This window comes from Somniosus microcephalus, chromosome 10 (assembly GCF_052327205.1).
Source record: "Somniosus microcephalus isolate GS21.2 chromosome 10, FLI_Smic_1.0, whole genome shotgun sequence".
Classification (NCBI taxonomy): domain Eukaryota; kingdom Metazoa; phylum Chordata; class Chondrichthyes; order Squaliformes; family Somniosidae; genus Somniosus; species Somniosus microcephalus.
Window position 1 is genome coordinate 76749721 of NC_140996.1, and position 144179 is coordinate 76893899.

At 48.1% G+C, this 144179-nt stretch overlaps 1 protein-coding gene and 1 pseudogene across 4 annotated transcripts; one reads left to right on the forward strand and one right to left on the reverse strand.

Moving 5' to 3' along the window:
* Positions 1-33440: 33440 nt before the first annotated feature.
* On the reverse strand, positions 33441-94264 carry LOC147111553 (palmitoyl-protein thioesterase ABHD10, mitochondrial-like). Of its 4 annotated transcripts, none has more exons than XM_085998624.1 (6): positions 94112-94202; positions 84518-84599; positions 81092-81272; positions 70821-70932; positions 37461-37598; positions 33441-35063 (listed from the first exon to the last, which is right to left on the reverse strand). In XM_085998624.1, the coding sequence occupies exons 1-6, from the start codon at positions 94115-94117 to the stop codon at positions 34722-34724; spliced, it is 861 nt and encodes a 286-aa protein (XP_085854750.1). In that variant the 5' UTR covers positions 94118-94202; the 3' UTR covers positions 33441-34721. The 4 variants fall into 4 exon arrangements, with proteins under 4 accessions (XP_085854750.1, XP_085854748.1, XP_085854749.1 ...); XM_085998622.1 differs by lacking the exon at positions 94112-94202 and adding an exon at positions 93071-93274; XM_085998623.1 differs by lacking the exon at positions 84518-84599 and having other exon boundaries at positions 94112-94264.
* Positions 94265-121371: 27107 nt separating this feature from the next.
* Positions 121372-122130, forward strand: LOC147111554 (uncharacterized; annotated as a pseudogene).
* The last annotated feature ends 22049 nt before the right edge of the window (positions 122131-144179 follow it).

Below are 144179 nucleotides of genomic sequence, written 5' to 3' on the forward strand. Positions count from 1 at the left end.
TGTCGCAAGGGAATCTGTGCCCTGAAAGAGAGTTGGTTATGTACAGCAGTTTACCTGCGGTGCCGATGGCCATCGTGGCGGCGGGGGTGCGGTCGAGCGGGCCTAGGCGGCGGCGCGGGGCTGGTGCGTTAGGCCGGGCGGCCATCTTGGTTTGATCGAAAGAGCAGGGTGCTCTGCAGCGTTGGGCCTTGTGGCCGAAACGCGCGTGGTAGTAGCATAGTTCTGCGGCCTGGCGTGGCGACGCGCGCTCGGTGGTGTCGGGGAGCCTCGCGGCTGCACAGCCGAGTTGGGCGATGGCGGAAACTTTGTCCGCGGCGGCTGCCAGTTGTACGCAGTCCGTGATCGGGGACCCCGCGAGGGCAGTCTGTACCTGCTGAGGAAGCAGGCTGAGGAAAAGGGCCCGAAACAAAAAGCACTGCGGTTCAGAGCCCAGGAGCGCAAGCATCCGGCTCATCAACTGGGTCGGGGTAGAATCACCGAGGCCTGGTAGTGAGAGAAGCCTGTGGGCCCTCTCCTCCTTGGACAGGCCGTAAGCCTGCAGCAAGCGGCCCTTAATGGTTGAGTACTTGCCAGTCTGTGGTGGGTTCCCCAGCAGGTCGAGAACTTCGGCGGCGGTAGAGCTTGCTAGTGCTGAGACTACGTGGAGGTATCTTTCTTCATCGTCTTGAACCCTGCGAAGGGTGAATTGGGCCTCCGAGTGCGCGAACCAAGCTGGTGCTTGGTGTTCCCAGAAGGTGGGGAGCTTCAAGGACGCGGCGCCGGCCGACATCAGGCTGCTGCTGGTTGCCATCGGGTCGTTGCTGGCCTCTGTAGGGCTGCGTGAGTCGGGGGCTTCGGCCGCCGACATTCGGGGTCACCAATGTGGGGGACTACGGTCTCCCGCGTAAAGAAATAGGCAACACAGCGAGCTACAAGAAATAGGTCTTTACTCCAACTCTCACAATACAGTACTGCATTCGTGAAGCCCGCGAACCTGTGATGACTCACGGATTGGTCACCTACTGGAACCTGATTGGTTTTCCTTCTATCAGCAGCAGGCAAGTCTGAACGTGCCTTATTCCTCTCAGCTTGCAACTGTCTTGCGGGGGGAGGGGAATACAGCAGTTAAAAGGGGATTATACAGGTTTATCTACATACACACAGTGTTTCCCCAGTGGCACACCATGACTAATAAAGGCAAGCATTCCGTATACCTTCTTAACCACCTTATCTACTTGGCCTGCTACCTTCAGGGATCTGTGGACATGCACTTCAAGGTCCCTTTGTTTCTCTACACTAGTCAGTGTCCTACTATTTAATGTGTATTGTCTTTCCTTGTTAGCTCTCCCCAAATGCATTACCTCACACTTATCCGGATTGAATTCCATTTGCCACTGTTCTGCCCACCTGACCAATTTATTGATATCTTCCTGCAGTCTACAGCTTCCTTCTTCAGTAAAAACCACACAGCCAATTTTAATGTCATCTGCAAACTTCTTAATCATACCCCCTTTTTTCAAGTCAAGATCGTTGATATATACCACAAAAAGCAAGAGACCTAGTACTGAGCCCTGCGGAACCCCACTGGAAACAGCCTTCCAGTCACAAAAACACCTATCAACCATTACCCTCTGCTTCCTGTCTCCGAGCCAGTTTTGAAGTCAACTTGACACTTTGCCCTGGATCCCATGGGCTTTTAGCTTCGTGACCAGTCTGCCATGTGGAACCTTATCAAAAGCCTTGCTAAAGTCCATATACACTACATTAAACACACTACCCTCATCTACCCTCCTTGTTACCTCCTCAAAAAATTCAATCAAGTTTGTCAGACACGACCTTCCCTTAACAAATCCTTGCTGACTATCCTTGATTAATCCGTGTCTTTCGAAATGAAGATTTATCCTGTCCTTCATAATTCTTTCCAATAATTTTCCCACCACCGAGGTTAGGCTGACTGGCCTGTAATTACTCGGTCTCTCATTTTCTCCCTTTTGAAACAAGGGTACCACGTTAGCAGTCCTCCAGCACCACACCGGAAGCCAGAGAGGATTGAAAAATTATGGTCAGGGCCTCTGCTATTTCCTCTTTTGCTTTGCTTAACAGCCTGGGATACGTTTCATCCGGGCCTGGGGATTTATCCACTTTTAAAGCTGCTAAACCCCTTAATATTTCCTCTCTCACTATGTTTACTTCATCTAATATTTCACACTCTTCCCCCCCGATAGCAATGTCTGCTTCGCCCCTCTCCTTTGTGAAAACGGACGCAAAGTATTCATTACGAACCCTACTGATGTCTCCCGCCTCCACACACAGATTAAGATTACCCTCATGGTCTTTAATAGGCCCTGTCCTTTCTTTAGTTACCCTCTTACTCTTAATATATTTATAAAATATCTCTGGGTTGCCATGCCAGGAATCAGTCCAGTGAACCTTCGCTGCACTCCCTCTATGGCAAGTATATCCTTTCTTAGGTAAGGAGACCAAAACTGCACACAGTACTCCAGGTGTGGTCTCACCAAGGCCCTGTATAACTGTAGTAAGACATCCTTGCTCCTGTACACAAATCCTCTTGCAATGAAGGCCAACATACCTTTTGCCTTCCTAACTGCTTGCTGCACCTGCATGTTTGCTTTCAGTGACTGGTGTACATGGGCACCCAAGTCCCTCTGTACATCAACATTTCCCAATCTATAACAATTTAAATAATACTCTGCCTTTCTGTTTTTCCTACCGAAGTGGATAACTTCACATTTATCCATGTTATACTGCATCTGCCATGTATTTGCCCACTCACTCAACTTGTCTAAATCGCCTTGAAGTATCTTTACATCCTTCTCACAACTCACAATCCCACCTAGTTTTGTGTCGTCAGCAAACTTGGAAATATTACATTTGGTTCCCTCATTCAAATCATTGATATATATTGTGAATAGCTGGGGCCCAAGCGCTGATCCCTGCGGTACATAGAAGATGGGAGCAGGAGTAAGCCATTCGGCCCTTCGAGCCTGTTCCGCCATTTAATGAGATCATGGTTGATCACCCAAATTCAGTACCCTGTCCCTGCTTTCTCCCCATATCCCTTGATCCCTTTAGCCTTAAGAAATATATCTAACTCCTTCTTGAATATATTTAATGAATTGGCCTCAACAGCCTTCTGTGGTAGAGAATTCCATAGGTTCACCACTCTCTGGGTGAAGAAATTCCTCCTCATCTCTGTCCTAAATGGCTTACCCCTTATCATTACTGTGACCCCTGGTTCTGGACTCCCCCACCATCGGGAACATCCTTCCTGCATCTAGTCTGTCTAGTCCCGTTAGAATTTTATAAGTTTCAATGAGATCCCCTCTCATTCTTCTGAACTCTAGCGAATATAAGCCTAATCGACCCAATCTCTCCTCATACGTCATTCCTGCCATCCCAGGTATCAGTCTGGTGAATCTTCGCTGCACCCTCTCCATGGCAAGAACATCCTTCCTCAGATAAGGCGACCAAAACTGCACACAATACTCAAGGTGTGGTCTCACCAAGGCCCTGTACAACTGCAGCAAGACATCCTTGCTCCTGTACTCGAATCCGCTTGCTATGAAGGCCAACATACCATTTGCCTGCTTAACCGCCTGCTGCACCTGCATGCTTACCTACAGCGGCTGGTGCACAAGGACACGCAGGTCTCGTTGCACTTCCCCTTTTCCCAATCTATTGCCGTTCAGATAATAATCTGTCTTCCTGTTTTTGCCACCGAAGTGGATAACCTCGCATTTATCCACATTATACTGCATCTGCCATGCATCTGCTCAATCACCCAACCTGTCCAAATCATACCCCACTAGTCACCGCCTGCCACCCCGAAAAAGACCCATTTTTTTCCTACTCTCTGTTTCCTGTCTGTTAACCAATTTTCAATACATGCCAGTATATTACCCCCAATCCCATGTGCTTTAATTTTGCACACTAACCTCTTATGTGGGACTTTATCAAAGGCTTTCTGAAAATCCAAATACACCACACCCACTGGTTCTCCCTTATCTATTTTACCAGTTACATCCTCAAAAAACTCCAGTAGATTTGTCAAACACAATTTCTCTTTCATAAATCCATGTTGATTTTGTCTAATCCCGTTGATATTTTCTAAGTGTCCTGTTATCACATCCTTTATAATATTCTAGCATTTTCCTACTACTGATGTTAGGCTAACCTGTCTGTAATTCCCTGTTTTCTCTCTCTGTCCTTTTTTAAATAGTGGGGTTATATTTGCCAACCTCCAATCTGCAGGAACTGTTGCATAATCTATAGAATTTTGGAAGATGACAACCAATGCATCCACTATTTCCATGGCTACCTCTTTTAGTACTCTGGGATGCAGGTTATCAGGCCCTGAGGATTTATCAGCTTTCAGTCCCATTAATTTCTCCAGCACTATTTTTTTACTAATACTAATTTCCTTTAATTCGTCCTTCTCACAAGACCCTTGGTTCCCGAGCATTTCTGGGAAGTTATTTTTGTCCTCTTCCGTAAAGACAGAACCAACATATTTGTTTAATTGCTCTGCCATTTCCTTGATCCCCATTATAAATTCTCCCGTTTCTGACTGTAAGGGACCTACATTTGTCTTCACTAATCTTTTTCTTTTTACATACTTGTAGAAGCTTTTTCAGTCCGCTTTTATGTTCCTTGCAATTTTACTCTCATACTCTATTTTTCTGCTCCTAATCAATCTCTTGCTCCTTTTTTGCTGAACTCTAAACTGGTCCCAATCCTCAGGCTTGCTAATTTTTCTGGCAACTTTCTGACTCCTCTTTGGATCTAATACTATCCTTAATTTCTCTTGTTAGCCATGGTTGGGCCGCTTTTCCTTTTGTGTTTTTGCGCCAGAAAGGAATGTATAACTGTTGCAATTCATGCATTCCTTCCTTAAATGTTAGCCATTGCCTATCCACAGTTATGCCTTTTAATGAAGCTCCCCAATCTATCATAGCCAACTCACTCCTCATACCTTCGTAGTTTCCTTTGTTTAGATTTAGGACCCTAGTTTCAGATTGGACTTCTTCACTTTCCATCTTAATGAAGAATTCTATCATGTTATGGTCACTCTTCCCTAAAGGACCCCGCACAAGAAGATTATTAATTAACCCCTTCTCATTGCACAATACCCAATCTAGGATAGCCTGTTCCCTAGTTGGCTCCTCAATGTACTGGTCTAAAAAACCATCTTGTACACACTCCAGAAATTCATCCTTCACAGTATTATTGCTAATTTGGTTTGGCCACAACGAGTCTGCAAAGGAATACAGATAAACTAAGTGAGTGGGCAGTAAGGTGGCAAATGGAGTCTAATGTAGGGAAATGTGAGGTTATTCACTTTGGTAGGAAGAATAGAAAAATGGAATATTTTTTAAATTGTGGGAAACTTTCAAATGTTCAGAGAGATTTGGGTGTCCTCGTGCAAGAAACACAGAAAGCCAGCATACAGCAAGCAATAAGGAAGGCAAATGGCATGTTGGCCTTTATTGCAAGGGGGTTGGAGTATAAGAGTAAGGAAGTCTTGCTACAATTGTACAGGGCCTTCTTGAGACCACACCTGGAGCACTGTGCACAGTTCTGGTCTCCTTATCTAAGAAAGGATATACTTGCCTTGGAGGCGGTGCAACGAAGATTCACTAGATTTATTCCTGGGATGAGAGGGCTGTCCTATGATGAGAGATTGTGTAGATTGGGCCTATACTCTCTGGAGTTTAGAAGAATGAGAGGTGATCTCATTGAAACATACAAGATTCTGAAGAGGATTAACAGGGTAGATGCTGAGAGGTTGTTTCCCCTAGCTGGATTGTCTAGAACTAGGGGGCACAGTCTCAGGATAAGGGGTAGGCTATTTAAGCCTGCGATGAGGAGGAATTTCTTCCCTGAGGGTTGTGAATCTTTGGAATTCTCTGCCCCAGAGGGCTGTGAATGCTGAGTCTTTGAGTATATTCAAGGCTGAGATAGATACATTTTTGGACTCTAGGGGAATCAAGGGATATGAAGATCAGGCAGGAAAGTGGAGTAGAGGTCAATGATCAGCCATGATCTTACTGAATGGCGGAGCAGGCTCGAGGGGCCGTATGGCCTACACCTGATCTTATTTCTCGTCATACCTAGCCCAAAGGAAAATGGTTGTGGTGATTGAAGGTCAATCATCACAGGTCGAGGACATCGCTGCAGGAGTTCCTCAGGGCAGTGTCCTAGGCCCATCCATCTTCAGCTGCTTCATCAATGACCTTCCCTCCAACATAAGGTCAGAAATGGGGATGTTCGCTGATGACTGCACAGTGTTCAGCGCCATTCACAACTCCTGAGATAATGAAGCAGTCCATGCCCACATGCTACAAGACCTGGACGATATTCAGGCTTGGGCTGATAAGTGGCAGGTAACATTCGCGCCACGGAAGTGCCAGGCAATGACTATCTCCAACAAGCGAGAGTCTAAACACTGCCCCTTGATAGTCAATGGCATTATCATTGCCGACTCCCCCACCATAAACATCCTGGGGGTCACCATTGACCAGAAACTTAACTGGACCAGCCACATACTGTGGCAACAACAGCAGGTCAGAGGCTAGGTATTCTGTGGCAAGTGTCTCACCTCCTGACTCCCCAAAGCCTTTCTACCATCTACAAGGCACAAGTAAGGAGCGTGATAGAATACTCTCCACTTGCCTGGAAGAGTGCAGCTCCAACAACACTCGGGAAGCTTGACACCATCCAGGATAAAGCAGCCCCCTTGATTGGCACCCCTTCTATCACCTTTCACTCCCTCCACCACCGGCGTACCATGGCTGCAGTGTGTACCATCTACAAGATGCACTGCAGCAACTCGCCAAGGCTACTTCGGCAGCACCTCCCAAACCCGCGATCTCTTCCGCCTAGGACAAGGGCAGCAGGCGCAAGGGAACACTACCACCTCCAAGTTCCGCTCCAAGTCACACATCATCCTGACTTAGAAGTATATCGCTGATCCTTCATCGTCGCTGGGTCAAAATCATGGAACTCCCTAACAGCACTGTGGGGGTACCTTCACCACACGGACTGCAGCGGTTCAAGAAGGCGGCTCACCACCACCTTCTCAAGGGCAATTAGGGATGGCCAATAAATGCTGGCCTTGCCAGCGACACCCACATCTCATAAAAACGAATAAAAACATAAAATTCCTAGATTGCTAGCACCTTCTCTTTCCAAGCCAATCTAGAAGATGGTATGATACAAGATTAGATTAGTGCTTAGATTTATAGGGGGAGAAATTCAGTTGTGAGCGCCACCCATTAGCACCTTAAGAGGGCGATAAGTGGGGCGCTAACCAACTAGCGCCCGGGCGCGGCGAGCCCTGCGCCTCTCGCAAAATTGAGCGGACATTTAGCGGCAGTGCTAAACCCTACCGCCCGCTCTCCTGCACATGCAGATCTTGACGTAATTCCAGAGTGCAACGCCCTTGGGGCGCCCCGGACCGGAAATTCAGTGGCGCCCCCCTCCTTTCCGCCTGTCGCCACCAACGACAGGTTGACTGGAACGCTTCCCAGTCACTGTGGGGTTGGGGGGGGGGCGCTATTTAAAGGGGGCTCTTCCTGTCTTCTGTGTGGTAGCCATTTTTGGACCACTCGTTCTGAGAGAGAGAGAGAGAGTGATTTGCTGAGAGACAAAGGGAGAAAGAGAGACTTCTGCATTGAGTCAATGCTGTCTGAGGTAGTTTTGGCTTCTGCCCATAACTTTGTAGTTGCTTTGCTTTTTCACTGGCATAACTTTGATTGCCCACATATTATGGGGGCTGCAATGGATGGGCATGTCATGCTTCTCCATCACATTGAGAGGGCACAGAGACACAGAGTGGCAATCATGGCCAGACAGAGGAGGTCCAACTGGCGTCGGTACAGGAGACCTTACCGTCCTAGGGTTTTTCGACAACGGTTCTCATACATCAACAGGTCTGAGGAGCAGTGTTTGTGAAGGCAGCGATTCAGCAAGGAGATGGTCACTGAGCTCTGCCACCTCCTCCAGCCAGATCTGCAACCTCAACTGAGGAGCAGGACGTCTCTGTCAGTGGCAGTGAAGGTAACAGTGGCTCTCAACTTCTTTGCCACTGGCTCCTTTCAATCTGCTACTGGGGACATTGCCAATATCTCCCAGTTCGTTGCCAATATCTCCCAGTTTGCGGTGCATTGCTGCATCCATCAAGTCACAAATGCCCTCTTTAAAAGGAGATGAGAGTACATCTCTTTCCCGATGACCCCCGACGAGCAGCAAGATCGCGCAGTGGGCTTTGCAAGAATAGCGGGCTTCCCCATGGTGCAGGGTGCCATTGACTGCACCCATGTGGCTTTGTAGGCGCCGCAAGAGAATGCCGAGGATTTCCGCAACCGAAAGGGCTTCCATTCCTTGAACGTCCAGTTGGTCTGTGACCACAGACAGCTGATACTTGCTGTCAATGCCCAATTTCCAGGCAGCAGCCACGATGCCTTCATCCTGCACCAGACTTCTGTGGCAGACCTTTTTGAGGCCCCGCTTCACCCAGGAGGCTGGCTTCTTGGGCATGTGGTAAACCACTTTTATCGTTCACTATCGTTACACTATAGTTATCACTGTTATATCGTTACTCTAGGGTTAGCACTGTTCACACTGTTGTATCACTATACGAGGTCGCCTCTTGTCACGCTGTTATACCTGGGCTGACCACTGCTGACTCCGCCCATGACTCCACCTACCTGCCCAGGTATAAAGGTAGTCGACTGGCTGGCATTCCTCCTTGTTGTATCCGATCACCCACGAGGGTGGGCTCTGTTATTTAGCCAATAAAAACCTATAGTTACTTTCTTAACTCGTCGCTTTTCATTGGATGAATTGATAGGTATATCAATTTTATTGGCTAAATTTTAAAATGTCTACCGAGCCAGACCAGCCAGACACCCAGCTACAACAGCCACAGCAGCCGTCAGATGCCGAGCTACAACAGCCACAGCAGCCGGCTTGGCTGCGAGCCCTCCGACCACCGTACCTGGATTTAAACCCACAGGCAGCAAACTCAGCCCTCGACTTCAAACACTGGCTGAGCTGTTTTGAGTCCTACCTGGGAGAGTCCGGCGTGCCTCAGAAATCCAAGCTAAGAGTTCTGACCGCCCAAGTGAGCCCTAAAGTATTCGCACTCATCCGGGACCTTAAAACATACGAGGACGCCATCAACCGGCTGAAACGACAGTACCAGAGCCCGGTAAATTCCATGTATGCCAGACACCTCCTAAGATCCCGCCCGCAACAGCCAGGAGAGCCTGTGGATGAATTTTTACGGGTGCTACAAGCACTCGGCAGAGACAGGGGGCTAGATTTTCAGTTGCTTGCGCCAGCAGTTAGCGCCTTAAGAGAAGTGATTTCCGGGCGCTATGCGTGTAGCGCCCGGGCGCAGCGCAGTTTGCGCCCCGCCCCAAATTAAGTTGCCCGTTAGCGCCGGCGCAAAGTTTAGCGCCCGCCCGGATGCGCGCGCAGAAAATGACGTCACATCCTCGTGCAACGCCCTTTGGCCGCCCCGATTGCAAACTTCAGTCGGACCGCCCCATTGTGCGGCGGGCGGCCGGAGCGTTTGGAAAAAGGAACGCAACACAACCAGCGCGGGCCCCGGGGGGCGCTAATTAAAGGGAACGTCCTCTCCAGTATAAAGGCCATCCATTATTTCAGAAAACAGTCTTGTGCAACGCATTTCTGGAGACACAACAAGGAGGATAGCTAACTGGTTTCAAGCAGCAAGAGCCAGGTATTTTTGGACTCAGGCAACAGCGCTGCAAGTGGCCATTTGGAAATTAGAGTGTTTGCCAGGATTTGATGGGGGTTGCATGGGGTGCCAACGCGGAGCTGCAGCTCCATGTCCGTAGGGCTCGCAGACGTATTGTGAGAGGGGCAGCCCTGGCTAGAGGCAGAGGGGGCTACAGGCGTCGGCCACGTAGGCCTTACCCAGTCAGGCTATACCGCCAGCAGCGCTCCTACCTAAACATGAGTGCCGCGCGATGTGTTAAAAGGCTCCGATTCCGGAAGGGGGTGATTGCAGAGATCTGCCACCTGCTTCGCCGAGATCTGCGGCCAAAGCTCAGGTGCAGGACGTCTCTGTCGGTGGAAGTGAAGGTGACAGTGGCATTGAACTTCTATGCCACCGGCTCCTTCCAAGACGCTGCTGGGGACATAGCAAACATCTCCCAGTACGGCGTGCATCGCTGCATCCGCCAGGTGACCGAAGCACTGTTCAGAAGGAGAAGCCAATTCATCTCCTTCCCCATGGCCCTGGAGAGCCAGCATCAGCGCGCATTGGGATTTTCCAGACTCGGGGAATTCCCCTTGGTGCAGGGCGCCATTGACTGTACGCATGTGGCTTTGCGGGCCCCTCTGGAGCATGGCGAGCAGTATCGCAACAGGAAGGGCTACCATTCTCTGAATGTGCAGCTGGTCTGTGACCACAAGCAGCGCATCATGGCAGTCAATGCCAGCTTCCCAGGCAGCAGCCACGATGCCTTTATCCTGCGGCAGAGTACTGTGCATGACATGTTCCAGGCACAGCCTCCCCCAAGAGGATGGCTACTCGGGGACAAAGGCTATCCTTTGTGCACCTGGCTCATGACCCCGCTCCGCGCGCCCAGGACCGCTGCTGAAGAGGCCTACAACGAGAGCCATCAAACCACCCGCAACATCATCGAGCTAACTATTGGGGTCCTCAAGCAGCGGTTCCGCTGCCTTGATCGCTCCGGAGGAGCTCTCCAGTATTCGCCGGACCGGGTCTCCCAATTTGTGGTGGTTTGCTGCATGCTACACAACCTGGCTATCCGCAGGACTCAGGCACTGCCACCTGACGTTGGACCAGCACCTCAGGAGGAGGAGCAGGAGGAGCATGAGGAGGAGGAGGAGGAGGAGGAGGAGGAGCAGGAGTACGTTCCCAGGAGGGAGCGACCAGGGCCAAGGGCCGCACGACGCCACCTTATTACACGGTACTTCTAAGCCCCCTGTCAGGGAATGGCCAGGGGCCATGAGGGAAGATGAATGCAGCCGCTCCGCAAGCCCTCAGCCGGCGAAGCCAACAAACACTAAGAAGAACAACCATGGAGACTGCATGAATAAAGATAATTTTTTATTAAACAAAAATGAAAAGCCCTTCCCACATGAATCCCCAAAAACAATAAACGGGCCCCACAAAAAGCCCAACAAACGACTCACTCCCACAAACTGGGGAGGAGCCACTCCACCTTTATTGAAACCGGGCCTCAACGTCGGCCTAACGCAAAAAAAAAGCCCTCCAAAAGCACAACCATGGGCAAAATAAAGATGGCCACCGCCATATTAAAGGAAAGCTGGCCACACCCTCTACTGAGTGGCCCGCGAGGGCGAGACCTTGCCCAGCATTTTGCCTCCCCTGCCCTGCCTGCTGCTCCTTCGCAAGCTCTGCCCAGTGGCTGCTGCGAGGCTGGGGGAAGGCGCCTGAGGCTCAGATGCCCTTCCGCCAGATGCCACTGGGGGGCGGCCTACACGGCGTTTGGGCCTCGAGGGGCCGTCTCCTGAGTGGCGCGCCTGAGCCTGGCCACCATCAGCTGCAGCCGCTTGCCCTTGACGCCCCAGAGGGGGAATGGCGGCGACGGATGGTGCAATGTGGGCCAGCTGGCGTCTGGGATGCGCTGGCTGGTGCTGTGGCGCGGTGGCACTCGGCCGGGCCCGCACTGCAGGATCCGCAGCAATCAGCCGACGGCCGGCTTGCTGGGATGGTCCAGCGCGGCGCCTGCCCTGGCGATGCCTGCCTGAGACAGCGCGTGTGGCAGCAGTGAGTGGCCCTCTGGTCCTGGTGTGCGCGCGCATCACATCCGCCAGGGTCTTGACGGCATCAGTTAGCATGCGGCCAGTCGCGGCAGTTGCTGCCCCGAACTCGCGCACACTGGTCGCCAGCGACTCGATGGCCTCAGGCATGCGCCCCACCACGCTCATGAGCTCCGTGTGGCGCCGGTCCGAGTCGTCGGCCATCTGATCGAGCTTCCGCACCTCCTCCGAAGTGAAGGTGTCCGGACTGGAGTCGCGACTCTCCCGCTGGGGAGGAGGGGGCCGAACTAGGGGACCCTTGCCGCGTTGGTGACGGCGAGTTTGCCGAGCAGCAGCACTCCCCTCTGATCCTTCCCCCCTTTGGGGGGAAGGCCGCGGGCCACGCGCACGGCTGCTGGGTGGCTGGACGCCACTGGTCCCAGAAGCTGCATTGCCCTGCGACAGTTCCTCCAGGCACTCGTCCAGTGAGGAGGTGTCGAGCATTTCCTCCTCTCCTGCGGGACGTGACTGTTCCCCCGAAGGTCCGGCTTGCTCCTCCTCCTCCTCCTGGTTGGAGGTGCTGTCACTGGCAGCCTCAGGGTCCTGGTCGTCACCAGCTGAAAGCAGGAATGCACAAGAGTAGCTTCAGAGTGAGGAGACGGCGTCAGCGAGGGAGTTAGGACTGGTGGGATTCAGCGCATTGGTGGGACAGTGGCAAAGGAGATAGCTCGGATGGGCCAGTGCGACGCGAGAGGGCCAAAAGGCGAGGTCCTTACCATTGCCGGGCAGTGGAGGGTCGGATACACCGCACGCTGTGGGGACAATCACACGTGCTCCCATGAGCACACACACGCGCTCCTCCAGCCGAGTGAGCTCCTGCAGCTTGGCGCGGCCACCCCTGGCACGGGCCTGGCGATTAAACGCTACTTTAGCCTGCAAGAGAAAGGACGGGCTGTAAGGGCGCAGTGAAGCCCTGATGTAGTGTGCACTGCCTCCCATGGTGGAATAGCTTGGACAGAGTGAAGCCCTGATGTAGTGTGCACTGCCTCCCATGGTGGAATAGCTTGGACAGAGTGAAGCCCTGATGTAGTGTGCACTGCCTCCCATGGTGGAATAGCTTGGACAGAGTGAAGCCCTGATGTAGTGTGCACTGCCTCCCATGGTGGAATAGCTTGGACAGAGTGAAGCCCTGATGTAGTGTGCACTGCCTCCCATGGTGGAATAGCTTGGCCAAAGTGTAGAGTGCCGAATGGCCATTTGATGCTCATGACTGTCCCAATGCTGCTGGCTGAGGGCTGGCCAAAAGGACTTTCAGGTCCCTTTGCCCATCATGTCAGGTGTACATGCAAGAATGAGGAGGAGACTGGAAAGGCTACTCACCCTCACAATCCTGGTCAGATCGTTGTACTTCTTACGGCATTGTGTGTGGGTCCTGGGGGCCTCGCCGGTGAATGTCACCCTCTGGGCGATCTGCTTCCAGGCTTTGGTGTAGTCGTGGTGGGTTGGATTCCTCCCACTGTCTGGAAACAAGATCTTGCGCCTCACCTCCAGAGCTGTGAGCATGATGTCCAGATCACCCTCTGAGAAGCGCAGGGCACGCTGACGGGCCTTCTCTGGCGTTGCCATGACTCCCTGGGGCTGAGCAGTAGTGTTGAGGCCTCTTTGCAAGGCTGCAGTGTGCAGGGCGTGGCAGCAGACTAATTCGTCCCTTCCCCCTTTAAGAGCTGGTCGGCACCACGGGGTCTGCTGTCAGTGCAAAAATGACCGCACCCGTGCTGCGCCCCGCCTGGGCGCTATCCCTCTGGACCGCCGGCTTAGCGCCTAAAGAGAGTAGTGGAACGCCTCTTTTAGCGCTCCACCAACCTCTTAGGGCGAAGCCACTGAATTCCCGGCAACGGGGCGCTACTTTGGGGCGGGCGCTAACTTCGGGCGGGCGCTAAAGCTAGCGCCCCAAAACTGCCTAAACTGAAAATCTAGCCCTGTAACTTTAAAGCGGTAACGGCAGCAGAAAATACTGAAGACAACGTCCGCGATGCCTTCGTGAAAGGCCTGCGGTCCGGCTACTCACGGCAAAGACTACTTGAAGCAAAGGACCTCGACCTGGACAAAGCTGCAGCCCTCGCTCGCTCCCTAGAAGTGGCCCATCGGGACCTCGAGGCATATTCAAGGTACTGTAACTCGCGACCCTGGGGCTTGGGACCGACCCCGACCGCAATACCCCCCGCAGCACCCCCCCTGGGACCTACCTCAGCGTCGGCGTCCCGGACCCGATCGGGACCGCCACCCCCGGTACCAGCTCCGACATCGGACCCCCGCGATCGGGCCGCCGGCTGCTTCTTCTGCGGCCAGGCGAAACACCCGAGGGCGCGCTGCCCAGCCAGAAACGCGACCTGCTCGAGATGCATGAAGAAAGGCCACTTTGCAAAGGCCTGCAGAGGGGGATCAACGGAGGCCAGCAGTGCCTCATGCGAGCTGTGGGGGCGGCCATCTTCCATCAAGGCCACAGAGGCCAGCATCCCCACATGTGAGTCATGGGGGCGGCCATCTTTGATCCAGGCAACCGACACCAGCAGTGCCTCATGTGAGTTGTGGGGGCAGCCATCTTCTCCGCCATTTTGTCCTACCTCGTGGGCGCCGCCATTTTACCCACCATGCTCGACCGTCACCGTGACTCCAGACCCGACCACCGCCTCACCCGCAGACTACAGCGACTCGCTCAGCTATACACTAGCCTCCGTCACACTGGATCAAGCCCGCCTGCATCACCTGTCCAAGTCCATGATGGACATCAAAGTGAACGGCCACGCCACGACCTGCCTGTTCGACAGCGGAAGCACGGAGAGTTTCATTCACCCAGACACGATGAGCCACTACTCCCTCACTGTCCGGCCAACGTGCAACCAGATCTCGATGGCATCGAGGTCCCACGCCACGGACATCAGCGGCTACTGCGTTGTGACCCTGTCGGTTAAGGGCACGGAGTATAAAAATTTTAAACTCCTCGTCCTGCCCCAGCTATGCGCTGCCGTCCTACTAGGCCTAGACTTCCAATCCCACCTCCAAAGCGTCACGCTAGCATACGGCGGACCCCTCCCCCCACTCACAGTCGACAACCAGCAGATTTTAAACCGCCCACCGCGCAACACCTGCGGCCTATCCACCCTCAAGGTCCCGCCACCTTCCCTGTTCGCTAACCTCACCCCCGACTGCAAACCCGTCGCTACCAAGAGCAGGCGGTACAGCGCCGGGGACAGAGCTTTCATTAGCTGTGAGGTGCAGCGTCTCCTGAAGGAGGGCATCATCGAGGGGAGCACCAGCCCCTGGCGTGCCCAGGTCGTGGTCGTTAAGACCGGCAATAAAAACCGCCTGGTCATCGACTACAGCCAGACCATAAACAGGTACACCCAGCTGGACGCATACCCCCTTCCCCGCATATCTGATATGGTCAATCAGATTGCGCAGTACCGGGTATTCTCCACTATCGACCTTAAGTCGGCCTATCACCAACTCCCTATCCGCCCTGAGGATCGCCAGTATACAGCCTTCGAGGCGAACGGCCGCCTCTACCACTTCCTTAGGGTTCCCTTCGGCGTCACCAACGGGGTTTCGGTCTTCCAAAGGGAGATGGACCGGATGGTTGACCAGAACGGGCTGCACGCCACGTTCCCCTATCTAGATAACGTCACCATCTGCGGCCGCGACCGGCAGGACCACGATGCTAATCTGGAGAGATTCCTCCGTACGGCCCAACGGCTGAACCTCACCTACAATAAGGATAAATGTGTGTTTAACACCTCGCGCCTTGCCATCCTCGGCTGTGTAGTAGAGAACGGAGTCATCGGCCCCGACCCCGAAAGAATGCGCCCCCTCATGGAGCTACCCCTCCCCCACTGTCCAAAGGCACTGAAGAGAACCCTGGGGCTCTTCGCCTACTATGCCCAATGGGTGCCCAATTATGCGGACAAAGCCAGACCCCTCATGAAGTCCACATCCTTCCCCCTTACGGAGGAAGCGTGCGCAGCCTTCTCCCTCATTAAGGGAGACATTGCCAAGGCCACAATGCACGCAGTGGATGAGTCCATCCCCTTCCAAGTCGAGAGCGATGCATCCGACTTCGCCCTAGCCGCCACCCTTAACCAGGAGGGGAGACCGGTGGCCTTCTTCTCAAGGACCCTACAGGGCCCTGAGATCCGACACTCGTCAGTCGAGAAGGAGGCCCAGGCGATTGTGGAGGCGGTACGACGCTGGAGGCATTACCTGGCAGGCAAACGATTTACCCTCCTCACCGACCAACGTTCGGTCGCTTTTATGTTTAATAACAAGCTGAGGGGCAAAATCAAGAATGACAAGATCTTGAGGTGGAGAATCGAGCTCTCCACCTATGATTATGATATCTTGTACCGGCCAGGTAAGCTGAACGAACCCCCCGATGCTCTGTCACGAATTACATGCGCCAGCGCGCAAACTGATAGACTCCAGACCCTCCACAACGACCTCTGCCACCGCGGGGTCACCAGACTTTACCACTTCATTAAGGCCCGCAACCTGCCCTACTCCATCGAGGAGGTCAGGACCATGACCAGGAACTGCCAGACCTGTGCCGAGTGCAAACCGCACTTCTTTAGGCCGGACAGAGCAAGCCTGATCAAGGCCACCCGCCCCTTCGAGCGCCTGAGCATCGACTTTAAGGGGCCCCTCCCGTCCTCTGACCGTAATGTGTACTTCCTCAACATTGTTGATGAGTACTCCCATTTCCCCTTTGCCTTCCCCTGCCCAGACATGACCAGTACCACGGTCATTAAATGCCTGAACGACCTCTTCACCTTGTTCGGGTTCCCAAACTATATACATAGTGACCGGGGCTCCTCCTTCATGAGCGAGGAACTCCGTCAGTTCCTACTAGCGAGAGGTATTGCTGCAAGCAGGACCACCAGCTACAACCCCCGAGGGAACGGCCAGGTGGAAAGAGAGAACGCGACGGTATGGAAGGCCGTCCTCTTAGCCTTAAAGTCTAAGGGCCTCCCAACCTCCCGCTGGCAGGAAGTCCTCCCGGCAGCGCTGCATTCCATCCGGTCACTACTTTGCACTGCCATTAACGCCACTCCCCATGAACGAATGTTTGTTTTCCCCAGGAAGTCGACTACGGGAACCACGCTACCAACCTGGCTGACCTCTCCGGGGCCCGTCTTGCTGCGAAAACACGTGAGGGCCCATAAAACGGACCCGCTGGTCGAGAGGGTGGACCTCCTGCACGCCAACCCCCAGTACGCCTATGTGGCATACCCAGACGGGCGGGAGGACACAGTCTCCTTACGAGACCTCGCACCCTCGGGCACTCCGGAGACACCACCTTCACCCCCCCCCACCACCCCCCCAATTCCAGCCCAGGTAGACGGCATGCCGGAACCCCACGAGCCTTCGCCGACCACGCAGACACCAGCATTAACACCGGATAATGCAACACCGCCGCTGCGACGATCAGAAAGGCTTACGAGGCCTCCGGACAGACTGACATACCAGAACTGGTAGTACACTTCACCCCGCCGGACTCAAATCTAAACAAGGGGTGAATGTGGTAAACCACTTTTATCGTTCACTATCGTTACACTATAGTTATCACTGTTATATCGTTACTCTAGGGTTAGCACTGTTCACACTGTTGTATCACTATACGAGGTCGCCTCTTGTCACGCTGTTATACCTGGGCTGACCACTGCTGACTCCACCCATGACTCCACCTACCTGCCCAGGTATAAAGGTAGTCGACTGGCTGGCATTCCTCCTTGTTGTATCCGATCACCCACGAGGGTGGGCTCTGTTATTTAGCCAATAAAAACCTATAGTTACTTTCTTAACTCGTCGCTTTTCATTGGATGAATTGATAGGTATATCAGGGCACAAGGGCTATCCTCTGTGCACCCGGCTGATGACTCCGCTCCGTTCGCTCAGCACCCCTGCTGAAGAACGATACAACAAGAGCCATCAAGCTACCAGGAACATCATTGAGCACACAATCGGCGTGCTCAAGCAATGGATCCGCTGTCTGGACCACTCTGGAGGAGCCCTGCAGTACTCGCCTGAGCGAGTCTCCCACTTCGTTGTTGTCTGCTGCATGCTGCATAACCTGGCAATCCTCAGGAGCCAGCCAATGCCAGCGGGCCTTGGAGCACCAGCAGAGGAGGAGGAGGAGGAGCAGCAGCACCAAGACGGGAGGGAGGCACAAAGTGCAAGGGCCGTCCATCAAAGGCTTATCGCAAGTCACTTCTAGGCCCCCTCTGAGGGAATGGCTTATGCCATTCAAAGAACCTGAATGGAACCATGCCGCAACCCCTAAGCCGGTCAAGGCAACAATGAGTGCAAAGAGCAAACATGCACATTTTGAATTAACACACTTCTTTATTAACAAAACTGTGTATCCTTCCCGCATGACAAAGTAATAGAAAGAAAGACAGAAAGAAACAGTGAATCACATAACTGGCTCTCACAACCTGTCCAAAACAGTAATAAAGATATGACCATGATCCTCGGCCTTCAAAAAAACAATGAACCACATTTTGCCACACCTTCTACTTTAAGCCCTTCGAGGGTGATCTGCTTCCCTTGCGAAATTGCCCCCTTCCCACCCTGCAGCTCCTCCGCACTGGGACCCCAGTGGCTGCAGCAAGGCTGGGGGAAGGCTGCTGAGTGTCAGAAACTGAGACTGCAGATGCCCTTGAGGGATGGCCTGGACCAGCTCTGGGCCTGGAGGGCCTGGCTGCTGACTGCTCCAACTCTGCATGGGCGGCAGCAGTCTGTCTGACAGGTGGTGGCAACTGCAGTGGAGAAGTGACAGTGCTGGCAGCAGGAATGCTGTCATCCTGAGAGAGTACAGCAACTCCCCACTCGACCGACACACTGGCACTCCCACAGGGCAGCACTTCAGCATGCGCAGCAATCTGCGGGAGCAGATTGCTGGCCTGCTGCAGCGCGGTGAGAGCCCCGGGGAAATCTGCCCGATCCAGCGAGGGTGGCAGCAGTTAGTGCTTGCGTGGCCTCAATCTGCATCTGTATGAGACCACCCACTGATTACATTGCAGCACTTAGCATTTGCGTGGCAGACGCCTGTGCTGCACCGAAGTCCTGGACACTCCTTGCCAGTGACTCAATGGATTCGGGCATCCTTGCCACTGCAGCCATGAGCTCAGTGTGCCTTTGCTCCGCCTGGGCGCTCATTTCTACGACGAGCAGCACTGGAGGCCATGCTCTTCCTCCGGGGAGAAGGCCCCCGAGCTTCCCTACCCCCCTCGCATTGCTGCAGCCCGCTGGGTCCTGGAGCTTCACCCTCATCAGACCATTCCTCCCCACTCCCCTCCAGGGAAGGCGTGTCCCCAGTATGGCCATGGGCTGCCTCAGCAGAGGGTTGTGCTGATGATCCGGCTTCCTCTTCCTCCTCGCCTTCAGATTCACTCCCAGTGGCAGCTTGAGGGCCCGCCTCCTCACCTGGTGAATCAGCATCTGAAAGTAGTGTAGTGTATGTAACCGTTCTACCTTTAAGAGAACTATTGTATGTAACCGTCCACCTTTAAGAGAACTATTTTAGGTGTTGCACTACTTTATCTTGGCTGCGGTATACTGTAATACCGGTGGTGACCACACCGGTCTATAAGTGCTGTGTAATGAGTGATTGGGCAGATTCGCCCTGACCTTCGAATAGTAAAGTCCTGTTAAAGTTTACTCTTGTAGTCTGTGTAATAATTTGCAATATAACACACAGATTTTACAGTGGCGACGAGTTCGATCTTACCCTGCGGCAACGATACATCCGAAGCAGTTAACGAGCGTCGAGAAGAGGCATCCGCCCTCGTCGTTCTGCTGAGAGAAGACTCGAGTCTGCATAGCAAGGAAGAAGGAAGAATTCAGACACGAAGCCTTCCATCAGCAACAGGCAGTGATCGTCCCTTCTGTCACGATGGCGAGTGAGCCGATCAGCCACGAGAAGCAAGTCGGCCACGTTGACTGTGAGTAGGGGGGAAATAAAAAGAAACGGAGGATAAGGGCGGTGAACTCGACCACGGTCGGGGGAAAGGAGCCGGACAGAAGTCGGGGCCAGAGACGCTGAGACTGGGGCAGCGTAGGGCACGGAAGCCACGGTACAAGCGGGAATGCAGCCGGTGTGAGAGACCGGGCTACAAGTGGGAACGCAGCCGGTGTGAGAGACCGGGCTACAAGCGGGCTGGGAGACACAACAGCGTCGTGAGACAGCTCGACCGCGACCGGCGAAAAAGGCCGGGCAGCTACCGAGGCTGCGAGGCGCTGCGACCGGGATCGTAAGGCGCGGGAAGAAATAAAATAACAATAAATAAATAAAACCGCGGAGAACTCAGCCGCAGCCGGGGGAGGAAAGGACCGGACTGCGAGAGGGCTGGGAGGCGCGATTGGAAGCCGCTGAGGGAGAGACAGAGCCCAAGCGAGCGGGAGAGACAGAGCCCGAGCGAGGGGGAACGGGACCGAGCGAGGGAGACCGAGCGAGATTCTGCCCAGCGGCTGGAACTGTTCGCCACCAACGGGTTGTCCCCAGCGCCGGTTGCCCTGCCGAGAAAAGGGAACAAGGAACGCACTGAAGCCGGCGCGCAGGCTGCGAACCCCGAAAGCCAGCGGTCGTCGCCCGAGAGCAAAGCTTACCCCTCCTGCCAGGGGAAGAAACGCGGGAAGCCACCAGTAGGCGGGGAAGAAGACAGGAGCAGGAAACCGCCATTTTGAAAGTGGGTGGGGAAGAAGACAAGCGCGGGAAACCGCCATTTTTGGAAAAAAAAAGTAACGAACAAATTCATTGTTGTTTCTCAGAAAGATAGTGAAGATGCCTAAGCATGGTAACATCAACGACTTCGATTCCGAGGTGGAAGATTGGGCCACGTATGTAGAACGCATCGAGATATATTGTGAGGCCAATAAAATAGCAGATGATGATAAAGCTCTAACCTTACTAAACTCAATGGGGGCGAAGACATACGGGCTATTGAAGCATCTTCTATCACCAGCTAAACCGACGGATCAGACTTTCGCTAATATTGTTGCTGTCCTGAAGGATCATTTGAACCCCACACCGCTGATGTTGGCGGAACGATTCAAATTTTATGCGAGAATGCAACGGAAAGAGGAAAGCAACGCGGAATACTTGGTTGAACTGCGTAGATTAGCGAAATACTGTCAGTTTGGGGAAAATCTGACAGAGGCATTGAGAGACAAGTTCGTGTGCGGGTTGTCAAAGGAAGGAACACAAAAGCGACTGCTAGAAGAGAACGATCTTACACTTGATAAGGCTGTCCTTATTGCAGCATCGCATGAAGCCGCAGCGAGAGGCACTGCAGAAATGCAGCTGAAGGCAGCGGTACTCAGCGTGGATCAAATGACTTCGGGTACAACAAAATGTTATCGTTGTGGGAAGACAACACATGACCAGAACCAATGCTGGTTTAAAAACCAGGAATGTAGAAAATGTGGCAAGCTTGGTCACATAGCTAAAGTATGCCGGTCAGGAAAGAAGACCAGCAACAAAAAAAAGTCACCGCAGGAAAAGTACAGCAAGGTACATAAGGTGGCTGAGAAGAGTTCGGATGAACAGAATTCGGATTCAGACCCAAACGGCCAGGAACTGGGTAGTCTGAGAATTCACAATGTGAGTAAGGAAGCTGACCTACAAACTATCTGGGTCATGCTAAAAATAGCCGGAGTCCAAGTAAAAATGGAATTGGACACAGGATCAGCCCTATCAGTCATAAATCGAAGGGATTACAACCGGCTATTCTCACATATACCCTTGAGAGATACCAAGATCGTATTGCAGACATACACGGGGCATAAAGTATACCCCATCGGAAAGATAAAAGTCAAGGTGAGAGACAAGGGCAAAGAACACCAAGGAATGGACTTACATGTACTACCTGAGGGAGGTCCACCACTTCTGGGGCGGGAGTGGATCAGGGAAATAAACATGGAATGGCACTACCTAAAAGCAATAATGAGTGAGAACTCGGTGAAGACAATCAGCTCAGACTCTGAAACTGATGATGATAAGTCCAGCCCAGGTGCGAAAGACAAGTCTAAAATGGACTTGCTGACTAAGGTTGGAAAAACGAAGGAGGGCATAAATGCTTATGCTTCAGAGGAGAACAAAGTTTCAGAACAGAATTCCACTGAACAACAACAACATAGTTTGACAGAGAATTCTGAGTCTGTCCAGTTTAGACATGCACAATTCTGAGGAACACCGGGCTCGAACTCAACTCCATTTCAAATTACAACAGCAATTAGAACAATTAAGTTGCCGTCTTGAGCAAGAGATGAAAGCAATGAAAAAGTTCTTTGACACAGAGTGGGAGAATCTGGAAAGACAACAGAAGCAGCTGATGGAGAAAAGGGAGCAGGAGCACACAAACCGTCTGCGCGAGGAGGCCAAACGAATCAAAGCTGATTCGGTTTCTGAAGGTGCGTGCTATAATCTGGTGGAGCAAGATGTTCAGCAACTGAAGGCGCTTGTTAGCAGGTTGCAGGCAGAAAAGGCTGATTTGGTCGCCATGAATTCCGAGCTCCTACTGAAGTTGGGTGCAGCATCACCGGACGATTCATTTGTGGAAATTCGAATGGTGGAGGCTGCGGATGATGGCGAAGTAGAAACAGCAAAGGAGCCCCAGGGCAAGGTTATAAACATCCCTGCAGCTACTGGGAAACGGATGATGTCAGAAGAGTTAACGGTCAGCCAACTCCTTCATATGCTGAGGGACAAGACTCTGAAATGGGAACAATTTGAACATGAGCTTAAATCTTCAAAGGAGAGGGGTTTGGAGCTCTCAAACGTTATTGAAATAGCTGAGGTTGCAACACAGACTGAGAAGATGGCAGCAGAGCAACCCTTGGATGCCAAAAGTACGCTGACTCACGTCAATGTTGAACAACAGAATGCTGAAACAGCTGCTCCAGTAGAGGGATTGAATAATACGATCAATCAATCTCCAAATGAAGTTGAAGTATTGAAATCACGAATGAGGTCATTAGTAAAAGACTTGCAGGAAGCCCAGAAAAAGCTGGAGGAAGCTGAACACATGAAGAAGTCTCTTCAGGAGAGATGTCTGGATTTGGAACAAAAGCTGACTAACGTCCAGCTGGGCATGGAGGAAATAAAAGACCCTCTCGCTGGCCTAGCTCAGGACGACACCGATTATTACCATGTCCTGTTGAACGACACCGAATATAACGATGACCTGTTCTGCCCAGCTTGTGGGGAAATCTTCCGAAGTACAAAAACCCTGAAGAATCACAAAAAGTCTAAGAAACACCGGGAGATGGTGGCGCTGCTAAGGCAACAGGAGAAAGAGGAGGAGGAACTGTGCATGCGGCTGGCAGTGGAGCACAGAGAGTCTCCAAGAAGCAGGAAAGGAAAAGACGAAACAGAAGAAGATGACCCATCTGAACCATTATCACCCCTACCAGATCATGCACATGGTCCCTCCGAACGGAACCAAATCAGTTTGGAAGTAGAAAAACTTCCCAAGGTACTCAAGCTTGTAGAAGTCAGCAATGCTGGTTCAGAAGTGACGGAAGTTCAAGCTGTTAAGTCCAGTGAAGGACTATTGGATGAGTCACCCCAGCAAAGTGAACCGACTACACCACAGGGAACTGCTACACCACCGAGGCGTTGTCCAGACCGAGTCAAGAAGCACAGGAGGCGCCTCCACAGAGACTGAATCTGTGAACTGTTTTCCGCAGAGACTGAATCTGTGAACTGTTTTCCACAGAGACTACATCTGTGAACTGTTTTTACATGAAGTTGGATATATGTTATGATGTTATGTTTAATGGGGAATAAGTATGTTGTAAGCTAAAAAGGGAGGATTGTAGTGTATGTAACCGTTCTACCTTTAAGAGAACTATTGTATGTAACCATCCACCTTTAAGAGAACTATTTTAGGTGTTGCACTACTTTATCTTGGCTGCGGTATACTGTAATACCGGTGGTGACCACACCGGTATATAAGTGCTGTGTAATGAGTGATTGGGCAGATTCGCCCTGACCTTCGAATAGTAAAGTCCTGTTAAAGTTTATTCTTGTAGTCTGTGTAATAATTTGCAATATAACACACAGATTTTACAAGTAGGGAGGTACAAGAGTGGCTTTAGCATGAGGACAGGGTGGCAGCAAGGGAGGAATGAGTGCAGCGATGTACTGATTTGGATCAAGAGTGTCAAAGGATGCTGTTGTGAGGAACAAGTGGAAGGAGAGAGGTCAAAAAGGTGATGATCTTACCATTGCTGGCCAGAACGGGGTCGGCGTCTCCAGTGGCGACGGGGCCAATCATCCGGCTTGCCACAATCCGGTGGACTCGCTGCTCCAGATTGGTCAGGGCTTGCACGTGAGGCCAGCCTCCCCCGGTCCGTTGCTGCTGTCTCCTATTATGTGCCAGCTTGCCCTGCAAGAAGAAGGACGGGGTCTGAGTAAAGATGCAGCCATGATCTTGGCTGAAATGCCTCCCATAGTGGAATAGCCCTTACTGTGTGCAGCCATGATCTTGGCTGAAATGCCTCCCATGGTGGAATAGCCCTTACTGTGTGCAGCCATGATCTTCGCTGAAATGCCTCCCATGGTAGAATAGGCCTTACTGTGTGCAAAGTGCTGAATGTGCATGTGAGTTTTCTGGAAGGGCCAAAGGTGTTGGAGGAGTGCTGGGCATTGGGGCTTTCAAGACCCTTTGGCCATAAAGCGAGATGGAGGGATGAAGAGGTTTCTGAAAAAGGCACTCACCCTGACGACCCGAGTCATGTCGTTGAACTTCTTCCTGCATTGCACAGGGGTCCTAGGCACCATGCTGCTGGAGGTCACTCTGTGAGCCACCTCCCTCCAAGCTTTTCGGTACTCGCTGGGCAGAGGCCTCCTGCCACTCTGCGGGTACAGGAGAGATCGCCTGCACTCCACCACGCCAACCAGAGCCTCCAAGGCCCCCTCGCTGAAACGCTGCGCTCGCTCCCTGGCCCTCTCCATGGTCCTTGGCTGCAGGATTTGGCAACAGGTCTGTCCAGGCCGAGATTCAGGGCTCCGATGCACAGGGTGCGGCTGCAAATCAAGATCGACCTTCCCCTTTAAGAGCTGACCAGAGCCAGTGTGTCTGTGTGCAACCGCCCTCTGAGTTAGCGCCTCACTCCTCTGGCTTAGCGCCTTAAGAGAGTCGTGCAGTGCCTGATTTAGTGCTGCAATCGGCTCCAGAGGCGAGACAGACCAATTTCGCAGTAGGTTGCGATAATTTGCGCCGGGTGCAAAACTTTACGCCCGGCCGAGAATTGCGCCCCAAATGGGGCGATGCCGAATTTCTCCCCTTACTTTTGTCTTGAGTAGACAGAAGACTTTCTACTGTAAAGATATAACTATGACCCATTAGATTATTCAATTGTTCATTATTTAATAACTTCACCATATTTTAAATGAGATCAGCTGTGATAATGTACAGATTTCAATGATTGCAGCAGGTTTTTATGAAAGTATAAAATAATCCAATACCTAAAAGTGATAAGCAAATAGGGTCTGCTGTTTGCTTTCCTGAGTGTGTTATTGAAAACTTACCCAGACCTCAATGCATAAGCATTGTCAAAGGTATGGGGAATTAGGGCTCACCCATGAGATTGTTCCGAGAGCCAAAATAATCTGGGTTAAGGTTAGAAAATAGCCCTAAAATGTACAATCCCATTAAGCCTTTGGAATGCACAGTGAATTCAGCGTAGACACAAGAAATATGCATAGTAATGGTAAAAATGCATAAGTGACAATTCCATGGAATTCGGCACATCTACCTTTTAGGAATTTCTTCATTCTTTGAATAATATTCATCTTCTGCACACTGCATTCACACCAGATCGTGGCCACAGGCTTTACATGTAGAGGTTTTCTGGTTAATCAATTTCAGTTAGGCTTTTAAGTAAAAATTACAAAGGCCCAAGTGTTTGGTGTTCAATAGGACATGGAAGTAGAAAACTGCATGCAGCACTACAACATAATTTCAATGTACTGTACATGCTAAGCACAGTCCCTTCAGAATCTTTCAAGCTAGGTTTTACTCCTAGTGAATGAAATATGCTTATCAATCATGCAGAGAGAAAGAAACTGAACTACAAGATTGTGGGAATGAGTGGCTCAGAGTAAAACTGAACCAAAAGCAAGTGCTGGAGCATGTTACAGACTGTTGGTAATGCCACAATGATTAAACTTAAAAGCCCTAGTAGTTTCTGCTGTCACTGTGCACAAACTTCTACTGTTCTGTACATGTCCTACTGGTTTAATTTCTTCGCTAATTTGGAATTGTTTCCCCTCCTATTTTTCTTATTCTATTAATATGCTGGCCCCTCTTACTTTTCAGTTCAGATAAAGGCTGTGGACCAGACATGTTGGCTGCCTGTTTCCTTCACAGATGCTGACTTGCCGACGGTGTGCTTCCAACTTTGTGCTTTCGTTTGATTTCCTGCATTTTTCTCTTTATTTGTATATTTATAATCTCCTGTTCAACTCTTATATGGGCCCATCAGTGTTTTACCTTCCTCCCTCAACAATCTTCTTGCTGTTATAACATTGGAATGTTTATAGCATAATGGGACAGTAATTCCTCCCCAAACGCGTGAGTACGGACGGGGTACTCATGCGTCTGGCCGGAGGAAATGCCGGTTTTCAGCATGCACAGCGCATGCGCTGAAAACCGGCATTTCCTCTCCTCTAACCCAAGAGGTGAAGAGGCTAGCGCGTGCGCTGTAGGGGGCAGCGCGTGCGTCTTGGATTTCCTCTGTTTTGGGGGATTTGCGCATGTGTAAAGGCCTCCGGTCTTTACGCTTGTAAAAAGCACACGTAAGTATTTATTTTTACAGGTAAGTGGTGTTTTAGTGCAATTTAGAATTTTTTTTCCACAGGTTTATTATTTTAAAGAATCTACAATAAGGTAAGTTTAGTTTTAGACCCTTTTTATTAAAAATTTATTTTTTTCAAAAATAATTGTTTAAATTATTTTTTTAAACTTATTTATACTTAATTTAATGATTGGGATGTTTTTTTTTAATTTTATTTAAAGTTTAAATAGTGTTTTGGGGTGCAGTACTTCTCATGAGTTTGACAGTTCTTACTCTCAAACTTATGAATGAAGTTTCCCCTCCCCTGATTGACTGAACAGTGCTCACCTGATCCCAGCCGGCACATTGCACTAACTACGCCGCTGGGTCAGGTTAGCACAGCGCGCCGACATCAGAACCTGGCCACTGACAGGAAATCCACTGCGGGCCAGGTTTCAGATGTCGGCGCGCCGGGTAAGTGCACATCGGGGGCTTGCACGCGCGGCAAGCCCCCGACACCAAGTTCTGGGCCAATGTTGCAATAATTTGTTGCAGTCTGCTTGTAACTGCAGATATGTCCTTATCCAAAATAACAACAGAAAATGCTGGAAATACTCAGCAGGCCAGGCAGCATTCGTGGAGGGACGCTGCCTGGCCTGCTGAGTATTTCCAGCATTTTCAGTTGTTATTTCAGATTTCCAGCATCCACAGTATTTTGCTATTATGTGTCCTTATCCAGTTATCTTGGCACTGCTAATTTTTTTGACCTGCCTCTGTATACTCTTTGGCCTAGAAATTGGGTATAGCCCCGCTTGGGGCGTTACAATTGGCGCAGCGCAAAGTTTATAGCCAGACGCAACTTATCACCACCTGGCGCGATATTGGGTTGCATCGCCTCTGAAGGTGATTGAGGTGCAAATTCAGGCGTTACACAGGACTCCTAAGGCGCTAAACTTCCAGCGCAACCCAATATTGGAGCGGACGGGCGCAGCGCAGGTGCTCTCAATTACCGATGACCACGAGACTTCCAGGTGCCGGCCAGCTCTTAAAGGGGTGGGTCAGTCAGCTTCAGCATCCACACTCTGCGCCTTAGAGTCATAGAGTCATAGAGTTATACAGCACAGAAAGAGGCCCTTCAGCCCATCGTGTCTGCGCTGACCATCAATCCCTGTCCAGTCTAATCCCATTTTCCAGCATTTGGTCCATAGCCTTGTATGCAATGGCATTTCAAGTGCTCATCCAAATGCTTCTTGAATGTTATGAGGGTTCCTGCCTCTACCACCCTTTCAGGCAGTGAGTTCCAGATTCCAACCACCCTCTGGGTGAAAAAGTTCCTCCTCAAATCCCCTCCAAACCTCCTGCCCCTTACCTTGAATCTATGCCCCCTTGTTATTGACCCCCCTACTAAGGGGAAAAGTTCCTCTTTATCTACCCTATCTATGCCCCTCATCATTTTGTACACCTCAATCAGGTCCCCCCTCAGCCTTCTTTGCTCCAAGGAAAACAACCCCAGCCTGTTTAGTCTTTCTTCATAGCTGAGGCGCTCCATCCCAGGTAACATCCTGGTGAATCTTCTCTGCACCCTCTCCAAAGCAATCACATCCTTCCTAGTGAGGCGACCAGAACTGCACACAGTACTCCAGCTGTGGCCTCACCAGCGTTTTGTACAGCTCCATCATAACCTCCCTGCTCTTATATTCTATGTCTCGGCTAATGAAGGCAAGTATCCCATATGCCTTTTTAACCACCTTATCTACCTGTTCCGCTGCCTTCAGGGATCTATGTACATGTACACCAAGGTCCCTCTGACCCTCTGTACTTCCTAGGGTCCTACCACTCATTGTGTATTCCCTTGCCTTATTTGTCTGTCCAAAATGCATCACCTCACACTTTTCAGGGTTAAATTCCATTTGCCACTTTTCCGCCCATCTGACCAACCCGTTTATATTGTCCTGTAGCCTGAGGCTTTCCTCCTCGCAATTTACCACCCCACCAATTTTTGTGTCATCTGCAAACTTACTGATCATACCTTTTACATTCTCATCCAAATCATTTATGTAGATCACAAACAGCAAGGGTCCCAGCACCGATCCCTGAGGTACCCCACTGGACATATGCTTCCAGTCACAAAAGCAACCTTTGACCATCACCCTCTGCCTCCTGCCACTCAGCCAGTTTAGGATCCAACGCGCCAAGGCACCCTGGATCCCATGGGCTCTTACCTTCTTGACCAGTCTCCAATGCGGAACTTTGTCAAAAGCTTTACTGAAATCCATGTAAACCACATCCACAGCATTTCCCTCATCCACACACCTAGTCACCCCGTCGAAAAATTCAATCAGATTGGTCAGACATGATTTACCCTTGACAAAGCTATGCTGACTATCCCCGATTAATCCTTGCCTCTCCAAGTGGAGACTAATTTTGTCCCTCAGAATTTTTTCCAATAATTTCCCTACCACAGATGTTAGGCTCACTGGCCTGTAATTCCCTGGTTTATCCCTGCTACCCTTCTTGAATAATGGTACTACATTAGCTGTTCTCCAGTCCTCTGGTACATCCCCTGTGGCCAGAGACGTTCTGAAAATTTGTGTCAGAGCCCCTGCAATCTCCTCCTTTGCCTCACACAACAGCCTGGGATACATCTCGTCCGGGCCTGGGGATTTATCCACTTTTTGGCCTGCTAAAACCGCTAGTACCTCCTCCCTCTCGATGCTAATATGTTCAAGTATGTCACAGTCCCCTTGCCCGATTTCTATGTCTACATCGTCTTTCTCCATTGTGAACACAGATGCAAAAAATTCATTTAAAACCCCGCCTACATCATCTGGCTCTACACACAGCTTGCCACTTTGGTCCCTAATGGGCCCTACCCTTTCCCTGGTTATCCTCTTGCCCTTAATATACTTATAAAACATCTTAGGATTTTCCTTTATTTTGCTCGCCAGTGTTATTTCATGGCCCCTCCTTGCCCTCCTAATTTCTTTTTTAAGTATGCCCCTGCACTTTTTATACTCCTCTAGGGCTTCCTCCGTCTTTAGTCTTTTGTAACTGCCAAAAGCCCCCCTTTTTTTCCAAATGCATTTTTGTATATCTCGTCATCCAAGGTTCCCTTTGCTTGTTGGTCCCACCCTTGACCTTTACAGAAACATGTTGGCATTGTACTCTCACTATTTCCCTTCTGAAAGTCTCCCACTGCTTTGATGCGGATTTTCCTATAAGTAGCTGCTCCCAGTCCACTTTGGCCAGATCCTGCCTTATCATATTAAAATCGGCCTTTCCCCAATTTAGAACCCTTATTTCCGGGCCGTCTTTGTCTTTTTCCATGACCACCTTAAATCTCACCGAATTATGGTCACTGTCGCCAAAATGCTCTCCTACTGACACTTCCACCACTTGCCCGGCTACATTCCCCAGAATTAGGTCCAGTACCGCCCCCTCTCTTGTAGGACTTTCTACATGTTGGCTCAAAAAGCTCTCCTGGATGCACTTTAAGAATTCTGCACCCTCTAAGCCTTTCACACTCTGACTATCCCAATTTATATTGGGGAAGTTGAAATCCCCCACTATTATTACCCTATCATTTTCGCACTTCGCTGAGATTTGCCTACCTATCTGTTCCTCTATCTCCCCCTGACTGTTTGGGGGCCTATAGTACACTCCCAGCAAAGTGCTTGCCCCCTTTTTGTTTTTAAGTTCTACCCATATGGCCTCATTAGAGGAGCCCGCTAATATATCGTCCCTCCTTACAGCAGTAATTGACTCCTTAATTAATATTGCAACACCCCCTCCCCTTTTACACCCCCCTCTGTCTCGCCTGAAGATTCTATACCCCGGAATATTGAGCTGTCAGTCCTGACCCTCCCTCAACCATGTCTCCGTGATAGCAACAATATCGTACTCCCATGTGTTCAGCAACAACTTCAGTTCATCCACCTTATTTGCAAGACTCCTTGCATTAAAATAAATGCCTTCCAGCCTTGCCATATTCCCTTTTGCCTTCACATATTTGCTCTGCCTTCCCAGCTGACTTGTTTTTTCCTCCGTATTTGGCTGTAAATCACCCCCTACTATAGTTTCACTCTGTATCCCATCCCCCTGCCATTAGTTTAAACCCCCCCCAACAGTGCTAGCAAACCTCCCCGCAAGGATATTGGTCCCCCTCTGGTTCAGGTGTAAACCGTCCGACTTGTACAAGTCCCACCTTTCCCAGAAGCAGACCCAGTGATCCAGGAAACTAAAGCCCTCCCTCCTACACCATCCCTTTAGCCACGCATTCATCTGTTCTATCTTCCTATTCCTATACTCACTAGCACGTGGCACCGGGAGTAATCCAGAAATTACAACCTTTGAGGTCCTGCTCTTTAATCTTCCACCTAGCTCCTTAAATTCTTGCTGCAGGACCTCATCCCTCTTTTTACCTATGTCGTTGGTACCAATGTGGACCACGACCTCTGGCTGTTCACCCTCCCCCTCCAGAATGGCCTGCAGCCGCTCAGTGACATCCTTGACCCTGGCACCAGGGAGGCAACAAACCATCCTGGATTCACGTCTACGGCCACAGAAACGCCTATCTGTTCCCCTTACTATAGAATCCCTTACCACTATTGCTCTCCCACTCTTTTTCCTCCCTTCCTGGGCAGCAGGAGCATCCCCAGTGCCAGGAAGTTGGCTGCTGCTGCCTTCCCCTGGTGAGTCATCCCCCTCAACAGTATCCAAAGCGGTATACCTGTTTGAGGGGGGAATGGTCACAGGGGTCTCCTGCACTACCTGCCTGCTTCTATTGCTCCGCCTGGTGGTCACCCATTTCCCTTCTTCCTGTGCAGCCCTACCCTGCGGTGTGACCAACTCACTAAACATGTTGCAGGCCTCAGAATCGGCGCAGGACCTTCTCTGGCGCTAAAAACTTGGACCAGATGGAGGTGGTGAGACAGAGCGCTTCACCAATGAGGCTCTGGAGCAATTGGTGGCTGCAGTGGAGCGGCGGCGAGCTGTTCTCTACCCAGACAATGGCAGGAGGCCGAATCATAAGGACTACTGATGAGCTTGGAGGGATGTATGCCAGAGGGTCAACTCCAGCAGCATGGTGACCAGGAGCCCTGTCCACTGCAGAAAGAAATTCAACGAGCTCAGTCGGGTTGTGAGGGTGGGTGTTGTTTCTGCAAACTTCTGCATCCCTTTATTTGCACCTGACTTTATGGCTACAGGGTGGGCTGTGCCCCATTGGCCTTCTTCCAGCAAGCACCCATGGCCCTTTCTGGGCACACATGCACATTTGACTCAAGGCGTCATGTAAGGGCTCTTGCACCATGGGGGGCATGAGATGATCACTCAGGGCATCAGGTAACATAACTTCCCCTCCTTTCCCCTGCAGTCCAAGCTGGCGAGGATTGGCAAAGACCAGCTTCGCACCGGTGGAGGACCTCCACAAGTGGTCACTCACGGATCTCGAGGAGAGAGTCCACCAGATTCTTGGAGGACGTCTGAATGGTCCTGTAACCACTGCAGCTGCCGACCCCATTGTCGACAGCGATGGTAAGGTTCTCACCTTTTACAACTGTCTCCTTCCACTTGTTCCCCTCACCAGCATGCTTTCTCACTGTGGACCCATGTCATAGCCTTGCCGCAATCTGGCACCCCTTGCTGCCAAGCTGTCCTTTTGCTAAAGCCACTCCTCCACCTCCCTGCTTTCAGATGCTGCATCACCAGCTCGGGAGCCGGGCCCTCAAGCTGCCAGTGCCTCTGAAGGCTCAATGAGAAAATTCCTGTCCAGCAGGTCAGCAACTCTTTCCAGCAACGATCAGAATGGCCAGCCCAAATGGCTGCAGCTTTTATACTAGTGCTGTCCCCTTTAAATAGCGCCCCCCGAGTCCGAGAAGGGCCTGGGAACGCTCCATCCAACGGTCACTAATAGCGCCGGGCGGAAAGGTTGCGGGCGCCACCGAATATCTGGTCCGGGGCGCCAAAAAGGCGTTGCACACTGAAATGACGTCATGATCTGCCTGCGCACGCGGGCACGCGCAAAGAGTTAGCGCCGGCGCTAAAAGGATACTCAATATGGGAGGTGGCGCTATATTCACTGCGCCTGCCCAAAAATTGGGTAACGCCCCAATTCTCGGGCTCTTTCGGCGCTAATCGCTGGCGCTACCAACCGAATTTCTCGGCCACTAACTCAACCCAATGGTTATCCTCTCCCTTCTTCTTACATTTCAGTCATTGTCCCTTTTTAAAATCTTGGTTGATCCACATTTGAAGCATTTTGTAAACTTTGCTCTTGTTGTATTTAGGTATATCCTTGTCCCATGTGTCTGTACTCATCTTGTGTGCTCTGTATGATGTTCTTTAGGAACAGGATTGGGATTATAGGGATATGTATAGACAAAGGCCATTAAATACCAGACTCTTCATTTTCAATTGAAGTAATACATTACTACAATTTCATCTAGAAAGCACCACCAGCAGCAAAATGACCAAAACAAGATGCTAAATTTACTGCAGAATGGTAGATATTAGGAATTGAATCTGATTAAATTAACATTTTAAATACATAATTGCGCTGTAATTATAATTTAACAATGAAATTCCCAAGTTACTACTGCATCTTTTTTTTTTCCCAATTTTTAGCTTTCTTACCTCTTACTATTCCTCTCATGCCCCTGCACAACTAAAACTACAATTGTTGAATTTTTCTCTGTAGCTTGTCCATATTTTACCCTGCTTTAAAACATTTTAAAGACACTCTTCGGCCACGTGAAGACATGCTTCATTCATGAACCAATAAAGATCAATGTGCCACAAAGCAAAATGACCACAGCAGAAAACAAAAACAGCATCAGTGCAAGTTCAGAGTTTTCTTTTCCAGTTTAATTATTTGAAACGAGTAGCAAAAAATCACAACTGCCAAGGGGGTAGTAATATAAACATGTTAAATCTAAACAATCAACATATAAACAAATAAAATTATTTGGACAATGTGCTTAAAATTGCATTGATTACTGTCTATATCAAGTTATAAAGCAAGACGTCCTTTAAAAAAAACTTTTGTATAGGGCTGACCCTCCAGTTTCCAAGGAGGACTGTCAAAGTTTTCCTATTTAATCAAAGTGAACAGAAACAATGGTACAGGCCGCAGCCAACCTTGAGTTGTTAATTTGGCCAGCACTCTGTAAAACCCAATCTCAGCCCTTAGCCTCTGAGGACAGGTGATATTTTATGCTGTAATATTTCATGTTACACTGGAGCTTTCATAAAAATCAGATTTATTATGGAATCGAGTATTCATTGTAGACGTTCAGGATAAACTATTTCCTCTCCATTCAGTAGTTCCTCGATATAACACTCCTGAAAAAGCACCAACCTCCAAGGTACTGTGAAAGAACTAGGGATACATCACCAATAAAGAATTCATTAAATACTGAATGTTTTCCATGTGACTTCTAAAACCAGCTTCATAGATAAGGAAGGATATTAGCGTTACCAATTTATTTTTTCATGGGTGTTCTCAAGCATATTGTAGTAGAAAACGTAACTGTTATACAATGCAAGTTGAGACCTATGGCACAGATACTATAGAAATCAGTCACATATGATCATTTAATCAAAGTAAAACATAGTATGTACACAGGAAGAGAGTGTTGTAATACTGAATTGTAATTGGCAAACATGTCTGGCAACAGTATAGGATTCTTCTGATCAACACTGCTAGCATTCCCAACATTATCTATGTACAAATGCAGCATTTTGAGACATATCCCATTAATTGCACGTAAGACACAGTCGATTCCATTTAATTGACCAGACAATAGAACATTAAAACCATTGTCCAGCAAGCCTCAGCATTGCTGTAAAAAGAAACAGGTTCACTTATAAATCTTTAGTAATTGGATTACATGCTACACTGTTTACAGCTCAAACTGCATTTGGTCATTTTTTTCTGTTGATAACATAGAAGATTTTTTGCTCTAAAGGTACATATTCCAAAAGCACTTGTTAGGACCAGTTCAGTATAATTCTACAAACATAGGACATTCATGTCACAGGAATCGCCGATGCAAATGGCTTCCATCGGTTCAGTGTACTGCTAATTATATACATATATGGCACCAATTTCTAACCCTACCCATTTACGCCAACGTTGTAAGTTTGTCTATCAGATCATCGATTGTGTATACTATTAATTTGACATCATCTTTCTCACTCATTTGATGCTGTCCTTGTTTGCGAAGGATAAGGTCAACATCCGAACCAAGAACATTTTCAGCCACATTCAGTGAGATCTGCCAGGGAATATGGTCGTCCTTCAAACCGTGGATGAGCCGCACAGGACAGGTTATTGGAATGGTGCCGTGCAACACACAGTGATTTTCAGCATCTTTAAGAAAGGCGTAGGGGATCTTGTAAAATCCTGCATCCTTGTGCTGGTCTGGCAAATACCATTCACCTTTTGTTTCGATTTCTTTCTTTGTCTAACAGAAATAACAAGCAATTTAGAAAGTGTTGCAAAATTTTACAATGGATTATCATAATAGATTTTGTCAACAGTCATGATCCTCATTATCGGATAATAATCTGTCACATATAACTACCTGGAGTACTTAAACATCTACGGGACAGGAAATCCTCATTATTTGCTCATTAGAGTTGGTTAGGTTTAACAAACTGTTGGAATCAGGTAAGACAAAAGTAATTTTTAACAATATGCTTCCAATTTTGTGATATAACAATGTGTTATTAATGAACAGAGGGCTAATAACAAATTTCCTTTAAGAAAATTAATATTTGTCCACATCTCTTTCAAATGTTTGTTTCACATAACTTGTACCCTCACAGGGTTGAGCTCAGATTACCAAACGTCCGCAGAACAATTCCCTCTGACTGGTCTGAAATGGCGGTACCTTGCAGGAGCAGGAAATGCAAGATGTCCCAAACTTGCTTTCCTTACTGGCTAGCCCAAATTAAAGCTATGACACTGTGGATACATGCTTGATCAGATCATTCATGGTGGTAATGGAGCATGGTTTCACAAGGCCTGTTCCTATCTCCATAAGTTTTCATTCCAGCCAATAATGTCTCCGTTATAGAGACCTACCTACTTGTTCAACTATCTGGAACACTATTTACAGGGAAACACAGAACCCCTCGAACAAGATACAGAATTCAAAGTGACTATTAGAATATTTTAAAATTGTTTAAATGGTCAAAGTATCCCAGCCTGCATTGTTTTAGCATTTTTAGCCAGAAAGTGAATATGGAGAAAAGGGAAAGGTTTTTATTTCTCCGTGAACAAAAATGAGCTGAGGCATGAGAATCAGGCACCAAGATAAGGGGGAAGTTGCTAAAACACCACATACCACAGTAAGAGATGGTACAAGAGAGTCAGAATTATGGAAGGCTGCAAGTCCATTTGGCCTACGCATTAAACAAAGCTTGTAGAACAGATGAAGGCCAAAAGATTAAAAGCGGGATAAAAACCTCAATACGTGGCCTCAGCCAATGTGCATCTACACATACTGTTTTGCGTAGGTGCAGCCCAAGGTAGCCAAATAGTACAAGAATGGGTCATTTTTCCTCAAAGTTAGAGCACTCTTGGGACAGTCAGAAGTCGATGCACAAGGTTACAAGTCTGATCAGCTTGAATGAGACTTTGTGAACAAAACAGGTTGTATTAATTGTTTGCCACTTAATGTAATACCGTAGAACAATTGTATAAAACTAGTTATTAGTCAATGTATATTAAAGCTTGTTGTTTAAAACTACTCGGGCCTGAATTATGCAGAGGTTATTGTTACCAGACAAACAAACTTTTTGTTGTGACCATAACCACAGGAAATCCACCAACACTGGCCCATAAACCACATGAAGCCCAATAAGAACACGTGATTGAAGGCTTCCAGCACCGAGCTGGTCAGCAAGAGACATTTAGCCAATTGATGACCTTATCCCCTCCTCAAAGATCTCAGACACGGCTGTTAATCAAACCTCAGGTTGATTCCAGTTCTTTGATCTGTGTCCAGGTGGCTTGGGACCACACAAATACAATTTCCATTTGGAGACTGCTCACAACCTGATTGCAATTGAAGTGTCAAACTAAGTAACACTAGAATAGAACACCATCTAACTAGGAGATACCACAAGGTATTTGAGGGACAATGCATTTGATGTGACCAATTTCATATGCAGATGAAAATGGAAGTTTCCTCCATCTTGCAGAAAATAGCTAGCCATGACTGATCATGTACTGCATTAATCCCTTACATGGTATTTCTAGACAGAATCTAAAGTAAAATATTTAATGCAGGCAAAAATCCATTTTGTCAGTCAGCTTTTGCTAGTTTTCTAGGTTGGCATGTATGAATTAGTAGGGACATCCCAGACCTCTTGCTGCCCCATGCTAAACACAAGTTAGAGAGATACAGGTTGAACCCCGGTAATCCGGCACCCGACGGTCCGGCACCTTCAGTGGTCCGGCATGAGGAAGGTCCTGCTGTCACATTCCCTCCCTGGGATGAGTCCGGCTCGGGTCCCGGGACCGCCGCTGGGTCAGGAGCAGCACCTGGACCGCACAGCATCACCGACGGCTCAGCAGAGCGATGGAGCCCGAGCCCAAGCAGCGTTCACGTTCGAGGTTAGCTCGATCAGCAGTCAATCTCTATTTTGAATGAATGATTATTTTAATCAAAGGTTATGGATTATTCAGATTTTATCAGTTTGAAAAACCAACAGTTTAGTTGGGTGGGGTGGTGTGGAGAGAAGAGAAAGGACAAAGATAAATCGTTAAGCTTAAAATATACTAGAGTTTGTGGATTTCAAAAGACCACATGAAGCAAAAATAATTATAGCACAAGTTAATACGGTGCACTTACCTCCAAAGGAAGCTGTTTGAAAGCAGACACCAAATAATCAGCCCCTGTAGCTATGCCAACAAGCGCAGCTATCTTTTCTGGCCGTGCCAGTGCAGCTAGGAGCATCAGCCATCCACCCATACTGGAACCCACTAGAATCTTAAAAGAGAGGACAAATGCATTTACTATGCAGAATGAATGAGATACGTTGACTACTTGGCCAGACCAAGATGTTTTTTTCTCTCCCAACACCCCTCCCCCTACTTCTTTCTCCCAACTGTTCAAATATCAAAAAGAGATAAAGGGGTTTATTTTGGAGAAAGGGTGAAAACAGGCGCTAAGTGGGTGCTGTGCTAATAAGGCACACCTGTTTAAAAGTCTAGTTTTAGCCTGCAATTTTGGGGCTAATTGCTGATTACCATGATTTAAACGTGCCTGGAGGCGCTAAAATGGAGACCTGCACATTTAACACTCAAGCGCAGATTAGAAACAATTTTCGTGAAGCGGTATATGTAGCCTCCAGCACACACTTCCACTGAAGGTGTGGAGTTCGCTGGCCGACAGACAAGGGCACGTATCAGGATGGCTCAAGGACCAAGGGAGAGGGCTCACAGGTTCTCTTACGCAGCACTGGAGGTCCTGGTGGAGGAGGGACGTCCTGTACCCACATTGGGGGAGGAAAAGGAGGCCACAGAGGCAAATAATACGGCGGACGTAGGAACAGATCGCTGAGGAAATCACAGACAGGAGCAGTGCCCCCAGGACATGGCTCCAATGTCGCAAAATAACGATTAGACACAAGTGGTCAAGGTAAGATCCCATCTCACAAACACACTTCTCAATAACTGTACCATAACCAGCTTCACAACCTCAACACACTTCATCCACCAACTAACTATACACTGACATTCACACGCCCCACACTATTGCATCCTTCACAGGCACTACCCACACCTCAGACACATTTCACAGCTCTTCAATTTGAGGCACCATGCACACACAAACACACCTGCCAATACACTCATTCACAATCACCACTCTTCCAGGACAAGATAGCACATAACAGGCAACACCAGGACCTGACCGGGGGAGGGGAAGCACGACTGCATGCGATCACTCCCCTTGAGGAGGCAGTGATCGGGAGGGGAGTGGCAAGCGCCGTGGCCACAGGCAGAGCAGGAGACATCTTGCCTAGAGGTATGTGACCACGCCAGCTTCCTTACATATCCACAACTATTCCTAATCCCTAATCCCCCAAACCTATCCTCACTCACAAGCTCCATATGGCCTCATCACATACATCCATACATCCTCCTGTAGTGGCCACACATACTGCATCCTATCCCTTCTAGCTTCATCACTGCAGGCTCCCAGGAGCAAAATCCACCTTGCACACAGCAACCACCACCCCCACTCCCCCCTCCTGCAGAAACTGGAAGAGGAGGAAGGCACTGAGTCAACCGCTACCACTGTCGCAGGCACCAACTCAAGAGAGGCATAATAGAGGCTAGGGTAGAACAGGAATCCTCACAGTGGGACACACCAGGCACTAGTGGGCAGTAGCCACGCCGGGTGGAAGGGACACCAGGGGGCAGGTTCGCATACTAGTTCTGCTGTAGAGGAGTCAGATGAGGATCTTGTAGGGCCAAACTTCAGAAGAAGGCTGATGGGTTTAACAAACTAAATGCTTGGTGCAATGGACAGCTTGCCTGCAAGCTTATGGGTCATGGCTAGGGGGATGGAGGAATCCGCCTCCGGTTTGGCCCATAGCTTGACGCAGAGCCTGGAAGTCATCCTCTCCAGCACGGAGAGGCCGACTAATTCCATCCAGCGACCTGTGGAGCCCAACACCCTCCATGAAGCCTGAGTGGAGATCTCAGTTAGACTGAGTTTGTTTGAACACCACCACAATGATAAATTTACCAGACTACTGGAAGACTGGGTGCAAGGGTTCTATTTTCCTGGCTCCCCTCTGCCCTGGTGCTGGTCAGGAGCAGAGTGCTCAAACGTCACTGTGCTGGTGCAGGTGCACCAGAATTTCTTGTTCCATGCCAATAACATGGCTTGGAGGCACCTCTGATACAACCCTCTAGTAGGGTTTACTGTCAGCAAAAGGAGCAATTAAATGTGAGTGTGTCTGTGTTTCTGGCTGTCTGAAGACCAGGGTAAGCTTAAAAAAAATATAAACTTACCTTCTGGGGTCCTCTTCAGATTGCTGCTAGACCCCCTCAAATCTTTTGGTCTGAGGGTGTGTGCCAGTGCAAGCCCAATGCTAACTTCTTGGGACACTCCTATGTTTAGGCACACTACAGCCACAACAAGAGAAAGAGGCGGGAGGCCGAGAATGCCCCCTCCCGTCTCACTGAGATGGCAATGATGGCCCTATGCTTATTTCAAGCACAGGCCTAGTTCTATGCAACCCCCACTCCCTCCCCCCCCCTTGCTGTGTAGTCCCAGAAAGCTTGGAGCAATGTGAAGGGAGTAGAGACCAGGTGAATGGCCTCTTTTCTTTATTTTTGTACCCAGAGAATTAACATTCCCCTGGACAAATGTCAGGAAAATTGGTCATGGGGTACGGCCCCCTAGTCTTGTGCTTCATTCCAGTACAGACTGATGGGATAGAAATCATCTTTCTTTCTGACTGCGAGAAAAGGTTCTATGTAAAATTTCGTTAGGCAGTCTTGGCACAGTTTCAGTGAACACGGGCTATCTACAACCTACACGTCACTCAGAAAGCCATATGGATGACAAGAACTGAAAATAATAAAGTTACTGGATCAGGAGCTGGTGCTCCTTTGGTTACAGTTAAGAGTACACTGGCTATTTTACTTCTGTTCTGACTGTCCTATAGGAAAAGGAGTAGGTTATTCAGCCCCTCGAGCCTGTTCCGCCATTCAGTTAGAGCATGGCTGATCTGTATCTGGACTCCATTTACTAGATTTTCTCCACATAATAGGCTTGCCTGCAAAGTTGAAGCCCATGAAATAAAAGGGACAGTGGCAGCATAGATACGAAATTGGCTAAGTGACAGGAAACAGAGAGTAGTGAATGGTTGTTTTTTGGACTGGAGGATGGTATACAGTGGTGTTCCCTTGGGCTCGGTACTAGAACCACTGCTTTTCTTGCTATATATTAATGACTTGGCCTTGGGTTTACAGGGCACAATTTCAAAATGTGCAGATGACACAAAACTTGGAGGTATAGTGAACAGTGAGGAGGATAGTGATAGACTTCAAGAGGACACAGACAGGCTGGTGGAATGGGCAGACAAGTGGCAGGTGAAATTTAACGCAGAAAAGTGTGATGTGATACATTTTGGTAGGAAGAATGAGGAGAGGCAATATAAATTAAAGGGTACAATTCTAAAGGGGGTGCAGGAACAGAGAGACCTGGGGATATTTGTGCACAAATTGTTGAAGGTGGCAGAGCAGGTTGAGAAAGTGGTTAAAAAAGCATACGGGATCCTGGGCTTCATAAATAGAGGCATAGAGTACAAAAACAAGGAAGTTATGATGAACCTTTATAAAACAATGGTTCATCCTCAACTGGAGTACTATGTCCAATTCTGGACACCGCACTCTAGGAAGCATATGAAGGCCTTAGAGAGGGTGCAGAAAAGATTTACAAGACTGGTTCCAGGGTTGAAGGACTTCAGTTACGTGAATAGGCAGAGAAGGTTGAAAAGAGATTTGATAGAGGTGTTCAAAATCATGAGGGGTCCAGACAAAGTAGATAGAGAGAAACTGTTCCCATTGGCAGAACGGTCAAGAACCAGAGGACACAGATTTAAGGTGATTGGCAGAAGAATCAAAAGCGACATGAGGAAAAACTTTTTTATGCAGTGAGTGGTTATGATCTGGAATGCACTGCCTGAAAGGGTGGTGGAGGCAGATTCAATTGTGGCTTTCAAAAGGGATTTGGATAAATACCTGAAGGAAAAAATTTGCAGAGCTAAAGGGAAAGGGCGGGGGAGTGGGACTAGCTCTTGGAAGAAGTGCTCTTGGAGCGCTGGCACGGGATCAACGGGCCGAATTGCCCTCTTCTGTGCTGTAACCATTCTATATATCTTGTTACCCTTACCTAACAAAATCTATCGACCTCAAGTGTTGAAAATTTCAATTGACTCAGAATCTACAGCCTTTTGGGGAGAAAGTTCCACATTTCCACTACTCTGTAAAATGCTTCCTGATTTCACTCCTAAATGGCTCTTTACAACTGAAGCATTACTTCCTCACTTTTGTATTCCAGCCCCCTGGAGATAAAAGCCAACATTCCATTAGCCTTTTTGATTACTTTTTGTACCTGTGAACTAGCTTTAAGTGATCTGTGCACATGGACACCTAAAATCCTTTGCTCCTCCACAGCGCCTAGCCTCTCACCATTAAGAAAATATTCCGATTTGGCTCTCGGATCCAAAGTGGATGACCTCACACTTTCCCTTCATTGAACTCCTTCTGCCATTCTTTAGCCCACTTAGTCTGTCTATGTCCCTTTGTAACTTCCTGCTCCCATCTGCATAACCTACTACGCCTCCTAACAGAGTGTCATCTGAAAACTTGGATATATAACTCTCTATTCCTTCATGCAAGTCAGTTATATATATGGTGAAAAGCTGAGGCCCCAGTACAGATCCCTGGACACACAAAAGTACTAGAAAAACTCTGAACAAGACCCTGAAGAATTACATATTCAGGCCAGCTTGGACCACAGCAGCAAATGTTCATCACCCTGATCTGTCAAATCAGGACAGCAATGCTTAGTGACAATAATGCATACTGCTCCAGGTTACTACCTTCAAGAAGCTCAAAGTATTCCTCTGGATGTTAGCCTTAGTGGAGGCAATTACACAAGTAGGGTGAACTCAAATGGTGTATTTACTTTACAAATGTAGTCTCCCTGTATAGCAGTTTCACACCAATAGTACATCTGAAGGGTGAATATGGTTTTGCTTTGCATTGATAGGAGGCCGCCATTTGGCCCGTCGAGCCCGTGCCGGCTCTCTGCAAGAGCACTTCAGCTAGTCCCATTCCCCTGCCCCTTTCCCGTAGCCCTGCAAATTATTTTCCTTCAGGTACTTATCCAATTCCCTTTTGAAAGCCACGATTGAATCTGCTCCCACCACTCTCTCAGGCAGTGCATTCCAGATCCTAACCACTTGCTGCATAAAAATGTTTTTCCTCATGTTGTCTTTGTTTTTTTTGCCAATCACCTTAAATCTGTGTCCTCTGGTTCTCGACCCTTCCGCCAATGGGAACAGTTTCTCTCTACTCTGTCCAGATCCTCATGCATTTGAACACCTCTATCAAATCTCTTCTCAACCCTCTCTGCTCTAAGGAGAACAATCCCAGCTTCTCTAGTCGATCCATGTAACTGAAGTCCCTCATCCCTGGAATCATTCTCGTAAATCTTTTCTGCACCCTCTCTAAGGCCTTCACATTCTTCCTAAAGTGCGGTGCCCAGATTTGGACACAATACTTCAGTTGAGGCCGAACCAGTGTTTTATAAAGGTTCATCATAACTGCCTTGCTTTTGTGCTCTATGGGGCCGATTTTGCCGCAGGTGCGGAGAATTGGCGGGCTCCCCCGAATGTCAGGTTCCGACATGAATCTAAATGGGTCAGCCAGCTGCACGCAATTTTCCCTCAATTGGCCAATTTATTTCCAACGTGTGGGGACCCTTGCTAATTGCCCATTTCCAGTCAGAAAGCCCCACAGTATGATGTCATCATTCGTGGTGCTTTTAAAGTCTCCAGCAAGCTTTTCAACCTCTGCAGGCTTCCCAACCAGTCGGACAGAATGGCAGAGGAGCCTGCACCAGCTGCTGCCAGCGGCAGAGGCCAAGCTGCCACCAAATTTGATGAGACGTCACTGCAGACATTGGTGGATGCGTTAGGGCCCACAGGGAGGTCCTCTTCCCTAGCTCAGGGAGGAAGAGGCCTCCCAAAGAGACCAGGGCTGCATGGATGGAGGTGACTGCAGAGGTGAACTCTCGGAGTCACCCGCCGGACCTGGATGCAGTGCAGGAAGCGCTTCCATGACCTTCACCGTACAGGAAAAGTAAGTATGAAGTTTCCATCACCCTCAACCTGATCCCCATTGCCTTTCCCCAACAGCACTCAGCTTCAGCAATCTCTTCCTCCACATCCCACTTCACAGTCACATCCATGCACCCTTACCCATTCCCTATCTCTCTATGCTCACATTCACATAACTATTACACCATGCAGCCCTCACACTGCCTCTCACTCTGATGCTTGGAACACAAGTGACAACACATAGGGAGGGCCCTTGGTCTTGCAGCCTCACACCATCTTTGTCTCCTTCTAAGTATCTATGCTATGCAATCTCTACACTCACTCCTGCACTCTCACTCAAACTCCACTTGTCTCCCTCATTGCAGGAAAAGAGAGCTCACAACAGGAGAGGGCTAGGCAGGACTGGAGGAGGGCCACCCTCAATCGCGCACCTGACCCCCTGGGAGGAAGCAGTGATGGAGATTGTCGGGGCTGATGTCACTCCGGAAGCTGGGGAAGGAGAGACAGGAGCAAGCCCGCAAGCTGGCGACAGAATAGTTTTCCATCTCTCTCATTGACATAGCATGAGTCGCTGTAACAATTCTGAAGCTACATCATTTGGCCTTATAGGGGGATTAAATACGTGGGGTTACAGGGATAGGGTGGGATATGTGTTGGTGTAGGGGTTACGGGGATCGGGTGGGATATGTGTCGGTGCAGGCTCGATGGGCCGAAATGGCCTCTATCTGCACTGTGGGGTTTCTGTGATTCTGTGAAAATCCAATGTGCTTGTAACCTTGGCATCACATCTCTAACTCTTTCCTTTACTCCCCCACAGGACCATCCAAAGCCCCCGTCCCCACTGCAGAGGAGGAAGAGGCTGAGCAGCCAGACACCTCAGAGGAAGCTCCAACCTCTGAGGACGCAGCGTCAGCAGAATTCAGCGCACGCAGCACCAGCGCAGACACTCACACCTCGGTGGGACCTTCGCGAGATAGAGTAGTGTTGTCACCTGGTGTATCACAGCTCACAAGTGAGCATCAGCAGATTGTGGAGACAGGGACAGCAGTGAAGAGTCCTCGTCGGAGGGTGCAGGTCTCTGCCAGCTCAGCTCAGCTGCATGTCGACCCTATGCCTCTGGGTCCATCTGCAAGAGAGGAGGTGATGGATCGCCATGCACAGACACAGGAGTCTCTGGCAGGTTTTGTCTCCAGGGTCGCTGCGAGTGTGGAGCGAATGGAGGAGTCCATGGCGAGCATGAGCAGAGCCTTATTGGAGTCATTGGCGCATGAAAGCATCACCACGGAAAGGATGGCTACCTCCGTGGTAAGGCTGGCTGCAGCCGAAGAGAGGAGGGCTGCGGCCGAGGAGAGGAGGGCTATGGCCATGGAGGAGCTTAGTCGCCAGGGTATCGAAAACATCGTGAGTGCTCAGAATAGAATGACATCTCTTGAGGAGCGATGGGCATCTATTGAGCACCGAAACCAGACCTTCATGGAAGTCCCTCTGAGCAGGACTTCCAGTGCAGATACGGGTCCCCATGGCCCCCCTGATGTGCAGCAAGGTGCTCTCTAGCCACTTGCAGGCACTGAGGGGGAGCTGACCCATGAGAGGGAGGTTGTTGGCACACCTCAAGGAAGTGGGGGCTCCTCTCCACGCGCTCACACTTCCATGCCACTTCAGAGCCCTCGTTCAGAGCCCCGCCGGAGTCCACACCCAAGTGAGATAGGAGTCTCAACCCCTGCACAGCCGCAGGTGCAGCAGACTGCTGGCGAGCCCTCACAGGCTCGCCACCCCAGAGGACGCCTGCCAAAGGTGTCGAGACAGGAGCAGCAGGAAAGTGAGCAAGGGGCCTCCACATCTGCTGAAGCCACAGGGGTACCACTACGTAGGAGCACGCGTAAGAGAAAAATAAAGCACCACTAATCACGAGGGTAGTCACTTGGGTGAAAAGTCTTGTACAGGAAACTTTGGTTTATCCGGAGGTTGTATGTCCAGAACACTCGATCTAACGGCAAAAATCAGGAGCCGTTTTCTATAAGTTTTTTTAGTTCTCGTTCTTTTTTTTTCCCGTCAGGCACTGCAAGGTCTGCAGCTATAGCAACAGCTTCAGCTAGAGATGCTTGCAGTTGCAGCCGACTCTTTAGACGCTGTTGCTAAGCAACAGTGTTTGTTGTCAGATACGGAGATGAAAACCTCCGTATGCTTCAACATTAACTTTATATGTCCGGCAGTTTTGATAGATCGGCAACACACCGGTCCAGTCGGTGCCGGATATCACAAAGTTTCCTGTATATAGTTTTAATATACATTTCTTGTACTTAGAAAATCTGGTGGCAACTGCTGGAGTTGTGGCGTCTGTCATTTGGCAAATGGGGATTTCACATTGAGGCCTTAGGATTACTTGCAGATGTCAGCAAGCTGGTCCAATAGGTAGAAATGCGCAGGGATGGGCCACTGTCCATGGTCAGTTAAGAAGCAGCGAGACTAGTGTTTGAGGTACCAGGCTATGCAAATCTGGCCAGGATGAGTGTGTTCCTTGCATTCTGCCCAGCAATGTTCTCGCGCACTGGTGCCGCTGGTTGACGGGCCTCTGCAGGATGCTCGTTTCCGTCCTCCTCCTCCTCAGCATCATCCTCATCCGAGGTGGCTCTGTGAGGAGCCTCTTGGTCCTGCGGAATCGGCAAGCCACGACGCTGTGCCATGTTGTGAAGCACACAGCATACCACAACGATTTTGGAGACCCTGGCTGCTGAGTACTGTAGCGCTCCACCTGATCTATCGAGGCATCTGAAGCGCATCTTTAGCAATCCGATGGCTTGCTCGATAATGCATCTGGTAGAAATGTGGCTGGAGTTGTAGTGCTCCTCAGCTTCATTGGCTGGTCTCCTCACCGGCATCATTAGCCAAGTCCGCAGGGGATATCTCTCATCTCCAAGTAGCCATCCCTGAAGTTCATTTGACGGACTGAATAGCGGAGGCACAGTAGACTGGCGCAGTATGAGGGAGTCATTGCAGCTGCCAGGGTACTTGGCACAAACATGCAAAATCACCTTCCTGTGTTCACACACCAGCTGAACGTTAAGGGAGTGGAAGCCCTTGTGGTTGACAAAAACTCCTGGATTGCAATGGGGAGCCCTAAGGGCCGCATGTGTGCAGTCAATGACGCCCTGCACCCTTGGAAAGTCTGCCAGCTGAGCTAATCCACGCGCTCGCGCCCTCACACTTGCGCAATCCCGGGTGAACTGGATGCGATTGTGTGCGAGGGCAAAGAGGGCATCGGTGACCTGTTTGATGCAAGTGTGTGCGGCCGCCTGGGAGATGCCGCTGATGTCTGCTGCTGATCCCTGGAAGGAGCCTGAGGCATAAAAGTTGAGTGCGGTGGTGACTTTGATGGCCACTGGTAAGGAGTGTCGACCTGGTGCTCTGGGCTCCAGGTCTTGCTGTAGCATTGCGCAGATGTCAGTCACTACCTCTCGCGAAAGTCGGAGCCGCCTTTGGCACTGCTGCTCAGTCATGTTGAGGTAGCTCACCCTGTGTCTGTAGACCGTTTGGGGGGTATTTCCTGCGCCGACGGCCTTCCATGCGCTGGCCCCTTCTGGTCTGTGCTGCTTCAGGTGGCTGAGCCGCAGCCTGCTGCAGCCTCCGCTGCTGTTGGAGATCCTCTAATGCCAAGAAGGGAAGGAACAAAAGGCCTCCCATGCTTCTGGCAGATGCCTCTGTTGAGGAAGCGCTGAGTTAGGGTACTGAGAGGGGCTTCCCAGGAGCTCACACTGGAGAAGTGTGTGAGGCTCCAACCTTCCACAGCTGTGGCTAAGCCTTCAACAAGTTGCCCCAAGCCTGGAGCAACAAGGTCCTGCAGCCTACAAATGCTGGCTGATGAAATCTCTTCATTCCTGATTGACATGCAGCTGAAAGTAAACAGGCTGACATTGTTCACGCCAGGTTTCATCAGCGGTGTTCCCACCAGGCGTGGTTTATGTGGGGGAAAGGCTGAAAATTGCAAGGACCCCTTAAAATAGGATTACAGATGCCAATTATTGCTCATTAGGCTCCCGACGACCAGTCCCGCCTGCTGCGGGCAGGACTGATTCGGGTCGCGTTGAAACAAGGGGCGAAAGTTGGACGGGGCGGGGAATCGGGCGGGGGGGTGGGGGGAGGGGTCGCGACCCCCAATTTCTGCGATTTTTTTCAACCCCCGCCCGCCTGAAACCCCGCCTGACGGCTCCAGGAAAATCGGGGCCTATGTCTCTATTTATGAAGCCCAAGATCCCGTATGCTTTTTTAACCGCTTTCTCAACCTGCCCTGCCACCTTCAACGATTTGTGCACATATATCCCCAGGTCTCTGTTCATGCATCCCCTTTAGGATTGTACCCTTTAGTTTATATTGCCTCTCCTCGTTCTTCCTACCAAAATGCATCACTTCGCACTTTTCTGCATTAAGTTTCATTTGCCACGTGTCCGCCCATTCCACCAGTCTGTCTATGCCCTCTTGAAGTCTATCACTATCCTCCTCACTGTTCACTATACTTCCAAGTTTTGTGTCATCTGCAATTTTGAAATTGTGCCCTGTACACCCAAATCCAAGACATTAATATATATCAAGAAAAGCAGTGGTTCTAGTACCGACCCCTGGAGACCACCACTGTATACCTTCCCCCAGTCCAAAAAACCGTTCACCACTACTCTGTTTCTTGTCACTTAGCCAATTTCGTATCCATGTTGCCACTGTCCCTTTTATTCCATGGGCTTCAACTTTGCTGGCAAACCTATTATGTGGCACTTTCTCAGTCGCCTTTTGGAAATCCATGTACACCACGTCAACCGCATTGTCCTCATCAACCCTCTCTGTTACCTTATCAAAAAACTCGATCAAGTAAGTTCAACACGATTTGCCTTTAACAAATCCGTGCTGACTTTCCTTAATTAATCCACACATCATAGCATAGTACCGCACAGAAGGAAGCCATTTGGCCCATCGAGTCTGCGCTGGTGCTGTGGCTATACAGTAAATGCAGCCTGAATCTGGAATCAGAGTCCAAAATGTGATACTGGAGCAACGTGGAGTAAGACTTCCCAAAGAAGGGTGTCTCACTCTGCTTCACTCTGGCAGTATGGGCCTTAACACCCAATTTAAATGATACACATTTAGTGCAAAGCCAAAATCACTTCACAATGATGGTAATCTTGCAGTGTGAATACACCATAATCCCTGTTCAGTCCCGGTCTACTGTGTAATTACTGAACCTCTTTTCTCGGATAGATTTAGAATATCTTGTTCCCAAATAAAGCAAACTGTCTAGACTGACAAAATGTTCTCAAACTCATCTACATAAAATGATAATGCTCTGTGAACATTAAGAACATTGCTTCCTAAACCTCCACACAAAATTCAAACAGGACAAACCAGCAGTTAATAATAGAAGGGTGATTCTGCAATCCAGTGCTAACCGTTAAGGCACTGCATGCATGATGCTGCTATTTTCTGTGCATTCATTTTAATGGATGGAAAATCACTGGCTGTGCCTTCGATTTCCCAATTAATTCTCACTGAGTGCCACTCCCTGCTGGGGCTGGCGGGACGCAGAAATCACTCCTTGCAAGTACAAATCGAACTGAGTTGTCTTGGAATATGGGCTGGATATGACACACGAGCTGTAATTTGGACATCCCAGACATAGAATCTACCATTTTAATAAAGCCTCAACCAAGACTTAAGATTCTTCTCTTCCCCTGTGTTGATTTATACTTTTGAAAAAGAGCTGGATGAATATTGGTTAATGCACAGGTTAGGGCAGGACTGAAGGCGATGACTATGGAAAAGGTTATGCCAAGTTTACCGAATTACAGGCACTGCAACAGGACATAGGAAGGCTAGCAGAATGGGCAGACAAGTGGCAGATGGAATTTAATACAGAGAAGTGTGAGGTGGTGCATTTTGGCAGAAGGAACAGGGCGAGGCAATATACACTTAATGGCACAGTTTTAAAGTGTGTGCAGGGACAGAGGGACCTGGGAGCTAATGTGCATAGGTCCCCGAAGGCGGTGGGACATATTGAGAGAGTGGTTAGCAAAGCATACGAGATCTTCGGCTTCATAAATAGAGATATTGAGTACAAAAGTAGAGAAGTTATGCTGAACCTTTATAAAGCGCTGGTTAGGCCACAACTGGAGTACTGCGTCCCGTTCTGGTCACCACACTTTAGGAAGGATGTGAAGGCCCTAGAGAGGGTGCAGAGGAGATTTACCAGAATGGTTCCGGGGATGGGGGATCTTAGCTACAAGGACAGGTTGGAGAAGCTGGATTTGTTTTCATTAGAGCAAAGGAGGTTGAGGGGTGATTTGATAGAAGTGTACAAGATTATGACAGGTTTGAATAGGCTAGACAGGGAAAGGCTGTTCCCACTAGTTGATGGTACAAGGACTAGGGGACACAGATTTAAGGTTTTGGGCAAGAGATACAGGGGGGGATGTGAGGAAAAACTTTTTATGCAGCGAGTGGTGAGGACCTGGAATTCGCTGCCGACGGAAGTGGTGGAAGCGGAGACACTCAATGTTTTCAAGGGGAGACTGGATAGGCACTTGAAGGAAATAAACTTGCAGGGCCACGGGGATAGAGCGGCGGAATGGGACTGACTGGATTGCTGTACAGAGAGCCAGCATGGACTCGATGGGCTGAATGGCCTCCTTCTGAGCCGTTATGACTCTATGACAAGGTACTTTGCATGAAAATATATTCCACTGCTCGGTTATGTAGCTGTTTGCTAAGTACATGGTAGAGTAGATTGTGCATGGTCCATGAAAGGAACAATCTTGATGGGCCAAGCTAATGTTTTCATTCCACATTTACATTCTTGTTTCCTATGGAAATCCTGATAGGGAAGCATGTATCTTTTAGGTCAACTGTGGCAAGCCAGTTCCCAAACATACAACTACTATAATCTACTTGATTAAAGTAAAATATTTCAGGACACCCACTGTCTAGCAATCAGTCAAAAATCTTTTGAGTTTTTGGTGCCTACATGTAATGGCAGTAAAACAGAATTTTCTTTCCTGGCCTGACAAAACTTTAGCCCTCCTCCACTATCTCCGTACACAATCATCCAAAAGGATATGGCAACATTCCCTGTTAAACTATCAGATGTAATCCACCAGTGAAATGTCTGCCTATAGTGAGGGGTACATGACCAAGAATCACTGAATGGTGATTGTGGAGACATTAACCTTTTTTTTGCTGGGGCCCTGACAGGCATGCTCAGCTGCTGGCTGAATTTTCCCTTAATCTGTAAAGAGGGAGCAGTTCCTGGCCGATTGCTGTGCCCAATAAGCCAGTAGCAATGGAGCTATACCCTGAACAAAGAGACTTGCATATTTTGTCTGTACTTGGGATAAGTTGGTAAGTGAGTGTGTAAACTGATACCCCTTAGAAGCCACAGGAACACAATACAGCCCATGAGGCTAGGATGCTATAAAAAGGCTTCTTGATAGAAATTGTTCCAAATTGTTTATGCCACAATCCACATTAGGGGTGGTGAGCAAAACTCTGCCGAAGTGCATTTAGATGAAATATCCACTAAATCTTGTTCCTAGGTGTGTTTGGACGCCCAAGTGTGAAGCAACCCTTGTAAAGTATTCAAAGAAAGTATGGGCTAAAAAATTGGATTGGACACGAAAACAAGGCTTGAAAGGAATGCAGGCAGCACTCGACTTTCGTGCTGCCTGCTAATGACAATGATTGCAGCATTCAGCCCAGCGCTAAACGCACTGCTGAGTGGCCGAACGCTCAGCAGAGTGCCCAAGTTCGTGCGAGGCTAGCTCCAATTAAAGCTAGCCTCCACTCCTTAAAGGCAGTCTGCACCTCTTAAAGGGAAGGTGCACTCTGCCTGCAGCAGTTCACTGAATTGGTTGTGGAGGCAAGCGTAACTGAATAATGGCTCTACAGGCCAGAGACAGGGCTCCAAGGTTCTCGGATGCAGCACTAGAGGCCTTAGTGCATGGGGGTGGAAAGGAGGAGAGAAGTTCTGTATACGCAGGGGGAGGAGAGGCCCTCCAGACACACAATGTGAAGGCAGTGGGAGTAGATAGTCAACGAGGTCGATGCCAGCAGTCTTGTCCCGAGGACATGGATGCAGTGCCGAAAGAAGTTCAATGACCTCACACGACTGGTCACAGTTAGTGAATGCATCTTCAAATGCCGTCTTCCACCAACTGCACCACTAGCCTCACACACTGCACAATGCACCACAAGCCCATCGCCCACCTACCAACAATCTCGATCAATCATGGCTCAAACCTCACCTTCATAGTTTCACCTCACCCTCACACACTGCACAATGCACCACAAACCCATCGCCCACCTACCAACAATCTCGATCAATCAGGACGCAAACCTCACCTTCATAGTTTCACCTCAACCTCACACACTGCACAATGCACCACAAACCCATCGCCCACCTACCAACAATCTCGATCAATCAGGACTCAAACCTTACCTTCATAGTTTCACCTCACCCTCACACACTCACCACTGCTGCAATCCTCACACCCACATCACACACCTTGCACTGCCAACTATTCACCCATATCAGGCACAACACCAAAACACATTGCACCACACTGCCTGACAGACTTCCCTCTCTTCTTGCAGGGCAAGGTGGCTCATAACCGCAGGCAGCAGCAGCTAACCAGCGGGGGACGGGCAAGCCTGCATATCCTTACCCAGGTGGAGGTGATGGTGCTCGACATCATTATAGGGGCTGTCACTGAGGCCGTGGCGAGGCTGAAACCATTGAAGATGACGGTGACAGGATCGAACAAAGTCAACATGGATTTACAAAAGGTAAGTCGTGCTTGACTAATCTACCAGAATTTTTTGAGGATGTAACTGGTAGAATAGATAAGGGAGAACTAGTGGATGTGGTGTATTTGGATTTTCAGATGGCCTTCGATAAGGTCCCGCATAAGAGATTAGCGTGTAAAGTTAAAGCACATGGGATTGGAGGTAAGGTACTAACTTGGATGGAGAACTGGTTGGCAGACAGGAAGCAAAGAGTTGGAATAAACGGGTCTTTTTCCGAGTGGCAGGCAGTGACTAGTGGGATACCGCAGGGATCGGTGCTAGGACCCCAACTATTCACAATATATATTAATGATGATCTAGACGAGGGTACTAGATGTAATATCTCCAAGTTTGTAGACGACACAAAGCTGGGTGGGCATGTGTGGTGTGAGGAGGATGCCGAGAAACTCCAGTATGATTTGGACAGGTTGGCGATTGAGCAGATGCATGGCAGATGCAGCATAATGTGGATAAATGCGAGGTTATCCACTTTGGTGGCAAAAACAGGAAGGCAGATTATTATCTGACCGGCAATAGATTGGGAGAAGGGGAAGTGCAATGAGACCTGGGTGTCCTTGTGCACCAGTCGCTGAAGGTAAGCATGCAGGTGCAGCAGGCGGTTAAGAAGGCAAATGGTATGTTGGCCTTCATAGCGAGAGGATTCGAATACAGGAGCAAGGATGTCTTGCTGCAGTTGTACAGGGCCTTGAGGAGACCACACCTTGGCCTAGAAATTCAGTGCCCTTAGCACCGATTTTGCGGCGCTAGAGGGCCTAGCGCTGCAATTGGCGCCGGTTCCTAAATTGCCTGGGGCCCTTCCGCGGCGGTAGACCGGTAGCGCTGCGCCGATGACGTCATCGGTGTGCGCAGCGTCCCGGTTGCCGTGGTAACCCGGCCCCAAGCCGAAATTCAATTGCGGCTGCCTCGCCAGTGGCAGCCGCAACTAAGACTCCGGCAAACGAGTGTTGCCGGAGTCTGCGCCGGCGCTTTAAGGAGGCGCGGCGGCCGGCCGCTTTCCCGCCGGCCGCCTGCCCGCAGCTCCCTCCCCGGACTTCTCCCCCCCCCCCGGGACAGATGCAAGCCCGGCACTTGTCCGAGGTGCCGGGCTCATTTTTGAAGAGATTTGCGCAGGCCGCGGCCGGGTGCAGGCAGCTCCTCCTTAACGGAAGGAGGAGGCCTGCACTTCCCGAGCCTGCCGCACCGCAGCGGGCGCCGCAGCGCCGGAATAGCGCCGCAATGCGGCGCGTTGCGCCAGTTTTCAGGCGCTAAAACCCTTCAGTAGCGCCGGCAGCTGTTTGGGCGCGGCGCTACTGAATTTTTGGCGCGCGCAAAGGGACTTAGCGCCGGCGCTAACTTCCGGCGCTAAAGCCCTGGCGCAGCGCAAACTCAATTTCTAGGCCCTTGAGTATTGTGTGCAGTTTTGGTCGCCTTATCTGAGGAAGGATGTTCTTGCCATGGCGGGAGTGCAGCGAAGATTCACCAGACTGATACCTGGGATGGCAGGAATGATGTATGAGGAGAGATTGGGTTGATTGGGCTTATATTCGCTGGAGTTTTGAAGAATGAGAGGGGATCTCACTGAAACTTATAAAATTCTAACAGGACTAGACAGACTAGATGCAGGAAGGATGTTCACGATGGCAGGGAAGTCCAGAACCAGGAGTCACAGTCTAAAGAGAAGGTGTAAATCATTTAGGACAGAGATGAGGAGGAATTTCTTCACCCAGAGAGTGGAACCTGTGGAATTCTCTACCACAAAAGGCAGTTGAGGCCAATTCATTAAATATATTCAAGAAGGAGTTAGATATATTTCTTAAGGCTAAAGGGATCAAGAGATATGGGGAGAAAGCAGGGACAGGGTACTGAATTTGGATGATCAGCCATGATCTCATTAAATGGTGGAGCAGGCTCAAGGGGCCGAATGGCCTACTCCTGCTCCTAGCTTCTATGTTTCTATGTATGCTCATATTTAATCCTGCTTCTCATATCCCACTTCCCCCTCTTCCCACAATCTCTTCTCTTACAAACTGCTGATGGTGTAAGCATGCACATCTTGCTTTTCCACCCCCCCCCCCCTGCCCTCACCACAACCCTACCCTACCCTTGTGCCTTTCTCCCTTCAGATATCAAAGAACTCCAACCTGGCCAGCTAGTGCAAGGAGAGCAAGAATAGAGTGATAGAGAAGAAGAGACACCGTCACTCAATCTTACACTCGCAGGCACCAGCTCAGATACTGGCACTGCGTGTACTTTAGAGGGTAGTATAGAGACGGGATCTGCACATGATGAGTCACTGGGCACAAGTGGCCTGCAGCCACAGGGAAAGGGTAGTGCAGCTGCCAGCTCCTCGGAGGGCCAGGTCGCACACGAGTACTGCTGCAGAGGACTCATGAATACTTCAATACAGAAGAGAGATGGGCATGCACACAGAAATACTTGGTGCAGTTACAGGATTGCCAGAGAGCCTGTTGTCACTGTCAAGGAGCATGGAGGAGTCCGCCACCAACTTTGCACAGGGCTTCACACATACCTTGGGAGTGCACAAGTTCCAGGATGGAAGTGATGGGCAACTCCATTGGCGCACTTGTGGATCCAACCTTGGTGCAGCATCTGATGGCTGATGTCATCAGACTGCTCTCATGCAGGCTCAGCTTGCTGCCACATAAACTCAAATTGCCGTCATCATGGCTGCGTTTACCAGCACTGAAAGAGCCTTGCAGGGTGTCACAGCATTACAGCAATCTGTCCTCCAACAGATTACTAGGACTGCTGAGGTGCCACCCTGGGGGAGTGGCAGTGGCTCTGTGGAACACGAACCTGCTGTCTTCTCTCAGGATGACAGGTTTCGTCCTCCTACCCCTGCCACTCTGCTAGTACCCTTGCTGTTGCACGTCAGCCAGCCAGCCCAGACTGCTGAAGGTGGTGCAGTTTGCAGCCGGGCCTTCTTCGCCCAGAGCTGCTCGAGGTCATCCTGCAAGACCTACTGAAAGTCAGCAGCCTTCCACCAGCCATGCTGCAGCACTGGGGTAGCACTTCGTAGAGCACTAGCACTTCGTAGGAGCACTAGGAGAGGCAAAGGCATGTTGTGTCCGTCAGTAGTAAGACACAGACTGCAGGAGAACGGTACAACAGGTGTTTACTCAACGTGGCTCACTCTGGAACTGAACTGTACAGATTACTACTCAGTGCTATATACAGGTGTGGTCACTGCCGGTACTACAGTGTACATGAGCTGTAAAAAGTAGTTCCCCCCTTAAAAAGGTATATACATTACAATTCCTCCCCTTTTAGATTAACAGTACCATAACACTCATTTAACAATTAAATATCAAACTAATTACAATTAACACTTTTAACATACATTGGTCTATTTTCAGCTAACGTTGTAAGAAGTCACACAACACCAGGTTATAGTCCAACAGCTTTATTTGAAATCACAAGCTTTCGGAGCGCTGCTCCTTCTTCAGGTGAAGTGGAGAAATGCATAAAGACACAGCTTATATAGTCAGAGAATCATGTCAGATGTTTACAGGTAACCTTTCCAACTGCCATTTATCACACCTTGGCAGAGAGATAATCACAGCAGTCAAAGGTGTGAATGGTGTCTGATTCTCTGACTATATAAGCTGTGTCTTTATGCATTTCTCCACTTCACCTGAAGAAGGAGCAGCGCTCCGAAAGCTTGTGATTTCAAATAAAGCTGTTGGACTATAACCTGGTGTTGTGTGACTTCTTACATTTGTCCACCCCAGTCCAACTCCGGCATCTCCACACCATGGCTACTATCGACACCACAAACTGCCGGCTCAAAGTGGAGAGGATCTCCAAGAAGATCGCGCATATCGACACAGACATCAAGTTTCTACAGAGATGCAAGAAAGCAGACAAGATCCCGAAAGGACTACAGATCACTAACCCGCTCAAGTCGACCTACAACACAGACTACGCTGAGAGACTCTGCCGTCGTACCTCTCGCACACTCCTCAACCATCTCGTACACCAGCTCTACAGCAGACGCCGCAACCTCGAAACCGAGATGGAGTCCATGTTCTCAGCCTGTGCTCAGGACGCAGCAGACCAGCTACGAGACACCGCCAAACAAACAAGGCAACGGAACTACGCTACCTACATGCACACCAAGAACAGGAAGCTTGAGAAACTTGGCATCACCAGCAGCAACAACCAAGCCTCCCCCGGTACCACGGTTGAAACCACAGGGAAATCCATCGTCAACCTGTCCGACCACACCCTTCAACCAGACGAAATTGAAGTTCTCAGCCGAGGGCTCAATTTCTGCCCCACCACCAAAATGGACCCCATCGGTCTCGCGGCAGACACAGAAGAATTCATCAGGAGAATGAGGCTCCGGGAATTCTTCCACAAATCCCAAGATGTCAGCAGCGAACCCAATGAGACAATCAATGATCCGGAACAGCAGACAGAGGGATCCGCAGTGCAGCAACCGAAGAAGAAAGAGTCAAATTGGACCCCTCCGGAGGGTCGCTGCCCTAAGCTTGACATGTATGCTCAAGCTGTCAGGAGATGCATCAACGCCAGATTCATCAGCCGCACTCACGAGACAGTCCAGAATGTCACCCAAGCACAACGCAACGCCATCCACGCTCTCAAGACCAACCGCAACATCGTCATCAAACCAGCAGACAAAGGAGGTGCCATCGTCATACAGAACAGAACGGACTATTGCAAAGAAGTATACCGACAACTGGACAACCAGGAACACTACAGACAGTTACCCGCAGATCCGACCAAAGAACACACCCGCCAACTCAACAGACTGATCAAAACCTTCGATCCAGACCTTCAAAGCATCCTACATGCTCTCATCCCACGTACTCCCCGCGTGGGAGACTTCTACTGCCTCCCAAAGATACACAAAGCCAACACATCTGGACGTCCTATCGCATCAGGCAACGGAACCCTGTGTGAGAACCTCTCTGGATATGTCGAGGGCATCCTGAAACCCATCGTACAGGGAACCCCCAGCTTCTGTCGCGACACTACAGACTTCTTACAGAAGCTCAGCACCCACGGACCAGTTGAACCAGGAACACTCCTCGCCATGATGGACGTCTCGGCACTCTACACCAGTATCCCCCACGATGACGGCATCGCTGCGACAGCCTCAGTACTCAACACCAACAACAGCCAATCTCCAGACGCCATCCTACAACTCATCCGCTTCATCCTTGACCACAATGTCTTCACCTTCGACAACCAGTTCTTTACCCAAACACACGGAACAGCCATGGGGACCAAATTCGCACCCCAATACGCAAACATCTTCATGCACAAGTTCGAGCAAGACTTCTTCGCTGCACAGGATCTCCAACCAACGCTATACACCAGATACATCGACGACATTTTCTTCCTATGGACCCACGGCGAAGAATCACTGAAAAGACTACACGATAACATCAACAAGTTCCATCCCACCATCAAACTCACCATGGACTACTCCTCAGAATCAGTCTCATTCCTGGACACACGAATCTCCATCAAAAACGGACACCTCAGCACTTCACTCTACCGCAAGCCCACGGACAACCTCACGATGCTTCACTTCTCCAGCTTCCACCCTAACCACGTTAAAGAAGCCATCCCCTATGGACAAGCCCTGCGAATACACAGGATCTGCTCAGACGAGGAGGAACGCGATGGACACCCACAGACACTGAAAGACGCCCTTGTAAGAACGGGATATGACGCTCGACTCGTCGATTGACAGTTCCGACGGGCCACAGCGAAAAATTGCATAGACCTCCTCAGAAGACAAACATGGGACACAAACAACAGAGTACCCTTCGTCGTCCAGTACTTCCCCGGAGCAGAGAAACTACGCCATGTTCTTCGCAGCCTTCAACATGTCATCGATGACGACGAACACCTCGCTAAGACCATCCCCACGCCTCCACTACTCGCTTTCAAACAGCCGCCTAACCTCAAACAGACCATCGTTCGCAGCAAATTACCCAGCTTTCAGGAGAACAGCGACCACGACACCACACAACCCTGCCACAGCAACCTCTGCAAGACATGCCAGATCATCAACACAGATACCATCATCACACGTGAGGACACCACCCACCAGGTACATGGTACATACTCATGTGACTCGGCCAACGTTGTCTACCTCATATGATGCAGGAAAGGATGCCCCGGAGCATGGTACATCGGCGAGACCATGCAGACACTGCGACAACGGATGAACGGACACCGCGCAACAATCACCAGGCAGGAGTGTTCCCTCCCAGTCGGGGAACACTTCAGCAGTCAAGGACATTCAGCCTCCGATCTTCGGGTAAGCATTCTCCAAGGTGGCCTTCGAGACACACGACAACGCAAAATCGTCGAGCAGAAACTGATAGCCAAGTTCCGCACCCATGAGGAGGGCCTCAACCGAGATCTTGGGTTCATGTCACGCTACATGTAACCCCACCTGATGCAGGGTCATCCAGACTCGAGTCGACATTGGCTTGTTCTCTCTACACAGATGCGGCCAGACCTGCTGTGATTTCCAGCCAAAAAAAAAAAAAAAAAAGTTTTTTGTCTGTTTTTTTGTTTTTCATACAGACCCCAGCATCTGCAATATTTGACCCCTTGTGACCCCACCTCATTGTTCTTTGATGTAATGTTTCCCTGACTGACCTGTTTGGACACCATTCACATCTTTGACTGCTGTGATTATCTCTCTGCCGAGGTGTGATAAATGGCAGTTGGAAAGGTTACCTGTAAACATCTGACATGATTCTCTGACTATATAAGCTGTGTCTTCATGCATTTCTCCACTTCACCTGAAGAAGGAGCAGCGCTCCGAAAGCTTGTGATTTCAAATAAAGCTGTTGGACTATAACCTGGTGTTGTGTGACTTCTTACATTTGTCCACCCCAGTCCAACTCCAGCATCTCCACACCGAAAATAGACCAGTTCGGGGGCGGCAGCGAGGCGAGGAGGAGCTCGGGAGAAAAGCCGGCGCAAGCAGCGAGGCCCGACCAGTTCGGGGGCGGCAGCGAGGCGAGGAGGAGCTCGGGAGAAAAGCCGGCGCAAGCAGCGAGGCCCGACCAGTTCGGGGGCGGCAGCGAGGTGAGGAGGAGCTCGGGAGAAAAGCCGGCGCAAGCAGCGAGGCCTGACCAGTTCGGTGGCGGCAGCGAGGGGAGGAGGAGCTCGGGAGAAAAGCCGGCGCAAGCAGCGAGGCTTACCAACTCAGCAGCGGGGAGAGAGGTAAAAAGTAATCAGTGTGTGACGTCACCAGGGAGCAGGTAAGTGATTGGTTGGTGAGTATTTCTCTTTTTTAAACTTTAACTCTGTAGTTTATAGTTACTAGAGTCTTTTCTGGTGTAGCAGGGACTGTAGGTAGACTATACAAGCACCTTAGAGATATCTTTAATTGGTGTTAGTGAATTTAATTAAAATTAATTAAAGGGAAGGTCATGCCAGGAGAGCCCAGCCCCGTGATGTGCTCCTCTTGCTCTATGTGGGAATTCAGGGACACTGCCTCTGATGACCACGTGTGCAGGAAATGCATCCATCTGCAGCTACTAGCAGACCGCATTGAGGCGCTGGAGCTGCGGGTGGATGGGTTGTTGAGCATTCACGATGCTGAGAGGGTCGTGGATAGCACGTTTAGTGAGTTGGTCACACTGCAGGGAAGGGCTGCACAGGAAGATAGGAAATGGGTGACCACCAGGCGGAGCAATAGAAGCAGGCAGGTAGTGCAGGAGACCCCTGTGACCATTCCCCTCTCAAACAAGTATACCGCTTTGGATACTGTTGAGGGGGATGACTCACCAGGGGAAGGCAGCAGCAGCCAACTTCCTGGCACTGGGGGTGCTCCTGCTGCCCAGGAAGGGGGGAAAAAGAGTGGGAGAGCAATAGTGGTAGGGGATTCAATAGTAAGGGGAACAGATAGGCGTTTCTGTGGCCATAGACGTGAATCCAGGATGGTTTGTTGCCTCCCTGGTGCCAGGGTCAAGGATATCACTGAGCGGCTGCAGGGCTTTCTGGAGGGGGAGGGTGAACAGCCAGAGGTCGTGGTCCACATTGGTACCAACGACATAGGTAAAAAGAGGGATGAGGTCCTGCAGCAAGAATTTAGGGAGCTAGGTGAAGGATTAAAGAGCAGGACCTCAAAGGTTGTAATCTCTGGATTACTCCCGGTGCCATGTGCTAGTGGGTATAGGAATAGGAAGATAGAACAGATGAATGCGTGGCTAAAGGGATGGTGCAGGGGGGAGGGCTTTAGTTTCCTGGATCACTGGGTCTGCTTCTGGGAAAGGTGGGACTTGTACAAGTCGGACGGTTTACACCTGAACCAGAGGGGAACCAATATACTTGCGGGGAGGTTTGCTAGCACTGCTGGGGGGGGTTTAAACTAACTTGGCAGGGGGATGGGGTACAGAGTGGAGCTATAGTAGGGGGTGATTTACAGCCAAATACAGAGGAAAAAAACAAGTCAGCTGGGAAGGCATAGCAAATATGTGAAGGCAAAAGGGAATATGGCAAGGCTGGAAGGCATATTTTAATGCAAGGAGTCTTGCAAATAAGGTGGATGAACTGAAGTTGTTGTTGAACACATGGGAGTACGATATTGTTGCTATCACGGAGACATGGTTGAGGGAGGGTCAGGACTGGCAGCTCAATATTCCGGGGTATAGAATCTTCAGGCGAGACAGAGGGGGGTGTAAAAGGGGAGGGGGTGTTGCAATATTAATTAAGGAGTCAATTACTGCTGTAAGGAGGGACGATATATTAGCGGGCTCCTCTAATGAGGCCATATGGGTAGAACTTAAAAACGAAAAGGGGGCAAGCACTTTGCTGGGAGTGTACTATAGGCCCCCAAACAGTCAGGGGGAGATAGAGGAACAGATATGTAGGCAAATCTCAGCGAAGTGCGAAAATAATAGGGTAATAATAGTGGGGGATTTCAACTTCCCCAATATAAATTGGGATAGTCAGAGTGTGAAAGGCTTAGAGGGTGCAGAATTCTTAAAGTGCATCCAGGAGAGCTTTTTGAGCCAACATGTAGAAAGTCCTACAAGAGAGGGGGCGGTACTGGACCTAATTCTGGGGAATGTAGCCGGGCAAGTGGTGGAAGTATCAGTAGGAGAGCATTTTGGCGACAGTGACCATAATTCGGTGAGATTTAAGGTGGTCATGGAAAAAGACAAAGATGGCCCGGAAATAAGGGTTCTAAATTGGGGGAAGGCCGATTTTAATATGATAAGGCAGGATCTGGCCAAAGTGGACTGGGAGCAGCTACTTATAGGAAAATCCACGTCAAAACAGTGGGAGACTTTCAGAAGGGAAATAGAGAGAGTACAACGCCAACATGTTCCTGTAACGGTCAAGGGTGGGACCAACAAGCAAAGGGAACCTTGGATGACAAGGGATATACAAAAATGCATTAGAAATAAAAGGGGGGCTTTTGGCAGTTACAAAAGACTAAAGACGGAAGAAGCCCTAGAGGAGTATAAAAAGTGCAGGGGCATACTTAAAAAAGAAATTAGGAGGGCGAGGAGGGGCCATGAAATAACACTGGCAAGCAAAATAAAGGAAAATCCTAAGATGTTTTATAAGTATATTAAGGGCAAGAGGATAACCAGGGAAAGGGTAGGGCCCATTAGGGACCAAAGTGGCAATCTGTGTGTAGAGCCAGATGATGTAGGCGGGGTTTTAAATTAATTTTTTGCATCTGTGTTCACTATGGAGAAAGACGATGCAGACATAGAAATCGGGCAAGGGGGCTGTGACATACTTGAACATATTAGCATCGAGAGGGAGGAGGTGCTAGCGGTTTTAGCAGGCCAAAAAGTGGATAAATCCCCAGGCCCGGACGAGATGTATCCCAGGCTGCTGTGGGAGGCAAAGGAGGAGATTGCAGGGGCTCTGACACAAATTTTCAGAACCTCTCTGGCCACAGGGGATGTACCAGAGGACTGGAGAACAACTAACGTAGTACCATTATTCAAGAAGGGTAGCAGGGATAAACCAGGGAATTACAGGCCAGTGAGCCTAACATCTGTGGTAGGGAAATTATTGGAAAAAATTCTGAGGGACAAAATTAGTCTCCACTTGGAGAGGCAAGGATTAATCGGGGATAGTCAGCATGGCTTTGTCAAGGGTAAATCATGTCTGACAAATCTGATTGAATTTTTCGAGGGGGTGACTAGGGGGGTGGATGAGGGAAATGCTGTGGATGTGGTTTACATGGACTTCAGTAAAGCTTTTGACAAAGTCCCGCATAGGAGACTGGTCAAGAAGGTAAGAGCCCATGGGATCCAGGGTGCCTTGGCGCGTTGGATCCTAAACTGGCTGAGTGGCAGGAGGCAGAGGGTGATGGTCGAAGGTTGCTTTTGTGACTGGAAGCCTGTGTCCAGTGGGGTACCTCAGGGATCGGTGCTGGGTCCCTTGTTGTTTGTGATCTACATAAATGATTTGGATGAGAATGTAAAAGGTATGATCAGTAAGTTCGCAGATGACACGAAAATTGGTGGGGTGGTAAATTGTGAGGAGGAAAGCCTCAGGCTACAGGACGATATAAACGGGTTGGTCAGATGGGCGGAAAAGTGGCAAATGGAATTTAACCCTGAAAAGTGCGAGGTGATGCATTTTGGACGGACAAATAAGGCAAGGGAATACACAATGAGTGGTAGGACCCTAGGAAGTACAGAGGGTCAGAGGGACCTTGGTGTACATGTACATAGATCCTGAAGGCAGCGGAACAGGTAGATAAGGTGGTTAAAAAGGCATATGGGATACTTGCCTTCATTAGCCGAGGCATAGAATATAAGAGCAGGGAGGTTATGATGGAACTGTACAAAACGCTGGTGAGGCCACAGCTGGAGTACTGTGTGCAGTTCTGGTCGCCTCACTATAGGAAGGATGTGATTGCTTTGGAGAGGGTGCAAAGAAGATTCACCAGGATGTTACCTGGGATGGAGCGCCTCCGCTATGAAGAGAGGCTGGACAGGCTGGGGTTGTTTTCCTTGGAGCAAAGAAGGCTGAGGGGGGACCTGATTGAGGTGTACAAAATGATGAGGGGCATAGATAGGGTAGACAAAGAGGAACTTTTCCCCTTAGTGGGGGGGTCAATAACAAGGGGGCATAGATTCAGGGTAAGGGGCAGGAGATTTAGAGGGGATTTGAGGAGGAACTTTTTCACCCAGAGGGTGGTTGGAATGTGGAACTCAATGCCTGAAAGGGTGGTAGAGGCAGGAACCCTCACAACATTCAAGAAGCATTTGGATGAGCACTTGAAATGCCATTGCATACAAGGCTATGGACCAAATGCTGGAAAATGGGATTAGACTGGACAGGGATGGATGGGCGGCGCAGACACGATGGGCCGAAGGGCCTCTTTCTGTGCTGTAAAACTCTATGACTCTATAAGCCCTGGCAAGGCTTTTCATTTTTACCCCTCCCAGATGACCCTCATGAAGCTCATTGAGCACTCTATCCCTTAACTTGGGTGGAATTACCACTCGGGATCCACACATCAAGGTCCCCCGGCACACTGACAGCTGTTCTCTTCTTGTCGAGAATGCTGGCAACAGTGAGTCACCATGTGCTGGCCATCCCTTCACCATCAAATCATATACCCGAGACAGTGTCGGGTCATTTTGGGTCTCCTTTTCTATACTAGCGTTAGTTACCGGTAGGTATTCAACTATAGTCGAATGAAATATTTCGACAGGATCCACTGCTGGTGCTTCCTCCGCCATAGGCAGTGGTAGGCGTGATAGCCCATCAGCATTTCCATGCTGTTTCGTGCCCTTATATTCAATCACATAGTGGTGAGCCCCTAGAAAGAGTGACCATCTTTGTAGTCGTTGCGCAGTCATCACCGGAACGCCCTTCATCAGATTAAAAATGGAGACAAGAGGCTGGTGGTCAGTCAGCAAGGTGAATTTCTGCCCGTGCAGATAGTGATTGAACTTTTTCACTCCCCACACTAGGCTGAGGGCCTCCCTGTCAATCTGGGCGTAGTTACGCTCGGCTGATGTTAGTGATCGTGACACAAAGGCTATTGGCCTCTCTGAGTCGTCCGAGAATTTGTGCGACAGTACTGCTCCAATGCCGTAGGGTGACGCATCACACGCCAACCAAATTGGTAGTGCTGGGTTGAAGTGGGCCAATACCTCTTTCAATGTGATTAGTGTTTTACTCTTCTGGAAAGCTCTTTTACATTCGTCACTCCACTTCCATGGCACTCCAGTTTGCAGTAGGGTGTTCAGTGGGTGTAGTATTGTAGACAAATTTGGCAAGAACTTATGGTAGTAGTTTACCAGCCCGAGGAACGACCTCAGTTGTGACACGTTTTCCGGTGCTGGAGCCTTGACTACTGCCTCAATCTTTTCTGGGTACTTATGTAACCCCTCTTTAATCGATAACGTGGCCACAATACGAGATCTTTTTTTTTTAAAACTCGCATTTGGGGCAGTTAGCTCGGAGCCCATATTCCTTCAATCTAGTGAGCACCTGCTCCAGGTTGGCGAGGTGATCACTGTCATTTTCGCCCGTGACCAGGATGTCGTCCAAATAACACTGGGTCCCTGGGATTCCTTGCAGGACTTGTTCCATTGCCCTTTGCCAAATAGCCGGAGCTGATGCTACCCCGAATACCAGCCGGTTGTATTGGTAGAGACCTTTATGGGTGTTGATCGTGAGGTATTTTTTTGATGCTTCTTCTACCTCCATTTGCATACACGCCTGGGCCAGATCAATCTTAGTGAAGCGTTTCCCTCCAGATAGCGAGGCGAAAATATCTTCAATCCGCGGAAGTGGATATTGCACGGTGTGAAGGACCGGGTTCACTGTTACCTTAAAGTCCCCACAGATGCGAACCTTCCTTGGTTCCCCAGGCGTGCTGCTCAACGACTGATTCAATCACAGGGACGATGGGTGTAGTCCACTCGCTCCAGTCTACCTTGGACAGTACTCCTGAACGTTCCAAACTCTCCAGCTCTGCTTCGACGGCTGGGCGGATCGCGTAAGATACCAGTGTGGCCTTAAAAAATTTTGGGCTTGCGTTTTCTTCAATTTTAATTGCTGCTGTCATGCCTTTTAGTGTTCCGAGTCCTTGCTGGAAGACTTCTTGCGCGTCGGTTAGGATCTTTGACAGTCGCCCAGGTGCGACGTCGTCATCCTTTTTGGCAGCCACAATCAGTGCTTGTATGGAATGCCAATCCAGCTGTATTTTCCGGATCCATTCACGTCCCAGTAATAGTGGTCCTCCATCTTGCAATACATACAGGTCTAGTTTTGGTGTTTCCTTACCGTTATATGTAACGGTCACCCTTATTTTTCCTTTGGGGTAGACTTTTTGCCCAGTGTACGTCTTCAAAATAATTTTTGTGTCTCTCAAGGGTATGTGTGAGAATAGCCGCTCGTAGTCCCGTCGGTTTATGACTGTTAGGGCTGATCCTGTGTCCAATTCCATTTTTACCTGGACTCCTGCTATCTTGAGAGTGACCCAAATGGTTCGGCGATCCTCCGTTTTGATCACATTATGTAGTTTCAGACAACTCAGCTCCCTGCTTTCGGAGTCGGTATCACTCTTTTGTTCGTCTGAACTATTCTCCGTCACCTTATGTACCTTCTTGTACTTTTCTTTTGGAGATTTCTTATTGTTGGTTTTCTTTCCCGACCTGCAGACTCGTGCTATGTGTCCTACTTTTCCACACTGTCTGCACACTTTGTCTTTGAACCAGCAATCATTGTGGTCATGTGTTGTTCTGCCGCAGCGATAGCACTTCTCTGTTCTGTATGACATTTCGTTTGTGCCATATTCTTGCGGTCTCCGTTGTATCTCTGCAGCGCCCCGTGCTGCTGCTTCATATGATACCACAATGCTGAAAGCCTTGTCCAGCGTAAGGTCCTTTTCAGATAAAAGCCGGTTCTGGGTTCCTTCACTTTGAAGCCCACACACAAACTTGTCCCTTAAGGTATCTGCCAGTCCCGTTCCAAACTGGCAGTGTTTCGATAGTTTGCGCAGTTCTGTTAAATATTCAGCATTGCTTTCATCCTTATGCTGGTTCCGTTTGTGAAACTTGAATCTTTCTGCTATCAGCAGCGGTGTGGGGTTTAAATGTTCCTGTAGTATCGTCACTATGTCTCCAAAACTCTTTTCTACTGGCTTCGCTGGGGTTACTAGATTTCGCAATAAGCCATACGTCTTTGCACCCATTAAATTTAACAATACCGGTGCTTTCTTGTCATCTGACACCTCATTTGCCTTGCAGTATACCTCTATTCGTTCGACATATGTAGTCCAATCTTCGACTTCATTGTCAAATGCGGTGATACTGCCACTCTTCGGCATTTTGGGTGTGGTTTAAAATGGCGTCTCCCGTGCTTTCCTTCCTCCCCCGCTGCTGCCAACACCGCTCTCGGCGGTCCTCGTGGCAATGGCGGCGCCTCGCGGGTTTCTGCGCGTCTCTCTCGCTCTCCTCGACGCTGCTCGGCCCCTGAACACCAGTTGCGCCCTGTGCGCTCTGCTCTCTCTCTCTCTCTCTCTCTCTCTCTCTCTCTCTCTCTCTCTCTCTCTCTCCGTCGACGCTGCTCGGCCCTTTGCTGTGCCGCTCGGTCGGGCTCTAGCCCGCCGCTGTCCGGGAAGGGTCTGCGCACTACCTGTTGCCAGCCCGTTTCGCTGGACCACCGCGACTGGAAAGCCAAGCCTGGCTCTCAACAGCCTCCCCCGCAATTCTCAAGTCTCTGCTGGATGACTGGGCGGTTGCCCGTGGTCGACGCCCGTGTCTCTGGCCTTGACCTCCAATCTACTGGTCTCCAGGAACGAATCCCTGGGAGGTGATGCAGAGTTGCAGGTAGGATCGAATTTGCCTCGTCGCCAATGTCGTGTCCGTCAGTAGTAAGACACAGACTGCAGGAGAACGGTACAACAGGTGTTTACTCAACGTGGCTCACTCTGGAACTGAACTGTACAGATTACTACTCAGTGCTATGTACAGGTGTGGTCACTGCCGGTACTACAGTATACATGAGCTGTAAAAAGTTGTTCCCCCCCTTAAAGGTATATACATTACAAGGCACATGCAAGAAAGGCACTAAAGAAATGCATAAGGGTGATTAATTGACTTTGTTATGTTTGATGGCTTTCCTTTCAGCATTGTGGCCAAGAGGACGCTGTGATGTTCTGTGACTGAGGGATGGTAAGGTGGGAAGTGTTGAGCAATGGGGATCTGGAGTTTCATTCAGGGGTAGCGGAATCTGATGACGTGCTCACAGACAGCCCATCCGGAACGTGGGTGCACAGGCTGCCTCCTCCCTTCCTCCTGAGGTGGTCGCAGAACCCGTAGTGGCAAGGGCTGCGCCCTCATGATGGCCAAGTTGTGGAGGATGTAGCAGACCACCACAAATTGGGACATCTGCTCCGGCGAGTACTGGAGGACTCCTCCTGAGCGGGCAAGGCAGCGGAACCATTGCTTCAGTACCCCGATGGTCTGCTGAATGAAGTTCCTCATAGCAGCATGGCTTTCATTAAATGAGTGTTGGCCACAAGTGGTGGGGTTGCAGAGGGGAGTCATCAGCCAGGTGTAGAGCAGATAGCCCTCATTGCTGAGCAGCCACCCTCGGGTTCAACATGGTGGTTGGAAGATTACTGGCACAGCAGACTGGCGCAGGATGAATGCATCATGACTGCTGCCAGGATAGCAGGCCTTCACCAGCATAATGTGCTGAGCACGGTCACACAGCAACTGCACATTATGCGAGTGGTACCCTTTGCTTTTATGGTACATCTCACCATTGAGATGCGGCGCCCACAAAGCCACGTGTGTGCAGTCAATGGCACCCTGCACCATGGGGAACCTTGGCAAAGCCACGTGCGCGCTCCTTTCCATTTATGAAGTCCCCTCTCCTAGCGTACAGAGCCTCTGTGACCTCCCGGATGCAGCAATGGACAGCAAACTGCGAGATGTTTGCTATGTCACCTGTTTCAACCTGGAAGGATTCGCTGGCAAAACAAATTCAGGGCCACGGTCACCTTGAGGGCCACCTGCAGCGCCATTGTCGCCCTGCTCGAAGATTGCAAGTCTGGTTCCAAGAGGTGGCACAGTTCTGTGACCACCTCCTTGGTGAAGCAGAGCCACTGAACACACTGCTCCTGGCTTAGGTGCAGGTAAAAGTGCTCCCTGAAAACCCTAGGTGGGTAAGGCCTCCTGCTGAGAGGAGTCCTCCTACTCTCTCTGCGAGCAGCTTGTCTTCTTTGCTGCCTCTGCTCCAGCTCCCTGTCATGCTGCAGCACGAGGGAGACTGCAACTAGAGCCCCATTGACTGGGAACAAGTGGTGTACTCCGAGGCCTTCCCGTAACAGCCAAAGCCTTCCCAATGTCCAGCAGCACTCCCTGCACATTTTAGCAACTTTCCAAATCTCTTCCAGTAACCCAGTACTCCTACAAACTATGCAAGAGTCAGCAATAAGCAACTAACCTGCAAGTTGGATCCCTTTAAGTCGTGCTGGTGGGGGGGGTCCCTCATGCAGCTGAACGCATGTTCAGCTGTGCGTGTTTAGGAGAGGGTGTTGAATAGAGCGGAGAGGTTGAAAATGGTAGGTCGTGCTTCAAATCAGCGTTACACGCTGACTGACGTCACGATCCGCTTACTCTGCATACTGCCGGCGTGCACACGAACCGCCCGCGCTATCGCCCTCACCAAGATGGCGCTCAGCGCAGGCCACACCAGAAGTGGACGGAAGCAAGGTGGATGCCATTTTTTCTTCAAAGCCGGCCAAAACTACCGGCGCTACAGAGCCTATGTGCAGAATCAACACCATAGCCAGTCCCAAAAGTTGATCCTGGAATAGGTGTCATTCCCCCATTATAGGACAGCCCAGGCTGCTTTAGAGCTACAGCCAAGAAGAGGGATAGTTTCCATCTTAAAGCTGATGACATTACTTTAAGAGTACTTAAAAGGTCTCCAAGGAGAGGCTTTTTCAGTGATATCATGTTTCTCCTCTGTAACCACTTTTAACTAATGTTCTGATTGTCAGAGCTAAAGCCAAGATGATTACTTCAGATGGCAATGAAGGCTGAGCTTGTGGGGAGTGGGGGCGCAGTTGGCGGGATGATGCGATTACACAACTTCCAGTTGGATACTTGGAGACAAATGAAATGAGCCAATAATGGACTGATATGTAACTGATGCTGGGAAAGTTTCAAGGGACCCCAACATCTTCTCAGCCATATAAGCAGATATGGAACTTGGGCAAGGCAGTGTAATTTTATGGGGAATGTTCCTCAAAACTCAGTTCTCTGTCAAACCTGGGGACAAAGGTGTATTCCTAAAACCAAATGGACCACAAGCTCTCTCTACAGTTGGAGAAATAAAGCTTTGTTTCTGTTTAAAGAAAGCTTTGCACTTTGAAAGGTTGTGCGAGGATAGCAAACTGCAAAAATAATTACAGTGCAAGTCTACACTCATGGAAATTACAGCTCAGAAGTAGGCCATTCAGCCTGCTGCGTCTCTGCTGAACTCCATTCTAATCGATTTTTCTGCCTTTATTTTGGTAACTCTAATCAGGTAGTGGCAAGGTTGGCATAGCTGACTGGGGCAGGCTGTGGTGGGTTCATACCCAAATATCATTAGTAAACCTTTGTATCTCTAGCCCTTGGCATAGAAAAAAATGTTCCATGGCGCTGCGCAGAGGCACAAGGGGGGAAAAAAAAGGCAATTCGAGCCAAAGAAGGAAAGGGAGGGAGATTGCACAAGAGGCCAGAGTCAGAGGAACGGAGAGTTTTGGAAGAAGGGGTTGTAGCGCTGGAGGAGATTACAGAGATAGGGAGGGACAAGGCCATGAAGGAATATAACCACAAGGATGAGAGTTTTAAATTGAAGGCACTGGGGGACCGTGAGCCAATGTCGGTCAACAAGGCAGAGGTGAAGACCGAGTGGGTCTTGCTGCAGGATAGAATACAAGTAGCAGAGTTTTGGATGAGCTGACGGTTATGGAGCGTACAGGTTGGAAGGCCAGCCACAAGAGCATTGGAATAGTCGAGTCTAGAGGTGACAAAGGCATGGATGAGGGTTTCAGCAGCAGATGGACTGAGGTGGAAATAGGTAGTCTTTGTGATGGAGAGGATATGGGGGTCAGAAACGCAGACGGGGTTGAATAAGACGTCAAAGTTGGAAACGGTCTGGTTCAACATAGAGATATGTTGATGACAAGAACGTGTGCCCAGGAAAGCTACTTCAGTGGGCTGGAGAGTGGGGGTGCAAGGCGGAGATTTGTTAAACAGCTAATGTCCTCAGGTACTTTTTCCCTTCAACAGATGAAGTGTTTTTTTCCTACCATTTTGCCAGTTATCAACCCAAAAGTAAAGTACAAGTGAACTTAGAAACTATTTTTTCTGTTTCCCCATTTGGACTGTATTTGGTTGGCAATATAAACATTTGCCTTTTACAGTTAGAGCCAATGGTCATTTACCCTATATACCTCTGAATTTACTGGAAAGCAAGTCTGTTCCCAATAATTTACTTAGGCCGTAAAATCTTACTTGCGGTCCTTCTGTGAGCTCATCAAGCACAGACAAAACATCCTTCTTCCATTGGCCTATTGTACACTCACCGAAGTTTCCTCCAGATGCACCACATCCCGTATAATCAAACCTTAGAGGCAAAACCAAATGTTGTAAGGCACAAGACTTCAAACTGCCAGCTTTATAAATGACTTGACAGAAAGTTACATGTAAAATATGAATGACGATTACAAGAGAAACTTAAAACAACTATCTATTTTCTCTGTCTGCTGTTTGTTTCATTGGATCTATGTTCAAATTGCATATAACATTAGAATGGATTGTCTTGTTGCTTTAAATTGCAGATAATCTTTTAGATTTTAAAAAGCATTTTCCTTTAATTTAAGGAACTCACTTGTTCCACTGTAAAAACCTATGTGTCTGACCCACACATGCAAAGCGTCTCATGGTCAACCTCCTGTTAATTAAGATTCCAATGGTGTGAAGTAAGTTTCTTTTGTTTAAAACGGGAGATAGAACAAGTCCAGGGAACTATAGACCAGTTAGCTTCATGTTGGTGGTAGGAAAAATAATGGAATCTTTACTTAAAGATGTAATAGAAAACATCTAGAAACCAAAAATATAATAAAGAAGTCAGCATGGATTTCAAAAACAGAAGTTCATGCTTGACCAACCTTATTGAATCCTTTGAAGAAGTAAAAGAAAGAGTAGATAAGGGTAATGCTAGATGTAATGTACTTGGATTCTCAAAAGGCCTTTGAGTAGACTCATGACTAGAGTCATAACGGCACAGAAGGAGGCCATTCGGCCCATCGAGTCCGTGACGGCTCTCTGTAGAGCAATCCAGTCAGTCCCATTCCCCCGCTCTGCCCCCGTAGCCCTGTAAGTTTATTTCCCTCAAGTGCCTATCCAGTCTCCCCTTGAAAACATTGAGTGTCTCGGCTTCCACCACTTCCGTCGGCAGCGAGTTCCATGTCCTCACCACTCGCTACATAAAAAAGTTTTTCCCCACATCCCCCCTGTATCTCTTGCCCAAAACCTTAAATCTGTGTCCCCTAGTCCTAGTACCACTAACTAGTGGGAACAGCCTTTCCCCGTCTAGCCTATCCAAACCTGTCATAATCTTGTACACCTCTATCAAATCACCCCTCAACCTCCTTTGCTCTAATGAAAACAAATCCAGCTTCTCCAACCTGTCCTTGTAGCTAAGATCCCCCATCCCCGGAACCATTCTGGTAAATCTCCTCTGCACCCTCTCAAGGGCCTTCACATCCTTCCTAAAGTGTGGTGACCAGGACGCAATACTCCCAGTTGTGGCCTAACCAGCGCTTTATAAAGGTTCAGCATAACTTCTCTACTTTTGTACTCAATACCTCTATTTATGAAGCCGAAGATCTCATATGCTTTGCTAACCACTCTCTCAATATGTCCTGCCACCTTCAGGGACCTATGCACATTAGCTCCCAGGTCCCTCTGTCCCTGCACACTCTTTAAAACTGTGCCATTAAGTGTATATTGCCTCTCCCTGTTCTTTCTGCCAAAATGCATCACCTCACACTTCTCTGTATTAAATTCCATCTGCCACTTGTCTGCCCATTCTGCTAGCCTTTCTGTGTCCTGTTGCAGTCGATTGGTATCATCCTCACTGTTTGCCACACCCCCAAGTTTGGTGTCATCAGCAAATTTAGAAATTCTACTTTGTATTCCAATATCCAGGTCATTTACATATAAGAACAGAACATGTTGAGTTAGGGGACAAGTAGCAGAATGGATAGCAAGCTGGCTACAAAATAGAACGCAGAGTCGGAGTTAAATGTAGTTACTCAGACTAGCAGAAGGTGGAAAGTGGAGTTCCACAGGGATCCGTACTGGGACCACTGTTGTTCTTCATTTATATAAACAATTTAGACTCGGGAATTGGAAGTACAATTTCAAAATTTGCGAATGACGCCAAATTGGAAGGTATAGTTAATACTAAGGAAGACTGACAAAATACAAGAAGATGTTAATAAATTTGTAGAATGGGCTTGTAAATGGCAAATTAATTTCAATATAGATAAGTGAGATTGTGCATTTTGGTAGGAAAAATAGGGAGGCCACGTACTCGAGAGTCTAAATGGGGTAGAGGAGCAAAGGGATCTGGGGGTACAGATTCACAAATCATTAAAAGTAGCAACACAGGTTAACAAGGCCATAAAATGCAAATCATGCACTGGGTTCATTTCTAGAGGAACAGAATTGAAAAACAGAGAAGTTATGTTAAACTTATAAAGAACCTAGGTTAGACCACACTTTTAAAATACTGTGTATAGTTCTCGTCTCCATAATTACAAAAAGGATATAGACACTGGAGAGAGTGCAAAAAAGATTTACACGGATGATACCAGAACTGAGAGGTTATAACGATCAGGAAAGGCTGGGGCTCTTTACTCCAGAAAAGAGAAGGCCGAGTGGTGACATAATAGGTCTTTAAAAATATAAAGAGATTTGATAGGATGGACCCAAAAAAGATCTTTCCACTTGTGGGGGGAATCTAAAGCTAGGGATCATAAATATAAGATAGTCACCAGTAAATCAAATAAGGAATTCATGAGAACCTTCTCTGCAACTGGACCCTGGACTTCCTAACAAACAGACCCCAGTCTGTCAAATTAGGTAACCACACCTCCCCCCCCCCGACCCTGAACACAGGGGCCCCACAAGGATGTGTGCTGAGCCCCCTCCTCTACTCCCTCTTCACCCACGACTGTGTGGCTGTTCATGGTTCCAACGCCATCATCAAGTTTGCGGATGATACCACGGTAGTAGGCCAGATCATCAACAACGATGAGTCAGCCTACAGGGAGGAGGTCCAGCATCTCGTGAAGTGGTGCGCCGATAACAACCTGGCCCTTAACATCAAGAAAACCAAAGAAATCATTGTGGACTTCAGGAAGCCTAAAGGCGGAAGTCACACCCCCATCCACATCAATGGGGCTGTGGTGGAAAGCTTTAAGTTCCTCGGAGTCCACATCACAGAAGACCTCTCCTGGTCCCTCAATACCTCCTCTCTGGTGAAGAAGGCCCAGCAGCGCCTATATTTCCTAAGGAGGCTGAAGGGATGTAACCTGTCACCCCTGATCCTCTCTAACTTTTACCGCTGCACAATAGAGAGCATCCTGACGAACTGTATCACAGTATGGTATGGCAGCTGTAGCTCCTATGACCGGAAAGCCCTGCAGCGGGTAGTCAAAACTGCCCAACGCATTACCGGCACCCGGCTACCGACCATAGTGCACATATACCAGAAACGCTGTTTACGGAGGTCACGGTCCATCATCAAAGACCCTACCCACCCCAGCCACAGTCTGTTCGCCCTCCTGCCATCTGGGAGATGCTACAGATGCATTCGCACCCGTACGACCAGATTTAGGAACAGCTTCTTTCCCAGGGCTGTCATCCTATTGAACTCCACAAATAAACTCTAAAGCCTGCACATCTGCCAATGCACTTTATTATGGTTATGTTTATGTTAATGTATTACAAGCCAAATGTATGTTGAATGTTTAATGTTTAAATGTCTTAATCTAAATGTACACTCTCGGGAGCCGCAAGCCTACATTTCGTTGTACTGCACTTGTGCACTAACAATGACAATAAAGTTGATTATTATTAGAAGATCGAACTTGCTACCACAGGGAGTAGTTGAGTCAAAAGCATAGATACTTTTAAGGGGGAAGTTAGATAAGCACATGAAGGAGAAAGGAATAGAAGGATATGTTGATGGGGTTAGATGAAGTAGGGTGGGAGGAGGCTCATGTGGAATATAAACACCTGCATAGACCAGTTGGGCCAAAAGGCCTGCTTCTGTGCTGTAAATTCTATGTAAACTGTGGTTTTATTTGATATAGTAATCTACATTAATAAAATAGTTGCATGAGTGGTTGTTTGATTTGATGTGTGAAAAAAAACACATGACCACTACTTTTTGACACCTATGAAATTGAAAAAGATTATTGCTTGAATCAATCTCAAATCTTTTGGGAAAGACTGAACTGATGACACCCTGACAATGAGCAAAGGTGATTCAAATTAAGTGTTCAACTTCTCTGAAGGTTAAGAGGAGTGATTCACCAACTTCCATCAAAGGTGTTTAAAGAATTACTGCAGACCCAACATATCAAAGAGTTTGTTATAAAGCTGCTGAATTTATTAGTAAAGGTGTACATTTTAAAGAGACATTGGGCAATTTGTTAGAGAGTCACAACTCAGTATCTACAAACTTTTCAGATGAAAGACTTGCTAAGCACGGAAAGTACGATACCATTCAGAGATAGCCAACAATCACAGGTATTGATTATACCCAGTGAGGCTACAAATCTTCCACCATAAGGCAGAAAAATGGTTTTCTTTTTGGAACAAATGGAAAACTCATACTGGGAATTTTACAAAAGAACATTAAAAAAATTAGGAGTAAGAAAAGGCCATTTAACCCAACCAGCCCAATCCTTTTTAATTCATCACAACTCTACTTTATCACCATAATAAAATCCCCCAATTTCTTCTCTCACCCAAGGTTATCTAGTTGCCTCTTGAAACTATTTAGACTGTTCACATCAATGTCCTTCCCTAGATACTTACTCTACAAGTTGCCACTTGACATCCCTTCTTACTCTTAACATCCTAAATTTTAATGTGTCCCCTCTGGTATTTGAGCCCTTTGTCACACATATATCAGTAATCAAAGAACTATTTAAAATATAATCAAAAATGAAGAGACCCAAGAAAAGTTAAGGCTATTTGGGTATGAAGAAGTTGAGGAAAGGTGCGCTGAGGATTAACTAGGGGTGGAGGGGAAAGAGAAGATGGGCAACTAGAATTCTGGATGAGCAATGACAAGCAAGGGCTAAAATTGAAGTCCAAGTAATAACAATTGTTGGTAAGGAAAGAGAGGGGGCATAGGAAAAAAGAAGTATCTCTAGCAGTACCAAAGAATAAAAAGGATGAAGGCAGAGAGCAATAGAAAAGCGAGTGAAGAAAGGTGAGAAATGCATAATGGAGATTACAATACTACCCAGTACTGTAGAAAGAAATCAAGATGTGGCACACATACCCGTTTCACATGATTTAATGCTGATCCTCAAAGTGGGTTGGGGATTTATAAGACTGAGGAGGAAGATTTCCAAGCAGAAGAAAGGCATTCACAGAGAAAATGAAAAAATAATCTCCCAAAGTACCCAAGAATCAATAACGTTTGAAAAACTAAAAGGGAGACATAGTTGAAAACAAATGTAGGAATGAGATATAAAATTGCAGATTGTGACTGATTGCTTGCATGAAATCATGAGTGTGTAAACCAAGCTCATTATGCGTTTATCCGTCGATGACAACAGAGTTTTATTAGCTTAGCATTGGCTGCCAGCAAATCTGGGACACAATTTTTTTTTTTTTTTTTTTTTTTTTTAATGAAGGCAAATAAAATACTTAATGCTTTTTCAATGCTACACGTAAATCTTAAAACTAAAATTGATCACCCCATGTTTTATAACTAGAACAATCATATACAGAAGAAAAAGAGATTTACAACTTATATTCTAGAGGTATACAAGAAATTGGCTTGCACACACTCATAATTTCAAGTGATCTTTATATTTTTTTGTATTGGGGGTGGAAAAAGAGGAACGGAACCTTGAATTATATAAGAACATAAGAAATAGGAGCAGGAGTAGGCCAATCGGCCCCTCGAGCCTGCTCTGCCATTTAATAAGATCATGGCTGATCTGATCCTAACCGCCAATCTACTATCACAGAACCATCTCCTGAATCTAACAGAATTAGACACACGAAATAGGAGCAGGATCAGGCTACACGGCCCCTGGGCCCGCTCCGCTACCCACAGGGCCATGTCCGATCCGAAACTAGACTCATGTCCAAATTCCAGCCCGCTCCCCGTAACCCTTAATTCCCTTTACTTCTAGGAAACTGTCTATTTCTGTTCTAAATTTATGTAATGATGTAGCTTCTACAGCTTTTTGGGGCAGCATATTCCATGGACCTACCACCCTCTGAGTGAAGTAGTTCCTCCTCATCTCAGTTTTGAAAGAGCAGCCCCTTATTCTAAGACTATGCCCCCTAGTTCTAGTTTCACCCATCATCGGGAACATCCTCCCCGCATCCACCCGATCCAACCCCTTCACAATCTTATATGTTTCAATAATATCGCCTCTCATTCTTCTGAACTCCAATGAGTAGAGTCCCAATCTACTCAACCTCTCCTCATATGTCCATCCCCGGGATTAACCGAGTGAACCTTCTTTGTACTGACTCGAGAGCAAATATGTCTTTTCTTAAGTATGGACACCAAAACTGTATGCAGTATTCCAGGTGCGGTCTCACCAATACCTTGTACAACTGAAGCAATACCTCCCTATTTTTATATTCTATCCCCCTAGCAATGAAAGCCAACATTCCATTGGCCTTCTTAATCACTTGCTGCACTTGCATACTAACCTTTTGAGTTTCGTGCACCAGGACCCCCAGATCCCTTTGTACTTCAGTACTTTCCAGTTTCTTGCCATTAAGATAATAACTTGCTCTACGATTTTTCCTGCCAAAGTGCATAACCTCACACTTTCCAGTATTGTATTCCATCTGCCAAATCTCTGCCCACTTACTTAGCCTATCTATGTCCCCTTGCAGGTTTTTTATGTCCTCCTCACTCATTACTTTCCCTCCCATCTTAGTATCATCTGCAAACTTTGATATGTTACACTCGGTCCCCTCCTCCAAATCGTTAATATAGATTGTAAAGAGTTGGGGACCCAGCACTGACCCCTGCGGAACACCACTAGTTACTGATTGCCAGTCTGAGAATGAACCATTTATCCCAACTCTCTGCCATCTGTTAGATAGCCAATCCTCTATCCATGCCAGAATATTACCCCCAATCCCGTGATTTTTTATCTTAAGCAATAATCTTTTGTGTGGCACCTTGTCAAATGCCTTTTGGAAGTCTAAATACACTACGTCCACTGGTTCCCCTTTCACCACCCTATATGTTACTTCCTCGAAGAACTCCAGCAAATTTGTCAAACATGACTTCCCCTTCATAAAACCATGCTGACTTTGTCCTATTAAATTATGATTATCCAAATGTCCTTAATAATGGACTCCAAAATGTTACCTACCACAGATGTTAGGCTAACCGGTCTATAGTTTCCAGCCTTCTGTCTGCTGCCCTTTTTAAACAAGGGTGTTACATTAGCAGTTTTCCAGTCTGCCGGGACCTTTGCTGAGTCCAGGGAGTTTTGGAAAATTATTACTAATGCATCCACAATCCCTACCGCCACTTCCCTCAAGACCCTAGGATGTAAGCCACCAGGTCCAGGTGATTTATCCGCCTCGAGTCCCATTATTTTACCGAGTACCACTTCCTTAGTGATTTTGATCGTGTTTAGCTCCTCCCCCCCCTTTAGCCCCGTTTGTCCAGTGTTGGGATATTCTTAGTGTCTTCTACTGTAAAGACTGATACAAAATATTCATTCAGTGTTTTTGCCATCTCCATATTTCCCACCATTAATTTCCCAGTCTCATCCTCTAAGGGGCCACCCTTTTTCTTTTTATATAACTATAAAAACTCTTACTATCTGTTTTTATATTTTTTGCTAATTTACTTTCATAATCTATCTTCCCTTTCTTAATCAATCTTTTTGTTATTTTTTGCTGCCTTTTAAAGTTTCCCCAATCCTCTATCCTCCCACTAGATTTGACTACCTTATATGCCCTTGTTTTTAGTCGAATACTATCCTTAATTTCTTGAATTAGCCACGGATGGCTGTCTTTTCTTTTACACCCTTTTCTTCTCAGTGGAATATATTTTTTTTGGAAGTTGTAAAATAACACCTTAAATGTACACCACTGATCATGTATCATCTTGCCCTTTAATCTATTTTCCCAATCCACTCTACTCAATTCCGCTCTCATACCTTCATAGTCTCCTTTATTCAAGCTTAGCACGCTTGTTTGAGATCCAACCTTCTCACCCTCTAATTGAATATGGAATTCAACCATGTTATGGTCACTCATTCCAAGGGGCTCCTTTACTAGGACATTTTTAATTAATCCTGTCTCGTTACACAGGACCAGGTCTAAGGTTGCTTGCCCCCTGGTCGGTTCAGTTACATACTGCTCAAGAAACCCATCCCTAATACACTCAATGAACTCATCCTCAAGGCAGCCCTGCCCAATTTGATTTGTCCAATTAATATGATAGTTAAAATCCCCCATAATTATAGATGTTCCCTTATTACAAGCCTCAACTATTTCCTGATTGATACTCTGTCCAACAGAATTGCAACAGTTCGGAGGCCTATAGACTACGCTCACTAGTGTTTTTTTCCCCTTATTATTCCTTATCTCCACCCAAACGGTTTCATTATCCTGATCTTTTGATCCAATATCATTTCTCTGTATTACAGTGATTCCTTCCTTTATTAACATAGCCACCCCACCTCCCCTTCCTTCCTGCCTGTCCTTCCTGATCATTAAATAACCTGGTATGTTTAATTCCCAGGCATTGTCACCCTGCAGCCATGTTTCTGTAATGGCCACAAGGTCATACCCATATGTAATTATTTGTGCCATTAACTCGTCTATTTTGTTACGAATGCTACGTGCATTCAGATAGAGAACTTTCAAATATGTTTTGTGACACTTAGTTCCTGCTTTTGCCCTTTTTATTACTTTACCTTTTACTCCATACCTTCTGCCCCTTCCTGACACGCTCTGGTTTTTAATTTCCCCACTGCTACCTAAGTCTACGACCTTCTCTGTTGTCATTTTTATTATTTGCTCTCTAGGAACCTCCCCCCCACTAGTTAGTTTAAAGCCCTCTCTACAGCCCTAATTATATGATCCGCCAGGACTCTAGTCCCAGCACTGGCCAAGTGAAGTCCGTCCCAACGGAACAGCTCCCTCCTGCCCCAGTACTGGTGCCAGTGTCCCAGGAAGCAAAACCCATTTCTCCCACACCAGTCTTTGAGCCACGCATTTAACTCTCTAATTTTATTTGTCCTAGCCAAATTTGCTCGTGGCTCAGGTAATAATCCAGAGATTATTACCCTTGAGGTTCTGTTTTTTAATTTGACCCCTAGCTGCTCATACTCCTTGAACAGAACCGTCTTCCTAGTCCTATCTACGTCATTTGTACCAACATGGACCACGACAACTGGATCCACCCCCTCCCACTGCAAGTTTCTTTCCAGCCCAGAGGAGATGTCCTTAACCCTGGCACCGGGTAGGCAACACAGCCTTCGGGACTCTCGCTCTCGGCTGCAGAGAACTCTATCTATCCCCCTAATACTATCCCCTACCACTACAACGTTTCTATTTACTCCCCCCTCTTGAATGGCCCCCCATTCCACGGTGCTGTGGCCAGGTTGCTCATCCTCCCTGCAGTCCCTGCTCCTGTCCCCACAGTGGGTAAGAACCTCGAACCTGTTGGACAAGAGCAAGGGCTGCGGCTCCTCCAGCTCTACCTCCTGGATCCCCGTACCTGCCTCACTCGTAGTCACCCCGTCCTGTCCCTGACCATGGGCTACATCTGACTTAATTAACTTCATAGGTGTGACCACCTCCTGATACACAGTCCAGGTACTTCTCCCCCTCCCTGATGTGTCGCAGTGTCTGAAGCTCAGACTCCAGCTCATCAACACGGAGCTGGAGTTCCTGTAGCAGCAGACACTTGTCACAGACGTAATCACCGTGAGCCTCAATGGGGTCCACCGGCTCCCACATCTCGCAACAGTAACACATCACCTGCTCCATTCTATGTAATTAATTAAATTTTTTATTGTTAGTTATGGACACCCTCTGCCCGATTTTAGATGCTAGTATCCCCTTTAATTAATTGGATTTAAATTAAATCAATCCCTCTAATTACACCAGTTAAATGGTTTACCAAACCTTGAATTATATAGAAAGGAGAACTGGATAACTCACACCTTGCTGCATTCCTATTGTTACTGACACACAGTTTCGAGTGGGCAAAGCAAGCTGTGAATGAAGCCACCACAACTATAATGTAAAATGTTGATCTTATTTTACATTTGAGATATTAACTCTAATCACTGCAACAGGGAATAGAGGGAAAAATTACATCCCAGAGGGGAAAATATATTGCAGCCTAACAGTAAATTGAGATTAACCAAGCTGCCATTTTGGAGCAATAGGTGTCCAATGTCAGCAAACATTGTACTTATAGAAGTGCAATACGTAATAGAGATGCCTATTGTAATCTTTCCATACAGCACCTTATAAATGAATGCCCAAGTGATTTGCAGAAGTCCTCAAGTGCCACTGCTAAGTGTGCCTTCATAGTAGATGCAAATCCAGGGAGGAAAAGGACTCCTGGGCTTCTTCCTTTTATTCTCTTGTATGCTAATTTAGGTTGATCTTGACGAGTTAGGTATTGGGTTGATTTCATCCGGCACTCTAGAACAGTAAACATGGATCAACATCTTTACACGGGTTAGATACAAAACGGCTCAAGCTCGTTGGTAAGTAACCTAGGCTTGAAAAGTTTACATTTCAGTAGTTCAAATCAGAATTTTCCACATTTAGTGTTAATTGATCACCCATGATATTGCTCCTGCACAAAATGGGGGGAAAAATTGTATCTTCTTGTAAGTTTCCTTCTTGCTTGGTTTTTGTTTGCATTCCAAGTCTCCTTACTTTCTGTCTTTCACATATTTTCTCATTGTTTGCCTCCAACTCTTATTACCACTTTCTCGCTTCCTTTTTCTACAAGTCTCTCCTTCTCACTGAAGGCACTGTATTTATGCACATATGATCTCCTAGGGCATTGCTCACAGGTTGCATGTACTCTGGACAATGGTTTCTGGCATTTACCGCAGTCCTGCTGCAACCTTTATAAGCACGTAATATAGCAAATTTACTCAAGCAATATTTAACATGACTGCTTCAAACCTACTGATAGATACTTAAAGATACAAATATTACATCTATATATCCTGTAACATTACCTAGAATTTTACAAAACTTGCTTACTATGCAAGAAACTTTGTTTTTCCCTTGCCAAAACAGCCTATTCCTAGTTATTTACATCATGGGCCTAGAAATTCAGCTGTTTAGTGCCTGTATTTCGGGCGCTATACGGCCTCCAATATAGCAAGTCCTAGCCCCAACCATCTTCAGCTGTTTCATCAATGAGCTTCCCTCCAACAGAAGGTCAGAAATGGGGATGTTCACTGATGACTGCAGTGTTCAGCGACATTCGCAACTCCTCAGATAATGAAGCAGTCCATGCCCGCATGCTACAAGACCTGGACGACGTTCAGGCTTGGGCTGATAAGTGACAGGTTACACTTGCGCCACAGAAGTGCCAGGCAATGACTATCTCCAACAAGTGAGAGTCTAAAGACCGCCCCTTGACATTCAGCGGCATTACCATCGATGAATCCCCCACCATCAATGTCCTGGGGTTCAACATTGACCAGAAACCTAACTGGACCAGCCATATAAATACTGTTGCAACAACAGCAGGTCAGAGGCTAGGTATTCTGTGGCGAGTGTCTCACCTTCTGACTCCCCAAAGCCTTTCCACCATCTACAAAACACAAGTCAGCAGTGTGATGGAATACTCTCCACTTGCCTGGATGAGTGCAGCTCCAACAACACTCAAGAAGCTCGACACCATCCAGGACAAAGCAGCCCGCTTGATTGGCACCCCATCCACCACCTTAAACATTTACTCCCTCCACCACCGGCGCACCGTGGCTGCAGTGTGTACCATCTACAAGATGCACTGCAGCAACTCGCCAAGGCTTCTTCGGCAGCACCTCCCAAACCCGCGACCTCTTCCATCTAGAAGGACAAGGGCAGCAGGCGCGTGGGAACACCACCACCTCCAAGTTCCCCTCCAGGTCACATACCATCCTGACTTAGTATATCGCCGATCCTTCATCGTCGCTAGGTCAAAATCCTGGAACTTCCTCCCTAACAGCACTTTGGGAGTACCATAATCACAAGGACTGCAGCGGTTCAAAAAGGCAGCTCACCACCACCTTCTCAAGGGCAACTAGGGATGGGCATTAAATGCTGGCCCTGCCAGCAATGCCCACATCCCCCAAAAAAATACAATTTTGTTTTAAATATGGCGGGCAGGAAGCGTGCGCACATTTGCGGTCGAAAGTGTGCCACCCGCCATATTGGATAAAGGGGTTGTCCTGGCATCAGGAGTGCACGTCTGGAACATTCAACGGTGGAAATAATTTATTTAAATTAGGGAACTGCACATCTTGAACGCCCTAGCGCTTCACTCACCATGAGCTGTACTCGTGTTAACACGGCGCTAACTGGCAGGACTGCTCCTACTGACTCCACATTAAAAGCACGCAGGTCACTCCTCACAACCCGGCCACCGAGCAGCCCCTCAGCTAGCGAACATCACCGTACCCACCCCCACCAACTGCCCCCCTGTTCTGATTTACCCGACGATCTTCAGCAACACATCGCCGGTCCAGCTGCCTCTTACATTCCACAGCTCACTCACTTCATTGAAATGAGGCCTGAAACCCAATAACAGGGCCGCCCTCAGGCCTCACCATTTAGGTACAGGAAATGTACCTTGCAATTGGTGCATCCAGGTGTCCCATCGTGGAGAGGCAGTACGCTTATTAACATATGTACATCTGGATACTACAGTGAAATTGGGAGACCAATTAAAAATTAACAGGCGCTGTATGGGTTTCCCGGAGGTCGGGAATCTCGGCAGTGAAACGGAGGCAGGAGCTGCTGGCTCCCAAGGCAATTGGTTCTTTTAGCACTCCTTGTGGGCCAGGAGGAGCAGGAGTGCTCCCCCCCGGGCCCTTAAGAAAGCCTTTGGCTTTCCCCAGCCCTGATCACCAGCCACCCTCCCATCCTCATCCCAATCGTGGGCCTCCTCCTTCCAGCCTAGAAGATGCAAATGAGGTGTCAGTTTGTCGTTGCTGGGGTGACTCATCTAATAGTCCTTCACTGGACTTAACAGCTTGAACTTTTGTAACCTCAGAACCAGCATTGCTGACTTCTAAAGGCTCGAGTACCTTGGGAAGTTTTTCTACTTCCAGACTGATTTGGCTCAGTTCGGAGGGACCACGTGCGTGACCTGGTAGGGGTGATAATGGTTCAGATGAGTCATCATCTTCTGCTTCTTCTCTACTGTCTTCTATTTCCTCCATCACTTCAGCTTTTGCCTCTGCCACCAATTCCGAGTGGCTTATTACTGCTGACACTGCTCACAAAAGGGTGCTCTTCTTAGCTTTCAACTGATCGATGAATTTGACATATTCCCTTTCTTGCTCAGCTTTGATTCGTTTGGCCTCATCGCGCAGACGGTTTGTGTGTGTTCCTGTTCCATTTTCTCAATCAGCTGCTTCTGCTCTTTCCAGATTCTCCCACTCTGTGTCAAAGAACTTTTTCTTTGCATTCATCTCTTGCTCAAAACGGCAAATCATTTGTTCTAATTGCTGTTGTAGTTTGAAATTGAATTGAGTTCGAGCCCGGTGTTCCTCAGAAATGTGCATGTCTAGAGTGGGACTTGAACCTAGAAACTTCTGACTCAGGTGAGAGTGCTACCACTGAGCCACAGCTTATACCCAAACATTTCTGTATTAGTTGACTCTCCAGCACATTAAATACATTTTCTGCAATAACAGCAGTGTTTCCTTTTTGGGTACCTGACACTGTATGTTGGAGGTTAGGATAGTGTGGCAATATTTGCTGTGGATCCCCAGGGTCACGTCCATATTTGCTAGAGTTCTGAAACAGTAAAAGGTTTAGAAAACACTGCAGTTAAGGAGAGGTACTGGTTGATGTGTCCCAGCGTGATTAGAGTAAGCCACTCATTGGCACATTTCAAAATAGAGTCCATTCATCAGATATCTATTCAGATATTAACTTGCATTTAATTGATAGATGAATGTGGGAGATGCACAAGAGGCTAGAGTTGGAGAAATGGAGAGCTCTTGGAGGATTGTAAGACTACAGGAGGTTACAGAAATAGGGAGGGGGCGAGGACATGGAAGAATTTGAGCACGAAGATGAGAATTTTAACTCTAGGCGTTGGTGGACTGGGAGCCGATGTAGGTCAACGAGCACAGGAGTGATGGGTGAATGGGACTTGGTGCGAGTTAGGACACGGGGCAGTGAGCACAGGAGTGATGGGTGAACGGGACTTGGTGCGAGTTAGGACACGGGGCAGTGAGCACAGGAGTGATGGGTGAACGGGACTTGGTGCGAGTTAGAATACGGGGCAGTGAGCACAGGAGTGATGGGTGAACGGGACTTGGTGCGAGTTAGGACACGGGGCAGTGAGCACAGGAGTGATGGGTGAATGGTGTTAAGTCTGTGTGTTATAATGCGAATTACTACACAGACCACAAGAGTAAACTTTAACAGGTCTTTACTGGTTGAAGGTCAGGGCGGAACTGCCCAATAAATCATTACACAGCACTTATATGCCGGTGTGGTCACCACTGGTATCACAGTATACAGCAGCCAAGATAAAGTAGTGCAACCATTAAAATAGTTCTCTTAAAGGTGGAACGGTTACATACACTACAATCCTCCCTTTTTAGCTTAACAGTATATATGTATATATTCCCCATTAAACATAACATCATAACATATATACACAACTTCATGTAAAAACAGTGCACAGATTCAGTCTCTGAGGGGGCGCCTCCTGACTCGGTTCGGATAACGCCTCGGTGGTGTAGTAGTTCTCGGTGGTGTAGTAGGTTCTTCTGGCAAGGTCGATTCGGCTTGAATGCCAGTGTCGGGTTCATCTGGTTCCAGTATCACCGAATCGGAGGTAGATACTATGGGTATCTCTGCTTCATCATTAGGCGTATAGAGTTGTGGAGTAGTTTGTCGTTGCTGGGGTGACTCATCTAATAGTCCTTCACTGGACTTAACAGCTTGAACTTTCGTAACCTCAGAACCAGCATTGCTGACTTCTAAAGGCTCGAGTACCTTGGGAAGTTTTTCTACTTCCAGACTGATTTGGCTCAGTTCGGAGGGACCACGTGCGTGACCTGGTAGGGGTGATAATGGTTCAGATGAGTCATCATCTTCTGCTTCTTCTCTACGGTCTTCTATTTCCTCCATCACTTCAGCTTTTGCCTCTGCCACCAATTCCCCGAGTGGCTTATTACTGCTGACACTGCTCACAAAAGGGTGCTCTTTCTTCTTAGCTTTCAACTGATCGATGAATTTGACATATTCCCTTTCTTGCTCAGCTTTGATTCGTTTGGCCTCATCGCGCAGACGGTTTGTGTGTTCCTGTTCCATTTTCTCAATCAGCTGCTTCTGCTCTTTCCAGATTCTCCCACTCTGTGTCAAAGAACTTTTTCTTTGCATTCATCTCTTGCTCAAAACGGCGAATCATTTGTTCTAATTGCTGTTGTAGTTTGAGATTGAATTGAGTTCGAGCCCGGTGTTCCTCAGAAATGTGCATGTCTGTAGACTGGACAGACTCAGAATTCTCTGTCAAACTATGTTGTTGTTGTTCAGTGGAATTCTGTTCTGATACTTTGTTCTCTTCTGAAGCATTTATGCACTCCTTCGTTTTGCCGTCATTAGTCTGCAAGTCCATTTTAGACTTGTCTTTTGCACATGGGCTGATCTTACCATCATCAGTTCCAGAGTCTGAGCTGATCCTGGGTAGGCGGCAATCTTCCTCGCCGTCAAAGAAACTGCACGGCTCGAGTCTTCCCTCGCGATCGGACGTGATGACAGTTCTGGTGAAATTGTAGTAGTATTCCATATCCTCGTCAGAGGACGTGCTTGGATCATCGGCTCCGTCTACCTGCCCTTGAGAGTTGACTGCTCTCCTCTTTTCTTCCCCAAAGGATCTCGGTAAAATGGAAAATCCTCTTCACCATATGACTTGCCACTATAAAAGGGAGTCAACCCGAAAAATGTAGTTGAGCGGGCCCGGGCACTGCGTCGGGGGTACCTCCTTTTGTTTGAAGCATTATCCTGGGCTTTGTTCCCGTCACCATCCTCCTGTGAAGTCTGGTTTCTGCACTGCAGCACGTGCTTCTGAAACAGGTTTTTCACCCTTTGTTTGTAGACTTTGTTGCACGTTGGACACCTCAGGACTTCCCGCTCATTTTCTGGACTTTCTGTCATTGCTTTTAGGGGGTGCCAGTCCATGTTTATTTTCCTGATCCACTCCCGTCCCAGAAGTGGTGGACCTCCCTCAGGTAGTACATATAAGTCCATTCCTTGGTGTTCTTTGCCCTTGTGTCTCACCTTGACTTTTATCTTTCCGATGGGGTATACTCTTTGCCCCGTGTATGTCTGCAATACTATCTCCGTATCCCGTAGGGGAATATGTGTGAATAACTTTTTGTAATCTTGCTTATTCATGACCGTCAACGCCGATCCGGTGTCCAATTCCATCTTCATTTGGACTCCTGCTATCTGCAGTGTGACCCAGATAGTTTGTCGGTCAGCTTCCTTACTCACATTGTGAATTCTCAGACTACCCAGTTCCTGGCTGTTGGAGTCTGAATCCAAATTCTGTTCATCCGAACTCTTCTCAGCCACCTTATTTACCTTTCTGCACCTTTCCTGCGGTGACTTTTTGTTGCTGGTCTTCTTTCCTGACCGGCATACTTTAGCTATGTGACCAAGCTTGCCACATTTTCTACATTCCTGGTTTTTAAACCAGCATTGGTTCTGATCGTGTGTTGTCTTCCCACAACAATAACATCTCGTTGTACCCGAAGCCATTTGATCTACGCTGAGTACCGCTGCCTTCAGCTGCATTTCCGCAGTGCCTCTCGCTGCGGCTTCGTGCGATGCTGCAATAGAGACAGCCTTATCAAGTGTAAGATCATTCTCTTCAAGTAGCCGCTTTTGTGTTCCTTCTTTCGACAATCCACACACGAATTTGTCTCTCAGTGCCTCTGTCAGGCTTTCCCCAAACTGACAGTATTTCGCTAGCTTACGCAGTTCAATTAAATACTCCGCGTTGCTTTCCTCTTTCAGTTGCGTTCTCGCATAAAATTTAAATCGTTCCGCTAACATCAGCGGTGTGGGGTTCAAATGATCCTTCAGGACAGCAACAATATTAGCGAAAGTCTGATCCGCCGGTTTAGCTGGTGATAGAAGATGCTTCAATAGCCCGTATGTCTTTGCACCCATTGAGTTGAGTAAGGTTAGTGCTTTATCTTCATTTGATATTTTATTTGCCTTACAATATATCTCTATGCATTCTACATACGTGGCCCAATCTTCAACATCGGGATCGAAATCGTTGATGTTACCACGCTTAGGCATCCTCGCAATCTTCTTGAGAAACAAAAAGAATTTTTTTTTTCTTTTACAAAATGGCGGTTTCCCGCGCTCGTCTTCTTCCCCCGCCTACGAAAATGGCGGCTTCCCGTGCTCCTTCCCGCGCTCGTCTTCTTCCCCCGCCTACGAAAATGGCGGCTTCCCGCGTTTGCCTTTCTCCCCCGCTGGCTGTAATGGCGAATGCGGTATTGCTGCGTTCGCCCTCCCCAGCGGTTTGCAAATCGTGCCTCCCAGCCCCTCTTGCAGTCCGGTCCTTTCCCCCCCGGCTGCGGCTGAGTTCTCCGCGTTTTTTTTTTTAAAATTTCTCCCGCGCCTTACGATCGTGCCTCCCAGCCCCTCTTGCAGTCCGGTCCTTTCCCCCCCGGCTGCGGCTGAGTTCGCCGCGGTTTTTTTTTTTTATTTTCTCCCGCGCCTTACGATCGTCCCGGTCGCTGCGCCTTGCGGCCTCGGTAGCTGCCCGGCCTTTTTCACCGGTCGCGGTCGAGCTCTCTCTCGACGCTGTTGCGTCTCCCAGCCCGCTTGCAGCCCGGTCTCTCTCACCGGCTGCGTTTGCAGTCACCGCGGCTTCCGCGCCTCTGGCCCCGACTTCTGTCCGGCTCTTTTCCCCGGCCGTGGTCGAGTTCTCCGCCCTTATATCCTCCGTTCTTTTTTTTTCTTTTTCTCCCCTACTCACAGTCAACGTGGCCGACTTGCTGCTCGTCGCTGATCGGCTTACCCACCACCGTGATAGAAGGGATGATCACTGCCTGTTGCTGATGGAAGGCTTCGTGTCAGAATTCTTCCTTTGCTCTGCAGACCCGAGTCTTTTCTCAGCAGAATGATGAGGGCGGATGCCTCTTCTCGACGCCCGTTAAACTGCCTTGGATGTATCTCTGCCGCAGGGTAAGATCGTACTCGTCGCCACTGTCAGGGCGGAACTGCCCAATAAATCATTACACAGCACCTATATACCGGTTTGGTCACCGCCGGTATTACAGTATACAGCAGCCAAGATAAAGTAGTGCAACTCTTAAAATAGTTCTCTTAAAGGTGGAACGGTTACTAAAATAGTTCTCTTAAAGGTGGAACGGTTACATACACTACAAATGGGACTTGGTGCGAGTTAGAACACGGGGCAGTGAGCACAGGAGTGATGGGTGAACGGGACTTGGTGCGAGTTAGGACACGGGGCAGTGAGCACAGGGGTGATGGGTGAACAGGACTTGGTGCGAGTTAGGACACGGGGCAGTGCGCACAGGAGTGATGGGTGACCGGGACTTGGTGCGAGTTAGGACACGGGGCAGTGAGCACAGGAGTGATGGGTGAACGGGACTTGGTGCGAGTTAGGACACGGGGCAGTGAGCACAGGAGTGATGGATGAACGGGACTTGGTGCGAGTTAGGACACGGGGCAGTGCGCACAGGAGTGATGGGTGACCGGGACTTGGTGCGAGTTAGGACACGGGGCAGTGAGCACAGGAGTGATGGGTGAACGGGACTTGGTGCGAGTTAGGACACGGGGCAGTGAGCACAGGAGTGATGGGTGAATGGGACTTGGTGCGAGTTAGGACACGGGGCAGTGAGCACAGGAGTGATGGGTGAATGGGACTTGGTGCGAGTTAGGACACGGGGCAGTGAGCACAGGGGTGATGGGTGGACGGGACTTGGTGCGAGTTAGGACCACGGGGCAGTGAGCAAAGGGCTGATGGGTGGACGGGACTTGGTGCGAGTTAGGACACGGGCCAGTGAGCACAGGGGTGATGGGTGAACAGGACTTGGTGCGAGTTAGGACACGGGGCAGTGAGCACAGGAGTGATGGATGACCGGGACTTGGTGCGAGTTAGGACACGGGGCAGTGAGCACAGGGGTGATGGATGAATGGGACTTGGTGCGAGTTAGGACACGGGGCAGTGAGCACAGGAGTGATGGATGAATGGGACTTGGTGCGAGTTAGGACACGGGGCAGTGAGCACAGGAGTGATGGATGAACAGGACTTGGTGCGAGTTAGGACCACGGGGCAGTGAGCACAGGAGTGATGGGTGACCGGGACTTGGTGCGAGTTAGGACACGGGGCAGTGAGCACAGGAGTGAGGGGTGAACGGGACTTGGTGCGAGTTAGGACCACGGGGCAGTGAGCACAGGGGGTGATGGGTGAACCTGACTTGGTGCGAGTTAGAATACAGGCAGCAGAGTTTTGGATGAGCTCAAGTTTATGGAAGGTGGAAGATGGCAGGTTGGCCAGAAGAGTTGAACTAAAAACAGAAAATGCTGGAAATGCTCAGCAGGTCAGGCAGCATCTGTGGAGAGAGAAACAGAGTTAACGTTTCAGGTCGAGATACAACAGGTTTTAAGCAAGTGCAGAGGCAGGGAAAGGGGGAGGGCAGGAAAGAACAAAATGGAAGGTCTGTGATAGGGTGGAGGTCAGGAGAGATTAAATGACAAAAGGGATGATGGTGCAAGGCAAAAGGATATGGTAATGGGACAAGTAAAGAAACAGAAGATGGGTCTAGAAGAGGTGTAAATGGGAATAGCAGAATCATCAACAGCTGCCATCCAAAAAAATGTGGGCAGAAGTTATGATCTGAAATTGTTGAGTCCGAAAAGTTGTAAATTATCTAATTGAAAGATGAGGTGCTGTTCCTCGAGCTTACATTGAGCTTCATTTGAACAGTGTAGGAGGCTGAGGACTGAGAGGTCAGAGTGGGAGTGGAGCGGAGAATTAAAGTAACAGGCAACTGGAAGCTTAGTTTATCAATTCTCCTCTATTAAAAGAAAGAATTTGCATTTTAATGGTGTTTTTTATGTCCTCAGAGCATAGCAAAGAACGTTACAATCAATGGGTTATTTTTGAAGCACCATTGTTACGTAGGCAAATGTGGCAACCATTTTGTGCACAGCAATGTACCACAAGCTGCAAACAAATGAAATAGCAGTTAATCTGTTTTAGTGGTGTTGCGGGAGAAACGTTGAACATGAAATCTTGTCGCTCTTCTTTGAATAGCAGCATTGAATCTTTAACATCTGCCTGAGCAGGAAGATGGGGCCTCAGTTTAATGTCTCATCCGAAAGACAGAAACTTCGACAATGCAGCACTTCTTCAGTACTGTACTGAAGTGTCAGGTTAGATTACGTGTTCAAATTTATAATGATACTTGAATCATAACCTGCAGATTCCGAGGGAAGAGTGTACCAGAAATAACAAGTATTCTTCCTAACCTTAGGACTATATTCATGGCAACTACTGCTATTTATTTCACAGTGCCACCCTTGATTATTTGCAATAACAGAGAGGCCACCTTGGTAGTTTATAGAAATTGGTTGGTAACGTGATTTCCCAACAGTCGGCCTACTTCCTAATGCACAGAAATACTCGAAGCACAGCAATGAGGTTCATGAAATACAAACAATGAATAAAATCAGCAGATCGTGCAACGAGGTGAATGTTTTCTAAAGAAATTCGGATGGATAAAGCAGGAAGGTAAATTATAAGTGTGCAGAGAATGGCAATCCACTGTCCACGAGAAATGTGAATTAAAATTTAAAATTCGGTTGGATAATCCTTTTGATGCAACAGCAGAAAATACAGCAACTGTTACCACGTATTACCAGATCAATAAAGTGCAGAGTAGCTATGGTGCCAGTCAACATTCTTATTTCCACAATTTATTCAATAATGTAAAGCAAAACTAATTTTCCAAGGCTAGAAATTCCTGTTCTGGCCTCGAGGTCAGATCAAAACTTCTGCCCACCCCATTGATATATACTTGATTCCCACCCCCCTGCCAACTCCCCAAGTCAAGGGTATTAACACGATACACGAAGGTGCCTGCATCACTTTTGGCATATGAGTGAAGATCGCCTGGTGGGGGGGGGGGGGGGGGGGGGGGGGGGAGTTGTAGGGGTGTGGTGTGGAGTGTAATTTTGCTGCTGCAGCTTGTCACAGCCCAGTGAGCAGCTGTGTTGGCTAGAGATACGTATATTTTTGTGCTGCCAAGATTCTGGAATTGTCACTTTCCGTACAGCCTTCCACAGTCAATTGCCATAGGGAAATTGGCCTTTTAAATTACAAGCAACCCCACCTCTGCCAAGACTGCCAGGTGTATAATGTGGTGTGGCCAAGTTAAATGGAACTGGTGGCAATTTTGATGGATGAGGTCACCAGACCAGACCCACTTCTTTCAATGGTGTCTTCATGGAAGAAAAGGGTTTGGAAGGGGGAAAAAAGGTGGTGATCCAGCATATCCAGGTTCAGTCTGAAATCACATCCCACCAGCCTAGCTAAGAGCACTGACCTTCCCCCAGGGGGCAGGAATTTCAGCCCTGCTATGCTTTTATTGATTCCTCCTCACCTGGCTCTTCCTTAAACTACTTGCACTGCCCTAATCATCGCTAAGACTCACCATAGCCTCTCCCTTATTCTTCTAGTTCCTTCTCCTCATTCAAGCACCTTACCCTGTTCCATCCTTCATGCCTCTTATTCAAAATTACAGTTTAATGTTCTCCCAAATCCAATGCCAACTTCCTTCCCAAAATATTCTCCATCATCTCTTTCCTCAGCTTCTGACCCTCTGATTTCTGACCCTCTGATTTTAACCTACACCTCAATTCCCCTAGCCCCCTCTGCTCAGATTTCATCGTTGTCACGTTCTTCTCAACCTCACCCTTCATATTCACTCTCTGCACACATCCTTAGTCATCTCTCGGGGTCCCTATGGATCTGAAGTCTGGATCACTGACAAAGTGACCTCTGACCATTTCCTCATCTCCTTTTCTAATAACAACCCTCTCTGCTCCTTTACTCCCATTACCCTCACCATCCCCCCCCATAAAAGAATTTCTGCCAGTTTTCTCTCAAACTCCTTCTCTAACTCCCAACGTCCCTGCCTTTGGCCCTCCAGCCACCTTGTTCTTTCTGCTGCTGTTGATTTGCTTATCTGCTCCTTCACCTTTGTCATTGATGCCATTGCTCCCATCAAACCAATCACTATTTCCCATCTCATTGCTCCCTCAAGTCCAAGAGGCACAAACGTGGTTTGGCACAAATGGTGCACAACTGGCTGCATCATCAATCGCCAAATATGACTTGCTTGAGGTCAAGAATTACAATGCCTCACTCTCCATCTGTTATTTCATGATCATCCTAAGTGGGCCTGTTGATAAAGGCAAAAATGATAACCAGATTGAGGAGTTACAGAAATCAAAGTTGCCTTTTCCAATACAATATGAATGCAAACAATTTCACATGCTACTATGTCAGAGTAAAGGTGTAGGGAAATTATATGTAGTTTGTTCTGAACAAATAAACACCTGTAAGTAACTGGGTGACGTAGCCCCTTATGTAGGAGCACCTGGCCAATAATCAACCATGACAACCTGACAGAAAGTTATAAAAAAATATGCTGATGGCCACATCCTGATTTAAGTGTCTACTGTGAGAAAGCACTAGAGGTACCAAGATCCATCTGATGAGGTGACTTTCTCCAAAGGCAATAGCTCCACTGAGAGCAAAATAACAATTGCTACCCAACCAAAATAGGGTGCCAGTTCCTCCGGGCACTCACCTGATCAGTACGGAAAAACTTTCTCATAGCTTACAGAGCTTTCTCGGCCAAGGAGTTGGGGTCTAACTGGCAGACACAGTGGTTTGCCTTTTCCACAAACTGACCTATGCAAAATTGTCTTACCAGCTGGTAGGCGGTGTGGAATTGGCACTACAACGTTACAATGGGCAGGTCTCATCACACCAATCCCTCCCCAGACATTACTTGCAATACAAACTAATCGGCTTACTCCTGGACAATGGTCACTGGGTGGCACAAGTGTCTGGAGGCCGGGAGGCCAAGAGGCCGAGCCCAACTCTCTCATCTGAACCCTCTTGAGGTGGGACATAACCATACTGCGCCGCCTGTTCCTGCTTTAAACAACCCGCGGCCCCCATCACAGCCGAACAGCTCGGAGCCGGGCCCCAGGAACCTTCACCAACTTACCCGCATACCGAGTAGACAAGGGTCCCCGCCGCCACAGGGCGGCACTTCTCACATCGACCGGGCCCAGCAACCGACACAACGCAGCGGCCGCCATGACATAGAGCAAGGGGCGGGAAGGAAAACACTGAATATTAACGAGCCCGGGGTGGAGCCAAACGCTGAATATTCATGAGCAATGGGTGGAGCCAGACACGGAATATTAATGAGAAGTGGGTGGCGCCAGACGCTGAATATTCATGAGCCCGGGGTGGAGCCAGACGCGGAATATTCATGAGCCCGGGTGGAGCCAGACGCTGAATATTAATGAACCCGGGTGGAGCCAGACGCGGAATATTCATGAGCCCGGGTGGAGCCAGACGCGGAATATTCATGAGCCCGGGTGGAGCCAGACGCGGAATATTCATGAGCCCGGGTGGAGCCAGACGCGGAATATTCATGAGCCCGGAGTGGAGCCAGACGTGGAATATTCATGAGCCCGGGTGGAGCCAGACGCGGAATATTCATGAGCCCGGGTGGAGCCAGACGCGGAATATTCATGAGCCCGGGTGGAGCCAGACGCGGAATATTCATGAGCCCGGGTGGAGCCAGACGCGGAATATTCATGAGTCGGAGCGCACAACCACAAGCCGGCTGCCGAGCCGTCACCGTTTCACAATCACTTGCAGCCGGGCATGGATTATCGAGCTCTGAGCCGGATCGCAGGCGGCGCTCTGTGGGCTGAAGCGCTGGTCCTGTTCGGATCGCTCAGCAGGTTTCTGCTCGTTGTCAACCGCGAAGCATCGATGTGAAGCCGTCCAGTACTGGGAATGGCTGTGGTGATGAGTTAGAGATGGAGCTCAGTCCATCCTTCAGTTAGGGTTGCCAACTATGGTTGGAGGCATTCCGGGTGGTTTGAATACGTTTTGAAGAAGGGTCAAACCCGAAACGTCAACTCAAATTTCTCTCCACGGATGTTGCCTGACTTGCTGAGTTTTTCCAGCATTTTCTGTTGTTATTTTGGTTTGAATACGTGATGTGTTGACCACATGACATGATCTTGCGATGTCTGATCACATGACTTCTGCAAACGTCATTGCATTTATTTCAAAGGTTGGCTCCCCTGTAGTGCACTATCTTGGCTCATGGTTTCAAGAACCAGGAGATCAGCCGTGAGCAGGCAAAGAGGGGAAACCAGAGGTGGCAGGAACTTTGATTCTACCAGTAACTAATGTTAATTCACTGAAATTGCACTGATAAGTAACAATAATAGTAGTAACACTCAGATTCCCTTCATAACCTACAGTAATACAATAACTCACTGACACAGTCTATACGTAAATGGTGTAATGCCCTGATATCCTACCTGTAACTAGTAATAATCCTATAACATGCTGATACTCACCCTGAAACCGTAGCCCGAATCCCCCTGCACTGCGCAAGGTGCAGTAAGGCTCCCCAGTTGATGTCACTTTTAACAGGCCTGATCTCTCTCCCGATCTCCTTGGATCTGGTTCCGTGCGAAGGTGACAACTCTGAACTGGGAACCTCAGTCAGAGCTGATCTGTAACCTGGACTTCACACATCAAAACTGAGTGGCACAGATGGACTTAAACCAAACTGAGAGAATGCACAAAGGGCAGCGGGCTCAGTGTTTGGGGCACTTCTCACAGGGCACATCATCCTAAACTCCGCTCAGCACCAACATTCCTGAACCATTCTCTGGGCTCAGTCTCAATAAAGCAGAGTTTCATAGAATTATAGAAATTACAGCACAAGAAGAGGCCACTTGGCTCTGGGAAAAGCTGGTTCTCCCCCCGCCCTCCCCTGCCCCCCTTGAGCTCCAATCCTCTGACAGTGTCCCTTTCTCTTCCCTCATTCCCCAGGCCCCCTTCTCTCCCTCAACCTCCTGTTCCCCTATCCCCGAGCCCCCGTCTCCTCTTCCCGAACCCACATTCCCCAATCTTCATCTCTTTCCCCTTGAGCCCCCATTCCTGTCCCCTTCCCCAGCCCCCATTCCCCAGTCTCCATCTCCACACTAATAGAGAGGAGAGGTGCCTACATCAAAGCCTCTCTTGAGATTGTTCTTAGAAATTCAATAGAAAACAGTAATGATTGGACTTCAAATGCTCCTAAGCAATAATATGGTTTTATGGGAAACTCAGAATAGTCCATAATAAGAATTAGAAGTGGCACTTGATGAATGCAAAACCCTCCTGCCTCTGGAGCTTCAGTTACCCCAATTGCATGGATATTAAATCCTCCGGTAAGAAGAGCCAATTCCCTAGTAGCCCTCTCTCTTCCATGGCACGGCACGGCGCGGCCCCCGCCCCCCCCCGGATTTATGAGTATTCCCGAGCCATCCTCCTGATTGCAGACTCTCCAGCAGCCACCTCTCAGTAAACCAGCTGGTCAAGTCTCTCTATGGCAGTGGTCAGGTGGGGCCAAGGATCGGGGTGGGGGCGGAAATTTAAAGAGCTAATCTCCTGGGCCAACATTCCTCCCTGAGCCAACACATTAACTGGGCATTCATCTCACTTTCCGTTGTGGAAACTTGTTATTCGCAAAATGGCAGCCCCAATTATGGTAGAAGTTTACAGCTCTGACAAACCTATCCACCTCATCCCATTATCCTGCCCGTCCCCCACATCCTATTAACTCTCTTTTCCAAATGTTTATCCACTTTATTTTTTAAAGTTATTATGGATTCTGCTTCCCCCATTGTTCTAAACAGGCATTCCATTTCCTAATAACCCTCTGCATAGAAATAAAGTTTTTCCTATCTTCTCACTTAGTAGCTTTTTTTTTTGGTGGGACTTGTACCACAGTCGGATGAGTCGATCACGACATCCCCTTTCTGCCCGGGCTGTCTGGGTTGCCTCCTTCCTTCCGTTTCCTCCTCCTCATCCTCCTCATCCTTCTTCTCTTCCTCCTCAGCTGGTCATTATATGCCTGGTGGCAAGGGGTGTGCCCTCCTGATGGCAAGGTTGAGGAGCTTGCAGCAGACCACGACGAATATTGAGATGCGTTCTGATGAGTACTGCAGGGCTCCTGCAGAGCGGTCCAGGCAGCAGAAGTGTTTAAGGATGCCAGTGGTCTGCTCTGTCACATTCCGTGTGGCAGCATGGCTCTCATTGTACACATGCTGCCTACGCTTGGGTTGCAGAGCGGAGTCATGAGCCAGGTGGTCAGCGGATTGCCCTTATTGCCCAGTAGCCACCCTCTGGTTTGTCTTGGTGGCTGAAAGACTGAGCGAACAGTGGACTGGCGCAGAATAAAAGCATCATGACTGCTGCCAGGATACTGGGCATTCACCATCATGATGTGCTGAGGATGGTTGAACACCAACTGCACATTCAGCGAGTGATAACCTTTACAGTTGCAGTGCATCTCAGCATTTAGATACGGCGCCCGCAAAGCAACTTGTGTGCAGTTGATGGCGCCCTGCACCATGGGGAAATCTCCTATCCTGGCAATGCCATGGGCACGCTCTGCCTGCTTCTCTCTGGTCAGAGAGAAGACAATCCCCTCTCCTGGCATAAAGAGCGTCTGTCACCTCTCTTATGCAGCAGTGGATGGTGAACTGGGAGATGTTACAGATGTCATCTGTTCCAGCCTGGAAGGATTCATGGCCACGGTCACCTCCACAGCCACTGCCAGCGCTGTCCTTGCCCTGGTGTGAGGCTGCAGGTCTGGTTGCAAGAGGTGGTAGAGTTCTGTGAGCAGCTCCTTCGTAAAGCGCAGATGCCTCACATACTGCTTCTGGCTCAGGTTCTGGTAAGAGAATTGTTCTCCAAAGATCCTAGGTGGGTAAGGCCTCCTGCTGAGAGCACTTGTCCCCCTCCTCCTCCCTCTGTGAGCAGCTTGTCCTCTTCTTCGCTGCCTCTGCTCCATCTCCCTGTCATGCTGCAGGCCGAGGGGGATGACAACTAGAGCACCCATGACGAGGAGCAAGTGGTCTGACCAGAACCCTTGAAGTCAGAAACAAGGTCTTCTCCACTTGCAGCACCACTCCCTGTCACCTCACCAACTTTAAATAACTCTAGAAAGTTCCAAACACTTCCACAAACTTACACAGAGCCAGTAGAAATTAATCAGAAACTAACCTGTAAGTAGGTGATCCCTTTAAATATCGCTGATACAGGGTCCTTGCAGCTGCTGAATGCATGTGCGAGGTTAACATGGTGTTAGTTCCAGCGTTGAGGACGAAAATTGCCGCGCTGGCGTCAAATCAGCGTTGCATGCCACGATCTGCCTACTCTACATACTTCAGGCACATGCTTCCAACGCTAACGCACTCACCAAGATGGTGTCCAGCGCAGCACGCACCAGAAGTGTGTACGGGCGATGTGGATGCCATTTTCATCACAAAACGGCACTCATAGCTCCGAAAAATCGTACACTACAGAGCTGAATTTCCCTTGAACTCTAAATATTGGGTTGACATTCAGCCTGCTTGTCACATCTGGATGAGTGGCCACTGGCACAGTGGTAGTATTCCCGCCTCTGAGTCAGAAGGATTGGGTTCGGGCCCCACACCAGACCACTCCGGTAGGCTGAAGCACAGTTCTGAATACTGGGCTGACGTCCAGCGGGGGCTCTTGCATCCGGTGGTGTGCATAGCCCTACCCCCATCATCAAGAATAGGTGGGGTTCTTTAGCCTTGGTTGCAGTCCACCTAGCAGAAAGTACTCCGAAGTTTAAAAACATGAGGAAGTCAATGGGAAACCACCTTAGCTACTCTTCCCTAATAAGTGGCTCAAGAATTTCATGTGTGAGACTTGCTTTAGGACCTGCCCGAGGGTAGAACACAACAGACAAACTGATTAGATCTCCACTTAACCTTCTTTATTAAAATGAAAAGGCTCCAGTTTGTCTCCTCCAAACTAAAAAGTCTCTCAACCCTGGTAGCAAATCTTTTCTGCATCCTCTCTGTGGCTTGCTGCTTTTGCCTGCACTTCAAAAGTAATTTGCAATGTGAAGTACCTTGAAATGGTTCTGAAAATGGTGGTGCGAGTATCACTCAGCAACAACTTGCATTTATGTAGTGCTGTTAATGTCGTAAACACATTTATATATTCATGTCCACAAGAGTCGCAAACCACTTCAAAGCCAAGGATTACTTTTGAAATGCATTCACTGTTGTTATATGGGCAAATACGACAGACTATTGTGCAGCACAAGTAGATAATTGGTCAGTGTTAGAATATTTTAAATAAAAACAGAAAATGCTGGAAATATTCAACGGGACAGGCAGCATCTTTGGAGAGAGAAACAGAGTTAACATTTCAGGTTGATGACCTGTCGTCAGAACTGGAAGAAGTTAGAGATATAAAAGGTTTTAAGCAAGTGCAGAGGCAGGGAAATGCGGGAGGGGAGGACAGAACAAGAGGGGAGGACAGAACAAAAGGGAAGGTCTGTGATAGGGTGAAAGGCAGGAGAGACTGAAAGACAAAAGGGATGATGGTGCGAGGAAAAAGGAGATGGTAATGGGACTAATAAAAAAAGATGGGTCTAGAAGAGGTGTAATTGGGAATAGCAGAATCATGAACAGCTGGTATCTGAAAAAATGGGCGCAGAGGTTATGATCTGAAATTGTTGAACTCAGTGTTGAGTCCGCAAGGCTGTAAAGTGCCTAATCGAAAGATGAGGTGCTGTTCCTCGAGCTTACGTTGAGCTTCATTGGAACACTAGGAGGCCGAGGACAGAAAGGTCAGAGTGGGAGTGGAGCGGAGAATTAAAGTGACAGGCGACCGGAAGCTCGGCGTCCTGCTTGCGGACTGAATGGAGGTGTTCCTCAAAGCGGTCACCCAATTGCGTTCAGTCTCCCCAACGTAGAAGAGCGAATACAGTATACTAAATTGAAAGAAGTACAAGTAAATTGCTGTTTCACCTGGAATGAGTGTTTGGGGCCCTGGACAGTGGGAAAGGAGGAGGCAAAAGGGCAGGTGTTGCATCTCCTGCACTTGCACGGGAAGGTGTCATGGGAAGGGGAGGGGGTGTTGGGGGTGATAGAGGAGTGAACCAGGGTGTTGTGGAGGGAACGATCCTTTTGGAATGTTGAAAGGGGAGGGGAAGATGTGTTTGGTGGTGGGATCACGTTGGAGGTGGTGGAAATGGTGGCAGATCATCCATTGAATGTGGAGGTTGGTGGGGTGGAAGGTGAGGACAAGGGGACCCTATCATGGTTCTGGGAGGGAGGGGAAGGGGTGAGGGCAGAAGTGCGGGAAATGGAACAGTCAACCACGGTGGAGGGGAATCCTTGGTTGAGGAAAAAGGAAGACATATCAGAAGCACTGGTATGGAAGATGGCATCGCCAGAACAGATGTGACGGAGATGGAGAGCTTGGGAGAATGGAACAGAGTCTTTACAGGAAGTGAGGTGGGAGGAAGTGTCGTCAAGGTAGCTGTTGGAGTCAGTGGGCTTATAATGGATATTGGTCAATACCCTATCGCATAGAATATTTTAATATTGATATAAATCTAAGAAAATAATCAAGCATCCCAGTTTACTTTGCACCAGCCATGGAAAGGGGAGAAACTGAGTTGTATCTGTGTGTGAACAAGAGACAGTTTTGGAACTCAAAAAAAAGAGAATAGATAGAGTTGGTTGCTAAGAGACCCACATACCTAAAAGGTTGGGAAACTAAGACTTAGAGGCAGGATACGAGGCCAGTATTCTGATAACAGAAGCTCACGCATTCCTGAGAGGAACAAACTGTCATACAACCATATTAGAGGATGAAGCAACCGCACTACGTGGCCCCTGTGAAGTCAGCTAATGCAAAGCCAGCATGGGGGTGGGATTCACAACTAAGAGATAAGAATAAAGATGTGTACATGCAGCCCAAGGTAGCCGAATAGTATAAAGATAGAAATAACAACAGAAAATGCTGGAAACACTCAGCAGGCCAGGCAGCATCCATGGAGAGAGAAACAGAGTTAACGTTTCAGGTCTGAGACCCTTCATCAAAGATAGAGCCTGTTAGTGCGCTCTCAGGCTTGTCATAAATCCATCGCCTTGAGGAAGCCCACGAAGAACAAGTATGATCATCTTGGCATTCTGGGGAAAAATAGGTTATATTAATTGCTTGTCATTTAATGTAATACTGTAGAACAGTTGTATAAGAACAATACTGTCATTAGTCAATATATATTAAAGCTTGTTGTTTGAAACCACTCGGACCAGAATCACACAGAAGTTATTGTTGCAGGACTAACCCTTTGTTGCGGCCATAACCATGGGAATAAATCCGCTTTTAGTCAGTTAATCAATTTTTATGATGTCGGCCTGGAACCAGATGAACTGCTTTTAACTGAACAGTCAGACAAGGCCTAACATCTTTGAAAGACAGGCGGTATCGGATTGGCTGCTCGTTACACGCAGCACCTGATATTCAGTTCCATTGACTTCCATTTACAAATTGGTACACTCGTCATGACGACTCACTTGACTGGAGCACACATCAGGAATTCAGGCATGGAGTTCAGGTGCTAGGCACAATTTTCTGCCCATTAAAAGTTAATATAGTAAATTGGTAGGGTGCACTGACCTGTACACTTAAATTGCTGATAAGTGTTCCTGTTGTGCAAAACCATGCACCAGGTGCACTAATTTGTAAAATATACACCACAGTATAACATTTACACCACAGTATAACATTGGAAATAGTTCTAGGTACACACAGTAGTTGAGCACCATCGCAGACCATAACATGTAGTGGCAATGCTCATGCAATATGGATAACCACACAATTAGAATGTGCCATCTTATCTTTTCACAGAACTGCTGGAATCCAGTGGCATTTAACCTGGCCTCTCTGGAGAAATCATTGTAGCACTGAACTCTGTATCAACACTAAAAAAGAAAAATAAAGACTTGCATTTATATAGCACCTTTCATGACCTCAGGATGTCCCAAAGCATTTTTCAGCCAATGAAGTACTTTTGAAGTGTAGTCATTGTAAGGTAGGAAATGTGGTAGCCAATTTGCGCACAACAAGCCCCCGCAAACAGTAGTGTGGTAATAACCAGATCATCTATTTTAGTGATGTTGATTGTGGGATAAATATTGGCCAGGATACCGGGGATAACTCCCCTGCTCCTCGTCAATATAGTGCAATGGGATCTTTTATGTCCACCTCAGAGAGCAGACAGACCTCGCTTTAATGTCTCATTCGAAAGGCAGCACTTCTGATAGTGCAGCACTTCCTCAGTACTGCACTGGAGTGTCAGCCTTGATTTTTGTGCGCAAGTCTCTGGAGTGGGACTATGAACCCACAGCCACCTGACTCGGAGGCGAGAGTGCTACCCACTGAGCCATGGTTGGCACTATCAATATCAAGTGAAGCAAGCAAGCAGCCTCAAGTCTGCAGAGTTAACAGTGAGTTTGTGGGGGGAATATAGGGTGAATCATAGAACACGGATTAGGAAGAGTGAATAAAAAGGGGACGGTTGATGCTAGGCTGAGATATAACGGGTTCAATTTTGCCAGGCCCAAGGAGGCGGGATTGGAGGCGTGTGAGGTGTTAAAATCGCAAAAACTGTCGGGGGGCCCGATCCCACCTCCGAGCAATTTTCCTACATGCGAGTTTTCTGACCCCATCACCATCCCGCCTCCAAGAGGCGGGATAGGCCCTTAAGGCCCTTAACAACCAGTTAAATGCCTCTATAATCTCATTTTGAGAGGCCTTTCTGACTTTAACAGTTTACCCACGTTCTGAACACCTCCTCTGAAACACGCCAGTGAAAACTGGCAGCAGCACAAGTGGATTGCTTACTAACAGCTGCAGCTCCACCATTAAAAAGGAGTTTTCACCAATCATCATTTGCAGGTGGCAGACTTTGTTGTCTCAGGTCTGGGGGAACTTTTAACAGGCCTACTCATTGTTGTGGAAGTTTGGAACCTGACACCCATCTCCAGTGTGACCTCCTGGGAAACCCCTCTCCCCGCCTTGAATGAGCGTCTCCTCAACTGAGGTATATACCAGAAGAATGGGAACCATTTATTTCCTTTCCTCCTGGGCATCAGATTCTGACGAAGACCAGCCGCGGCAGCAGCAGAACCCTGAACAACAGCAGCACCAACTGCAGGAGCAACAGCAGGAGCTCCAAGCTGCTACTCACCCACCTGAAGTTGCACAGGCCAGAAGGTGCCAGCGCGCGACCACATTGCTGCTCGGGATGCAAGGGACGCACTCATCTTGGCCAGATTTGCTTAGCCTGCACAATCAAACACTTTTGCCTTGCACATTCTTATCAGACCATCGACAATGGCCAAGAACCTGCTGATTCCTATCACTCTGACCATGCTACTGAAAATTGCAAGTTGCCCTAAGCCCTCAATGTGGAAGTCCCATTTGCGAAATGGCACACACCACAACTGCAACAGTTTGCCATCAGAATTTTTTATGACAATAAGCAAGTGATGACTTTTAAAAATAAACAACATTACACCCAAGTGACTACCCTTGTGACTACTTCTGCATTATCTTCCTCTTACGCGTGCTCCTACGTGGTGCTTCCCCTGTGGCTTCAGCAGATGTGGAGGCCCCTTGCTCACTTTCTTGCTGCTCCTGTCGTGACACCTTTGGCGGGCGTCCTCTGGGGTTGCGAACCTGTGAGGGCTTGGCAACAGTCTGCTGCTCCTGCAGCTGTGCAGGGGCTGAGACGCTGATCTCAGTTGGGTGGGGACTCTGGTGGGGCTCTGGCCGAGGGCTCTGCAGTGGCATGGTCGTGTGACCGCTTGGCGAGGAGCCCCCACTTCCTTGTTGTAGGCCACCAACATCCCTCTCATGGGTCAGCCCCACTTCAGAGCTAGCAAGTGGCTTGACAGCACCTTGCTGCAATTCAGGGGGGTCATGAGGACCCGTTTCTGTACTGGAAGTCCTACTCCCGAGGACTTGCCTGAAGGTCTGTTTTGTTTGCTCAATAGCTGACCATTGCTCCTCAAGAGATATCAGTCTATTCTGAACAATGACAATGTTTTCACAACCCTGGCGACTAAGCTCCTCCATGGCCATAGCCATCCTCTCCTCTATGGTAGCCATCCTTTCCACGGAGGTTGCCATCCTTTCCGTGGTGATGCCTTCATGCGCCGACGCCTCCACAAAGTCTCTGCTGATGTTAGCGATGGACTACTCCATCCACTCCACACTCGCAGTGACCCTGGAGACAAAACCTGCCAGAGACTCCTGCACCTCTTCCTGGAGTTCCAGCACCGCTCTCCTGGATGGACCCGGAGGCAAAGGGTCGACATGCAGCTGAGCCGAGCTGGCAGAGTCCTGCGCCCTCCGAATAGGACTCTCCACTGTTGTCCCTGTCTCCACCATCTGCTGATGCTCACTTGTGAGCTGTGATACACCAGGTGACAACACTGCACTGTCTCGCGAAGGTACCACCGAGGTGTGAGTGTCTGCACTGGTGCTGGGTGCGCTGAATTCTGCTGATGCTGCGCCCTCAGAGGTTGCCGCTTCCTTTGAGGAGTCTGGAGGTTCAGCCTGTTCCTCCTGGATAGTGGGGACGGGGGCTTTTGATGGTCCTGTGGGGGAGTAAAGGAAAGAGTCAGAGATGTGAGGCCAAGCTTACATGCACATTGCATATTGTAGATGGTCAAAAGTCAATCTGTTAGAGCATCAGAATCATTATCAGTGTCTCATGCAATGTCAATGAGAGAGATGATAAACTATTCTGTCACCAGCTTGCTCTGATGCACTCGTCTGTCCATCCCCCACTTGCGCATCCTCCTCCACTCCCACGATCTACAGGGCCGCCTCCTCCCAGGGGGTGAGCTGGGCTACTGAGGGTGGCCCTCCGCCTGTCCTGGTTCTTTTCTTTCCCTCTTATTGTGAGCTCTCTTTTCCTGCAATGAGGGAGACAAGTGGAGTTTGAGTGAGAATGAAGGAGTGAGTGTAGAGAATCCATATCATTGATGGTTAGAAGGAGACAAAGATGGAGTGGGGTGGCAAGACCAAGGGCCCTCCCTGTGTGTTGTAAGTTGTTTTCATAGCATCACAGCGATAGGGAGTGTGAGGGCTGCATAGTCGAATAGTTAGGTGAATGTGACCATAGAGAGAGAGGGAATGGGTAAGGGTGCAGGGATGTCAGTGTCAAGTGGGATGTGGAGGAAGAGTTTGTCAAAGCTGAATGCTGGTGAGGAGAGGCAATGTGGATCAGACTGAGGGTGATGGCACTGCAGCCAGGTTTTGCGGCACATAGACAAAGAGTTGACCTCCTGGGCCACTTGCATCCACACAGCTTTCGTCTGCTAGGGAGGCTTCTTCCTCCCTGAGGAAGGGAAGAGCACCTCCTTATTTCCTCTTGCTCCCTCCACCAGAGCTTGCAAGGCGGCGTCATCAAACCTTGGTGCAGACTTTGGCCTACTGCTGGACATATTGGCTGGAGGAATCCATCACAGCAAAGGGCATAAGGTTTGCAGTCTGCAGAAGAAGTAAGGCTGCTTGCAGGCCTTAAATCCACCAGCACTGATGACGTCATCGGAGGCGACTTTCAGGGTGGAAAGACTAAGTGGGTCAGGGTTCCCACACGCTGGAAATCAATTGCCCAATTAGGTGAAAATCATATATTTTTCCCACATCAAACTGGAGTCGGGTGGCTAACACAAAAAGTGGCTGACATGCCCCCAGCCCGCCCCAATGACAAAATCAAGCCCAACATGTTGATTAGACTTACTGCGAAATTTAGACAACATGGGACAGCTTTCAAAGGTAGCATGGTGGATTAGCATAACTGCACCCCACTCATTTTTTTCCTAATTCCAAAGGTGGAGGAGTGCACCACCCAGACTTACTATTCATATCCTTTCTGCTGTCTTGATGCAAAAGATGCCTGCACTGTGGCATTGATCACGTGGTGACATTAGTGGCAACTGCAATGAAGACCTCAGGTAAAGTAGGATCTCCCATGAATGCTCCCACTGATATCTTTTGTGGCATTGGTGTTTAAAATCTAATGCATTAACAGCTCATTGCAACATACTTGGGGATAGCATCCAGAGAGCATTGAGAGGGATTCAAAGATGTAATTTAAGTACCATGGTCTGTATTTGAATAGAGCAACATCCTTATGACCTGGCCTCCATCAACAGCATATGTACAATAGCGCAGGAACAGATATTTGGTTCTCATACTGATACTAATCCTGTGCTATGGGCACACCATGCCACATTAATCACTAGATACAAAGGTAAAGTACATCAGCATATCATAGTGACTACATTCACTGCATGCACTATTACACAATGCAATTCACTCACAGTATACAGACATTCCTTTTAATATACTTAGCAAAAAGATAGTCAACAGTACTGGGAATGACACCTCTGCATATACAAGTGACAGAGCAAAACAGGTAATAATAAAGCAAATAGGAGATCTAATTGATGTGGTGTCTCTTTTAAAGCCATGTGAGAAACTAAAGGAAAGAAGTTGGTAATGGGAGCCTACCACACCAGCTTTTCCTCCTGCAATGCTTTTGGTCACCCCTGCGCCCATAGGAATGTAGGAACAGGAATGTGCCATTCAGATCCTCGAGCCAATGCTGCCATTTAATTAGATTATAGCTGAAATCCATTTACCCGCCTTTGTTCCATATCCTTTGATAATCTTATCTCTTCTTCTCCTTCTTAGGCAGTCCCTCGGAACCGAGGATGACTTGCTTCCATTTGAAAATGAGTTCGCAGGTGACTGATGAGTCCAATGCGGGACCTACAGTCTCTGTCACAGGTGGGGCAGACGGTGGTTGAGGGGACGGATGGGTGGGGTGCTTGGGTTGACGTGCGCTCCTTGCGCTGCCTGCGCTTGATTTCCGCTTACTCCCGGCGAAGAGATTCGAGGTGTTCGGCGCCTTCCCAGATGCTTCTCCTCCACTTTGTGCGGTCTTGGGCCAGGGATTCTCAGGTGTCGGTGGGGATGTTACACTTTTTCAAGGAGGGTTTCAGGGTGTCCTTGAAGTGTTTCCTTTGCCCACCTGGGGCTCTCTTGCCGTGCTGGAGCTTCGAATAGAGCGCTTGTTTTGGGAGTCTCGTATCGGGCATGCGGACAATGTGACCCGTCCATCGGAGCTGATTGAGCGTGGTCAGAGCTTCGATGCTGGGGATGTTGGCCTGAGCAAGAACACTGACGTTGGTGCGCCTATCCTGCCAATGGATTTGCAGGATCTTGCGGAGGCAGTGTTGGTGGTACCTCTCCAGTGCTTTGAGGTGCCTGCTGTACATGGTCCATGTCTCTGAGGCATACAGCAGTGCAGGTATCACTGCTGCCCTGCAGACCATGAGCTGAGTGCCGGGTTTGAGTCTTCAAACACTCTTTTCCTCAGGCGACCGAAGGCTGCACTGGCACACTGAAGGCGGTGTTGGACTTCGTCGTCGACGTCTGCCCTTGTTGACAGTAGGCTCCCGAGGTATGGAAAGTGGTCCACGTTGTCCAAGGCCTTGTCGTGGATTTTGATAATCGGGGGGCAGCACTGTGAGGCGGGGGCAGGTTGGTAGAGGACCTTTGTCTTACGGATGTTTAGTGTAAGGCCCATGCTCTCGTATGCTTCGGTGAAGGTGTTTACGATGGTTTGGAGTTCAACCTCCGAGTGAGCACAGATGCAAGCATCGTCTGCATACTGTAATTCGATGACAGAGGATGGGACGACCTTGGATCTGGACTGGAGGCGACGGAGGTTGAACAGTTTCCCATTTGTTCTGTAAGTTAGCTCCTCTCCAGTGGGGAGCTTACTGAGGGTGAGATGGAGCATTGCAGCAAGGAAGATTGAGAAGAGCGTTGGTGCGATGACACAGCCTTGCTTGACCCCGGTTCGTACGTGAATTGGGTCTGTGGTGGAACCGTTGGTCAGGATCACGGCTTGCATGTCGCCGTGAAGCAGGCGGAGGATAGTGACAAACTTTTGAGGGCAGCCAAATTTGAGGAGGACACTCCATAATCCCTCACGGTTGACAGTGTCGAAGGCCTTTGTGAGATCAAAGAAGGCCATGTACAGTGGTTGGTGCTGTTCCCTGCATTTCTCTTGTAATTGACGTGTGGTGAAGATCATGTCCCTTGTGCCCCTTAGTGGGTGGAATCTGCATTGCGACTCTGGGAGGAGCTCTTCGGCCACTGGGAGAAGGCAATTGAGGAGGATTCTTGCGATGACTTTCCCTGTGTCAGATAGCAGGGAAACTTCTCTGTAATTACCGCAATCGGACTTGTCACCTTTCTTGAAGATGGTCACAATTACGGTGTCTCTGAGATCCCCTGGCATGCTCTCCTCCTTCCAGATAAGAGAAATGAGTTCATGAATTCGCACCAGTAGTGCTTTTCCGCCATGCTTTAGTGCCTCGGCGGGGATTCCATCTGCTCCTGAGGCCTTGTTGTTCTTCAGTTGTCGGATGGCCTTTTCAACCTCATGCCGGGCTGGGGTTGTGCTGAGATGGTGGCGGGTAGCATGCTGTGGGATGGAGTTGAGGACACTCTTCGAAGTGCTCCTTCCAGCGGGCACTGACTGCTTCCCTGTCCTTGATGAGTACCCCTCCGTTCTTGGCCCGCAGTGGGGAAGGGCCTTTGGTGCTTGGGCCTAGATGGTCTTGACTGCGCTAAGAATCCACGCACGTCGTGGTTGTCGGCTAGCTGCTGCATCTCCTGCGCTTTCTCCACCCACCATCTGTTCTTTAGGTCGCGAGTTTTTTTCTTGGACCTCAACCTTCAGGCTTCTGTAGAGCTGTTTTCTTGCTCTCGAGTTCTGTTGCTTTTTCCAGATCAGAAATGCCTTGTGCTTGCGGCTTATTAGCTCCTGGATCTCCTGGTCATTCTCGTCGAACCAGTCTTGGTGTTTCCTGGTTAAGTGACCGAGCGTCTCTTCACAGGTGCTGATTATGGAGGCCTTGAGTGCAGACCAGACACTGTGGGCACTCTGTGTCTCTGCATCACTGGGAGTCGTCAGGTTGTTTGTGAGGTGCAGGCTGAATAGGACTTTCTTAGCGGGGTCTTTGAGTGCGCCAGTGTTAAGTAACAGTAATAAGTAACAGTCAATATATGTATAACATGAAAGGGCCTTTGTTCGCAGAGGCTGAAAAGGAAAAATAATTTTGGGAGTAATTATTGACCATACTCTGAAAGTACCTGGTCAGCGTGAGGCAGCTCGAGTACTGGGGTGCATCTGTAGGGTATTAGACTACAAGCCACAACAAATTATACTGACACCATTTAGATCCATGGTGAGGCCAAATCTGGAGTATGGTGTGCAGTTTTAGTCGCCCTTAGAGGAAGACTAAGTTAAGAAAGGCTCAAGTTACTAAACTTACTTTCACTGCAGGAAAAACTGAGAGGCGACATCATACAGATCTTTAAAACAATGAAGGTGTGGAAGTCTCCAGAATATCCGAATGGTTTAGTTAAAACTGATGGAATGAACAATGGCATTCTGGAATAGAGTGGAACAGAAGTGTTAAACTTAATTGTACTTGGATATCTAAAGTGTTTATTTCAATAATTTTGCATAGTTGCAGTAACAAAATTATTATTCCTTTGGCACTAATTACCATTGTTTCATTACAGGCACTGTGAAGGAAGGAAGGGGAAGCCTTTAGGAAGAGATTACTAAGGAAACTATTTGAAGCATATATTGAAACTGACAGATTGGTGATGAGCCAAGGATAATGAGGGGAATAAATGAGTCACTGGATGAGGAAATTGACAGGGACAGAGCAAGAGGTGGTAGAGTATGAAGGCAGAATGGAAAAGGCTAAAGTAATTAATTGAACTAAGAATAAGCAAAAGTAACAGAGAACAAGGGTTAGTCAATGGGGACAAGAAGATAGATGATTAAATTATTGTGATTACTGAACTTTGTATAAAGAGACAGCGCTGAGACTGAGAACCAGCAATGTAAATTAATGAAAACGTGGGGTAGAATGAGGATGCTTAGGAAATGATAACAAGAGGCAATAGAACATTTGAAACAATAACTGGAAAGAAAACAAGCTAACAAGTGATAGAATAAGAAAAATACAAACAAGGATTAGTCAAGTGATGTTGGGGGATGTGGGTAGGGAATTCAAAGGGTAGTTCTGGGTTACTCCATTAAGGCATTGAGTGACAGAGCTATACAGACGAGGACAGTTCCAGGTTTAATCCCTGTTCTGTGTTGAGTTACATTAGAAGACAGCCATCACTGAGGAGAATTCCTGTAGAATATCTATGTGCAGAATCTGTGTGGGCACCAACCTATTTTGTGTGGTTCAATATGCATTGAAAAAACAAAGAAAACTCATTTAAGACAGATCTTATTAAATACAAAGCCGAGGCTGATGACATACATTGTTCCAAGGAAACACTTAGGGTTGGATTTTGCCAGCACTGGGGAGGTGGGTTTGGAGGAGGGACTGCCGGGAAAATGGCAGAATCTGGTGGCGGGTACCCATCCCACTCCCAACCCGCCTCCGTACTATCTTCCCAGGAGGCGGATAGCCGACCCGCACCAGGTCCCGTCTCCTGGAGGCAGGAAGGGGAATACAGCCACTTAACTGCCTGTTAACAGGCTTCCCGACATCGGGAAAACCCGCCAGGGCCACCGAGGCGAGCAATGGGTCTGCGGGGATCGGAGGGGTGCAAAAGTGCACTGTGGAGATAAGTGATGGGTGCAAGTGTGGAGAGGTAAGTATGTGAGGTGAGTGAAAAGTGATAGAAAATGTTTACTTACCTTTGCTTCTTCCTGTAGGCTTTAGCAGTTGGGGAACCAGAGACTCCCACATCTCACCGGCAGAGATGACAGACGGCTGCTGCATTCTCCGATGCAACAGCCATCTCATTTCTGCTCTCAAAAGAGGTTTGATGAGTCTTGAATCCAAGGACTCATCAAACAGAAAATGTCAGTGTTTGACATCTTCACAGAGCTGTCAAATGATGACAATTCATCTGTCAAAACTTTTTGACAGATGAAACGTCATACGCTGACGTTCTCTGTAACTGGCTTCCCCTTAATTGGCCTGCTAAGGTCAATCAAGGGAAGATAGCGTGGGTTGGCCACAAGTCGATGGAGGCGGGACTGAAACCCGACAAGCAGCAGCCCCACCTCCAATACACCCCCATTGGCAATATCAACCCTTCAAACTCTCTTTCAACTGACACAGTACTAAAATGATATATAAACATATATCCATGTCTCATTAGACAAAAACTGCTTTCTGATGAATGGGAGAGCACTCTCTCCAGGTTTGATGATGTAAGTACAAATCATTGTCACTTTGTACTCGGGAATGTCACACAACTAGTAAAACTGGATCTGCCTGTCTAGTTGGTGTTGCATGGAATACAGGAACAAGAGTAGGCAAATCAGCCCCTCGAGCCTATTCCATTATTCAATCATATCATAGCTGACTGAATGGGGTTCTGATAGAGGAGAAACTATTCCCACTGGCAGGAGGGTTGGTTACCAAAGGACACCGATGTAAGATAATTGGCAAATGAACCATAGGGGAGATGACAGTGTCTTTTTTATGCAAGTTGTTATGATCCAGAATGTACTACTGTAAAGGGTGGTGGAAGCAGATTCAATAGCAACTGTCAAAGGGAATTGGATATGGAAAAATTTGCAGGGCTACGGGGAAAGAGCAGAAAAGTGGGACTAATTGGATAGCTCTTTCAATGAGCCGGCACAGGCACAATGGGTTGAATGGTCTCCTTTAGTGCAGTATTATTCTATGATTCTATCTCTACCTCAACTCCATTTACATATCATTTCATACCCTTACCTAACAAAAATCTCTCAATCCCAGTCTTGAAAACTTCAAGTAACGCAGCATACACAAACTTTTGGGGGCAAGAGTTACAAATTTTCACTAACCTTTGTGTGAAAAAGTACTTCCTGGTTTCACTCTTAAATGGCCTAGCTCTAATGTTAAGATTGTGCACACTTGTCCTGAACTCCCCATCAGAGGAAACAATATCTCTCTATCTACCCTATCAAATCCCTTTATCATTTTAAACATTGATTAGATCACCCCTCAACCTTCTAAACTCAAAGGAATGCAAGCCAAGTTTATACAACCTGTCCTCATAATTTAATCCTGTGTGTCCTGGTATCATTCTGGCCTTGAATGTAAAAAAAGTCCCAAGCTGCTTCACACAGGTGCAATCAGACAACTATGGACGCTGAGACAAAAAAGAAAATATTAGTTGGAGTAACCAAAAGCCTGCTAAAAGTAGCGGGCTTTAAGGAAGAGAGGGAGGTGGAGAGGCTGAGAGGTTTAATGAGGGAATTCCAAAGCATGGGGCCCAGAGGTCAGAGTTGGAGGAACAGAGAGTTCTGGGGGAAGGGGTAGTAGGGCTGCAACAGGTTACAGAGATAGGGAGTAACAAGGTCATCAAGGGATTTAAACATGAGAATGAAAATTTTAAATGTGAGGCAGTAGGGGACTTTGAGCCAATCTAGGTCAGCAAGGACAGGGGTGAGAGGTGAATGGGATTTGGTATGGGATAAGATACAGGCAGCAGAGTTTTGTTTGAACTGAAGGTTACGCAGCATGGCAGATGGTAGACAAATCAGATGAGCATTAGAATAGTCGAGTCTGGAGCTGAGAAAAGTGCATATGAGAGTTTGAGCAGCACATGATCTGAGGCGGGGCGGAGGTGAGCGATGTTATGGAGGTGGAATTAGGTAGTCTTTGTGATGGAGTGGATATGGGCTCAAAAACTGAGCTCAGTGTCAAATATGATGCCAAGGTTGCGACCAGTCTGGTTTAAACTGAGACTGGCCAGAGAGTGGAATGGAGTCAGTAGCAAGGTTATATTGGGAATTTAAAATAAAATAAGATAAAATAAAACCTGATGAAGGTAAGTACTATTTAGGTTCACCAGGGCAACAGCAGCAAACGCAGGGATCCTGTTTCTGAAAGTTCATTTGCAATTAGCTGCGAGAGTGTAGTACTGTAATGCTGTTTCTCAGCACCTGCTTGTCAACATGATAGTATAACTCCCACATCAAAGCATACTGGAACAAAGAGTCACTTGCAATTGTGTGGTAAATGGGAATATTTGGAACAAGTAGCTTTCTGACCCAAGAGAAGAGAAGAGATAAAAAAGCAGAATACAAGCAAGTCTGTTTATTGTCTTTACACAGCAGTGAGAGAACATCAAGGTGGAAAGAGAACTAGGAACAGACACACTGGTGTCGAAAAAGATACACAGTTAATGAAAGTTCTTCAGAGCTGCCAAATTCCCAGTGATAGATGACTGGCCAGTTACACAAAAGAATGTACTTGGTGATAAGGTGTTAGGATAAAAAGAATAAGGTCTGAGGTGTTAGGCAGCAGGAAAAGACACTTTCTGTGAATAAGATTGGGAACAGGAAGGGATACAGCTGGTGAGAGATACTGAGTCACATACTCAACAACAACAACAAGTTGTACAGTATTTATATAGCGCCTTTAATGTAGTAAAATGCCCCAAGGCGTTTCACAGGGTTATTAAAAGAAAAAAAAATTTGACACCGAGCCACATAAGAAGAAATTAGGGCAGGTGACCAAAAGCTTGTTCAAGGAGGTAGGTTTTAAGGAGCGTCTTAAAGGAGGAAAGAGAGGTAGAGAGGCGGAGAGGTTTAGGCAGGGAATTCCAGAGCTTAGTGCCTTGGCAACAGAAGGCACGGCCACCAATGGTTGAGCGATTATAATCAGGGATACCCAAGAGGGCAGAATTAGAGGAGTGCAGATATCTCGGCGGGGGGCTGAAGGAGAATACAGAGATAGGGAGGGGCGAGGCCATGGAGGGATTTGAAATCAAGGCGTTGCTTAACGGGGAGCCAATGTAGGTCAGCGAGCACAGGGGTGATGGGTGAACGGGACTTGGTGCGAGTTAGGACACGGGCAGCCGAGTTTTGGATGACCTCAAGTTTACGTAGGGTGGAATGTGGGAGGCAGCCAGGAGTGCTTTGTAATAGTCAAGTCTAGTGGTAGCAAAGGCATGGATGAGGGTTTCAGCAGCAGATGAGCTGAGGCAAGGGCGGAGACGGGCGATGTTACAGAGGTGGAAATAGGCGGTCTTAGTTATGCCGTGGTCAGAAGCTCATTTCAGGGTCAAATATGACACCAAGGTTGCGAACAGTGTGGTTCAACCAGGGGAACAATGATAAGGAAAGGTATAAAATAGTGAATCTCCACCTAGAAGGTGGATTGTGGGAATCCTCTATCAATAGACCACAGATGGTGCAGTTTCCTGGACACAGGAATCATTATGATTGCTGTGTCCTGTGCTAGATAATGTTGCCTCATAGCAGAGAGTAGTGAGATAATCCTTACTTTTATGAAATGTTGCACCTTTGGTGATTTTGAAGTCTGCCATAAATAAAGCTTACATTTGATATTAATATATGCATATATCTGTAGTTGTGTCTAATTCAACAGGCCTGAACCCAAATTAATTCTGGAGACATGGTAACTTCCTATTGGTATGGCGTTTATGGTGGGAGCCAAAGACGATGGCTTTGGTCTTCCCAAATTTTAACTGAAGGAAATCGCAGCTCATCCAAGATTGGATGTCAGACAAGCAGTCTGATAGCACTGCGGTGGTGGAGAGGTAGAGCTGGGTATTGTCAGTGTACATATGGAAGCTGACCCCATGGGCTTGATATTGCCATTGGGGTTGGGCTGGGGCGTGTCAGGTGGTTTTTGTGTCAGGACCCCGACTCCAATGTGAAGTGGGAAAAAAGTGCGATTTTCCCCTAATTGGGCACTTGATTTCCAGCGTGTGGGAACCCCTGGCCCAATTAGTCTTTCCATCCTGGAAGTCGCCTCCGATGACATCATCAGAGCTGCTGGATTTAAGGCCTGCAAGCAGCCTTGCTTCTTCTGGAGACTGGAAACGCTTTGGACATTGTATGAAGGACTGCATTTACCGACCATGTCCACCAGCAAGCAAAAGTGTGCACCTCGTTTTGATGAGCCCTCCCTCCAAGTTCTGGTGCAGGGAGCAAGATCTAATAAGGAGGTGCTCTTCCCTTACTCAGGGAGAAAAAAGCCACCACAACAGACTAAAGCTGTGTGGCTGCAAGTGTCCCAGGAGGTCAATGCCATCTCTATGTGCCGCAGAACCTGGCTGCAGTGCAGGAAGAGGTTTCATGACCTTCTCCGCACAGGAAAAGTGAGTATGACTTTCTCATCACCCACAATCTGATCCCCATCGCCTCTCTCACCAGCACTCTGCTTTGCCAACCTCTTCCTCCACATCCCACTTGAAACTGACATCCCTGCACCCTTACCCATTTCTTCTCTCTCTATGGTCACATTCACTTAACTATTCGACCATGCAGCCCTCACACTCCCTATCACTGTGACGCAATGACAACAACTTACAACACACAGGCCCTTTGTCTCCTTCTAAGCATCTATGCTATGGATTCTCTACACTCACTCCTTCATTCTCACTCAAACTCCACTTATGTCCCTCATTGCAGGAAAAGAGAGCCCACAATAAGAGGGAAAGAGCGAGGAAAGGAGGAGGGCCACCCTCAGTAGCCCAGCTCACCACCTCGGAGGAGGCGGACCTGGAAATTGCCAGGATTGAGGAGGATTCCCAAGTGGGGGATGGACAGGCGGGCGCATCACAGCAATCTGGTGACAGAATAGTTTGGCATCTGTCTCATTGATATTGCATGAGTGACTGATAATGATTCTGATGCACTAACAGATTGACTTATGATCATCTGCACAATTCAATGTGCATGCAACCTTTACCTCACATCTCTAACTCTTTCCTTTACTCCCCCACAGGACCATCGAGAGCCCCCATCCCCACTGTCCAGGAGGAAGAGCCTGAGCTTCCAGACTCCTCAGAGGAAGCTGCTACCTCTGAGGACGCTCCATCAGCAGAATTAAGCACACCCTGCACCAGCGCAGACACTCACACCTCGGTGGGACCTTCGGGACATAGAGTAGAGTTGTCACCTGGTGTATCACAGCTCACAAGTGAGCATCAGCATATGGTGGAAACAGGGACAGCAGTGGAGAGTCCTCATCGCAGTGGAGAGGACGGTCCCAGCTCAGTTCCGCTGCATGTCGACCCTGTGCCTCCGGGTCCATCCAGAAGGAGAGTGGTGCTGGAACTCCAGGAACAGGTGCAGGAGTCTCTGGCAGGTTTTGTCTCCAGGGTCGCTGCGAGTGTGGAGCGAATGGAGCAGTCCATCGCTAACATGAGCAGAGCCTTTGTGGAGGCGTTGGCACATGAACACATCACCACGGAAAGGATGGCAACCTCCTTGGAAAGGATGGCTACCTCTATGGTAAGGCTGGCTACCGTAGAGGAGAGGATGGCTACGATGGAGGAGAGGATGGCTACGGCCATGGAGGAGCTTAGTCGCCAGGGTATGGAAAACATGGTAATTGTCCAGAATAGACTGACATCTCTTGAGGAGCGATGGTCAGCTATTGAGCAGACAAACCAGACCTTCATGCAAGTCCTCTGGAGTAGGACTTCCAGTGCAGAAACGGGTCCTCATGGCCTCCCTGCAGTGCAGCAAGGTGCTGTCCAGCCACTTGCTAGCTCTGAAGTGGGGCTGACCCATGAGAAGAATGTTGGTGGCATACAACAAGGAAGTGGGGGCTCCTCTCCAAGCACTCACACGACCATGCCACTGCAGAGCCCTCGGCCAGAGCCCCACCAGTATCCCCACCCAACAAGTGTTTTCAGCAAACATCATTTGCAGGTGGTAGAACTTTGTTGTTTCAGGTCTGGGGGAACTTTTAGCAGGCATACTCATTGTTGTGGAAGTTTGGAGCCTGACACGCATCTCCAGTGTGACCTCCTGGGAAACCCCCCTCACCACCTTGACTGAGCGCTTCTTCAACTGAGGCATATACCAGAAGCATGGGAACCATTTATGCACCATGGCCACAGTCACAGAGGATATTTTTTGTGACTTAGACTAGGGCTGTTTTCATGCTGTGGCAGAGGCAGAAAACTGATTGGAAAGATTTAAGCATCCAGTTGCGAGCAAGGTGGGCATGGATTTGGGAGGTGACAACGTGGTCAAGGACTTTGAAGAGGAAAGGGAAGTTGCAGATGAAGTGATAGTTTGCAAGGACAGTGAGGTCAAGGGTGAGTTTCTGGAGACAGCAGTTTTGAAAGGGAGGGGGCCACTACCTGAGGAGATGGAACCATTTTCGATATCAGCTAGCATGAGAGCCCAGCAAAGGACGTTCGATAGCAGTTTAGAGGGAATGTAGTCAAGGGAGCAGGAGATGGATCTCATGGATAAGATGAGCTTAAAGAGGAAATGAGAGGAGATAGGAGAGAAACTAGAGAAAGACATGGGTTTAGGGATAGGGCAGGGGCTGTCTGTGGGGAGGTTTGGCTTGTTGAATAAGGGGAAGGGGCAGAGGCAGCTGAACAGATAGACTCAGTCTTAGTGACGAAAAAGTGCATGAGCTCCTCGCACTGTTGTTGGAGGTAAGGTGGAGGGGTTTTAAGGAGACAGTTGATACTTGGAAACAAAAGAAGCTGGGAATTATCTTTGGTGTCCAGGATAATTCTGTAGTAAAGGGTTGTTTTGGCAGAGGAAAGTGTGGCCTGAAAACGCCTGATGTGGTCCAGCCAGATCTGGTATTGGATGACTAAACCAGTCATGCACCGGATTCGCTCAAATCTGTCTCTTGGACTTGAGGGAGCAAACATGGGGGCCATATGAGGAGAATCAACCAGGATGGGAGCGAGTAAGGGGAAAAAATTTGGTTGCTTTGCACCTCCTGTTAGCGCCCTAAGAGCACTAACGGGGCGCAAAGCAACTAGTGCCCGGGCGCGGCACCACCAACGCCTCCCGCGAAATTCAGCGGGAGGTTGGCGGCGCCGGTAACCGGGAGTGCTCAGCGGCGCTGCACCGCCGGTGATGATATCACCACTGTGCGCAGCACCCCGCTCGTGCCCCGGCTGCGATCTTCAGGAGCGCCCCCTGACTTACCAGCGGACGCTATGTCCGACAGGGTCAGGGGGGCCTACCTGTGGCCAGGGAGGCGCTAATTAAAGGCAAGGTGCGGGACGGCCATTTATGTTGCTGGCCGCCTACCAGCACCTGCCTCCACTCCCGTCCCCGGCCTTCTTACCCGCCCCGCCACGGAGTGCCAGCTCTGCTCCATGAGCCCGGCACTTCTCTCGAGTGCCGGGCTCTTTTGCCAGCACTCTCAATCCCCGGGATACCAGCTGGGCCCCGGGTTGTCCTGCGCAAGGCCCCTCCCCTTTAAGAAGGGGATGATGGCCTGCAAAACCGCGGCATGTAGCACCGCGATATTCCCTTGCAGCGCCCCAAGAGGGAGGCAGGGCATTTCCACTAGTGCCCCGCTTCCCTCTTGGGGCGCTACCACTCAATTTCCATCGCGGGGGTGCTAATTTTTCCGGTACTCGGAGAAGTTAGCAGCCCACAGGGGGCGCTACTCAATTTTTAGCCCTAAAGGTTTTGCTGGCGACAAGGGCATCAAAGGTGGAGGTGTGGAAATGGTTGAGGAGATCACCAGCTGCAGAAGTATTGTGGGAAATAAAAGGCCAAAGACTAGGCAGTTTGGAGTTTGAAAGTGCAGTTATAAGCGACTTGGAGGAGAGGTTTGCCCTGGGGCAGATTCAGAAGGAAGTGGAGTTGGATGGGGATGGGGGATGTGGTGGTGAGGGAAGTGCTCAGAGATGGCCTCATTTGTGATTGTGACCATGGGAGTAGAAAGAAAGAAAGACTTGCATTTATATAGAGCCTTCCAAGACCTCAGGATGTTCCAAAGCACTTTACAGCCAATGAAGTACTTTTGGAGTGTAGTTACTGTTGTACTGTGGAAAATTGGCAGCCAATTTGTGCACAGCAACACCCACAAACAGCAGTGTGATAATGACCACTGTTTGTGATATTGATCGAGGAATAAATATTGATCAGGAAACCAGGGACAACTCTCCTGCCCTTCTTCGAAATAGTGCCATGAGATCTTTTAAGTCCCCCTTAAGGGCAGACAGCACCCCAGTTTAACGTCGCATCCAAAAGACAGCACCTCTGACATTGCAGCACTCCCTCAATACTGCACTGGAGTGTCAGCCTAGATTTGTGTGCTCCATTCCTTACGTGGGACTTGAACCCACAACCTTCTAACTCAGTAGGCGATAATGTTACCAGCTGAGCCACAGCTGACAGGGGGAGCCATAACTGAGAAGCCACCTGAGATGGCAAAGTCAAGGGGATAGCCATATGAACATACAAATTTGATGGTCAGGAAAAGACCAACTGGTCCATCAAGCCTGCCCCACTCCTCACAATGGCTGGAGCATCATGACTAGACACTTCACCCCCCGCCCCCCACCCCCCACCAAGCCATGTAATCTCCTGGGAAAGGCAAAAAACCCAGGACCAATAAAGGAAAAAATGCACTGGAAAATTCCTCTTTGACCCCCTCAGGTGATCAAACCAGTTTAGGAGATCACATGGACCACGTGTTATATATAAAGCCACTTACCTTCTATATGATGCGATCTCTGCCTCAGTCAGGAATGGTCCGACTCCCTGTTGAAGGCAGAGGGTCAGCACCCACCACACCAGCCGGCAATGTATTCCAGAGGCTCACAACTCACTGGGAAAAGAAGAACTGTCTAACATACAGTCTATTTCTACTCTTACATAGTTTAAACTCCTGTCCCCTGGCCCTCCCCAATCTGTTAAACTGGAATAATCTATCAATAGGCATGCTATCCAGCCCTTTAATTATTTTATAGACTTCTCTCAGGCCGGCTCTAAATCTACACTGCACTGAAGTAAATAGACCCAGGTCTTTAAGCCTATCTAAGCTAAGGTTCTTTAAAGTAGGAATCATTCTCTTAACTCTCCTCTGGACCTTTCCAAGGCCCCTGTATTACCCACTATATGGGGGGATCAAATCTGGTGCAGTGCTCCAGATGCAGTCTGAGCAGTGACCTGTATAGTGGCAAAATGGTGTCCTTTGATTTATGCTGAATGGTTCTAATAATACAACCCAATATCCTGTTAGCTTTAGCTACAACTCCTCTACATTGGTCATGACCCTTCAGTGAGCTGTGCACAATAATGGGAACAGTAGCATAGTAGTAATGTTACTAGGCTAGTAAACCAGAGGCCTGGACTAATGATCCAGAAACGTAAGTTCAAATCCCACCACAGCAGCTGGGGAATTTAAATTCAGTTAATTAAATAAATTTGGAGTAAAAAGCTAGTATCAGTAATGGTAACGGTAACCATGAAATGATCAGATTATCATAAAAACCCATCTGGTTCACTAATGTCTTTTAGGGAAGGAAATCTATATGTGACTTCAGACCAACAGCAATGTGGTTGACTCTTAGCAAGCCACTCAGTTGTAACAAACCGCTACAAAACACAATAATAAGAATATAACCGGACAGACCTTAGCCACAGCAACGGCACACCCAGTCCAGTCAACCCTACAAAGCCCTCCTCACCAACATCTGGAGACTTGTGCCAAAATTGGGAGAGTTGTCAAACAACAGTCTGACATAGTCATACTCAGAATCATACCTTTCAGTCAATGTCCCAAATTCCTCCATCACTGACAGACCCAACAGGGATGGTGACACAGTGGTATACAGTTAGGAAGGAGTGGCCCTGGGAGTCCTCAACATTGACTCTGGACCCCATGAAGTCTCATGCCTTCAGGTCAAGCATGGGCAAGGAGACCTCCTGCTGATTACCACTTACCACCCTCCCTCAGCTGATAAATCAGCATTTCTCCATGTTGAACACCACTTGGTGAAGCACTGAGGGTAGCAAGGGCACAGAATGTTCTCTGGGTAGGGGACTTCGATGTCCATCACCAAGAGTGGCTTGATAGGACCAGTACTGCCGAGTCCTGAAGGACATAGCTGCCCGTCTGGGCCTGCGACAGGTGGTGAGAGAACCAATACGAGGGAAAAACCTACTTGACCTCATCCTCACCAATCTACCTGTTGCAGATACATCTGTCCATGACAGTGTTGGTAGCAGTGACCACCGCACAGTCGTTGTGGAGACGAAGTCCCATCTTCACACGGACAACACCCTCCGTCATGAAGTGTGGCACTACCACCGTGCTAAATGGGATAGATTCAGAACAGATCTAGCAGCTCAAAACTGGGCATCCATGAGGCGCTGTGGGCCAACAAGAGCAGCAGAATTGTATTCCACCACAATCTGTAACCTCATGGCCTGGCATATCCCTCATGCTACCATTACCATCAAGCCAGGGAACCAATCCTGGTTCAATAAGGAGTGTAGACGAGCAGCACCAGGCGTACCTAAAAATGAGGTGCCAACCTGGGGAAGCTGCAACACAGGACTACGTGCAAGCTAAAAAGCGGAAGCAACATGCTATAGACAGAGCTAAACTATCCCACAATCAATGGATCAGATCAAAGCTCTGCAGTCCTGCCACATCCAGTTGTGAATGGTGGAGGATCATTAAAAAACTAATGAGAGGAGGAGGCTGAATGAATAGCACCATCATCAATGATGGTTGAGCCCAGCAGGTGAGTGCAAAAGACAAGGCTGAAGCGTTTGCAACCATCTTCAGCCAGAAGTGCTGAGTGGATGATCTATATCGGCCTCCTCCTTAGGTCCCCGCCATCACAGAAGCCAGTCTTCAGCCAGTTCAATTCACTCCACATGATAACAAGAAACGGCTGAGCGCACTGGATATAGCAGAGGCTATGGGCCCCGACAACAACAAGGCTGTCATGCTGAAGTCTTGAGCTCCAGAACTAGCCGCACCTCTAGCCAAGCTGTTCCAGTACAGCTACAACACTGGCATCTATCCGACAATGTGGAAAACTGCCCAGGTATGTCCTGTCCACAAAAAGCAGGACAAATCCAATCCGGCCAATAACCCACCATCAGTCTACTCTCGATCCTCAGTAAAGTGAAGGAAGGTGTCATCGACAGTGCTATCAAGTGTCACTTACTCACCAATAACCTGCTCACTGATGCCCAGTTTGGGTTCCGCCAAGACCACTCGGCTCCCGACCTCATTACAGCCTTGGTCCAAACATGGACAAAAGAGCTGAATTCCAGAGGTGAGGTGAGAATGACTGCCCTTGACATCAAGGCAGCATTTGACCGAGTGTGGCATCAAGGAGCCCTAGTAAAACTGAAGTCAATTGGAATCAGGTGGAAAACTCTCCATTGGCTGGAGTCATATCTAGCACAAAGGAAGATGGTTGCGGTGGTTGAACGTCAATCACCACAGCCCCAGGACATCACTGCAGGAGTTCCTCAGAGCAGTGTCCGAGGCCCAACCATCTTCAGTTGCTTTATCAATGACCTTCCCTCCAACATAAGGTCATAAATGTGGATGTTCGCTGATGACTGCACAGTGTTCAGTGCCATTCACAACTCCTCAGATAATGAGTTGCAACAAGACCTGGATGACGTTTAGGCTTGGGCTGATAAGTGGCAGGCAACATTTGTGCCACACAAGTGCCAGGCAATGACTATCTCCAACAAGCGAGAGTCTAGCCACCGTCCCATGACATTCAATGGCATTACCATCACCGAATCCCCCACCATCAACATCCTGGGGATCATCATTGCCCAGAAGCTTAACTGTACCAGCCACATAAATACTGTGGCAACAAGAGCAGGTCAGAGGCTAGGTATTCTGTGGCGAGTGACTCACCTCCTGACTCCCCAAAGCCTTTCCACTATCTACAAGGCCAAAGTAAGGAGTGTGATGGAATACTCTCCACTTGCCTGGATGAGTGCAGCTCCAATAACAATCAAGAAGCTCAACACCATCCAGGACAAAGCAGCCCGCTTGATTGGCACCCCATCCACCACCTTAAACATTCATTCCCTCCACCACCAGCGTACCGTGGCTGCAGTGTGTACCATCTACAAGATGCACTGCAGCAACTCGCCAAGGCTTCTTCGGCAGCACCTCCCAAACCTGTGACCTCTTCCACCTAGAACGACAAGGGCAGCAGGTGCATGGGAACAACACCACCTCCAAGTTCCCCTCCAAGTCACACATCATCCTGACTTAGAACTAGATCATCGATCCTTCATCGTCACTGGGTCAAAATCCTGGAACTCCCTAGCTAACAGAACTGTGGGAGTACCTTCACCACACGGACTGCCATGGTTCAAGATGGTGGCTCACCACCACCTTCTCAAGGGCAATTAGAGATGGGCAATAAATGCTGGCCTTGCCACATCCCATAAATGAATTAATAATAACATTTAAATGTTTTTCTTTCTCAACCTCTCAATGATAGGTGTATTCAGTGTTGGCTCTACCAATATGACCCCTACATTTATCCAAGTTAAATGCCATTTGCGATTGTGTGGCCCACTCCCCTAATGCATCGGGATCACTTTGCATTTGATTGCATTCCTCTACCATGTTAACCATTGCACCAATTTTGGTGTCTTCTGTAAACTTACTGACCATACTCCCAACATCACCGCCCAATCATTAATAAAGACAGTAAATAGTAGTGGGCGTCAGACCGATCCCTGGAGAAACCACTAGTAACATGCCTCCAGGCTGAACTACATACGTTAACTACAATTTTTTGGCTGCGCGTTCGGAACCAATTTTTAACCCAGTACATTAAATTCCTACTGATACCACAAGATTCTATCTTGTGAAATAACCTAGTATGAAGCAGTTTACTAAAGGCTTTCTGAAAGTCCAGGTAGACAATGTCTACCGGATTTCCCTCATCTACTACCCTAGTAACTTCCTCGAAATACTCAATCAAATTTGTACGGCATGATCTACTTTTCTGGAAGCCGTATTTTGTATTTCTAATGGCCCCTTCCCTTTCCCAGTGATCATAAAGGACATCTCTGATGATCCCTTCTAGCTTCTTCCCAATAATGGAGGTCAGGCTGATGGGCCTGTAGCTCCCTGGCTCTGACTTGTCCCCATTTTTGAAAATAGGAACTGCATGAGTCCCTGACTATTGGACTAATGAAGATACGGGCAAGGGGCTCACAGAGCACATGTCCCATCTCATATATATGGGGAGGAGAGTTTAAATGGAAGGAAAGGTTTAGGGAGGGCAGGAGAAAGTGAAATCAGAAGAGAGAAAGAGCTAGTTGAGTTGAGATGGAGACTGAAATCACAGAGGATGAGGAGGAAGGAATGAGGATATCTTGGTGAGAAACTTGGGATGGTGTTTGCGGAGACAATAGTCAACAAGGATTGTAAAGGAGAGATGAGAAGGATGGAACATTCAAAAAATAAGGTGCCAGAGAAGTAGGGGGAGAGTCCAATGAATATTTGATAAATAGATCTAAGCCACCAGTGAGGCAAGTTTCAGTCAAAGCCATGATGTCAATTGTCCACAATAAGGTTGTGGATGGCAAGAGTCTTGTTCACAAGTGAACAGACATTCTGAAGGGAAATGTGGTGGTGGTGGGGTGGGGGGGGGGGGGGTGGGTGATGATTGTTGGTCTGCTGGTAGAGTTCAAGGGGGCAGTGGTTAGCAGAATGGGAAGAAAGTTGGTAAGACTAGTCCCCAGGAGACACATTGAATGATAAGGTGAAAGAGGAGGATATGGAAGTTGGAGTTGCTGCTCCTATGGGCCATTCGGAGAATGGCAATTGAGGCACAAAGGTTAGCTGTGAGTTTGTCCATTGGATTTCAAACCAGAGATTACGGTAGGAAAGTGGGAAGGCAGAGGAGTAATGATAGGTTAGCATTGGGATTGGGATTGGAAGGCAAAGTACCCGAGAGAGGAAAAATGAAAAGCGATATAGCAGGACAGGACAGGAAGGGGAGTAAAGAGTGTATATAGTTTTAAAAAACATTAGGAGTACTGTGCCATCTACTGGTGATCTAGAAGGGCTTGAAAGGTGGCAAGAGAAGGGGTGATTCTGGAATCTGGCACTTCCAGTAATTGCACGGCATATCTCTTAAGAGCCTGAGATTTTCTGTCCATTAAAATGAATATACACATGATTTACTACCTGCAGAGTCACTCCCTGCTGGGAGCACTGGATAACATAAACTCTGCCTGCTTTAACACCACTTTAAATGGGAGAAATTAACACAGTATGGGAATACAGTAAATCCTGAGTAAATCTTCACATTCCACTTTAATTGGTGATTATCAAGCAGCTAACAAGCTAAACAGCATTAACACCAGCTATGTGTGTTAATATGCATTGGAAATATTTACTCCCAGGAGCAAATTTAGGAGCAAAGGCAAAAGCTCCTACCTATTGAATTAAAGCCAAATCTCGAGATCACTACAATTTAATATACAACTATTTGCCTGCACCAGATGTCAGATACAGAGCAAATGAAACCTCCGAGTGGTGCCAGAGTGTATATAGTTTTAAAAAACATTAGAGTACTGTGCCATCTACTGGTGATCTAGAAATGATCCAGTCCCGATTATGCTTAAAAAAGGCCAAGATATATAATCAAAATTAAAATGTACTGGTACCAAGTAATTTAATAACAATTACCAAGACATCTATTCATTGCCACCTAGATTTATTTTTACATAGGAAGGACGTGAAGGCTTTGGAGAGCAAGTAGAAGAGACTTACAGCAGAGGAGGGCAGAAAAAGAGGAGTCAAGATGGTGACCGAGACGGTCCGGCACGAGCGCGCTCTCCCTGCTTCGGGCGGCCCACTCTCGCCGTTCGCTCCCGCAACTGGTGTGAGGTGTTCGGCGAGTCGGGCGGAGGCAGCGCAGCGCATCGGGACGCAGCAGCAGCCACGTCGACCCGCTAGGGCATGTCGGCTGGCTGCTCCTCAGTGGGGAAGCATTCCGACTGGGAGGAGGGGAGCCGAGCATGGCGGCCAGAGGCCGGACCGGAAGCGGGAGAAGCAGGCCCGGGCAGTCGGACCGTGGAGCCGGCGACAGTGAGGTGGAGGCCGCGGCGACCGGAGAATGTGTTCGGCGAGTCGGGCGGAGGCAGCGCAGCGCATCGAGCAGCAGCAGCAGCCACGACGACTCGCAGTCCGACTGGGAGGAGGGGAGCCGGGAATGGTGGCCAGAGGGTGAGCGGCAACAGTGAGGAGGAGGCCGCGGTGACGAGGAGGATGGAGTGGCTGAGGGACATCGTGCTCCCACTGCCACTGGATGCCAAAGAATTGACTTTCTGAACACGGCGCTGTAAAAATAGCTGACGTGTCCCTACGGGGAGTAAGCATTCCATTGTACTAGTACATATGGCAAAAAAAATTGAATTGAATTGAATTGAATTGAATCTGCAGCAGTAGGGGCAGGGGAAGGATGAAACCATTGAGGTTGAGCAGTCAGTTGGTAACTGAATGAGGTAAAATTGTCAGAGGAGTAAGGGGAGAGGTTGAAATGGAAACTGCCTATGATGGTGGTTTGGGAATGGGTCATTGCGAAACATACAGCTGGGAGGGACGACTTTGGGAGAGGGAGAAGGGGTCATTGTCCATAGACAAGATTTCTATCATGTCCAATGACAATCAACTGCTCAAGATGAGTTTTTCAATAGCAAGGACCTTGCTTATTAGGGAATTAATATTCTGGAGGGACATCCAAAGATGGAGGCAGCGCAGTATTTGAGAATCATAACCTGTCTTGAAACTGAGGTCCAAAGCTGGTGTGATGATGAGTGGCTAACATCTAATTGGTGGCCTGATGATGAGTAATTGGTGTTGTTCCACCAAAAAAACCTAATTAACTGGTTATTTATCTCATGCCTAAGCAGTGACTGCATTTCAAAGGTAATCCATTGGCTGCAAAGTGCTTTGGGATGTCCTGAGTACAGATTCTTTCTTTCCTTGTGATCTGATGCTGTCCAGTGGTTAGTGATACAAAGGCGCTTGTAGTGAATCTGGTTGGGGCATTGAGGCTACAGGCAAGCATGGCCACCTTTGGTCAGTGGTCTGGAGCTGGTGGCAAGGTGTTGATCTGGAAGGTGCTGCTGGGTATGTGGTGGTCCCCGAGAAGTCTGATGAATCATGGTTGATGCTTAGGTTGTCTGTATGGTCAAAGCTGCTGCGATGTCACAGCCTTAAGCCAGTAAGGTGTCTCTCACTTCCTGCAGCATATCATTATTCTTGCCTTTTGCAACTACCATGTTTTCACCCTCTGCTGTACATTAGGTTTGGGGAATAGCTGAACCTTTTAAGTTGATGAACTATATCTTGGCTTCAAAAAAGAAAGGCCAAGGGAGGGTAAGAAATTGGTCAGTATTGCTTTTGTCCTCTCTGCTAATGGTAATTATGAAGACTCTGGGATTCCATGAAACTGTACCTTCACTGTTAATCTATAGCAAGGGACCCAGTGAAATCTGTGCAACTAAGGACAAAAGACATCTGGTAAGTTGACCTGCTGAATTCAATGAAAGATGAATGTCAGGAAGAACCCAATTCAATGATCCAGTACCCTATAACCAGATTCTCTTCAGAGTCGCACTCCTGATCTAGTGGCCAAAGGAAAATAAAATAAAATGAAAAAGCTCAAATCGCAACACAATGTTAACCGTGAAAAATGACTGACTATTTTGGTCTACATACAGCCAACCCCACAGATTGAGAAATTTCAGGTGCCCCAGTCGGATGCAATACATAATCCCCTCTGACTAGCCATCTGCTAACACATTACACAAGTAAAAGAAGACTATATCATGCCTTTCATGGCCTCAGAAAGTCCCAAAGCCTTTTATGGCCAATGAAGTACTTTTGAAGTGCAGTCACTGTTGTAATGTAGGAAATGCAGCAGCCAATTTGTGCATAGCAAGTACCCACAAAGAGCAATGTGATAATGACCAGATAATTTGCTTTAGTAATGTTGGTTGAAAGATCAATATTGCCGGAACTCCGGGGAGAACTCCACTGCTCTTCTTTGAAATAGTGGCCTGGGATCTTTTACATCCACCTGACAAGGCATCCAAGAGACCCAATTTGGCATTGGAGTGTCAGTCTAGATTTTGTACTCAAGTCTCTGGAGTGGGGCTTGTACCAACAAACTTCTGATATAAAGGTGAGATTGTTGCCAACTGAACCACAGCTGACCCTACTTTTCTCCAATCAATAGTTCACACTATCCTTGCTCCTGTAACACCAGAATATTATTTTGGTCTACATAAAACCAACCCCATCAGTGGGACATTTTACCATTTAAATAAAACATTCTTCTTCTTGGGCATATCTGAATAATTTTACTTTTTAAAAACGTCTAAGCGATCATGCAACAATATAATTTTGTAGTGGTCACTGCAACAGAGATTTGTAATATTTACATCTGCTTAGTTCTGTACACCTAGTTCTAATGAAAAATAACATTTAGTGAGTGAGGCAACTTTTTGAAAGCTTTCAACAAAATCATTAACAATTTTACTACTTGATTTATGGTTCCAGTATCTGATGTCTCTCTGGATCTCATACAATTACCTCATTTTTCAAACTACACTTCTGTTTAAACACTTCAGGCCTTTAAATCATTTGGACAATGCTACTCCTCTACAATGAACTTGTACTAACTAACTGGTTTTCACAGAATATGTCCAGGGATGGGGGGTTGTCAAATTATATGTAATGTTTTGATCTTTCTTTGGATATGAATTTGGACAGTGTAAATTGTATCATACACAATTATGACAAAGAATTAAAACCATCCCAGTTTAATCACCAATTGCAGTTGGTTTGATTAGAACTTGTAACTCATAAAATGTTTTTAAGGTATTGGTAAGTGAAAATTAATGGTGGCTTCTGGGGTGAAACTGTGCAGGATATAGAAAGGTGAGTCATAGTGGGTAGGATAATGCTGGAGACTGAGATTTGTGGATACTGAGTTGTAAAAGGGAGATAACATTAATGGATTTTTTTTGAGGAGGCGGAGCTGCTATTTCATAGTTGAGATGTTTACCTTCCCTACTTTTCTCCAAACAGGAGGCCAGGCATATGAAAGCTAATTTAAAAAATAATTATTTTGAGATGTAAAGTGTTTTCTAAAGTTATTGCTGTATTCTGGGTAAGGAATTTTTTTTCAGTTAGCCAGGTATCGGACACATTCAAAAACCCTGCCTCATGCTAAAAAGTCCTCTAAATTAAACTACTGAAAAATCCATATAAGTAACATTTCCATTTGCCTGATGTGGATTGCACACCTTCTCACTTAATGGTCATGGTAGCCTAATGGGTATGTTATTTAAAAGAGTATTTAAATATAGGCTAAAAGATCATTGTAAGGCTCTGTGAGTGTTTTATTCAGAAAAGAATTTAAGGATGGCATTTTTGATCAGATTTAAAGTACAATAGATTAATATATGTCATGGGGGACGATTTAAACTTTAGTTTTTGAAACTAATAAGTGGTGGAGGAATGACTGTGCAGAGTGGCGGAATGGTGGGGCGAGGTTGTTTATGTTTTAGACATGACTGCATCTGTTGCTGGAAACTGGTGAAGGGTGATTGTATGGTACAATGAAATGATCATGATGTTATAAATGTTTTCAATATTTAATAAATCCAATAAAGAATGGTTACATTATTCAACTAGCAATCCAGAGATTGTGAGGACTGGGAACCAAGGGTCTAGAGAGAATGAGGATCTTAAAGAAATCAGTATAAGTAAAGACATAGGGCTGGGTTTTGCCAGGCCCGAGGAGGCGGGAATGGAGGCGTGTGGGGTGATAAAATTGCAAAACGTGGCGGGCGGGCCCGACCCCGCCTCCTTCCCGCCTCCAAGCAATTTTCCCAAATGCGTGGTTTCTGATCCCGTCTCCGTCCCACCTCCAAGAGGCGGGATAGGCCCTTAACAACCACTAAATTGCCTCTATAATCCCATTTTGAGAGGCCTTTCTGATTTTAACGCGTTTCCCACATGATTCACGTCTCCTCTGAAACACGACGGTGAAAGCTGGCGGGAGCACAATTGGATTGCTGAGTATCAGCTGCAGCTCCACTATTAAATAGGAGATTTGATCAGTCATCATTTGCAGGTGGCAGGACTTTGTTGTCTCAGGTCTGGGGGAACTTTTAGCAGGCATAACCATAGCTGTGGAAGTTTGGAGCCTGACACCCATTTCCAGTGTGACCTCCTGGGAAACCCCTCTCGCCACCTTGACTGAGCGTTTCCTCAACTAAGGCATCTACCAGAAGCATGGGAACCATTTATCTCCTTCCCTCCTGGACATCAGATTCGAACGAAGACCAGCCGTGGCAGCAGCAGAACCATGAACAACAGCAGCGGCAACAACAGGAGCGCCAAGCTGCTGCTCACCCACCTGAAGCTGCACAGGCCAGAAGGCGTCAGCCCATGGAAGCCCGTCGGCGCAGGAGATACCCCCCAAACAGGGTCTACAGACAGAGGATCAGCTACCTCAACATGAGTGAGCAGCAGTGCCAAAGGTGGCTCTGACTTTCGCGAGAGGTAGTGGGTGACATCTGTGAAATGGTGCAGCAAGACCTGGAGCCCAGAAGAGCAGGTGGACACCCCTTACCAGTGGCCATCAAAGTCACCACCGCACTCAACTTTTTTGCTTCAGGCTCATTCCAGGGATCAGCAGCAGACATCAGTGGCATCTCCCAGGCAGCCGCACACACTTGCATCATGCAGGTAACCGATGCCCTCTTTGCCATTGCGCACAATCACATCCATTTCTCCAAGGATCAAGCAAGTGTTACGGCACATGCGGTTGGATTAGCTAATCTGGCAGGCGTTCCAAGGGTGTAGGGCGTCGTTGACTGCACACATGTGGCCCTTAATCAGTAAGGGTTGGGGCTTCTTTAAACTGGTTTACAGTAATTTTCCTGGTCTTGCAGCCTTTGCCTGCAGCAGACCAATTCCAATAAAACCAATTTTAAAACAGCGGTTTGAATCGCTACCCCACCTTCCAGTTCTGACTGCAGGGCTTATAATTATTGATATTAAAACAGACACGTAGTTTGGATGAGAGAAAAAATCAAGTTTTATTAACTAAAAGAAACTATAATCAAAATATCAAACTATCCCACACGAACACAGTAATTACAGTAAAATTGCTTAAAATGGGGTAAGGCAGATGGCAAAAACGAGGGGTAAGTGACTACAATGTTGGTTAAACAATCTTCGCAATTACCCTCAAATCACCACCCCAAACTCCTGCTAGGTTGCCTTGTTGAGGAGTCAGAACACCCTGCTCACCTGTGGTCCAGCGAAGTAAGAGAGAGAGAGAGAGAGAGAGGCTCACCTATGGTCCCAGGGAGTAAAAAAGAGGCAGATAGCTTCTCAGCAGCTATCTTATATATCTGGTGAGGTCCTGCCGTTCTGCCCTGCAAGGGCTGTGTGCAAAATTCCCCACCCAAAGGGTCCAATACACAAGAGAAAGCTGTGATTGGCTAACTCAAAGTGGTTAGACTGGGTTAATGTGTCTTCCGGAGCTCCCTGGGCTGAAACAAAAGAGAATGCAACAGCCCTATTGTCCAGTGCTGGGTGATTTAACAACCCATTCAATTCTTAAACATTTCCCATTCAAGGTACAAAAGTCTCTTCTGCAGTTTAGATGTATCCACTCGATATACAAACAAATGCTAATAGCATTCAATTGCTTTGTAAACAAAGCATTGTCCTTTGTCTTCGGCCATGTGGTGACAGCCATTTTTATCCCTGGAAATTTAAAAGCACAATGCCCAGGGATTCTTTAATCAAACAATTGATCTTCAGAACTGTAAATTATTGCGAATTCTTACAGTCTGCCCTTGGATACTTCCAGCTTGCTTGTAGTATCCTCTTGAAGAAATGAGCAATCATTTCTGACCCCTCACAAACAATCATCCCCTGTATTTACCTAATAGCTATCTGCCACTGATCCCCGTCCCCTCTATTCCCCTTAAATTCAAGAAAAAAACCATGGTACGGTAGGCATCTTACAGATACTTCAGTTCTCAATAAGGGGTCTCATACCCCTACATGCTTGTAAAATTATACAGTGTAAACCACATTTACAATCACTTTTTTACATCATAAGTTATTACAAAATGTTGCACTCTTAGTTACACAATGTAATCAAAATGATCCCAAGCACGGAGAGGGTCCTATGCCTCTGCTCAACTTGGAGTTGTCACAAACTGGTCCCAAGCACGGAGAGGATCCTACGCCTCTGCTCAACTTGGGGCTGCAACACAAAATACAAAAAATAATTAAACAACATGCTTAAATGAACCCCGATCATCACGTGCCGATGGTGGGTCACAAAATTCGAGTGGGCATTGCTCCTCCCACTCGGGCAGTAAAAGTACCTTCCACCCCCCCTGTTGATTGTCTTAAACTTTGAAACAGACAGATTGGATTTACAGACCAGCCTGCTCCGCCAGCCCCGAGCCGTTCCCTTGTCCCTGCGTGGAGGCGGGGTAACCCTCATGTTTAAAATATACCTTAGCACAGACCGAGACCGGGGAGCATGGGATCTCGACTCCCAGTCTTTCCCCCTCCCATCTACCCTCGACTGGCTGTAGAAAATGATGGGTGCCTGTGTGGTGGCTCTCCCTGGCCCCACACTGATCTGGCCACCCACTCATCCTTCCCAGCCACGCATATCCTCTTTGCCCGTGGGCTCCCGGGTGAGTTCCTCCCTCCCCCGACCGCACCCACGTGACTCTTGGATCTCCCCCTCCCTATACGATCTTTCCCGGGCCATCACCACCCACCCCCGGGGAACGCGTCCCTATGACCAGGCGCCCGCGCTTCCCCCTCATGACTCCTCAACAGCGAGGTCTCCCGCAAGTGAACTTCGGTCAGGATAGTGCTGGGTTGGGGGCCGTGCCCCACCCAGCTGGGGCCATCTCCTCCCCATAGGAGGAGTAGGCAAATTCCTCCGGACACTCTCCGGTTTTTCCCGAAGATCGCTGCGGGGTCTCCTGGATTCGTCCAGTGGCGAGGTGATCCCCAACATTTTGTCTCCGTATCTTCATTCGATGCCCAGCTCGGGCTGGGCGAACATGGCTGCTTCATTTTCCAATCTCCTGCAAAAACTTAAAAGGACATGCAGCCAGGTCCCACTGACCTGCTGCCTTAGGTGGAGACATGGTCGGGTCCCTTGACCTCGGACCAAAATACAAACATTCGGCACACATGTAAACTTAAATTCTTTAAACTTAAACTTAAAACTAGTTATATCAACAAAACTTAAAATACACCTTAAAGCAAGCTATATACACACACATAGCTATAATACAAATGTCGCCCGTCTCCGGATGGTCAGACTAATCTTTGGCACTGTCGCAGATTGCTGCTGGCTGCAGCGAAGCTGGACTGCCTCCTGTCTCTGGTCCCTCGCAGCTTATGGCTGTTGAGTGGGGACCTCTGTTCTCTGGCTTCTCCCTGGCTCGGGAGACCGCCCTACTCCACTGTAAAGTGGGTGACCATGCTTTCTTAGGCTGGGGCACCCGCTGAGACCTTCTGAGGGGTGTCTCTATGGGGGAAACTTTGGCTGGTGGACCCTGAGCTTGGGTCACAGCCCCAGCTGGCTGGGAACCTTCTCCCCCATGCCCAAATAGCCCGCACTGTATAATGTACCTGGCAGCCTGCTGGTGCAAATCTCTCTCTGGGTTTGTCTGCTCTTCCCTGCCTACTCCTGTGCTGGGGCAGGTATACTCTCACCACCCGCTGCTGGTGGCTGGAAATTTTCCTCCCCATGTTTAAAACCTGGTGTCAGCTCCCCCCCTTTGTCTCCTGCAAGAGGGATTGCTATCAATTTCAATTCAATTCAAATCGCTTTATTGGCATGACAAGTTACATCTTATGTTGCCAAAGCATCGAAAAACATTCATGTTTGTTCACAAAAATACAGATCTATCCATACAGTGTATAAACAGATATATCCCTGAGTGTATAAACATACTTTCATATAATTTATATATACTCTTTTCTTATATTTAGTGGTTGTCCCTCTGTTTATGGCAAGCTGTAACATAGTGTGCCACTAGTGTTACACAATTTCTCTCTTCCCCTAGTAGGTATGGGAGTTTTTGGTCGTCATTCAAATTTCTGAATTCCGGGCATATTTTTGTGAATTTTGGGTAGAAATTCTCCCTTATGCACTGATATTTTCTACAAGCTGTGAGGAAGTGCATCTCTGTTTCCACCACTCCCTGACTGCAGTGAGAGCATATCCTGTCCTCTCTTGGTAGTCGGGTCTGCCTGTGTCTACCTTTTTCGATCGCCAGGTTATGTTCACTAAGTCTGTACATTGTCAAGGTTTTTCTCAGTTTGCTATCCTTTACCATGGTCAGGTAATCAGCCATGTTGTATTGTCTGTTTAGGGCCAAGTAGCAATTGAATTGCTATCCCTGCCCCCCCCAGGGTCCCACATCATGGGGGGGACCACTCTAGAAGCTGGCTGAGAAGCTGGTCTTTACAGGCGGTTAACTTGAACCTGCATGGACAGCAAACTCATGTTCCCTCACCCAGGTGGCTTTAACTGGGGAATTTTGGACCTGCCTTTTTTCTGGGGCCAAAACTATCCCCTGTGTGCCTCCCTTGTCCCGGATTTCTGCTACTGGACCTGCTCTACAGGGGTCCCAGAACTCTCCTTCCCTGTTCCCTGGCTTAAACAGCTTACTCTGAACATGAATGGCTCCTCCCCCCACACAAGCCACAGAGCTTCCCTGTGAACTTGTGCCTGCTGTGGGCTGAGGATTCCTATTCTCTTCCCGCAGTCGCATCTTGCTCCTCTTTGCTTCTATGATTTGATACCTTAGGAACTTGGTATTGTTTCTCGCATGGCTCTCTCCCTCACTAGCTTCTTGGGTGAGGTGTGCATTCTCCTCTTGTAGCCTCATCTCACAGTCCCTCACCTCTGTGACTTCCTGCACAAGGTGCTCTATAAATGCCTGGCATTTCATGACCTCTAGTGTGAGGCGTGCATTCTCTTCCCGCACCCTCATTCCACTAGCTCTGGCCTCATACACCTCTCTGAGGCGTTCTACCTCCGCCTGGAATTTTTCAAGCTGGGACTCCCGATTCCTGGCATCTTTAACCTCCTCCTGCACCCTCTTCTCACCCTCCTTAACCCAGCCACCAATACCATGATAGGTCAGCCTACACGCTGCTGCTAACATCTGCAGGGCTACTCACATACTGAAAACAACAAGAGAAACTAGAGCTGGTACTTTCTCCAGATCCAAACCACTCATCATATCAAAAACGGCCTGCAGTCCTGCCCGTGGTCACCATTTGTAAGGCTTGGGGCTTCTTTAAACTGGTTTAAAGTAATTTTCCTGGTCTTGCAGCCTTTGCCTGCAGCAGACCAATTCCAATAAAACCAATTTTAAAACAGCGGTTTCGAATCGCTACCCCACCTTCCAGTTCTGACTGCAGGGCTTATAATTATTGATATTAAAACAGACACGTAGTTTGGATGAGAGAAAAAATCAAGTTTTATTAACTAAAAGAAACTATAATCAAAATATCAAACTATCCAACACGAACACAGTAATTACAGTAAAATTGCTTAAAATGGGGTAAGGCAGACGGCAAAAACGAGGGGTAAGTGACTACAATGTTATTTAAACAATCTTAGCAATTACCCTCAAATCACCACCCCAAACTCCTGCTAGGTTGCCTTGTTGAGGAGTCAGAACACCCTGCTCACCTGTGGTCCAGCGCAGTAAGAGAGAGAGAGAGAGAAAGGCTCACCTATGGTCCCAGGAAGTAAAAAAGAGGCAGATAGCTTCTCAGCAGCTATCTTATATATCTGGTGAGGTCCTGCCGTTCTGCCCTGCAAGGGCTGTGTGCAAAATTCCCCACCCAAAGGGTCCAATACACAAGAGAAAGCTGTGATTGGCTAACTCAAAGTGGTTAGACTGGGTTAATGTGTCTTCCGGAGCTCCCTGGGCTGAAACAAAAGAGAATGCAACAGCCCTATTGTCCAGTGCTGGGTGATTTAACAACCCATTCAATTCTTAAATGTTTCCCATTCAAGGTACAAAAGTCTCTTCTGCAGTTTAGATGTATCCACTCGATATACAAACAAATGCTAATAGCATTCAATTGCTTTGTAAACAAAGCATTGTCCTTTGTCTTCGGCTATGTGGTGACAGCCATTTTTATCCCTGGAAATTTAAAAGCACAACGCCCAGGGATTCTTTCATCAAAAAAATTGATCTTCAGAACTGTAAATTATTGCGAATTCTTACAAATCCAGGTATTTTTGTCAACCGCAAGGGCTTCCACTCCCTCAACGTGCAGCTGGTGTGTGACCACAAGAAAGAAATTTTGCATGTTTGTGCCAAGTACCCTGGCAGTTGCCATGACTCCTTCATACTGTGCCAGTCTAGTGGGCCTCCGCTCTTCAGTCCGCCAGACCAACTTAAAGGATGGCTACTTGGAGACAAGGGCAATCCCCTGAAGACGTGGCTAATGATGCCATTGAGGAGCCCATCCAACTAAGCTGAGGAGAGCTACAACTACAGCCACATTTCCACCAGATCCATAATCGAGCAAACCATCAGCATGCTGAAGATGCACTTCAGATGCCTGGATAGATCAGGCGGAGCCCGGCAGTACGCAGCAGCCAGGGTCTCCAGAATCATCGTGGTTTGCTATGCACTTCACAGCATGGCACAGGGTCATAGCTTGCAGATTCCTGAGGACCAAGTGGCTCCTCACATATCCTCCTCAGATGAGGAGGAGGAGGAGAGCAAAAACGAACATCTTGCAGAGGCCCATCAACCAGCGGCAGCAATACGCGAGAACATCGCTACCCGGGTTGCAAGGAACGCACTCATCTTGACCAGATTTGTTTAGCCTAGCCAATCAAGCACTTTTGCCTCGCAACTTCTTACCAGAGCATCGACAATGGCCAAAATCCAGCGGATTCCTAGCACTCTGAACACCATACTGACAATTGCAAGTAATCCTAAGCCCGCAATGTGGAAGTCCCATTTACAAAATGACACACGCCACAACTGCAACAGTTGCTATCAGAATTTTTATTTACAATAACCAACTGATGGCATTTTAAAAATAAACACAACATTTCACCCAAGTGACTACCCTTGTGACTATTTGTGCAGTATTTTTCACTTATGCGTGCTCCTACGTGGTGCTTCCCCTGTGGCTTCAGCAGATGTGGAGGCCCCTTGCTCACTTTCTTGCTGCTCCTGTCTCGACACCTTTGGCGGCTGCCCTCTGGGGTTGCGAACCTATGAGGGCTCGGCAACAGTCTGCTGTTCCTGCGGCTGTGCAGGGGTTGAGACGCTGATCTCAGTTTGGTGGGGACTCTGGTGGGGCTCTAACAGAGGACTTGGCAGTGGCATGGAAGTGTGAGTGCTTGGAGAGGAGACCAACTTCCTTGTTCTCTGCCACCAACATCCCTCTCATGGGTCAGCTCCACCTCATTGCTTGCAAGTGGCTTGAGAGCACCTTGCTGCACATCACGGGGGCCATGGGGACCCGTATCTGCACTGGCAGTCCTACTCAGAAGGACTTCCATGAAGGTCTGGTTTCTCTGTTCAATAGCTGGCCATCGTTCCTCCAGAGATGTCAGTCTATTCTGAACACTCACCATGTTTTCTACAGTCTGGCGACTTAGCTCCTCCATGGCCGTAGCCATCCTCGTGTCTACTGTAGCCATCCTTTCCACAGAGGTTGCCATCCTTTCCATGGTGCTGCGTTCATGCGCCAATGACTCCACAAAGGCTCTGCTCATGTTCGCGATGGACTCCTCCATTCGCTCCACACTCGCAGTGAACCTGGAGACAAAACCTGTCAGAGACTCCTGCACTTGTTCCTGGAGTTCCAGCACCGCTGTTCTTCTGGATGGACCCAGAGGCAGAGGGTCGACATGCAGCTGAGCCGAGCTGGAAGAGTCCTGCGCCCTCCGACTAGGACTCTCCACTGCTGATGCTCACTTGTGAGCTGTGATACACCAGGTGACAACACTACTGTATCTCGCGATGGTCCCACCGCAGAGTGAGCGTCTGCGCTGGTGCTGGGTTGGCTGAATTCTGCTGACACTGCACCCTCAGAGGTTGCAGCTTCCTCTGAGGAGTCTGGAGGCTCAGGCTGATCCTCCTGGATAGTGGGGACGGGTGCTTGCGATGGTCCTGTGGGGGAGTAAAGGAAAGAGTCAGAGATGTGAGGCCAAGGTTACATGCATGTTGCATATTGCAGATGATCATAAGCCCATCTGTTAGAGCTTCAGATTCATTATCAGCAACTCATGCAATGTCAATGAGAGAGATGAAAAACTATTCTGTCACCAGCTTTCACTGATGCACCCGTCTGTCCGTCCCCCACTTGCGCATCATCCTCGAGTCCAACGATCTCCAGGACTGCCTCCTCCCAAGGGGTGAGGTGGGCTACTGAGGGTGGCCCTCCTCCTGTCCTCGCTCTTTCCCTCTTATTGTGAGCTCTCTTTTCCTGCAATGAGGGAGACGAGACAAGTGGTGTTTGAGTGAGAATGAAAGTGAGTGTAGAGAATCCATAGCATAATTGCTTAGAAGGAGACAAAGATGGAGTGAGTTGGCAAGACCAAGGGCCCTCCCTGTGTTTTGTAAGTTGTTTTCATAGCATCACAGCGAAAGGAATGTGAGGGCTGCTTAGTCGAATAGTTAGGTGAATGTGACCATATAGAGAGAGGGAATGGGTAAGGGTGCAGGGATGTCAGTGTCAAGTGGGATGTGGAGGAAGAGGTTGCTAAAGCTGAATGCTGGTGAGGAGAGGCAATGGGGATCAGATTGAGAGTGATGGGAAAGTCATATTCACTTTTCCAGTGCTCAGAAGGTCATGAAACCTCTTCCTGCACTGAAGCCAGGTTCTGCAGATCATTGACAACGAGTTGACCTCCTGGGCCACCTGGATCCACACAGTCTTCGTCTGCTGGGGAGGCTTCTTCCTCCCTGAAGAAGGGAAGAGCACTTCCTTACAAGCTCTTGCTCCCTTCACCAATGCTTGCAGGGCGATGTCATCAAATCTGGGAGCAGACTTAGGTCTCCTGCTGCTCATGGTGCCTCCAGGTCCCTCTCACTGCAAAGGCCAAAAGGTTGGCAGTCTGCAGAAGAAGCAAGGCTTCTTGCAGACCTTAAATGCAGCAGCAGTGATGATGTCATCGGAGGCAAGTTTCAGACTGAAAAAACTAATTGGGCCATGGGTTCCCACACGCTGGAACTCAATTGCCCAATTATGTGAAAATCGCATCAATCTCCCACATCCTTTTGGATTCAGGTGGATAACACGAAAAGTGGATGGCACGACCCCAGCCCGCCCCAATGACAAATTCCAGCCCATAGTACTGGAGAAATGAATGGAATTAAGTGGACCTGATGACCTGCATCCTAGGGTGATAAAAAAGGTAGCTGCAGAGATAGTGGATGCACTAGTATTAATCTTCTAGAATTCCCTAGATTCTAGAACAGTCCCCAAGGATTGGAAGGTAGCAAACATAACCCCGCTATTTAAGAAAGGAGGAAGAGAAAAAATGGGGAACTACAGGCCAGTTAGCCTGACATCAGCAGTAGGCATTAGGGATGTGGTAACAGAGCACTTAGAAAATCCTAATATGATTGGGCAGAGTCAACATGGTTTTATGAAAGGGAAATCATGTTTGACAAATCTGTTAGAGTTTTTTGAAGATGTAACTAGTAGGATGGATAAGGAGGAACCAGTAGATTTTCAAAAAGCATTCGATAAGGTGCTACACAAGAGATTATTACACAAAATTAGGACTCATGGGATTCAGAATCACAGAATCACAGAAACCCCACAGTGCAGATAGAGGCCATTTCGGCCATTCGAGCCTGCACCGACACATATCCCACCCTATCCCCGTAACCCCATGTATTTAATCCCCCTAACACTAAGGGTCAATTTATCATAGCCAATCAACCTAACCCGCACATCTTTGGACTGTGGGAGGAAACCGGAGCACCCGGAGGAAACCCACGCAAACACGGGGAGAATGTGCAAACTCCACACAGACAGTCACCCGAGGCCGGATTCGAACCCGGGTCCCTGGTGCTGTGAGGCAACAGTGCTAACCACTATGCCACCGTGCATTGGGGGTAATACATTAGCATGGATTGAGGATTGGTTAATGGACAGAAAGCAGAGATTAGGAATAAACTGGACTTTTTGGATTAGGAGGCTGTAACTAACGGGGTACTGCAAGGATCAGTGTTTGGGCCTCATCTATTTACAATCTATATTAATGACTTAGATGAAGGGACTGAGTGCATCTTATCCAAGTTTGCTAATGATAGAAAGTTAGGTGGAAAAGTAAGCTATGAGGAGGACACAAAGAGGCTGCAGAGAGATATAGACAGGTTGACTGAGTGGGCAAGAACATGGCAAATGGAATACAACGTGGGGAATTGTGAAATTATCCACTTTCGTAGGAAAAACAAAAAAGCAGAATATTTTTTGAATGGTGAGAGACTGGGAAATGTTTGCATTCAGAGGGACCTGGTGTCCTTGTACATGAATCACAGAAAGCTAACAAGAAGGTACAGCAGGCAATTAGGAAAGCAAATGGTATGTTTGCTTTTATTACAAAGGGATTAGAGTATAAGAGTGAAGAAGTCTTACTACAATTATATAGGGCATTGGTGAGGCCACACCTGGTGTAATGTGCACAGTTCTGGTCTCCTTACCTAAAGAAAGACATACTTGCCTTAGAGAGAGTGCAACAAAGGTTCACTAGACTAGTTCCGGGGATAAGGGGATTGCCCTATGAGGAGAGATTGAGTAGACTAGGCCTATATTCCCTTGAATTTAGAAGAATTGAAACATATATAATTCTTAAGGGGCTTGACAAGGTTAATGCTGGGAAAACGTTTCCCCCGGCTGGGGAATCTAGAACACAGGGTCACAGTCTCAGAATAAGGGGTCGGCCATTTAGGACTGAGATGAGGAGAAATTTCTTCACTCAAAGGGTTGTGAAACTTTGGAATTCTCTACCCCAGAGAGCTGTGGATGCTCAGTTGCTGAGTATATTCAAGACAGAGGTCGATAAATTTTTGAGAATTATGGGATATGGGGATAGTACGGGAAGGTGGAGTTGAGGTAGAAGATCACCCATGATCTTGTTGAATGGCGGAGCAGGCCCAAAGGGCCAAATGGCCTACTCCTGCTCCTGTTTCTTATGTTCTTATGTGAGTTCAAATTCTACTATTGCAAGTTGTGAAATTGAATTCAATGAATGTGGTAATTTGTAGGCTGGCACCAGAAAAAATGACCATGAAAGCTAATGGATTGTCATAAAAAGCCAACTGGTTCACCAGTATCCATCAGGGAGGAGAAACTGCCACCCCTAGTTGGTCTGGCCTAACAAGTGACTCCAGTCCTACACTACATGGTTAACTCTTAATACCCTTATGGCAACTATGGATGGGAATAAATACAGGTATTGCCTTGCCAGTGCCACCCACATCCAAAGAACACATAATGAAAATTAATCCCAGAGAATTTAGGAGCTTGTGGGCAAGAGGCAAATCTTACAGACCCCAAGGGGGTCATTTTAACACCCGCCCCCCGCCAATGACAGGTGGGAGAGGGTCGAATGTTAAATTGGTAAAAATGTCAAACTGACCCCAACGCGTCTACCTCTGGTTTAACCACAACGGGTTTTGGGGTGTCCAAGTAATCCGCCCTGGAGAGGCGGATCAGTGATTATAATATTTAAATGCGGCTCCGTTCCTTAGACTTTGGGAGTAATTTGGGTGCAGCGAGCGATCCCTGCACCTAAATGGGTAGGCCCAAGGCATTCCCAATATTGGGCCCTGGGCATCATTGTAATGATATCAGCAAATAGTGATGATATTTGTCTGTGTTTGATTACTTATGCCTTACAGCATATTTGTCTGTGTTTTTGATTACTTGTGCCTGACCAGCAGAGGTCATGTGAGAGACAAGGGCCTAGAAATTCACTAGCCTTAGCGCCGCTTTTGAGGCGCTAGAGGGACTAGCGCCAGAGTTATGGCCAGTTGAAAAATTCCCTGGGGCCCTAAAGCGGCGTTGCACCGGTAGCGCTGCGCCGGCACCGATGACGTCATCGGTGTGCGCAGCGTCCCGGTTGCCATGCCGACGGGCCCCAGCGCCGAAATTCAGTTGCGGCCGCCTCGCCCGTGGCAGCCGCAACTAAGACTCTGGCAACAGAGTCCAACATGTGTTTGCGCCGGCGCATTAAAGGCCCCGCGGCGGCCGGCCGCTTTCCCGCCGGCCGCCTGCCCGCAGCTCCCTCCCCGGACTTCTCCCCCCCCCCCCCAGAACAGATGCAAGCCCGGCACTTGTCTGAGGTGCCGGGCTCATTTTTGAAGAGATTTGCGCAGGCCGCGGCCGGGTGCAGGCAGCTCCTCCTTAACGGAAGGAGGAGGCCTGCACTTCCCGAGCCTGCCGCACCGCAGCGGGGGCCGCAGCGCCGGAATAGCGCCGCAATGCGGCGCGTTGCGCCAGTTTTCAGGCGCTAAAACCCTTCAGTAGCGCTGGCAGCCGTTTGGGCGCGGCGCTACTGAATTTTTGGCGCGCGCAAAGGGACTTAGCGCCGGCGCTAACTTCCGGCGCTAAAGCCCTGGCGCAGCGCAAACTCAATTTCTAGGCCAAGCAGTCCAGAGGAGTTTTACTTTCAGTTTCATTCTAGATGCATCACAGCATAGTGTGTTCTGTAAAAAGCTGTAGAAAGTCTTGAACAAGACTTTAGATTAAACAACATTCTCTTTCAGAAATGAGTCTTTATTGAACCCAAAAAGAAATCAAAACATGATGTCAGAAGTGGCTGAAAGAGAAAAAATCTGAAGTTAGAAACTTGATGGGACAGTGAAAGCAGTTGTGGCAAGTAAACGAAATCAGCTCTCCACATATTAGCAAGCCAGAAGAGAACATCGTTGCTTACCATTAGAGAATAGCTAACGAAGTGAAAAAATGGAAGGTTTACACCCACCGGCGATGCTTCAATTGACCGGTAATGTGGCTGAAAATTGGAGGAGATTCAAACAACGTGTAGGGTTGTATTTATCAGCAATCGGAGCTGACGATAAAAGTAATAAACAGAAATCGTCCGTGTTGTTACATGTAGTGGGTGATGCAGCGCTGGAGGTATATAATAATTTCATATTTGCCGTTGATGGAGACAAACTGAAGCTAGATAAAATAATGGAACAGTTTGAGGCCTACTGCATACCTAAACGCAACGTGACCTTTGAGAGGCACAAATTTTTCACATGTGTACAGAAAATCGGTGAGACTATTGATCAGTATGTGTCTAAACTGAGAAACCGGAGCAAATCGTGTGAATTTGGGGGACTCACAGACTCGCTGATAAAAGACAGACTGGTGTGTGGTATTCGAGATAATGGTCTAAGGGAAAGACTGCTAAGAGAGCAAGATCTAGACCTGGGAAAAGCCATAGCACTGTGTAGGATTACCGAGACAGTGAAGTTGCAGGCAAAGGAGCTGTTCAGTGACAGTAGCTGCAACGTGGATGCAGTGAGAAAGAACGGATACAAACCATTTAACAAAGAGAGCGCCAATGTGAAAAAAGAGGCGTGGCCAGCAAAAGAAAATGAAAGGGACAATCGGAAGTCATGTAGTCGATGCGGTACACAACATCCACCAAGAAAGTGTCCAGCATATGGTAAAACATGCAATAGATGCAACAAAAACAACCATTATGCCCGTTGCTGTAAGAACCAAGCGCAACAAAGCAAGGTCCATACAGTAGATGAAAGCGAGATAGAGGAATTCTATGTAGATGTTGTGTCTGAAAACAAAAAGGAAGAAAGAGACTGGATGTTGACACTAAAAGTGAATGACATACACATTCCATTTAAATTGGATACTGGAGCACAAGTTAATGTGATATCAGAGACCGATTTTAAGAGAATTAGACCCAGACCAAAGTTACATGGAATACAAGTGAAAGTGACCGGATACTCAGGTACTGATATACCAGTGAAAGGAAAATGCATTGTCAAAGTAACACACAAGGACAGAGAGCACACGCTAGCATTAATTGTGGTGCCAAAGGATGTGCAAGCCATACTAGGTTTAAAAGCCTGTGAGAGACTGAACCTGGTAAAGAGAGTCCTCGTTGTGGAAAGTGAAAGAGAGACAGTCTATGATGAACTGAATGTTGCGTACACACCGGGTAAGCTGATGTATACAGCAGACACGTTGTCCAGAGCTGTTGGCCCAGGA

Excerpts from the sequence above, each read along its gene's own strand:
- LOC147111553 (XM_085998622.1), bottom strand. The coding sequence starts at position 93,190 with ATGATGCAGCCAGTTGTGCACCATTTGTGCCAAACCACGTTTGTGCCT. Across the intron at positions 84,600-93,070 it reads CAATGGCATCAATGACAAAG|AACTCTAGCAAATATGGACG; the intron begins GTGAAGGAGCAG and ends TTACTGTTTCAG. Across the intron at positions 70,933-81,091 it reads CTTGGGCATTCATTTATAAG|GTTTGATTATACGGGATGTG; the intron begins GTGCTGTATGGA and ends TTTGCCTCTAAG.